The sequence below is a fragment of the Cryptomeria japonica genome, chromosome 3 (genome assembly GCF_030272615.1).
Source record: "Cryptomeria japonica chromosome 3, Sugi_1.0, whole genome shotgun sequence".
NCBI lineage: Eukaryota > Viridiplantae > Streptophyta > Pinopsida > Cupressales > Cupressaceae > Cryptomeria > Cryptomeria japonica.
In genome coordinates, this window is record NC_081407.1 from 957,340,077 (window position 1) to 957,484,255 (window position 144,179).

General features: G+C 36.6%; 2 protein-coding genes across 14 annotated transcripts in view; one reads left to right on the plus strand and one right to left on the minus strand.

Moving 5' to 3' along the window:
* The first annotated feature begins 3,116 nt into the window (after window positions 1-3,116).
* Window positions 3,117-73,528, plus strand: LOC131035517 (protein PHOTOPERIOD-INDEPENDENT EARLY FLOWERING 1). 3 transcript variants are annotated; one of them, XM_057967225.2, is made up of 20 exons: window positions 3,117-3,293; window positions 3,423-3,745; window positions 3,896-3,973; window positions 17,331-17,411; window positions 17,693-17,800; window positions 18,025-18,105; window positions 18,242-18,330; window positions 18,482-18,776; window positions 35,404-35,539; window positions 35,678-35,878; window positions 36,036-36,190; window positions 36,548-36,592; window positions 36,864-36,932; window positions 54,987-55,049; window positions 55,150-58,303; window positions 70,424-70,488; window positions 70,577-70,632; window positions 70,745-71,501; window positions 71,606-72,174; window positions 72,331-73,528. In XM_057967225.2, exons 3-20 carry the CDS (start codon window positions 3,935-3,937, stop codon window positions 72,839-72,841), a joined length of 6,474 nt encoding a protein of 2,157 aa, XP_057823208.2. In that variant the 5' UTR covers window positions 3,117-3,293; window positions 3,423-3,745; window positions 3,896-3,934; the 3' UTR covers window positions 72,842-73,528. The 3 variants fall into 3 exon arrangements, with proteins under 3 accessions (XP_057823208.2, XP_057823209.2, XP_057823207.2); XM_057967226.2 differs by having other exon boundaries at window positions 3,541-3,745; XM_057967224.2 differs by lacking the exon at window positions 3,117-3,293 and having other exon boundaries at window positions 3,300-3,745.
* Window positions 73,529-120,983: 47,455 nt separating this feature from the next.
* Window positions 120,984-144,179, minus strand: part of LOC131035566 (EID1-like F-box protein 2) — a 68,529-nt gene continuing 45,333 nt past the window's right edge. For 4 of the 11 annotated variants that reach the window (XM_057967283.2, XM_057967284.2, XM_059217052.1 and 1 more), the window contains 2 exons: window positions 122,657-122,726; window positions 120,984-122,454 (listed from right to left, as the gene is read on the minus strand). In XM_057967283.2, coding sequence (XP_057823266.1) covers window positions 121,312-122,061 — 750 coding nt within the window. In that variant the 5' untranslated portion in view covers window positions 122,062-122,454; window positions 122,657-122,726 and the 3' untranslated portion in view covers window positions 120,984-121,311. Of the gene's footprint in view, window positions 122,455-122,656; window positions 122,727-122,825; window positions 123,084-128,641; window positions 128,715-144,179 lie in introns of those variants that run through there. The other 7 variants (XM_057967287.2, XM_057967288.2, XM_057967289.2 and 4 more) reach the window with 5 other exon arrangements.

The following is a 144,179-nucleotide window of genomic DNA, read 5'->3' on the forward strand; positions in this document are numbered from 1 at the left end:
TATTAAGGATTACTCACTATACAAAACTTGTTTTCAATGGATTTAGCCACAGTGTTGAATCCTTTAGGATGAAAATATTATAATGTTAGCCTATATATTCCACAATAAATTGATATTTACATAGATATCTTAAATTATCTTAAAAATGTTGATAGTTATTAATTTCAAAGAATTTATATTGAATTTGTCATATAGGTTAAATATACCCCTTGAGTTTGATATTTATCAACATATTTTAAATATACATATAATTTAAGATATTTATATAAGTTATAGATTAAACTTATCAACTCGAAGAGATAAACAAACATCTCTTTCAAATATCCAAGAGCATTAAATCGATAAAATAAATATAGAGGAGTTGATTATGATTACTAGAGATGTAATTAGACACATACAAAAATTAAAATGAGATGGAATTAAGGTTAACTTTATTCTAATGATCAATAGAGAGTTGCTTATTGTTTTGATCATCATTTTAACGGTAACTCAAATTACTTAAAATTATATTTATTGAAAGAGGAACAACAAAATTTGAATTGGGTCATCCTCACAATTTTATGGAGGACATGTTGTGGCCACATTTTGATCAGAATATTGCATTTATATCCTTATGCTATGATTTTGTCTCATGTAAAATTAGACTTGCAATATTTAAAGAAAATATTTTCTTAGATGTTATCTAATACAAGGGATCTACCTCTCTCAAATGTAGAGGAAAGTTGTTAGTCCAACAAAAACTTATCCAATTATTGTAACATTTATTACTTCCCATTGGGCAATACACATTGAAATTTGCAATAACTTACCAACATTACTTTAGGTGAAAATGTAGTAGAAATATTTATTTTCAACATAATTATAAAACACAAGAAAAGTGCTAATTATTTAATATTTTAAAATTATATTTCATATATTTTTTAATAATATTTTAATAAAATCAAATCCAATACCATGACCATCCTAATTATATTAGATAACTACTAAAGAAATACTAAATATTCATCATACTAATAGCATTAGTCAACAAATTAACCATATTGTTGGCAAATACACAATCACAATTGATATTGTTATCAATATTGCAAAACAAGAATATCCTAATGTACTACGACCACTACCACTACAAATATACATCCATTTATTTATTACTTTAAAAATATTTCTTAAGAGCATATTAAGCACATTGTATATAACTTTTTTTATAATCATTATATTTTGATACTCAAAATAAATAAATTAACTCTAAACCATCATAACATAACTCAATTAATTAAAGTAATTTTCAAACATGTAGCAACAATAAGGACTAGTCATTATACAATACTTATTTTTATTGGATTTACCTATGGTCTTTAATCTCTTGAGATGTAAAATCTTTTGGGATGTAAATAGTCTTATGTTGGCCTATATCTTCCACAATAAATTGATATTTACATAGATATCTTAAATTATCTAAAAGATGCTAATAGATATTAGTTTCAAAGTGCTTATATTGAATTTGTCATAAAGGTTAAACATATCCTTTAGATTGATAGTTATCAACATTATTACTATCAACATCATTTAAATATACGTATTTAACACATTTATACAAGTTATAGGTTAAACTTTTTAACCCAAAGAGATAAACACATTTATTTCAAACATCCAAGAGCATTAAATTAATAAAAGCTAATAGGTGTAAGCAAGAGTTTGTATAAAGGAGTTGATTATGATTAATAGAGATGTAATGAGACACACACCAAAATTAAAATGAGAGAGAATTAAGGTTAACTTGATTTTAATGATCAATAGAGAGTTGCTCATTGTTTTATCATAGTTTTAATGGTGATTCAAATTACTTCAAATTAGATTTATTTAAAGAATAACAACAAAATTTGAATTGAGTCATCCTCACAATTTTATGGAGGACATGTTGTGGCCACAATTTGATTGAAATAGTGTATTACATCCATCCTTATGCTATGTTTCTATCTCATGTAAAACTTGACTTGCAATATTTAAAGAAAATATTTGTTTAGATGTTATCTAATATGAAAAAACTAGGTGGCGTTAAGAAGCACCACATATTTGCCATGTAAAAGTTAAAACTAAAGATTTCCTTACACTTAATCAAGTTTAAATATTGAATTAACAATACAAATAAAAATGACCATTAAATTGGATGTTTAGGGGACATGTTGTGGCCACAATTTGATCCAAATAGTGTTTTTATATCTTTATGCTCATGTAAAATTTGACTTGAAATATTCAAAGAAAATATTTACTTGGATGTTATCTAATATACAAAAAAACTAGGTAGTGCTAAGACGCACCACATATTTACTATGCAAGAGTTAAGATTAATGATTTTCTTATTTAATTAAATTTGGAGATTTAATTAACAATATAAATGAAAATGACCATTAAATTGGATGTTGATATAGATAAAAAGATCATCACAAACCTACAAAATATTAATAACAATTATACGAGAACATTATTTTCAAAATTTGATAGAATGGATACCCATCAATCCTTTGCTGTTTTTTTTTGTTGTCATAGGTATCCTCACGAATCAATCCTCAACTCTTAGGCAAATTTGGTAGAATGGATACCCATCAATCCTTCGCTCTTTTGTTGTTGTTGTTGTCACATATATCCTCACGAAGCAATCCATTACTCTTGGTGTCTAAGGCTTGTGCTCTCATATTTGATAACTAATACAACTTCGTGGATAAAGATCCCTCAAAAAAAAAAAAAGAAAAAACCTCTCAATCTAACATATTCATATAAACGAAATTCCCTTTTTTTTAAAAATATTTGTAAACTTTTTTTTAAAAATTAAAAAAAGGCTGCTTTCCAATCCACACCATATAAGGAGAAAGCATCTACCTATATTTAATTATTGACATAAAAAGCAGCTTAAAAAGGCACACGATCTTCACATATTCTCCCCGAGTTAGGTAACACAATTGCAGGGACCCGATAGACATTTAAAAAGTCAATTAAATATATAGCTAGGTAGCGATTAAAAAACCAAAAAACCCAATTGCGGGGACCCGATAGACATTTAAAAAGTCAATTAAATATATAGCTAGGTAGCGATTAAAAAACCAAAAAACCCAATATATTGTTTTACCCACCGTGAGTTAAAACTTGAAACCCTCGTTATTCTTGGAGATCTGGCTTTTCTCATTCACGAGTTTTTCTGCAAGCCGGCGAGTGGCAGTAAGGCGGTTTTCGATTACACTCACGGCGGTTGCCGATTACATACAAGGCAGTTTCGTGAGCATTTCTTAAGCGGTCAGGTGGTTTTTCCACACCTACATTTGTTTTTATTTGCAATCCTGATTTTTCTCGGCTAATTTTCCTTTGTTTGCCTTGCATCTGCTCGGTTTCTCGCCCTCTTCTTTGATCCCTTTCCTGCCCGTGCATAGATCTCTCATGCGCTGCATGTAATGCGATCGAAACCCGCAACTTGCCTTCACTCGTGGCTTAAAAAATGGCTGCGTCAATCAGATTAATTTTCTAGACTGGATTTTTCGTCTTTTCTAGTTTTGGCGCGTGCCTTTTGGTGGATCTCCGAGCTGTTGTCTCTTCTAAGTTTGGCGGGCAAGTAATTACACTGGGGCAGCGTAAAGCTCAAGAAGTCGATTCCGGCGACGACTGTTGTTCAGTGAAAGCTTTGAGCGTTGTTTGTCTCGGCAGAATGCATGAGAAGTCTTTGTGCTTCCAGAATAATCTATCCCTCCATTGTAAGGTAATAACTCTAAGTTTTGTTACACTTCTGTGTTTTAAATAGTTTTGCGGTAAAGAGAAATTACCGGAGGTAGAGGGTCTCAGAATGATTTTGTGTTTTATGAGTATTTTTTATTTATTTTTTAAAATTTTTTAGTTTTGAGTTTAACAGGATTGAGAGGGACTGAAAGAATCCAGCGCCGTTGGGAAAATGGCGTCGAGGTTCGAAACTCGTGGCAGGCGTCCCAAGGTGAGTAGAAAACAAATTCTTTCTTCGTTTTAATAGTTTGTTAGTTTCCGTTTACATTGCAGTAGCACAATTATTGAGATTTGCTGTGAGTTTTTTAAAAAACGGGCACCTCGACATCAGTCCAGTCACGGTAATGATAAAGCAAGCCAGATTTATTGTACTTTATTTATGGGGGACTTTTGAGTTTCGGATGGGTCCGGCGTATTCGTTTTGTAATTCTCTCTGATGCAATGAGATTTTGGTATATCTATTTTTCTTTATAAAATTTGGCCGTTATTTTGTCAAATTTCTTCTGGACACTCAACTCAAAAGAAGTCTAGAGTCTAAACTCAGTTTACGTCCCAACACTATATGGGCTATAGTTACCAGTTTGATTTATTTATTTGTTTTTTTGGGGACATTGTGGAAGTTACTTGGGTCCTAAGCCCACAAAAAGGAGTCTGGCATTCACTGGCCAAACTAAACAAAATAATAAAACACTTAATATGGTAAGTTATCAAAATTACCATATCCGAGAAAAGGGTTGCTCCATTCATAGAAATAAATTTTTACCAAGCATACCAAGCAGCTCATGACAATTGAAAGTTTGAAACCCCTGCTTCGCAATAATGATACCGAGCAGCATAATCATGGTGCAAAGACAAAAAAATTGTAATGACACACTGTGGCTGGAGCATAATTGCCTTTCAGTTTCTTGGGCCTAAACAGGAAATGTCCATCTTTAAAAAATAATGGTTAAAAAAATCTCTTATTTTTTTTATCATATTACTTCTTTTCTTGATTTTCCCTTGCAAATTGGATTTTTTGTGTTGTCTGTATAACTTGCATTTTATTTTTAACCTTTATTTTTGGTTGTTAAACCAATTGACCGTATAATTGATGGTTTTGAATGCTAATTTGTTCCACATGTCAGAACTGCATGGGAACTGTGGTGTGCCCATTTTGGATGCCTCGAGTTTAACTATTGTCAATTTTAATGTGTTCCATAGACATATGGTAGAGAGAATTGAATTAAAAATTTGTTGTATAATATTCCATGCATATCTCTCCCAAACCTACATTTTTATCGAAACAAGGCATGCTTCCTAAAATCTAGTTTATCTCCAAGACATTATCATGGAGCATGTGGTGATGTTTTTCACACATCGCCCCATTGCAAATGGGGACCCCCCACTTTTTGCTCGTAGGTTAGTTGTCTTAGTTTAGTTGTCTAATTGGGCAGTAGTTTCGTTAGCTATTAACCTTTTGTTTGTAAGGGATGTAGTGCAACTTCTAGGTCAGGTCAAGGTATAAGTCTTAGAGGTAATAGGTAGTCAAGTGAACAAGTGGAGTTCCTCAAGTTAGGGCGTAGAAGTGATTGAGCAATCAATTGAAGTGAAGTGATGATGTGATTGCCTTGGTGAATGAGGAACCTTCCTCACACATCCTAATCCAAAGCTAGGTAGGCAGGATATTCCTCACTGCCCCAAATCCATGGCTAGGCAGTAAGGTAATGATTTTGTCCTTGTGATCCATGTCTTGAGAAAGGAAGGAACAATATTGGTATTTGATCAAGCAAGAGGAGACAAGGAACGCCCTAGCAGGGCAAGTATGGAGATCAACATAAAGGAAGGAATTTTACAAATATCTTGAATTTCCTTTGGAAATCCAAGAATCATTGCTAGTACAAGGGAGTAATCCAAGAAAGGGAATTTCAAGATCAAAGAAGGTCAAGGCAGTCAAGATAGAGGGTTCCAAGGTTGGGAAGTGAAACACATCATAAGGAGAATTCCCAAAGTATGAAAAATGAATAGGTGAAGGTGATCAAGTCAGGCAAGATGATGCAATTTGGGAATATCTCCCACCATCATCACATTAGGCGCTTGGAAATGTTGAGTATCAATAGATATGCCTCAATCACCTACAACTTGTGATGATCTACAAGATATGAAGCCGAGGTGGTGTCTAGTCATCTTAAACCCAATCACATCATTCCAAGTAAAGGACGTCCAGATTCAATGCACTTGCCTCATCCAACGAGGCAGATAACTACTACATGCGGGCTCAAAGTTTGAGGTACCTAACCTCATCATTATTGGTCGAAATTCAAATGACATGTGTCCTATTTATTGTAATTTTATCATTGGTCAAGCATTAAATGCTATGTAATAGGTGTAACAAACCCTAATTAGGGTTTCTATCTTTCAATCTTGGCCATTGACGTGGATTTGATCTTGGCCATTCAATTGTAATGAAAGCACTGTAAAATGCTCCACTCTCTCATTTGTCAAGGCTAATAGTATTTTAATAGTTCAATAGTAGGTAGCAAGCAGTTAGCAGTTAGTAGTAGAGTAGGAGTAGAAGACAGAAATTGTTGCCAAGCTTATAAATAAACATATGTTTCATTGAATTTATGGTGGAATTTGTTGTTTCTTCTACATATTGTATGGTTTCTTGTTGTATCCTCATGTTTGATGGTTTTGATTAGATGGATGGAAGCTATTGTGGATGATTAATGGTGAAATTCTCATGTTCATACTAGTATTTCGCTGATTGTGAAGTATATTGCATGGTCAACTGAACTCTTTATAAACTTAACTTTGATTGCTATTTTCTCATTGATATGCATCCCCTTTATGGTGTCTATGTTGTTGTTGGTGATTTGAACATCATAATATTACCTTAGAAGATCGCACTAGCTTTGTGGAGTTGTTGCTTTGCATGGCAAAGCAAAGTCTAGCAGAATTCCACTAAGTCATTCACAGTTTTTTACATTCTTAGGATTAGATTAGCTTTCTAAACCCTCATCCTTTTATCTTTTTTTTTCAAATCAAGTAAACTTACATGTTTCAGCAGCGTTCAAACATTCAAGTTCAATGTAAGCCCCCCTTGTGATTCCAACAAAATCATCACAATCATTGAGTCTATCCACGTATAAAGTCAAGACCTGACTATCGGAACTTTGGAGTCGTCTCATATGATCAACTTGTTTAGCATCCGAGAGTTCTTTGTTCAAGAGAGGATGGAATACCTAGTATTTTATTCTGTGTTGCATGATGTCATAAAAAACACATCAACAGAGCAGAAGAGAGATTTTACTGCTGCACAAAGAGAGCATGATTCATCTGCATTTGGAACACTGCGCAGGAAGTGGTGTGTGCCCATTTAATTCTAGGTGCCCCATGTTCTGTTATCAATAGTTTGAAGGGTTTTGCAGACATATGCTAGACACAATTAAATTAAAAGTTTGTTCTGCAATCTTCCATGGGTATCTATCCCAAACATGCATTGTTATTGAAACACCAACCATGCTACGTAAAACCTTGTTTATCTGCAAGTCATGAACATTAAGCAAAAGAAAGATTCTACTGCAAAATGATGGAGCATGATTCATCTGCATTTGGAACACTGCATGCACTTCATCCCTATGTAAAATCCAATCCGAGATAACCAAAAGATTTCTACAAACTAGCTATCATTAGTTTGTCCATAAATACCCATATCACTGTGACTTAGGAACAAGGTCAATGTAGCAACAAAGAAGAAATATTCCCCTTAATCTGGTAAGATGAGCAGCTCCAAGCTTGTATCCATGCAGCCCAATATCTTGCCCAATTGTATCCAAGGCAAGGAAGATTATAAAAATTTGTGTTTGAATTGATTAATTTATTTGCAAGCAGATACCCTCATTATAGGCTCATTAAGTGCTAACCAGGTCAAACTAAGAGTGATGGACTTCTAATTCTGTTGATGATCCATGCTGCATCCATGCTTTCTATACATACAGGAGTTCCCAAATGCTTCCATTCAGCATTTGCTGTTGCAAACTGTTTGAGCAACATTGTGTCCTCTCTTTTTCTTTAATGGTACTTTGATTGTCTTAGGAAATATCAAACTTGAAAGAATTGTGATCATTGCTTGCAATGATGGGTACATAATAAAATAAGGGCTTTCCCTTTTCTAAATTGAGATCCAGGAACTACTCTTGAATTTCTTAATTCCATTTCTTCAGATGGTAGATAATGGCATCACTTCCATAGGTAGTAAAAATAGAGCTGTTGTAGGTGGACCTGTAGAGTAGGCAATGAGAGTGACAGCCAATTCTCAAAGTGGATTTGCTACCAAAATCTGCAGATGATGGGCCCTGTATCCCTAAGCACCCCCTGCTCCAATCTCCTACCCTATCTTGTCAATTGAAGCACCAATCCAACACACCCCCTGCTCCAATTTCCTACCCTGCCTTATCAATTGAAGGCCTGATACAACACACCAATTAATTGACATATCAACAATCTCTACATTTCCTTGGGATCGGTGAAGTGAGGGATGACCCTTCATCACTTCTGTCTACTATACTATGGATGAGTTATTATTGAGGAAAAACTCAAAACCTGCCTTTGTGCTTTCCAGGCTGTGCTCTGCCGTCCTTGGATGCCTGAACAGAAATGTCTGTGTTGTGACCTTCCTGATGATAGGAGGAATATTTTCAGTTTGAACAAACATGTGAAATGTCCAGACGTCTGTTTGTTTGTAGCAGTGACTTTCTTGTAACCATAGTGTTTCACAGATACTTCCATTCACAATGTAGCATGCTACAGTTGACTTTGATTGTACCTTGATATTCTTAGAAATTAGTATTATCAAGATGGCTTGAATTGGTGGTGTCACTAATCATAATCTCCATCCAATACTCTTGATGAGATATTGAGAAGATTCAAGTTCTCAACTCATGACTACATCTTGAAGGATTTGAATTCTGACCTCCCTAATGATGTCATGAATATTTTCAGTTTGATTAAATGCATGTAATGGCTAGACTTAGTTTGATTGTGGCAATAGTGATTTTGATCCATAAATAAGGAGGATACTTCTCACTCTAGCATTAGCAAACAGTTACAAATTTCTCAATATACATGCTTAACCACTTAAAGTGGATGTCACCACCATAACAAAAACAAGTGCATATCAAGAAAAACATAGAGTATCAAGAAAAACATAGAGATCTTCTCAACATGTGGAATTAACAGATATGGAATATACACCATAGATCGAAAAGTTGAAAACACAATTTCCCCTGGAGAAAATCCTAGTTGGGTGAAAAACTCGAGATACTGAGAGCAAATGCTTCCCGATGATTATTAATGTTTACAATGCCACAACAGTATCAATGAGCTCACCCTATTACTTTTCAGCTCCTAGTACATCTGCAACTACTCTCACCATGATAAGATTAGCTACAACACACTTGCAACAGTCAAAGAATGGACAACTAACACCCTACGGGGAGAGCTAACTCTATACAAGTCTTGGAAAGGCAATATATCACTTCCATCGAGTCTTCCATATGCTAAAAATTAAAAATGAAATCACCAAATGGGAAGATCAAATGCTAAAAACTCTTCAAATTCTGCTCAATGGCCATTTCAGAGCAGTTTTGATACTTCTAACAGTAAGAATTCGCTTTGGTATTTGCAAAACCATTGGTGCAATTTTACAACACTAATTTCACCATCATATGTTTTGATGTTGATCTTTGCCTCTGCATTGAAAAGTCTTTTGCTAGGGACTCTCCTTGCTCAAAACTTGCTTTATTAATTTCACTTTCTTCTAGACGACACTCTTTTGGGATGGCCATTTTTGTTCCAACATATCAATCTTTCCTTCAACAACAGAAATCCTTGCCACATCTAATTTTACAACCACCTTAATTATGCTTCGTCGTCTTCTCTTGCCATTACTGCTGTTCTTAACCACTCTCTTGTTTCAAGTTTGGGCTCAAATTGCACGAAGTTTCCTTTCCCACTCGATCTAGTAGACAACATAAACTTGAACCCTAGAAGAAACAACTTTTCAATGGATACAATTGCTTTGGTATCACTTGATACATAAATAGGGAGGATACTCTTCACTTTGACATTAGCAAAGGTTACCCATCAAAAAGAACACAGCAAATGTCCCCAATATACATGCTCAATCACTTAAAAAATTTAAATGGAAGTCACCTGAATAAAAACAAGTCTATATCAAGAAAAACATATAGACCTTAACAAACAGATATGGAACATACACCATAAACTGAAAACACAATTTCCCCTAGAGAAAAGTAATAGTAACTTTCTTCTAACATGAAAAGTAAAAAAATTGCAATCATCTTACTAGAAAGAGAAACTATCTAAATTGTATAAGAAAATATTTGCATTTAAACTTTAGGAAAGATAAACTAAAAGCATTTTGCATTAACGGAAATGATAGCATGAAAGTAAATAACTTTGTATGACCCATTGACTAGGTTATGCATGTGGTCTTGGTGAACTGATTGGCATTGGCCAAAGGCTTTAGAAGTAAGCACTTACATTAAGTGTAGTCAATTTCTCACCCACCCTCAGTCAGGAACTTGTGACTCTGCAGGACTCGCTCTAGGCAGAAATCACTAGAAATTGGTTTTTTTGCCGAGTTCTGCCGAGTTTTTGCTGAGTCTTGTCAATTTTTTGCCGAGTCCCGAGTCGAGTCAGCCTTGTCGAGTCCGCGTTGAGTCCGAGTCTCATTTCTTTGATTTAAACTCACACCCAAAGTGTCTAAATTTGAAGCTATAAATAAAGATAGAATAACTTAGTCTTTAATTAATGCATAAAGTAGGCTTAAGCTCTGTCCGTTACAGACCCTTTCTATAAATTTGACACACTTTTGCCAATGATAGAGCAATTCAACAATTATAATTCTTTTAGCCTTACGTTTGTTATAGTAAATATTCTATTTCCATTCTTTAAGCAAATGCTCATTTAGGAAATACTTCAATAAAAAACGTGCTTGGAAGATTGAAGGAGTACAACAACCTACAATTCTCTTCAATTACCAAGCTTCTATGAGCTTCCAATCTTCAGTCTTGTCCACAGTAATTTTCCAGAGTTAAAAGGAATTAGCACCTTTCTGCTTCCTGCCGAAGAGATGAGATAATGATAATTTTCAAGGCGTAACCCCTTCTCTTTATCTCTTGGATCTCAGAAAATTATCCTTTTCTTTTAATCAAGAAATGGCTACTTGCAATAAGGTATGCCTTGACTCCCTTGGTAGATAGAATTCACGTAGATAGAGTTTAAATGAAAATATTTCATTGTAACAATGATCTTCGAGCTCTTACAAGTTTATTAAAGCTACTAAGAAAATATTACATGTTCATACTTGAACGTCACAGCTTGACTATAGTCGTCTTAGTCTTAAAAAAGAGCATGGGGATTATGACATAATGCGGCCCATATGGTATGGTTTTAATCGTAATACTATGGCCATCAATTGCTCAATGTGCCCGAGGTTGAATTCTGTTATAACATAGAATGAGTTAACTCTTATCAAATTTAAATTTTATTATTTCTTTCCTTATATTATTGATGCTAAAATGAGTATATGTAGATATACATATATACTTATATACATATATTTACATCTATTTTCCTCATATATATGGAAGTATATGTATATGCATATTACATAACTCTTCATTTACTCATATTTGTATCGATGATCTAAGATAAGAAATAATAACATCCCGAATAAAATAAAATTAATAGTAGAAGTTATTAACAATGTGGTGGCGATCCTAAATAAGTCAAACTAGGCAACATAAGGCCTCGACACTAGGAAACGTTAAATACCAACACTACCCAATAAGACACTAGGTAACATCAATGAACCCTAAGAGGGCAACTTATCTTAGTGTGGTTAGGAATTTGGCTCCAATGGCAACTTGACCTTTTCTCGTGTCTGCAATCCTCTCCCCAATGACCCCTCCTGCTCCTCCCGGAGGGTAGTGAAGTCTCTTGCATGCACTTAGATTCACAAATTTAGTTAGACCAATTTTAACTATCTTTGGCATGACACATATCAAAACATCAGTTACACTTTTAATCATTTGAGTCATATGTACATTCATTGTAGTGCAAACTCAATTAAACATTAACTGATAAATCCTCACATCCACGCATCCATTCATCTTAACATTATCGTGCAAGAAATTTTTTTTTCAATCGTTTCATGAGAGAGGGATGTAACAAGAAAATCATACTGGGTGAAGAACTCTAGCTCTAGAGAGCAAATACTCCTTGTTCCACTATCAAAAGGATGATTACAAATGTTTAGAATGCCACCATAACATCCACGAGCTCTCATAAGTTTCCAAACCTTAATATATATGCAACTACTCTCACCATGAAAGAACTGGCTACAACACACCCTCAACTATCCTGACCATGAAAAAACTAGTTACAACACATTTGCAACTATTCTAAGCATGAAAAAACTAGCTACAACACATTTGCAACTATTCTAAGCATGAAATAACTAGCTACAACACATTTGCAATAGTAAAAAAATGAACTAACACCACCCTCAATGACCCTCAATGAAAACTAATGCAACAAAAGTTGTGGACAAGCAATATATCAATTCCCTTGGGTGTCTTATAAATGGAAAATGACTGTTCGGCATGGTCAAGCTAGTGTTTTCTACTGTGTATCAGAATGAGACCACTGCTTCTAGCAGTAAGAGTTTGACACGGCATTTGTGAATTTGCCAGGGATAATAGCTGTTTGGCATGGTCCAGCTAGTGTTTGCAGCGGCAGAGTGTGAGTTTTCTGCGGTGAACACACGCTTGACACCTGTGACAAGTGGCAAATTCACCATATAAGCTTTTTGGATCTTTCTGAAGTCTGCAACCTTGACTAAAGATTCCTAGAGACATCCCATTACTATCCCTGTCCTCAACCCTCATTGCACCCTTTTCCTCTGTTATGATGATGGAATCACTCTCCTAGCTTCTTGACAACACTCCAAGTAACTTGAATGTGGTGGCCCCAAAACTCTAGTAGATTTCTGACCCAAATTTTGGATCAACCTTGCCTGATTCTGACATGTACAAATTTTTTGAAATTTTTGTTCCTGTAATTGGGCATTGTGCAATAGATATGAAAGTGCTGTTCAGTAATGAAATCAGATGTAGAAGAGCTTTCTGATTTTGACAGCTACAGTTGAAGGAAATACTGGGCTGCTAAGCAAACATTATCTATTGCTCTCCAACCTTCACCCTAATCATCTCGACAAGCTTTTTATTTGCTATGGATTCCCAAGGCATTTCTGGGTCCCCATTCAGGGAAGCAAGCATTGGTATTTACTTGATCAACTGAAACACAAAACTGTGATTCCTGTTTATTAGTAGATTGTAACAAAATCATGCAAAGCATTGGTCACCCATGGGAACTGTCGGATATTTTTAGATAGCATCATCAATAAACCCCAACTTTCCTAGTAAGTACAAAACATGATATAAATAAAACTCACCAAGAAGATTTTAAAACCAAAAGTGCTATTATTGTAGGAGCAGCTTAGATTGTCTCATAATGGTTTTAATGAACTACGCGGTCCAGGTCGAAAGGAATTCCAAGATCTGCTTTTAACCACACTGCTGCATAGCTACAACATCCCCATCCAGAATCATTTTTTTATTCTCTTCAGTTGCCTTCCCTGCATCTTCAGTTGCTTCCACTGACTATGCCGACAAGGAATCTATTCATGTATATAAGAGTTCTTATAATGTATGTTGGTTGATGGAGATGCTCAAATGTGGCATAAGTCTGTTAATTTTGTTATATTACTCATGTGGACAACTTGTGTAATCAATTATATGAGGCAATGAGAAGGCCAATATGGGGATTAGTGGTTTAGAAATAAGTTGCTGGTTTGTGTAACTGGTTTGAAGTTTTGATACACGATATGACAGATTTTTTTTTGCTTCCCTGTGTTCAAGTATGGGTTTGTATATCTGTAAATATAAATATAGATTTTTATATTAAAAAATATGAAAATATTCTATGTAATATCTAATATAAATCTATTATATAATAATATATATACAGTTAAAGTATACTCCATAATCTACAAGTATATAAATAATCTATCAAATACTCTAATCTGAATATGATCTTGTCTGGGACATATTCAGCTTGCCCTGATATGTTAATACCATGCTGTATCTGGTTTATGGCTATAAACCTCATCACTCCCTTGGCTTTACTAAATCATGCTGACCAACTGCTTTATTTATGGGTCGAGAAGAAACCCCATCCGGACCCACTGGAATGTCCAATAACTTCTGAGATTGAACTGGAATGGTGCTGGTGAAATCTTTCGTCAGTCTGCTAAAACACAGCCATGGTTCTTTTAGATAAAATTCTCATCATACTTTTCTGCTTTCAACATCCATAGCCAAAACCATACTGAAAAGGAACCAGAAGATTTAGGAGACTGGCATTCTGAAATCTCGAGCCCACTCTTAATGCAATCGAAATGTCCAAAAGAAAGACTTTCAAAGCTTCTCATACTGAAGCCTGGACAGAAGCCAAATGGATTGATTCAATGGTTTAAAGGTATCTGCCAAAACACAAACCCTCACAAAGCCTGTTCTGAAAACTATCTTGCTCAGAGTCTATCTTCACAAAGTCACCTGTTCGCTCTACCAGCAATTTAATTGACTTAGAATTTCTCAGAACTAAAGGATTTCTGTAAAAGTGGATCCAAAGAGGGACTTCTACAATAAATTCAATCTCTGGGTTGAAGAAAAGTTTCCACAGGCATATATAAGCATCAAGGGTGCTTGAAAACCATGGACTGTTGTTCCAAACAAAGTCTTGGTATTTTTCCTACTGAAACTGGACTGGAAAGCAAAAACAAAAGAAGGGCTTTACATTGGTCCAAATATTATCCCTTCCATTGATAAATCTCTGCTATCCTCGGTATTCTTCCCAAAAATCTACACACTAGAGAACTACTTTCTTCCACTTTCGAAGTCTTTTCAATAGAGTCTTAAGGGATGATCATATCCGAAATACCTGCAACCAACTTAACTGGGATCTGCACTAAAGAAAGATACTCAGAAAGTTATTCCTCTTCTTCTGAAGGCTTGAGATGTCCCGATCACTTTACACCCATGCTCTGCTTCTTAGGCGTACCTGTGACTGCTGGGCCTAACCTCTCCACTGTTATTTTTAGCACTTTCAGATTAATCTAAACTCAGAAAATCAGAATTTAATTACTAATTAAATTGATTAGATGAAGGGTTTGTTATTTTCCAGATTTAAGCATAACAAAGAAAGGAACAAACAAACACAAGACGAGGTTACCCTGGGAAAACCTCCTAGGAGGAAAAACCCAGCCAAAAGATCCTCAGATCTGATTATGAATTATGTTCATATGAGGGTTACAACACTTATCTCAAGTACTTGAAGGTGTTTGATAATGTCTAACACAAGACTGTACTTTCACAAGCATCAAGGAGTCACATCTGCACCTTTAACCCTTCAAACAGCAATCAGGTCCAAACCCTAGGTTGGTAATGTATGAAGTATTTTCGTTGATTGACTGCAACTTCAGTTTGCCCTCCTTCACACCAGTTCGCTCTTCACATGAATGAATTTCACACTTTAATTGGCAGAAGTAGTTCGCTGATGTAACTGAGGTATTTCGCTGTGATGGCAGATCCAATATACTTCCTTTAGCTTGTAATGGCAGACATATGATTATTCCTTCTTAACTCACAATGGCAGACATATATTTCTTCCTCAACTCGCAACTGGCAGACATATATTTCGCATAGGATTAAATGAATAATGAATGTGTGATTTGTGTTTTGCAATTGATCTTTATTTATATGAGCATTTAACCCATATAACCCCAAGTCGGCCTTGATAGAATATATGCATTTTGGCGCCAAGTTAATTTAGTGTGGCGTGGTACATATGAGGCGTGGAGTTATGGGGCTGGTCCTATCTTTTGGGGACACGTCACCCTTTTAGGATAGGACCCAGTCCTATATGGGTTCGGATGTTGCCTTAGGGCAATCTGAACCCTCTTACCTAGTTATAAACAACATCCACTACTACAACCCTGCCAAGAACTCTGGGCTGCTACAGAAGCCCGAGGAGTCTTCACAGGTTCAGGGGACTGAACTACGTTCTCTAATAAAATCAGGGACTTGCATAGATCACGAAAGCAGTGAAGAGACTGGTTGTGTTCTTTGAGAAAGAGGCCATCAATCACCCCATACAGACTGAACTAGAGAACCAGAAGGTCTTAGAAATCTCCTCTATAGAATATTGGTGGCATCTTTGGGTCAATAATGCCAGTATTGACTTTCAACTGCAGTTTTCCTCCATTGCATCTGTCAACAAATCACAATTCTGGGCACAAACAACTTTCTACCCCGATCTGATGTCACAACCCTGGAAGCCACAGAAGATCTGCTCTAAAAGATTGTCTCCTTCCTCAGCCTCCAAATCTCTCACTGCACCTGTCACTGCTCCTCCTGCTCTACTGCTTGCTCCTTCTGCCTTAATACTTGCGCTCATCATGTCTTATTCTTTAAAGATTGTTATCATCTAATGAATGAAATGGTTTAATAAGTTTTATTTTTAATAGAACTTTAATTCAAATTTAATTTTTAAGATTTTTTATTATTTTAATTATATAATGATTAAAAAATATTTATAGTTTATATTTTTCTTTTTGGGCTAAGAGTAAAGGTAGGCTTTTTGAAAGGGTACTAACCCTTTTGTACAAAACAAGCAAGATGGATCATTAATGTCCAACCAATGACAAGAAGCAACAACAAGGAGCACACAGCAAAATTTTAGTGACAGCTTTTAGTTTTTTATTAAGCTTTATGATTAATATAAAATTATTAATATTTGAAATTTGTTAGATTTTATGCTGTTAGATTTTTTTGTTAAATCTTATTTTTATTTTTTTAAATCTGTATTATATGAGTTCAATCTTGAATTATTTTTGGCTGACAAACTTATTCCTAATTTATCCTCAGCAAAATCGAACAGGGACATGAATCTTGTGACTTGGTGTATGTAGTACGCACTTACACACACATGTATGATGTACATGCTTACACATAGTACACACACATCTTCAATGCCTTTCAATATATGTATCAGGGTGTTTAGAAAATTAGCTCTATTTTTAATTTGATATGATATGATGAGTCTGCAGACCTTAAAATCTAGAGGTATTTTATAAATTTTCACCTTTTCCCATTGCCAGCTTATTGTGCTTCTGATGTTGTTCTCTTCTTCACAGTTATATTATAGAATTACTACCATATCATATTCTTTTCCCAGTACTCTCAAGTCTCCATTGTTAGTCTTATAAATGCATAATGACTAACAATGTTAAGCACATTACTACCAAATCCCTCTTGTTTTACTAAATACCCACCATTGTTAGTTTTACGAAGACATGTTAAAAATAACATTATCTTACCTTATAGGTTCATATCCAATGTCTGTGTTAACTTACTGTTATTTGTTTTTTTATCACGTGGAAGATTCTTGAGGCGCCAAAGGAGCCGCCTCGACCAAAATCGCATTGGGATCATGTCTTAGAGGAGATGGCGTGGCTTGCAAAGGTTAGCAATTAAATACATTTATTTTTTAATTTATTTTTTGGTCATGTTTATGAGATATCATTGCTGAAGAAAGTGAACTTTCCTTCGTTGATTGCAAAATTTGGACACATCATCTGCCATTGTTTTTACCTATTGTTTATGCATTGTGTAGGATATTTTGCTTATGTATATGCATTGTAGGCTATTCGGTGGAGTTGGTTGCATTGTTGAAATGTTGTTTTCACCAAATATGTTGTCCTCTATTTTAGAGTAGGCTCTCTCATTGGATTTCCGTATTCCAGGACTTTGAAGCAGAAAGAAAATGGAAATTGAGTCAAGCAAAGAGAGTGGCTATAAGAGTTAGTAAGAGTGGGTTAGACCAAGCTTCTAGGGGAGAGAAGCGTCTAAAGGTACGTGGAGACTATCTCCCTTCTTTGTTCTACTATAGTTGATCATCATCATACTAAAGAATCAAAATGAAGTTAGTTTTTTTCTACAACAGCAATTCCTCATCATTTGGCTGAGGGGCAAAATGTGATATCATAACTTTTGAAAGGAATTTCTATGGGCTATAGGTTTTGTTCTTAAGATTTACCTTTCCAAATGCTAATTAGTTATGTTGCTTTGGTTGTAGGAGGAGGAGCAGCGTAGTCGGAGGTTGGCCAGTAACATTGCAAAAGATGTCCGGAAGTTTTGGATGAAGATTGAAAAACTGGTATTTACAATCTAATGACCTTTGTTTATTAGCTATTAAAAACCTTATCTATTTCAAGATGTATTCACAATTTGTTTTTTTTAATAAAAAAAATGTTTTTATGGGTTTTCAATTTACTCATTTAAAATTTTTCCAGGTTCTTTACAAGCATCAGCTAGAACTTGAAGAAAGAAAAAAACATGCACTCGACAAGCAACTAGATTTTCTTCTGGGTCAAACTGAAAGGTAGATGTTTGATTTACAACGAATTCTGCATGGGTTGTACCTCAGCCGTAAAATTTGCCACTATTTGTACATCAGCCTTGTGTTCGGCAAACTTGTCACTGAAGATATTCATAGAGTTTCTGACAGGTCGGATTGGATGCTGTTATATCAGGTACTCTACAATGCTTGCTGAGAATCTTGTAGACTTACCTCCGTCTCATGAAGAAGAACCTCAACTGCCATTGGAATCGAGATCTCTAAAACTTGGAAATGAAGCATCTGATCATCACAATGAAGATGGGGGTGATCATTTTTCTAATGAGAATCTGACTGCTTCGCATCTTTCATCTTCTCCATCTCAGATGCATTATTCAGATGAAGTTGAACACCTGAAAGGTCATACACAAAGCCCCTCCAACAATGAGGATCCAGAGGAGGAGTTCTTTCTCAGCAGTGCAGATTATGTGGTGAGCAGCTTTTGATGAAGCTTCTTATTATTAATATCTTGTGTTCTTTGTGGAAGGTTTTTACCATGTGTCTGCAGACTTAGTAGCCATGCTTTGTTAGCTAGCTAAGGAAAAATACATTTGAATTTGTTGAAATGTTCCATGGCTAAACAAATTTACCATTTTCTATCTGGAGCAAAAACATGTGTCCCTGTGGTTGAGAGGTGTTCTTCTACAGGCCAATCTGTTCCAATCTATTTTAAAATTGAGAAATAAAACTGGAACAAAACAAAATGAAAGCTGGACTTTGAACTATTGTACAAGTATTACAGAAAATAACACTTTTGTTACATAGTGTGGCCAACTGACAGCTAAATATGGTTCCATAATTCTATTCTCATCAATTTAATTGATGTTTATTTGAATATTAACAACTCTTTTGCATGAATGCTTATTTTATGCCATGTCACCCATGTCATTATGTTAACATAAGTAGTTCTGCTGAAAGGAATGATTCTATAGAATAGAAAAAGGGTTATCTGTGGGAAGAGGTTACTTTTAAGATATTGGAAATTTCTATAAGATGACATTAAATGTGTAGGGACATCCTTATCTCTTCTAAGATGAAGTAGATGCTATAATTATATTGCTCTGTTATCAAATTGGCAGAAACCAGGCTGTTTCTGGGTATGAAATATCTTAGAATCAGCTTAAAAAACAATGCGCCTGTGGATTTGGACAAGTTTTTCTTTTTATTGTCAGAGTTGTTTTAAATTTGCTGAGAATAATCTAGGCGATCCCATCTCTGACATGGTGATTCCAGTTCCTCTCTGTCATGATTTGAGAGACAGGTGTGGATTTTGACTGTTTTTTAAACTTATTGACCACTGGAAACCCTAAAAAATCGACATTTCATACATTTCGCAAGTTGTATGTGCCACAGGATCAAGGAAAGAGATGCAGATGCGAAAGTGATAGTGATGAACAGCAATGAATGCTATCTTCTGCTGCCTGCTCAAACGTCTGAATACAAAACAGACCTTTTGCTGCTCAACTGCCATAGCAAGCTCAAACCAGCCTCAACAAACAAGAATTTTTCATTTTATCTTGCTCTAAGAGCTCGATTTGACTATACTTGACCACAAACCAAAACCCAATAAAATTTTTGGGAATGGTGTTTAAGTTAAAACACATATTATAATAATAAATATTGGATATTAATAATTTATACATTATCATTTAACCAAATCTGTTAATCATCATCATGAGATTAAAACCTAGATTTACTGGATTCCTGCCAATTCTTTAACCTAAATTTAAACCTAGAAAAAATGTCTGTTTTTCTGCAGATATTATAACCCCCAACTATAAGTGAATTGATTTGTTAAAATTAAAAATGACTTGTAACTTTTGTTCTATTAATTTTTTTCAAATTTTAAATATTAAACTAGTTTTTCTCGGGGACATGTCCCCTGCTTTAGTAACCCCATCCCCTGTCAAAAAAGAAGGTGGTATATTTCTGAAACATCTCATTTAGAGTAGGGGACATCATAGGATGGCTAGCTGTCCTCGAGATGGCCAGGGGAGATGAAGGAGTCCACCAACTGTCATTCTTGAGACCTAGCAACATATGACTTGAGTTTAAAAAAAACATTTTTAAAGAAAAAAAAGGGATGGGTGAGTCCACAAGGATCCCTCACACCTTTTTAAACAACAACTAAACCTAATTCACCCTTTCAAAACAACCAAAAAGAAAAAACTCTAATTTTAATATTTGCAAATTTGTGTTGGGAAGAGAAGCAATAGAAGAACAACAATGAAAAGAGGATAGAACCGTAGTGGGAAGAAGACACCAGGGCATCAAATCCACTACATCAGAGGTAAGTTCTTCATCTTACATTTGTTTTGTCAGATTGTTTCACATTTTTGATTTTTTTTAATACTTAGGGAGGTTGTTTTGATTTTTTTTAAATTTATTTTTCTAAATTTTTAACACATAGGGAGGGTGTTTTGATTTTATTTTTTCTTTTATTTGAGCTTGCAGCTCCTTTTAAAATTCTTAATAAAAGCAAATCATGAGCAGCAGTGAGAGTAGTGATAGTGAGGAGGTTGAAGTTTAAATGCAAGAAAGGAGTAGAGATAGATCTCTAATTGCTGTATGGCAGCCACTAGGGGTTCTTCGGGGAGTGGGAGTGTAGTAGGGCTAGCAAGTACAAACCCATTTGAATGTCCTTTTGAACTTCTCAATATTAAATTAATATTGTAATATTTCTATAATGGTCATCTTAGTCATTTAGTTAGTATTTAGAAACTTACTTTTATGTCTTTCGTCTTTAGTTAGTTTTCGGAAGTTTCCTTTTTGTCTTTCGTGTGTCTATTCTTTACCTTTTCCATTTTGGAAAGATCTTATTTTAATCTCTATATAAGGAGCATTCATCTCACTTGTAATTAATATAGAACAACTATCATTTCATGGTATCAAAGCGGGGAAAGATTTTTTTGATGAATTTTTAATAAAATTTGTGGTTTCATTACCTAGAATTTACTTGCAAAAGTTTTTTGGCATGACTTTTTATGAAAAATCGTGATTTCTCAGATCCAGTGTTTTAAAACTGACTATTTTTATAAAATCATGGGTTTTCTGATTAAAAAGATATGGTAGTTTTTTCTATTTTTTTTTTTCCAAAAAACTCATGGTGGGTTTTTTGATTTTTTTCCTAAAAAATAATGAAGGTTGTTGCTGTTTTATGTGTTTTTACCGATTTTTCCACAAAAACGAAGGTGTGTGATTTCAGCATCGCATCCTCTTTAGTTAGTTTTAGGAAGTTTCCTTTCCGTCTTTTGTGTTTCTATTCTTGACCTTTTCCATTATGGAAAGATCTTTTAATCTCTATATAAGGAGCCTTCATCTGCTTTGTAATTAATATAGAACAACGAATTATCATTTCACTCCAAACCTATTCAAAAGGCCCATTTAACCCCATTTAACCCCAAGAAACCTTTTACAATTTGCATCACTAATTGATTAGTGGACCATGGCTATGCTATTTGTGCAAAAAGACTATAGGGGCAGCTATACTGGAGTTTATTGTCATCTTTGGTGGACAGGTGGTCAAGGGGTGAAAGATTGTGAAAAAATAAATCCAATTGAGAAGGCTGAGGCAACTAGATTGCATGTGGAGGATGCAAGAAAGGAAGGAATGCCATTGGAGAGTTAAAAAAACCTAGTGTGTCATTGCCTACAAAATTCGTGGATGTTGGAACTCAAGGGAGAGTGTTGTAGATATGTTTAACATACAATCACAAGATGTGGCTGACTCTTCTATTGCTAGTTTTTTAATGTTCATGCCATGCCATGTGACATGTTCACCATATTTTAAGCAAATGTTCAAAGATGTGATAGTTGTTGGTCTCTTATTTTTCCCACTTGGAGAACACAAGCTATGCACCATCCTCTTTGATAAAGAATATATCAAGGTGAGTGTATTGATGGAAGAGATGAAACAAAACTAGATAAGGGATGGATGCTCCATCGTCATGCATGGGTGGACCAACATCAAACATTGGTCACTCATCAATATTATATTCATAAGTTCAGTTGGCTCTTATTTTCTTAGAGATTCGATTGTTCAGGTAAGATGAAAGAATGCAAATTTCCAATTTCAAATTTAGTAAAATGCCATAGAAGAGATTAAAGCCTCTAATGTTGTACATGTAGTGATTGATTCATTTTGTGTGTGTAAGTTAGTTGGCTTGATGGTGAAGGGTGCTTACAAGCACATTTTTTGGACTCTATGTCATGTTTATGCATTGAACAATACCTTGAAGGACATTGGGAAAATTGATTGGGCAAAGGCAATGGTGTTAGAGGCTAGAGATGTGCAAATATTCATTTGCAATCATCACATTTCACTTGCTTTATTCAAGACTTTTTCAAGGATGGAATTCCTCAAGCTCGTGGATATTAGATATGCTATCTATTTCATTTTGTTAGAGAGGATTCTTGAGGTTTGGGAGGCTTTACAATTAATGGTAGTTAATTCTGAATAGGGTAGATGCTTTGAGTTGAGCAAACTTGATGGAAGAAGCGTGAAACAAAAAAATCATTGATAATGATTGGTGGTCCACAATGAGGTAAGAAAATAGCTGGATTAATTATTGAATTTTAAAAATGTTAATTTATTAATGTTTGTAACTCAAAATATTTCCATTCTTTTGAAAGATTTTAATTTTGTAGTTTGTTTGCACTTGTAGATATGTTTGCTCCTTCATCAAGCCTATTGTGCAAGTAATAAGATGCTGATACTGACTCTCCTAGCCTTGGAGAAGTTTATGAGACCTTTGCTAGCATGCTTGGGTAGATGAAACAAATAATTCATAGTAGGGACCCTACTTTGGGATTTTATGAGGAGCATCTCATAGGCCCATTGTGATTTGACTATGGAGCACTATGAACACCTTGCTTCATATGCTAGCCTATGCTCTAGATCCCAAATAGTTAAAGCCTAGAAGAGTGCCCCAATCTCATGATGAAGAGGTGAAAGAATGGCTCATGAAGCCTTTTGAAAGATGTATATTGAAGAGGAATATGTTCTACTTTGCATACAATGGCTTACATTTATCAATCTCCATGGTCGAACCTTTAGCAAACCAAGGCGAGGATGGATAGACCTGCAACAGCTCAAATCGACTCTGTTGGATGGTGGATGTTGAAAAATAAATTGAATGAATGATTCAATAATCAGATTCTCTATTCAACAATATACAAACGTATATATAGAGATTACAAGACGACGTTCATTCTATCTACTAACTACCCTACAAAAGACACTGTAGGTCTTTTGATCACAAATGAAAAGAACACTCTCCTACAGTGGAGACCCTCTTTGGATCTGAAAAGTGTTAATGACCAAGAATACCAAAATCCATCCAACCTGTGATTTTGGGTAACCAAATTGAAACCTGAACCATGATTTTGAGGAAAATTGGCAAACCCTCCAAAACTGAAGATACAAATCATCATTTTTGTGGAAAAAAATGGTAAAAACCCTTGAAACGATTTTTGTGGAAAAAAATCGAACAAAACCCTGAAACTTTGCATGGCAAGAACCAAAACACCACGTGGTAAGACACCAAACATCATGCGGTAAAACATCACTCCCTGATTTTTGAGGAAAAATCAAGCAAAACCCTCCCATGATTTTTTTGTGGAGAAAAATCAGAAAACCCACAAACAATTTTTCAGGAAATAATCGTGAAAACCTTGGGACCTGTAAGACGAGGTCTGGCCTAAATCAATCTGATCAAGGCAACGATATTCAGATATCGTGAACATGCACTGTTTCCAGATGTTGTGGCAGCTGTTGAACTTTTGTCTGTGTTCCAACATGATGTTGGTCAAAGATGCCATCACGAAAATGGAGGTTGAATGAGGTCAACCTAGTGAAAGCATGAGACAAAAGAATCTGATTCAAAAAATCAGAATAGAAGCAGCTGCACAAAAAATCTAAAACCCCGGAGGAGAATTCTGGCACGAATTCCAAAGCGCGAATTTCGAGGTTTGGAAGAAACCTAGAAATTAAAATTTTCTGCAAACTTAAAACCTGAAATTTTTCCTGAAAATAATCAGAAAAAAATAATAACTTGCAGAAAATAAAAAAATACCTCTGATTTTTTTTTTTGTAAAAAAATCAGAAAAATATTGACGATTTTTTTTCCAAAAAAAACGCAAAAAAAAATAGGGCAGAGACCCTAGGTCGGATGTACAGCATAAACAGCGCCCACAGAATTAGCAGAAATTGCTGACTGTTTTTAAATTCCAAGGCAAATTCGCTGGCACAAAATTCGAGGCATGGAAAATGAGGCAACCAGAAAAATCTGAGGTCAACCCAGAAAAGCTCTCGAAAAACCCACCAAGAATCTAAAATCAGAATATAGATCGGACAGCTCAAAAAATCGAGGCACGGAAAACGATGCACCTTGAAAAATCTGACAACGACCCAGTTGAGGTCTCAAAAAACCCACCAATAATCTGCAACCAAAAAGAAATTTCGACTTGAACTGAAGGGTTGAAACCCTAGTCGAAAATTGCAGAAACCCTAGGAAAATTTTCAATCTTCAAAAAAAACTTCAGGTTCTAGGCTCGAAAATCTTCAGAACTCTAAAAAAACATGAATTGCTGCCCAACGCAGATTTTCGCCCATAAACCAGAAACCCTCAAAAAGCCTTCTAAAAAGCAAAATCGTTTTTTTTAATAAAAAAACAATAAAAAAACTGGAAAATATTCCAGAAAGAAGGGCATGAATTTTTATTAAAAAATTCGCCAAACTTTAAAGAATCCCATTGACCCACTCTGATACCATGAAAAATAAATTGAATGAATGATTCAATAATCGGATTCTCTATTCAACAATATACAAACGTATATATAGAGATTACAAGACGACGTTCTAAATTAAGAACAAGTCATTTAAAGTGAACTACCAAAAAGCTAAACGCTAAATAAAGCTTAAAAGCTAATTAACTAAAAAGAAAAAGCTAAATGCTAAATAAAGCTTAAAAGCTAATTAACTAAAAAGCTAAATGACCATTAAACAAGGAACTAAATATAGGTGACTAAAATATAATTAAATATTCTAATAGATGTGGCATGGCAAGGATGCATTAGAGTTGAGGGTACTTGCCATTCGTCTACATGTAGCTTCATCTAGTAAGCTAAGAGTAACAACCTTACCTCTAGATGATCAAAGAAGTTGGTGGGGCCGTACATAGTGCCTTGCACCCACATGATTTATAGACCCTTTAGGGGATGCTGATATTGAAGATGCTATGTAGATTGATGAGAGGAGACACATGAGGGATTGGTTGGGGTTCCATGGCTTGGGGTATAGTCCCTTATATTGGTAGTTACTTAAAATTGAGCTCCTATTTTGATACAATCCTACCAAATGCATCTATTGATTACGGATTGTTGTATATTTTTGTATGTTTTTATTCTATTTTTGAAACTTGCGGTGTATGCACATTGACAGTGAAAAGCATTTGAATTTTGTTAATTTGTTTGTAAATTCTTATGTGAAATCTCAATTCAAGTCTAATGTTATGTATTAAGTGTCTATAAAGTCTATGATGAATGATTTATCAATGTTATGATATAAATATTTGAAATTTCTTTGTATCTTTTAAAATTTCTCTATTTTTTAAAAGTCGTCCCTTGTCATCATCGTCCTAGGAATTTGGGGGAGCATAGTATTATTTTTTTCTTTTATATATAAACAAATATCTAGTTTATTAGACACAAACTATTGATATATATAAATTGTTTGAGTTTCATTTGTTGGGATTTTAGAACATATTGTTCAATGTTTATTTTTCAAACTCGTTGCATAGACTTAGAGGGATTACAATGGTAGCTAGTTTTGGCTCTATTGACCAACCTTCAAAATTGACCCAAGTTCATCTTTGTGGAGGCATGCAGGAAGGGTACAATAGATTTCAAGTGATTGGGGCATTTCAAAATGCAAGGTGTGTGATTAGAGGTATACAAGTTCATACAATTGTGACAACCCATTATGTACCATTCTTGGCATGAGAATCAAATCTTGTCTAAGGAAGAATGGTGTACTTGTGCCATCTCATCATAAAGAAAAATATATTAGGGAGTAGATGTGGGAGTTGTCATTATAATAGGCCATCTTTTAATGAGAGGAAGGGGGTCATGGAGGTCCTCTAATTCTACACCTCATAGTGTTCTCTTTGATGTTGTAATAGAGAGCTTACCATTTTTTGGTAGAAATGTAGAAGAGCTTGCTAATATGAATATAATGGGGGGCCCATTAGAAAGGGCATTTCAAAATGATGTTGGGGAGATCTCTAACTAAATTGTTACAAGACACCTCTCTCTATGCAAATGACTTGTTCTTCAATATAGTTTGATACATATTCACAAGATATGCTAAAAAAAATAAATGATGCTTCAAAAGGATACATGGGCTTAGGTTTTGAGAAGGCGTGCACCAGCTTATTGTCAAAGCAAGTAAAATATATAGAGACTTCATTAGCTCCCATGAGGAATTTGTGGAAACTAACAAGGTATCCATTGTTTCCAATGGATGGAAGGATGCTTGAAAATGGCCGTTAATCAATATGATTGTAGTGCTCCCTAAAGGGGCAATGTTTTGGAAAGTTGTGGATCATGAGGAGCAAGTGAAAGATGCACAATTTATTGTTGACATTGTTATATGGTGCATTCAAGAAGTGGGTCCTCAAAGATGGAAACACAAACAATTGTAGAGTAGTTGGCATGTTTGTTGAGACATGGTTTTGACATATTTTGGATTCTTTTGTTGTTCGCTTATTCAACCTCATGCTAGAAAAGGATGGGTTTAAATTATTTTGAATTAAATAAGTTTATGTTGAGGTTTAAGAGATCTAAGTGTTCATCATAAACCACCATATGCAGTAGGTCATTTTTAGATCATTCTTGCAATTAGAGTTATTGAAGACAATTTTAAAAGTTTATGTTTTATTTTAGTATTTTATTTTATAAACTTTAAGCATACTCTCTTTGTTATTAATTTTTTAATTTTCAAATGGGTTGTTGAGACTTGATTTTCATCCAAGACAATTGTCTTGAGATGACTTGTGAATGTATGGTTGGCATTTTATAACATGGTCGTCAATTGAACTTGGTCCATATGGAGTCAATCCAACAACACTTAAGAGAGTATCAAACATACATAGATAATCCTAAATGAGACTTGGTGGGATTGTTGTGAATATCTTTTTAGTTTTATCGAGCCCATCATGAGTATGATGCACTTTGTTAACATGGATAAGCTATTTTTAAGATAGTATATGATGTCATCAAATAAATGAGATGGAGTCAATTGAACTTGGTCCATATGGAGTCAATCCAACAACACTTAGAGAGTGTCAAACATACATTGAGACTTGGTGGGATTATTTTGAATATCTTTTTAGTTTTATTGAGCCCATCATGAGTATGATGCACTTTGTTAACATGGATAAGCTATTTTTTTGATAGTATATGATGTCATCAACTAAATGAGATGGAGTCCATCATAAATGAAGAAGAGCAAGATATCAAAGAATTTTTCTTTTAGAGTGGTGAAGTTAATTTGTGTTAGTGGTGGAACAAAATGACCGCCCCTCTACATTTTCATGTCTTTGCATTGACTCCTAAATTTCATAGTGGTGGGATTGATGGAAATGTCAGCAAAGGGTACAAGCATATTCGACTCCGAACTTGCAAGACATATTTAGCTTCTTGCTTGCTTGTTATTAGCACTATCTACTTATAGCTCCTATCCGTATAGAGGAAGAAGGTAAACCAAAAAATTCTAGCCCTACGGTCAGTCCAAACATCTAGAAGCAAATCAAACGATTCCAATTAGGCCCAAATTACTTATTCTACTTGTTTTGGGCAAATTTCTAGTTTCTGCTTAGTCCTCTCAAGCCATCATTTGTCCCTTCCCACACCAGCCTCAAGGTAATTTCGAAGATTGGTATCCATCTACTGAGTGCCCAAGTTGACTTACTTTCGTTAATGTGCCAATGCCTCTCACATGGGATATAGGCTTTTGTATCCTCTTATTAGTCTTGTTTATCCCAATAAGTATTAGCTGCACCTTGGTAGGTCAGCTGATCTTTTTCTATCACTTCCCTAAGATTGTCTTATTTTTTTGGACAATACTCCACCCTTTACAGAGGCATTTGATGTACCCCTTGATTTGCTAAGAAATCAGCCACACTATTTGCGTCTCGGTCGACATGTTTAACTAGGAATTCCCAAATATTTTGGATCCACCTTCAATGCCCTTCAATGCCCAAGTCATCATAGGCTTTATTTCCACACATCTAGAGTTCGCATGCGACAACCTCACTTTCTATCTCATTGTTCGTTGCAACTCCAATTTTCCTTGATATTGCCTAGTTCATCTTTCCTTTGTCATCTTGAAGAATGCACCCAATCTATGTTGGGCCCGAGTTGCCTTTTGAGGTCCCGTTAAAATTAATTTTTAATCTCTTTGAAGGAAGCGCCAACCATTTTGCATTCTCTCTACCCCCTTTTGTTATATTGGTTGGAGTGATTTCTTTGGGGATCCATAATCTTGACCAATACTTGAGGATGTTGTTGTCAATCGATGTGAAGTCAACTTTGGCAAAAAATCGTTTCTTGGCATTTAAGAGCTCACATATGCCAAATTCAATTTTTTGGAGAACAATAACCATCTTCCTTTTTGCAAAAGACTCTCCTATTTCGTTCCTTCCATAGTTTTAGACAACCATAGACAGATCAATCGATCTGAAGTCAACTTTGGCAAAAAATCGTTTCTTGGCATTTAAGAGCTCACATATGCCAAATTCAATTTTCTGGAGAGCAATAACCATCTTCCTTTTTGCAAAACACTCTCCTATTTCGTTCCTTCCATAGTTTTAGACAACCATGGACACGATGTCTAGGTGTCGGCTCAAATTTACTTTCTTTTTATTTTTGGCAATCCATTGATAAATTCCACAATGTCCCAATGCTGTGGGCCCCTCCAGCCTAGTTTGGAAAGCACCACATCCTAGCATTGAGACACAAAAGTACAATCGATGAGATGGTTTGTTGACTCTCCCACTATTTTGCAAAGAGGGTAGTGACTTGGGCCCTAAATCCCTAGAACCCTTAGTAGATCTCTAGTTAAAATGTGCTCATGTAAAGTTGTCCATAGAAAAGATCCTACTTTCAGTAACACTGAACAATGCTAGCATGCCCAAGTTGGCCAATTGGGATCTTTGTGCATCGCTTGTTGTATTTGGTTAACTAATTTTGTTGAGTACACCTTGGATTTCAACTTGTTTCAATTAATGGTATCATCTTTGTTACGTAAGTTTATTCTCCTATTACTCAACTCATTTCGAAAAGTAACCTTGAATTCTTGAGAAACAAGAAATCCATCAATCTCAATCCATCCATCAATATATAAATTTTGAGAACCTCTGCTCCCTTGACCAAACCATCCACATTCCTCATTGGAATGTAACCTTCCCAGGAATCTTCCTAAATTCCCTCTAACTTGCCATTGTTGATCTTCCAAGATAAATCCTCGGTGATGATGGGGCGATATTCCCACATGAATTTCCGAACTGTTGAGCTCCCAGTTGAATCTGCAATAGTGTCTATTCTACTCGGCTCAGCGCTGTCCAAGTATTTGCTTTGTAGAATTTTGTAATGCAACCTGAGGTTTCATTGTAAAGTTTCCATATCAATTTTGCCCCTAAAGCCAAGTTTTGAAATTTGAGTTGTTTAAGATCAACTTCCCTTGCTTCTTTCTGTTGACTTGTTGTTCCCATCTTATCAAATGGATTTTCTTGACTTCCTTATCCTCTTACCATAAATTCTTCATGAGACTTTCTAATGCTCCGATCCCTTTATTGGTTTGCTTGAAGTAGGACATCACAAAGATAGGAATAGCAGACAAGACATATTTAAAATTTTAATCATTGTGATCCTACCAGCCAAAGTAAGCCTTTTGTTCTTACAAGAATAGGCCTTCAACCTACATTCGGAAATAGTTTCCTCCCACAACTGAGTTTTGTTTGCTCCTCCAAACATTGCGGCCCTCAAGTATTTGGAAGATAGATTTGCGATTTGGAAGCTTAAGTAGTTTGCAATCCTTCTTTGAATTGCCATTTTGGTGTTAAAAAATAATATCTTCTGTTTCTCCAAGTTGAGAATTTGTCTAGATACTCGAATATATTTATCCAACACTTAATTTCTTCCTCATTCATTGTGGCATCTCCAAGCAACGTTGTATCTTTCACAAATTGTATGTGAGTCAATCAATCAACTCCTTCAGCCACTCGGATCCCATTCCATCTATTCATTTGCTTCCACCTGTTGAATGGCTTCTCGATGACTTCAGACATAATCACAAACAAGGCAGGGGACAAAGGGTCCCCTTGACATAGTTCATTTGTGAATTCAAAGAATCCACAAATAGAACCATTAACAGAGATGGAAAATCGGGCTGTGGATGTGCACTCGAACATCCAATGGATCCAAACATCATCAAAACCAAATCTTTGCAAGGTTAACAAAAGAAATTACCATTTGACTCTGTTGTAAGCCTTGCTAACATCCAACTTTATCATATACTCCTTGTTCTGTCCTTGTTAACTTTATGAATAACTTCATTAGCCAGAATAATACCGTCCATTAAGTCCCTTCCAAGGAGTAAAGCCATTTTGTTCCCCTAAGATTATAGATGGAAGAACTACCTTTAATTTGTTCACAAGAACTTTTGCCATGATCTTGTAAATCGTATTGCATAATTAGATAGGCCTAAAATTAATGAACGATTGCAAACTTCTTTCTTGGGAATGAGTGTGATAATGGTATTGGTGATGTCTTTTACAAACTGTTTCTTCTTTCTAAACTCCACTACCTTCCTTACCTCTTTTTCCAAGAATGCCAACATTTCTGATAGAATAGAGCTGTAAAGCCATTAGGTCCTAGAGCCCTATCTGGATTGAGTTGGAATATGACCTTTTAATCCTTTTCGATAGATATCAGAGCAGTCAACATTTTGTTATTAGAGTTTGACATGCATTTATGGATGCAAAACAACGGGCTAAGTTCCCTCACACGCCAATTATATCATCTCTTTGATTAAAATCCTCTTTGCCTTAGTCGAAGAGTGGAAATTTTTTGTGTTCAGATCTCTAATTGATAACCAAGTTTCTCTGGCCTTATGCCTTCGATAAGCTTCCTCTTGAGCTAGAAGTTCGGTGTGTTCCTTATTCAATTGCTTTTCCTGCACAAAGTCCTTTAGGAACATGTCATGCTTAATAATCTTCTCATTTAGGGAAGCAAGTTCTCCTCGTACCCGCTCCTTTTCATTGAAGATATTTATAGAGCTTACTTTGTTCCATTCCATCAACCTCTCCATAATGTACTGCAGCTTCTTAATGAAAAGATAACTTACTGTTCCTCGTGTCCTTGGAAATTCAAACCACCATTGCTCTAGTTTTCCGTCTAGACATGGATCTCGAAACCTCATGCTCTCAATTTTGAAATAACCTTTACTTGGGGCCACAGAGGGATGGATATCCAATGAAACTGGGAAGTGGACTGAAACAGAAATGGGCAAATTTTTTGACTCGAATGATGCCCCTTCTTGTTGCCAATTGTGTGCATACATGAAGCGGTCCAATCTCTTAGAGATGGAAGTAAATCCAGCCCTCCTATTAGTCCAAGTGTACTGACCATTTTTGGGGGGACAATCGCGTAGGGCAATGATCCTAGTGAAATCCATGAAGTTCTGAATAACTCTATTGATCTTCTTTAAACTCCTATTCTTTTCACTTAGATACGATATGGCATTGAACTCCCCACCAATGATTACCTTGTTTGCGCCTATTGATTTTATTTCCTCTGTTAGGGACAGCCACAACTTTTTTTCCTCTTTTTTTACAGGTCCATAAACATGAAACAAGTAGAACTTGCAATCAGAGTCCACAGAGGCAACTTCTCCAACCATCCAAGAATCTTCCTTCCTTAGCATTGAAACATTCACCTTCTTGGCATTCCACATAAAACCCAGACCTCCAACCGATCCATTCGCATCTTGAAAACACCTATTCTATTTTTAGTTTAGAAACTTGCTTTTGACTCATCAATTTTTTGTTTCCTGGAGTAACATTACACCACCTTCCAAACATTGGGCTGACATTTCCCGTCTCTAACTTAATTGCCTGCCTTGTACAGGCACAACTCTGATGCTGTTGCCTTGCTTAGGTCGCCACCTTCATTGTGGTGGAATTGGTCTGCCAACTGCGTTATAAGTTATAACTCCTACTTCCACATCTTAAGCAGGAGAACTTACGCTTGTCCACTTTGATTTCCTGATCGCATACTTCATCAGCAAAAGATAGGCGGATAACTTTTGGGACCGGATTGATGGATATTAACTTGATCCTCGCAAGGAGGTCTCAGTCTTCTTTTCCCATATCCAATCCCAGATCAAGCCCTAATTTTGATCTGATCTTTCGTAAACAATCTCCAAACCGATACTCAAACTGTATATTGTACAGACGGATCCAAAAAGCTTTGTTCAAGGGAAATTTTGTTCTTGGGTTAAAGTTGGATGTCCATTTCTGCACATAAACCAGATGATCCCCACACCACCAAGGGAGGTGATGCTGAAATAGCAATCTGATCTTCCTCTTTATCAAAATCTACTATTATTGAGCATTTTGGCAGGAAATTTATTACCACCCTCTTTTTCCATTTTTTCGCAACCAATAATCTTATCTTCTGCTTTACTAGGGTTTTTTCCAATTACTTTCCCAATAATGTCTGTTTGTTTAAGCAATTCCGCTACCTTATCTACTTCTTGTGACACATCGCATGACCTTGATTCCAGATTTGTCCAAGTTTCCACTTTGTTGGTAAAGACCAATTTGCCAGACTGAGTTTGTTGTTTTTTGTTTCTTGTTTTGGAAACTGTCCAATCATCTTTGATCTGGGATACGACTCTTTCTCTGAAACCAAGGGGAATTCTATTGACTCCTGTAGCCACTGCTAGGATCTCTTCCTGTCTCCCATCTTTTGGAGAGCGCCATTTTCCTAGCTTGCTGTAATTCATAATTGTTGTAATTCATCCAAATTTCTTAATTTTTATTGCACTCTTTATATTTGATTTTTAATTTAAAAAAATGCTATTTTCAAATTTGAAGCTTTATTTACAAATTTATAACCTTAACTCTCTTACTTTGCCTCAATAAGTTGCTTGGTTCTCTTCATCTGAGTAAAATTGGAGTACATATTCTATCTACTCTGTGAAACATAATTGATTGGCATCAAGTAAACTAAAGGGATTAGTTTATGTGCATTACAATTTGTTTCTTTTTACTCACAAACATTATGAATACAAGGAAGGGGCAACAAAGTTGTGGGATGTAGATCCATGGCAACCTGACTTGAATGTTTCTGCTGCTATACAATCTTCATCTTTTCAGTAGTCGGATAGCTAGCATACTTTTACTGTGTGGTGGTTGGGTTTGCACGTTGTTCTTCTAATCTACCCACATCATCTAATACGAATGATGATGATGATGATGATGATGATGTTGGTCTTGATGATGATATATGTGATGTTTACGAATCCATCTATCATGACATTCGAGTTTGACAAATTGATATCAATTTAGCATATGTATTTGAAATTTGTAATATTTATGGCACTTTCGTTTATCATATATGATATGTTGTATTCTGGACATAATTCCTGTTTTTATGTTGCAAATATGATGTACATTTTTATTATTTTTATATGATTTTGTACAGACATACCCATGATGTACCCAGCCCCGAAAATTTGCCATACCAATGTAATGTACTTACGTAGCTGTATGTGATTTTTTTGTTTTTGCTCAGTAAAAAGCCTAAGCCATATTTTATTAATAAATAGTATTACAATCTCCGCTCAGTGCGGGCACCGGTAGGAAAGTGCGGAGAGGAGAAAACCTCCGGCCTTGCCCCGGACTATAGGTCCAGTCAGTGACTAATAACATTTAATGATTTACATATAATCTTTTACAAATTCTTCATTCTGGCTGATCAAAAAGCCCTTCATAGGTAACATCTATAATTTCCATGAGGTAAATATGCTTCTGCCAAACTTCATAGTTCACTGTTGCAATATTTGCCATCTTCTGATTATCCTGCAAAACAGATTCTCAAAACAATCCTTCTGCAAAACCACTTTATTAAGTGTTAGTGCCAAAGAGAAGAAGAAGAGCTAATATTATCTCTGCATACTTACCCCTGTTATTATTATAGCCTAGGTTTCTTTCATATTAAGTCAGCATCAGAAATTGTTGTCTATACTATGAAAGATTACCTAGTCGACAATAATATTAGGGGTATAAACACTGGTCAGCAAAGGACTGATAATAACACAACCTATCTAGCCTGTAATTCATGCTTTTATCATGATATTCGAGACTTATATACGTTTAAATATAAATGCTGAAGTAAACCAATATGCCAGAGTTAGTAGAGTACTCCCTGTTACTAGAGTAACGTATTTATATTGCAAGGTGTCCTTGCTTGTCATTACCAATGTGTGTGGAGCAGGATTCAGCTTTGTATGTTTCTGCTATAATGTATAAGTTGTTTTCATAAGTTCTAGGTCCAATTTCTTTGTTTTTGCCAATTTTATTGATTTTATGCTGGTTGTTTGATATTTTGTCAATTTTATTTATGATTCATATATTTGATTACATATAAACTACCAACCAAGACAAACATCAATCATCACATATGTTTTGGGTTTTATCACTTTTTCAAGAGCATATGAAACCTAATACTGTTGCAGACAGCCATTGGGTTTTTTCTGTAGGCTTTATGAAGCTTTGCAGTATTAGCAATAATAAGAAGAGACATGTTGCAATGCATTAGATTGTTTTTTTTCGATTTTTCTCTTTTCCTTTGCTCCTATAGAAGAATTTAGCAAAATTACTTTACAGCATATTTGGCTACAATTTTTTTTCATTTTTGAGGCTGTATTTGTTCTTTCCAATCATATTCTGTTTGGATCCTCCAAGTGAGACTCTAATATTTTTACAATGGCAGGAAGATGATGAAGAAACATTGGAAGCTGATGAAGCACTGATAACTGAAGATGAACGAAGAGCGGAACTTGCAGCTCTTCGAGATGAAAGTGATTTACCATTAGAGGAGCTTCTTAAACGCTACAGGCATAATGAAGGTGAAATCCTTTTGTATAATTATGATATGTGGCTTAACATACGGGAATTTCCTGATCCTTGTTTGACCATTTCTCTTTTTGAGGCAATTGTCTGATTTATGGAGATTCCTGCTGCTAATTGAACTAAATCTTGTCCAGGTAGTGAGAGTGCAGAGAATCATTCTGAAAATGATACTGAAGAACATGAACCGGATTTTGAGGATAATACATCAAAGTCTGAAGCAGTAACAAAACACATTGGCTTTGTGGAGGAAAGTAATGAAGAAGGTGTACGTAAGACAAATTTTCAATCTACGAGAGAGGAGACTACTAATGAGCACCATGAAAACAACGAATTAGGTAACAGCTTGTTGTTAGAAAAAGGAGTTTGGGTTTTACCATTGATGTTGATGGCAAATGTTGAGCATTTTTATAGATCAGTGTGGTGGAGTGAAGATTTAATGCCTTACTGTTAATGTGCTTTGAGAACTCATGGAAGCCACTCAATATTTTTTAGGTGATGAAAGTAGTCTTTCTGGAGCTCTATTACCTGCTTCTGATGGTGTGCAAGATATTACCCCTACTGACCAGAATTTGAAGGTCAGAAGTTTGACTAGTAGACAGAGGACAGCTATAGAGGATACAATCACACTTGACTCGGGAAATGAAACGGTAAGAGCTTGATGCTCTAAAATATCAACTTTTTTTTGTTAAGTGCGATTTTAGCATTTAGTGTGTAAGGTGTCTAAGCTCCATCTTGAAGCCCACTGCCCTGTTCAAAATCCATTACTGAATACCATTTGTTACTTTGATAGTGAATCCAATTCTGTCCATTTGCCAAGTCTTAGAGTCAAAATACAAGGTCTTGAGGGAATGCTTGCATTTAGATGAGGTGTGGTTTAGTAAGTTTAGTCATCTTGTCTCTTGCAGGCTTTTTGATTGAGATGAAGCCTAGGCCAGCGTGGTCTCCCTTCAATACAAAATCGCCTGTTACTGGCAGATTGACTAAGATAAGCATGTCTGCTGCAGGATGATGGGGAGTATATCAATGGCGCTCTTGCAGGAGAAGAAGAGGTATTGTCCACTCCTAAGCCTTGCAGTTTAAATTGTCTTTGCGGATGGTGCAACTCTTAACTGGTATACCCCATCCTTGCAAGTCTTCTTGTCCATCTCCGATTTATTATTTAAAATTTCAATGTTTTATATTTGACAGGTATATTGAAGATCTTTAAAAACCATGTGCATCTTGTTAGTGTAGCATTTTCCTAATATGACAAGTATTTATTGAATATATTCTGTAAGGTGAATGTTGGAAAGAAAAAGATTGATCTTGCTATGCTTGCAGGATGATGAAGGTACTTTGCTTGAAGAGGAGGAGTTGGCTAGAAAAGAAGGTAACAACACAACCACAGAGGTGAGATGGATACTTTAGCTTTCATTGGATATCTTGTTTCATTTTCAGAGTGATAACAAAAGTTGTCCAAGAATTTGAACTGTCAAATAGGAACAGTGCTTTCTATCATTTTGGCATCCATGCCAATCTATATAACCAACAATTCAGCAAACCAAGCACCTATTCAGTCCACACACAATAAATTAAAGTTCTTAGAAATGCTCTAGTTACTTATGTGGGAAGATAATGTCTTTTGTTATCGGCATTTATGTCAGAAGATGCAATATTTATGTGATGTACTGTTTGCAGGTTGGTTTTAGCTTTACTGAATTAGAAGACATGTATTATGAAATTATGATTTAACTTCGTACTGTTAGAATATGAATAACCATAACATTTTGTAATGAATTACACCTTTAAGGCAACTGAAACTATGACCTAAAGATATAAAAGAAGAATATGTTGAAGCAGGAAAATGTTGTTGTAATCAAGATACTACTATACCCTAAGTGTAATATTGCACCTACTTATTAAATTGACTTAGGATAAGACAATATTTAATCTTTCACCTGGGTAGCTAATAATAACATGCGTGATCCTTGATTTGAGGTCATCTGTTGCCACCATCTTTCATCAATTTTTGATTGATGGAATTTAGATGCCACGTGCTACCTTTTTCTTAGTTGCCTGAGTTTATTCATCTCCTGATTGGGAGTTAAGTTATAACCTTTTGGACACGTGCCATCTTGACTTACTCATCTGAAAGGCCCGTATATTTGTATTTTACTCATTGTACTATTGCTTAATTCATTCATGCTCAATTATAATGGAATAACATTATGCTTATTTATGGTTTTGTGGTGTAATGTCCCCACTTTGAAATATAATTTAATAATAATAAATACAAAAGATTAAAAATAAAAAATTAAATTAAAATATAATTAAATATTAATACACTTATTTAGTACCAATTAATCGTCCATTTATTTCTATCAGCAATATAATATGAATTGAATCAATTAAGCCATATAATTAAGCAATATAATATTAATTAAATTAATAATTAAATAATAATATTGAATATTTAATACGTATTGTTAAATATCAGTGTTCCACGGGGATGCGTCCCCCCCCTTTTTGGGCGCGTCCCCCCGTCAAAGACGTCTCGGGGACGGGGACGCGACGTCCCTTGCCGTCCCGCCACCGCCACCCAAACGCCGTGGAGACGTCTCTGCCTGCACGTCTCCGCATCTCCCAGGGAGACGCCCAGGCGTCTCTCGAGGGACGGGGAGACGCCCAGGCGTCTCTCGAGGGACGGGGAGACGCCCAGGTGTCTCTCGAGGGATGGGGAGACGCCCGGGCGTCTCCCGTGTTCCCAAGTCTAAACAAATCGAAAAAGCCATTTTTTAAAAAACATGTGCCTTTTGGGGGGGTTAAGGGGTAACCCTAATTGGACGTGGGCCCCACCCAACCCCCCAAAACAACACAAAAGCATGTTTCTTTTAGATTTAACTCTCATTTTGGAAAACTGATTTTTTTTCCAGCAAGCTGAAGAGGAGGAAAAACTTGAAGAAGACTCATTGAAGGGGTGAGAAAAGCTGATTGCAAGCGTGATAGGAGTTAGAAGAAGCAAGAAGAAGAGGAAGAAGAAGATTCTTCTACATTTTGGAGAGATTTTTCAAGCACAAGGTAGGGTTTTTCAACTTTTTCTTGTTTTTTTTTGTTTTATTTTCTGATTTTGATTGTTCTATGTCATTTTTGGATTTTTTTTCCCTATTCATCTCAAGACTCAAAATGAGATTTGATGTTGAATCTTGAGGGCAAAATGATTCAACATTCAACATCAAATCTCATTTTGAGATGAATAGGAAAAAAATTTAAAAATATATTGGTAAACTAGGCTGATTTTTATTTTATTTTATTTTTGTGAAATGCAGTGTCAATTTCACAATGAGCTCCCAAGGCATGAGTGAAGATGACATGGAAATCCATTCTCATAGTGAGAATGATTCAGAATATGAACTTGAAAATGAGGGGGGTGACCATGGGGCTGATCCTGGAGCCCAATCTAGTTCTATGGCAAGTGCACCAGCTAGTACAGGTTGCCCTTCAGAGTTGTTGGCACCATATGATAGGGGTCATTTTGATCCTAAGTCTCCTCTAAAACAATTTGCTTCACGAATATCAATACAAGGCACATCACATTCAAGTGGGGGAACAAGGAAGTGGAAGTGCAATATTTGTGACACAGAATGGTTCGGTAGCATTAGTAGGGTGAATGCACAATTTTTGTTTTGGAGAGGAAAAGGCGTGAAACATTGTAAGTTTTTTGAGGAAGCCAAAAATATACAGTACATAATTGAGTTTAACAGGCTTTGGGGGGTTCCAGATGACACAAATATTTCAATGCCTACTACTTTGTCTGCTAGGGCAGCACTTCAGGGCAACCAGAATGTGCCACATACTTCTCATGCTTCGCAGACGGGAGGAATGATGTTTGGATCTCCATCCATTTCCACTTCTACTGCCTCCAGGGATGGGAAACGTAGGTTGCAGACACCACAGAGCAACCCCATTGCTGATATGTTTAATGTGCGGCTGAGAGATGAGATAGATGAATCCATTGGCAAGTTCTTCTTTGCCAATGGCATTCCATTTCATGTTACACGGTCTCCTTGTTATAGGGAGATGATGGCTATGGTGGCCAAGGGAGGACCATCTTATGTGCCACCAGGGGAGACGAAAATGAGGACCTCGATCTTGGATAAATGCTATTCCAAGATCAATATTTTGATGGAGAAGATGAAGGCATGTTGGGTGGCATCGGGGTGCAACAGAGTTATGGATGGGTGGACAAACATTAGCCATCGTCCACTCATCAACGTCATGGTCACATGTGCAGAGGGCCCATACTTCCCTAGAGCAGTTGATTGTACAGGGCATAGTAAAGATGCTGATTTCCAATTTCAGGTCCTCAGGGAGGCTATTGAGGAGGTTGGGCCACAAAATGTGGTCCAAGTAGTGACAGATGCAGCCCATGTGTGTAGAGCAACAGGGAGACTCATTGAGGCAGCCTATAGACACATTTGGTGGACCCCATGTTGTGTGCATGCAATGAACAATGCACTCAAGGACATGGGGAAGATAGATTGGATTAGAGGAGTGGTCACCGATGCGAGAGATGTGCAGATGTTTATCTGCAACCACCACACTGCACATGCACTCTTCAGGACCTTCACGAAGGAGTTCTTGAAACCAGTTGAGACTAGATATGCATCCTATTTCATTCTCTTGGAGAGAATGATTGAGTTGCAAGAGCCATTGCAACTCATGGTTATGACTAATGAGTGGAATAGGTGGGTTGAGGCCAAGACAGAGTAGGGGAGAAGGGTGAAGGAGATAGTGAAGAGTGATGTGCTTTGGACTGATGCGAAATACATTGTCTCTATCATTTCTCCAGTATTCCAGGTGATCAGATATGGGGATGGGGATGCACCTAACCTTGGAGAGGTGTATGAGTGCATTGAATCTATGTTTGACCAAATGAGGGCTGCTGTGCGAGTGAAGGACCCCTCTTTAGCATTCTACAATGAGCAAATCCAGCCTATCATTCAACGTAGATGGGACAAGTTGAACACTCCTTTGCATATGGCTGCCTTTGCCTTGAATCCTAAGTGGTACAAGGCTAGATCGGGTAGACTGACACCGATTCAGGATGATGAGGTGAAGGCGGGTTTCTTTAGGTGCATAGAGAAGATGTTTGATTCCAGAGATGCTGGCACAATGCGCACTGAGTGGGGAAGATTTGCCACTCTTAGAGGTTATTCAAATGCGGCAAATATGGATATAGACAACATGGCACAGGAGGACCCACTTTTATGGTGGAATTGTTATGGCCCGAAATTTTTGACCACCACTCTAGCCATCTGTCTGCTATCCCAGGTTTCCAGTTCTTCAGCTGCTGAGAGGAACTGGTCTACATATAGCTTCATCCACTCTTTTAAGAGGAACAAACTTACCTCTAAGAGAGTAGAGAAGCTTGTGGCTGTACACAGTGCTTTGCGTCGTATGGACCGCAAGACACTTGTGTACAAGTAGAGTCCAGCGACACGATGGGATGTAGAGCCAAAGGAGCCTTCACAGATTGATGAGGATGATCCTACCACTTCAGATGCAGGGCTAGTTGGTGTGAGCTTGAGGGACCTTGATCTTCAGGAGTCCAACAGTTCCAATGAGGAGGAGTTCACAAATGATTAGAGGCCTCCATTAGCTACATTTTGAGTTTTGTCATTTTGTATTTGACTCGTCTCTTTTGTAATGCTATTGCTACACGTATTTGTATTTGGCTACTCATTGTAATGATGAATCATGTAATCATCTTTATTATTAATTTATTATAGACTTTGCAATGGCATTAGATATTCGTATTTTTGTTTTCCTTTTTCGATATTCATATGATAGAAATGAGAAATCTCCAATTTGACAATTTCATTTGTCAAATTGTATTTACTTTTAGCAATTAGTATTACTAATCTATGTAATCTTGGTATTTCCTATAGTTTCATTTGAAATCTAATTCTTACACTGTTATACATCTTTTCAAAACTAGTTTTTCAAGTACTATATGTATATGTATAAGTATATGAGCACCACCACCTCGCCACCCCCCCCGCCTTCCCCAAATTTAGACCCTTGGTCCCCCCATCGCGGAGACGCGTCCCCGTGTCCCCAACGCCCGTAGAACACTGTTAAATATATATAATAAAGAAGCAAAGAAACGAGACTCGGACTCGGCTCGGCCGACTCGGACTCGGACTTCGGACTCGGCATCAGACTGGCTCCAAACTCGGCTGGACTCGGGAAAGTGAAAAACTCAAGAAATTTAGAGATTTTTAAAGATTTAAAACTTGTTTCAGGCACCCTTTATTGAATACACCTTAAAGACACAATAACATCATCAAACTCGGCTCATTTGATTACATTCACAAGTATACATCAATCACATAAGCATAAACGCAAATTGTAGCTGAAGGAAATAACAAACATAGATATATAAATATTGTCAAATGTATACAATATTACAAAACTCATGGAATAAAAAATCCATGTCATCATATGATCATCATCAAATGTTTCATACAAATACCAAAGGTAAATACAACTACAAGCCTATGGCTCAGAGGAGCCTGCACCCTTCGGCCCCGGCCCCCTGCAAAGGCGTCTAAGGTAGGTCCTGGATGATTTGACAACTATAGCCGCTCCCCGTGACACCATGCCATGCTCACCAACATCAGGAACATCCGTGTCACTATCTGCCTCTAAATCTCCTGTCTGTGCTCGTGCTCTCCGCTCCTCCTCTGCCATGGCTACAGTCTCAGCCTCTATATCTACCTGGTCGATCCAATCAGTGTTAGACTCGGAGCTTAAATTTTCCCTACTTCTATCGACGCAGTTTCCCCCCATATTTTTCAACGGGGGTTTGGGGGCAGCGCCCCCAAGGTGGGGTCAAGGGGCATCGCCCCTTGCGGGGTCAAGGGGCAGCGCAAGGTGTCGGGTGTTATTTTTCTATCGGCTGACATGTTGTAACCCTAATTTTTCTCATTCTCAGGCGAAGGTTGTAGTGAACAAAGACGATACCATTCATTTAAAAAAAACTTTTTAAAATGTATTTTTTTTGTCATTTTACTAACCTAGCCACTAGCCGAGTTTGGGGCTTGGGACTCGGCGAGTTTGGCGAGTTGCTCGCCAGACTCGGACGAGTCCGAGTCCGAGCCCCAGAGACTCGGGGAGCATGACTCGGACTTGGACTCGCCGAGTTTAGGCGAGTCCGGGGGAGTCCCGTTTCTCTGTAAAGAAGAATTTGTTAATAACTAATAGATAAAATAATATTATTAGCACCCAATTAACTGATTATGAATGCCATGATTTCTTATTTCTTATTGGGTAAAGAGATACCGTTTTAATATTGGGAGGACGTGACTCAAGACTAAGTCACGTCTCCTCCAATGAGCGTGCCTTTTCCTTTAGAATAAAGGAAAGCATGAGTGGGTCAAAGAGAGGATATGGAAGGAGAACATAAAATAAAAAGAGGGAAGTATTGCCAGCAAGGTAACAAATTCAGAGCATATTGGAATTTTCTTCTACACCACGGACAGGTAAGGAGTTACATTCTTGGCCCAGCCAAGAACACAGTAACTTCCTTCAGTCAAGTTATTAATTATTGCTTTAGGAAATAGTATTAAAATATTAAATAGGAAATATTCATGTATCTATTTATTAAATATAACAGTCCTGATATATATATTACTGTTTGTATATGACTGGGACAATACAATTGATATATATTACTATTTGTTTATGACTGGGACAGCATGACTGTTATTATGTACTGTATAATTTCATTTAGTATTATTGCTGTGTATCACATAAGTAGTTTAGAGTTACTGTTTTAATTCTGTCTTGGTAAGAGCATTGGAGAGGGTATCCAGTGGTAACGAGGGGCTGTCATAGGACTCATGAAGTCAAGGAGCCAGTTACCATCTCCATGCCAGTCTTACCAAGTTAGAAAGAATCTAAGTGTCTTAAGGTATAACTTCTGGAAGGATAGCAAACAGGGCCGCCAAGGCTAGCAAGGGGGTTAGAAGCAGCCAGCCCTTGGTCTTGGTAGACAACGGACCCTTGCTATTCTTTCAGGCCTCTTATACTTGCCCACTGTCTGTATGTTAGAATTGAATATCTTATGCTGATCAGAAACAAATATGGTTGTAGGTTTTGTGTGCATCTTTGTGATTGCAGGGTTCTCACCAATCAGGCCATCTACTTTCAAGCATAAGGCTTTTTCGCTGGTAGGGGACATTACATGTGGTTAATTCAGACATTAGGTTCTAAGTTAATTTTGTCCATCTCAAAATCAACAAGAAAGTTTTCAAGTAATGAATTTTTGTCTATCATTATTGTGATGTAAACAATAATATATTAGTGTTGGGGAGTGGGATGATGTTAGAATGTTAATGCATTTATATGTTAGTGATAGTGAGGTTGTCTAGGTAAAAGTATTTACCACTTAAAGATGCAAGAGAAGGATTTAATGTTGCTAGTAAGAGTGCTTCATTGATAAAACATTCTTTTTAATCATACCTCCTTCCTTTTATGCTATGTATCTATCTGAGCCACAGTTTGAAAATTTGGATTTGGCGAAAACTTGGCAGTCCAAAATAATGACTTCGGCACCAAAACAAAAACTACATAATCACACAAAAAACACTTAAATTAATGCATGTGATGCACAAATAATTATTAATTTGTCACAATTCAAAGATGACACATATGATGTTGAGACATGGACCAGCTAAGACTCGAACCTAGGACCTTCCATACGCTGCTGGAGTGCTCCACCACTGAGCTACTGGCTCCTCTTGGACCAGTCCATTGTCTGTCCGGCTGTGGCTTATTTCCAACACTAACACCCCCTCTTAAGCCACACCTCTCGTGTGCTTGGGGCTCCTAGCTTGGACCTGGCTCTGATACCATGTTGAGACATGGACCAGCTAGGACTCAAACCTAGGACCTTCCATACGCTTCTGGAGTGCTCTACCACTGAGCTACTGGCCCCTCTTGGACCAGTCCATTGTCGGTCCGGGTGTGGCTTATTTCCAACACGAACATATGATACTATATAATTCTTGTACATGCTCAAAATTCAAAATTTTCAAAGTGCAACAACCAGCTATAATGACAATGTATTGGTTCCTCTTTCCCTCCTAAGAACTAGTGCTATCCAGCTTCAAACTAGAAGGTAAATGAGGCCCATAGATCTGATCAACATGATGAGTGAATGATTCCTCATGTATGTTTTTGTCCAGTATGGCTTTATACAGTTCCTCCCTGGTTGCTGTTTCTCTTTCCAATTTAGTGAGATCTTCTCCAGTGAACATTACATTTGTGTGTTGACAATCAAGTCTGCATATGGTTTGATGTCATCCAAGTTGATGTCATTATGAGAGGGATCCTCCACCTTTTGCTTCGAGGGTGAAGGTTGTATTGGACGAAGACAAGTCACTAAGGCACTTTTATGTCAAACTGTTTCTCTTCTTAGTGTGAATGCTCTCAAATAGGCACGAATTGCACTCAAAACCAAAAGCAGTACATCGCTGCAACAAAAAATGGCAGATTTGGTATTGCAGCACCATAAATAATCCACATCACAAATCCATAAATAGAAGTTAGAACATTAAAAAATGTAATTAAGAGTTTAAACTTTCTATAAGTTTCTAGTAATATTATCAAGTTAAAAAGTAAAATTGGATTTATCAAACAAGTGTGTTATTAAAGCACTAATGGATTTTTACTTGGTTGCTGGTTTTCCCTCTTTCAGACTGCTAAAGGTGAAGAAAAGAGCCTCCTCTCCTCACCCTTCTAGACTTCCAACTCATTTAGAATTATGTCTCTAAGGTCTTTGTTAGGTGTTATCTTCTCAATGCATGTACTAAGGTCCAACACAACCTCATAAGCCCTAATGTTATCAAAGAAGTAAAATGTTTGGTTTAAGTAGTATGCCATGGCATGCACTACCAAGTAGTGTTGAATTGTCTATTTATGGTCAATGATGCACCAAATGATTTCATATTTCCTCTTATGCATGCCATAATTATGCATAATGGTCTCCTCTGTCCTATACATGGCCTTGTAGATACAACTCATCAGCATTTTACCCCATGGACCAAACACAAAACCTTTATGAAAAGGCTATGCGACCTAAAAAAAAAAATTGAAATTTTTTAAAATAGAAAATTAAAAACAAAAACAAAAACAACAAAAGACAGCAAATACAAAACTCAGTCTAGAACTTAAGTTTGTTATTTACCTTGAGTACCTCATTTGCATTCTTGACAAGCACCCCATCAAAAATATTGTTGCTGTGTTCTCCCTCTCTAGTTTTTCTAAATATGGAGAGATAACTAGGAATTGTGTAAGAACCTCAAAAGGCCCTCAACTAAGACAACTAACATTTTGCTGAACCTGTTGCGTTTCAAGTGTGTTCTTTGCAAATAATGACAGCAAATAGAATTTTGACAATCTTAAGCACAAAAAGCAACTAAGGGTATTTGCTGGAAATCAATTTATATTCAACAACACTGATCAAACCCTCATTACATCCGTTTATCATTTATTTAATACTCAAATAAAAATAACAAGCAGCTAGAGAAGAACTGATAAATACTAGTATATTTTGTTAAAACCCTTATTTTCCTATTGCTGGTCATGCACAGATTTTATGACAGCAAGCTGCAATTTATTTTAAACTGACCCGAAATACTCGCATGTTAGCCTGATGGAAAGACATTGGCAAGGCGTCCCTTTTGGCATTTGTTTCGGAATTTTTGGACTCCTCAGCAAAAATCGTACCCTTTCAAGGAAGAAAGGTACGACAGATCAGCAAGTTGTACATGCACAAAACCCCCATCTGTCACACACTTATTCCTGCCTCTGTTCTGACTCCGTGGCTGCAATCAATCTTTTGCATAAAAATTAATAAACCCTTTTCCAATCTGTCCAATCTTGGTTTCTGGATAAAACCAACTGAAAGAGCAAGATCAGCTGATATTTCACAACCTCTGATGCTGTTGCACAAGAATCCCACGTTTTCCTGTACCGATACCTCTGATCACTGCTGAAGAATCTTCTGTTGAAACCCTAGGCCAAAACTCCTCTCAGAGCTCCAAACAAAAATATCAAAACTTAGCATAATGAAAGAAGACCTAAAATCTTCTTTAATCATCTCCATTTAGGGTTGGCGCGATTCCCAAGAAAGGTGCGATTTGGCCTTTAATAATGTTTTAACTTTTATTATTTATTTTTGACTATTGAAGTGTCAAAAAATAAATCATTTTCCATTTAATATAAAACTGGCCCAAGTGACTTTTAAAACATTAAAACATTAAAGTTCGCCATTTAATATTTAATTAAAAATAATTAAATATTAATATCTCTCTAAGTATTCATCAGAAATGCCTGCCGTCTGAATTGGAGACTGCCAAACCATAATCTGTCCTTGCCCAACCTACTGGCTATAAATAGCAGGACTGCTAAAAATAGAAAGTATCTCAAACGGAGTCCTGGAGACCTCAAACGAAAACCAGACCTGGAGTGCTTGCTCTGAAGATGGTGAATCAAACTCTGGAGGACCCTCTACCCAACCTCATCAGCCTACGAGGGTCAGTGATAGGCTAATCTACTCAGCTGACAGATGTCAACTAGAAGGGGACATCACAGTCCGCCCCTCCTGAAATTGCTTGTCCTCAAGCAATCTCAACTCCGGATTCTCAACTCCGGATGCTGTAAAATTTCCTCGCTTTCCCAAGTAGCATCCTCTACCGGCAAATCCTTCCATTTCACCAGGTATTTTGTGATAGTTCGTCTCCTGAAATTCCTCTCCCTGAACTCAATGATAGCCTCGGGTACGAGTATCAACTTTCCCTCATCATCCAGCGGTGGTAAGACCGTGGAAGGAAAAATACGGTGTCCCAATGCTTTTTTGAGACGTGACACATGAAACACATTGTGTACTCTGCTATCTGCTGGTAAATCCAACTCATAAGCCACCTCACCTATACGCCTGGTTACTCTGAAAGGGCCATAACATTGAGGCTTGAGCTTCTCTGCTCCACTCCTCCTGAGAGTAGATTGTCGATAAGGTTGCAACATCAAATACACCATGTCTCCTACCTCAAATGACCTTTCTGTCCTCTTCTGATCAGCATATTGTTTTTGCTGATTTTGTGCCTTGGCTATACTTTCCTTAAGAGTCTTTACAATGTCCTGACTCTCCTGTATCATGTCTCCCGCACTAGGCACCCTACTGTCACTCAGCAATAAGTCAATGAGACTGGGAGGTTCATACCCGTACAGTGCTGTAAATGGAGTCATCTGAATGGACATGTGGTGAGTGGTATTGTAACAGTACTCACAGAGGTAAATCCACTTCACCCACGCCTTTTGTTGCCTTGAAATATAGTTCCTGAGGTATCCCTCCACCCATTTGTTAACTATCTCAGTCTGGCCATCAGTCTGAGGGTGGTAACTGGTGCTCGGTGTAAGCTCTGTCCCACAGAGTCTGAAAAGCTCCTGCCAAAAGTGGCTCAAAAACCGCATGTCCCTATCATTGACAATAGTTCGAGGCAACCCATGTAATTTGAACACCTCTCTGAAGAATAACTTTGTTGCCTGAATAGCTGAATAAGTGGTGGTGATCGGATAGAAGTGAGCATACTTCGTCAAACGATCCACAACCACAAATATGCAATCACGTCCCTGCGCTCTCGGTAACCCTGTGATGAAATCCATAGTCAAACATTCCCACTTCCGGTCAGGAATTGGAAGTGGCTGAAGTAAACCAGCAGGGTATGTATGCTCCTGTTTATTTTGCTGACAAACAGGGCACTCTCTAACATACTGTAGAACATCCGCCTTGAGCCCTTTCCACGTGAAGCGCTCACGAATCTGTCTGCAGGTTTTGAAAAACCCGGGATGTCCTGCTATCGGTTCATCATGACAAAACCACAGTACCCTACTCCTCAACTCCGATCCTGGGATCAAGTACACTCTCCCCTTGTAAATGATCAATTCATTTACAACTGTATACCTGCTGTCCACTATTGACCCCTCTATCACACCTGCAGCCCAGCTATCTTTGGCGTACTTTGCCACTATAATATGCCGCCAATCCTTTGCTATTTGGACCATAGAATTCAGGTGGGGACGACGTACAAGGCATTTGCAACTACATTCTGTGTGCCTTTGATATAGGAAATATCAAAGTTGTAAGCCTGAATTTTGCTGACCCACTTTTGTTGCTTGTCATTTAAGTCACGCTGCCCAAGGAAATGTCTCAAACTATTGTGGTCAGTCTTAATGCAGAACTTGCTGCCCACTAAGTACTGTCTAAACTTGGCCAGTGCATGCATTATGTCCAACATTTCCTTATCATAAATGCTGTAAATTCTCTCAGGTCCACAGAGTTTCCTACTCTCATAAGCAATAGGGTGCTTGTCCTACATAAGCACCGCCCCAATGCCCTCACCAGAGGCATCACATTGTAACTCAAATGACTTCGAGGAGTCAGGTGTAGCAAGTACTGGACATGAAGTGATGAGCTCCTTGAACCTCTCAAAACACTCCTGGGCCTCAGGAGTCCATAAGAAGGCACCCTTTTTCATCAAGTCTGTCAAAGGTGCCGCATGGCGCGAATAACCGTTAACAAAACGGTGGTAGAAACCACCCTTTTTCATCAAGTCTGTCAAAGGTGCCGCATGGCGCCAATAACCGTTAACAAAACGGCGGTAGAAACCACATAGGCCCAAGAACCCACGCAACTGAGTGAAGTTCACTGGAGTAGGCCAATCTACAATAGCACAGATCTTCTCGGGATCCATCCGCACTCCCTCTGCACTGATGATATGGCCCAAGTACAATAACTCAGTCATTCCAAGGTCACATTTGGATTCCTTGGCATACAAGGACTCCCTGCTCAGAATGCTCAGAACTGTATCTAAGTGACTGAGGTGCTCCTCCCAAGTACGACTGTAAACCAATATATCATCAAAGAACACCAATACTGATTTCCTCAACTGATGTCTAAAGACTTTGTTCATTGTGGACTGGAAAGTAGCAGGAGCATTGGTTAGTCCAAATGGCATAACCACAAACTCAAAATGTCCATAATGACAACGAAAAGCAGTCTTCTCAATATCTTGCTCACGAACACTGATCTGGTGATAGCCTGATCTCAAATCAATCTTTGAAAAATAACAGGCCCCATGTAATTCATCTATGAGCTCATCAATACGCGGAATGGGATATCTGTTTTTGATCGTTTGCTTATTAAGGACCCTGTAATCAATACACATCCGCAATGTGCCATCCTTCTTCTTCACCAAAACAACTGAAGAAGCAAAGGGGGACTTACTAGGCCGAATATGTCCCATGGCCAGAAGCTCCTGTATGGTTTTCTCTATTTCATCTTTCAGGCGCTTCGGATGTCTATATGAAGTAATCATCACTGGCTTCGCTCCCTCCTCTAGCTCAATGATGTGCTCAAAACCCCTATCTGGTGGCCTCCCTGATGGTATGTCACTGAAAACCTTGCTATGTTTGGTTCTCAGTATCTGAATGTCAGGATGATATTCAACTTCTTGAGCATCCTACTGTATGGGCATGATCATACACTCTGCTGCCCACTCAGTCTAATCATGGCGTACAAGCCTCTCCATCCGCTTGAGTGTAATCATTCTGAAATTGCTGTCCTTAATCGCTTTCAGCACATGTGTTTTCTCATCAATGATGAAAGACATCTCCATCTCCTGCAAGTCAAGTGTAAACTTGCCTAGTTCATGCAACCACTTCATACCAAGGACCAAATCTGTGTCTCCCATCTGAACCACATAGAAATCAGTCTTGAATTCATAATTGTTTACACGTAATGGGAGTTGTGTAATCATCCTATTACACTTTAAAGTGTAACCATCTGCCACCCTCACACGAATGCCCTCAAACTCCTCTGTTTGGATTCCTCTCTTCTCCACCAACTTGGCATCAATAAAGTTATGTGTGGCTCCGGTATCCAGCAGTGTAATAACTTTCTGACCAGCAAGTACTCCTCTCATTCTAAATGACCCTTCCTGTTGAATACTCGTGAGAAGTGCCTCCTTAAGGTGCTCATCACCTTGCGCATCCATTTTGTCAAGTCTCGGAGGACCCTGTGTGTCATCTTCAGCCTCTAAATTCTCATAACCAGCAGGCTGACCTTCATGATCAGATTCAGAATCTTCATAATATGCCCACATTACTCTGTTTGCCCTGCCCTTAGGCTTCAAAGGACAGTCATGGTTGGCATCATACGGACCTTTGCAATAAAAATAGAGTTTCTTTTGCCGTAAATCGTTAAGTGTCTCCCGATCTAAGGGAGGGGCTGCTGGCTTTGGCTTGTAATCATTTTTAAAGTCTGATTTTTCTTTCCCTTTGCTGAAATTCCTATTATCTTTGAAAGATGTTGACCCTTTTGTCCCAAATTTATTTTGAGTGGCTGTCACATCCATACTCCGTGCCTTTTTAATGGCGAGTAGAAGTGTTGGCGGATCAAATGCCTTTACCCAGCCTCTCAAAGGCTCCATGAGTCCCTCTATAAACAAAACTACTAATCGCTGATTTGACATGTTATTTACCATGCATGACAGCTTCAAAAACTCTGAAACATACACCTCCAAGTTCCCTGTTTGTTTCAGTTGTGCTAACTCTCGGAAGTATGACTCAGGGTCTTTCTTATCAAACCTTTCTACTAACAAATCAGCGAACTCCTGGTAGGTGGTAATCTCATCATGTTGGAGAGTGATGAGTCCATTATGCCACCACTCATGTGCAGTACCGTCCAAGTGTAAGGTTGCAAACTTAATTGCATCCCTTTCAATCATGGGTCTCAGTGTGAAGTATGTATCCAGTTTATGGATCCAAGATCTAGTTGTAATTGCACTGCTACCATCATAATAAGGTAGAGTGAGCTTGCTTGTGGCAAACTCAAGATCTCTATGTTGGAAACGAGGCCTCCTCTCTTGCTTGTTTCTCTCTACCTCCCGTTTTTGCCTCATGAACTGATCAAAATTCAGATTCTGCCTCACATCAGGTGGAAGAAGACTCCACTCATCATGTACCGTCATAACATTATCAACAAAGACAGGCTCTGCCTCAGCTTTGGCAACATCCTCAGGTTCTTCTGCCAAGAAATTAGGCCTTGAAGGCCTGTCAGCTGTGCGTGTAGCTACCCTGTGAGGTCTAGGAATATTGGCTACACTCTTATTGTCCTCTGGTTCTTGATTGTTTCGGTTTGGAGGATTCATACGCTCCATCATGGTGGTGAGTGCCTGTAAAGCCTAAGCAACCTTCTGCTGCCCCGTAGCCATAGTCCTAAAAAATTCTCGTCTCCTCATCCTCAGCTCTGTGACCTCTGGTTGGGCTGCCTGTATGCCTTTCACCCATGGTATCTGACTGCCTGTTAAGACTCTATTCTCCATCACGAAAGGTTCTGCTGCGTATGTAATACCTGTGTGAACCCGTTTCCTGCGACTGCATGTAATTGCTAAACCCTTAGGATGGCAGGATTTAACTCTGATACCACTGTAAGAACCTCAAAAGGCCCTCAACTAAGACAACTAACGTTTTGCTGAACCTGTTGCGTTTCTAGTGTGTTCTTTGCAAATAATGACAGCAAATAGAATTTTGACAATCTTAAGCACAAAAAGCAACTAAGGGTATTTGCTGGAAATCAATTTATATTCAACAACACTGATCAAACCCTCATTACATCCGTTCATCATTTATTTAATACTCAAATAAAAATAACAAGCAGCTAGAGAAGAACTGATAAATACCAGTATATTCTGTTAAAACCCTTATTTTCCTATTGCTGGTCATGCACAAATTTTATGACAGCAAGCTGCAATTTATTTTAAACTGACCCGAAATACTCGCATGTTAGCCTGATGGAAAGACATTGGCAAGGCGTCCCTTTTGGCATTTGTTTCAGAATTTTTGGACTCCTCCTCAGCAAAAATCGTACCCTTTCAAAGAAGAAAGGTACGGCAGATCAGCAAGTTGTACATGCACAAAACCTCCATCTGTCACAGACTTATTCCTGCCTCTGTTTTGACTCTGCGGCTGCAATCAATCTTTTGCATAAAAATTAATAAACCCTTTTCCAATCTGTCCAATCTTGGTTTCTGGATAAAACCAACTGAAAGAGCAAGATCAGCTGATATTTCACAACCTCTGATGCTGTTGTACAAGAATCCCACGTTTTCCTGTACCGATACCTCTGATCACTGTAGAAGAATCTTCTGCTGAAACCCTAGGCCAAAACTCCTCTCAGAGCTCCAAACAAAAATATCAAAACTTAGCATAATGAAAGAAGACCTAAAATCTTCTTTAATCATCTCCATTTAGGGTTGGCGCGATTCCCAAGAAAGGTGCGATTTGGTCTTTAATAATGTTTTAACTTTTATTATTTATTTTTGACTATTGAAGTGTCAAAAAATAAATCATTTTCCATTTAATATAAAACTGGCCCCATCTGATGAGAAATAGACCCTCACTTAAGTTATAACTTAAAGTGACTTTTAAAACATTAAAACATTAAAACATTAAAGTTCGCCATTTAATATTTAATTAAAAATAATTAAATATTATTATCTCTCTAAGTATTCATCAGAAATGCCTGCCGTCTGAACTGGAGACTACCAAACCATAATCTGTCCTTGCCCAACCTATTGGCTATAAATAGCAGGACTGCTAAAAATAGAAAGTATCTCAAACGGAGTCTTGGAGACCTCAAACGAAAACCAGACCTGGAGTGCTCGCTCTGAAGATGGTGAATCAAACTCTGGAGGACCCTCTACCCAACCTCATCAGCCTACGAGGGTCAGTGATAGGCTAATCTACTCAGCTGACAGATGTCAACTAGAAGGGGACATCACAAATTGCTTACAAACGTTTGCTTCAAAGAAGGTATTGCTTGGTATGCAAAAGTGATGAACAGAAAATTTGAAAAACAGTAAGGGTTTGAAGAATTGAAAAAAAATGGAAAACTTTAGCAGCTTAACAACAGAGTTTTCATTGTTTAGGGTTTATAGCAAAAACACAACAACAGAAAGGAAGGGAGATACTGAAATATATATTTCGATCGTTGATTAAATCGTTAAATGATATGTTCAATCAGTTGACAATCACTTTACCCTGCTGTGTTTGTATATGCTAAAGACGAAAATGAGTAAAAAAAACATTTTTAACCTTGCTATGTTCTTTTGACTAGCTGAGTATCACCAGGAGACTCTCAAGTTCTCTCCCTGTACCTGGCTTGCGAGCCTGTGGTGAGTTGCTCATGGGGCAGAAAGCTAGCTGATTTCCTAAACAATTATCTCTTCAAAAAATGGTATACAGCTAGATAGAGGAGCAATATAAACAACAGTAGATTTCTTCCTGTTTGAATATAAAAAAGTAAAATATGTCCATATCAAATTTGATATCTGAGCTAACACATTCAATTGATAGTTTTGAAGTCCAGATCGTATTTGGTCTATGTGGGGATCAGGAAATGTCTAAAGCTGTAGTAATTTGATACAGGAAAGGACAAATGTCGCTGAAATCAGTATTCAAAGTAGAAACTAGACTACTTGCTTGTCTGATTGGATACCGCATGAACCCTAGCTGAAGGCTTAGGTTTTTTTATTATCAAAACAATGTCTTTCTAAAGGGTTTGTGTAGGAGTGGAAGCAAATTAGATTTATTCTCTAACAATGAAGTGCTCAACTGTTTACAAGTATTTTTCTACATAGTTTGAGGGCGCCATTTTTTGTGCAAAGACCAAAAATAAAGTTCTGTATGCTGATGCAAATCAAATGCTACTAACAAATTTGAATGTTCTCTGCTTGGCCTATATGTTGTAATTATTGATTTACTTTACAACCACATTTACTTTTCCAAAAAGATGTTCTCTTCTTTGCTTAGGATACCCTTTTTTGGTGAATTTTTTTTTTTCATGAGCATTCCTAGATACACTGGATACAAAGAAATCCGTGCATAGTGCATACATCATTGTGTAATCTAGACCATGTAAAGCATAAGAATTGGCACGCTGGACACAAAGAAATCTGTGCATAGTGCATGCATCATTGAAATTAGAATTATCTTTATTAATTCTTATGCTTTGCAGGGTCTAGATTACACCATAAAATTTTAAAAGTAGGATGAAAGATTCACTGTTTATGTCCAGCTGCATTGGCAATAAATTAAAACTTCAATATGTTGTTTCATTTGCTCTGCACATTTTAACTCCTTGCCATTACATTAATAATCAAATAATGATAAGATTCTTCTAGTCCATTGTAAAGAAAGAAAAGATAAACTGTAGAATCAACTGATGCACCGAGATTGATGGAAATATCAAGATTCCTCCATTCATTCCATTCTTTTGATGATTGGTTGTCTTGGTTTGTTAGCCATCTTGTATTCACTGTCTGATCTCATGTGCAGATTGAATTTTTGAAGGCAGAGAGTGAGTTGCCAATTGAAGAACTGCTTGCTAGATATAAGCAGGTTGGTGCCTTTCAATTAGTTTTGTCCTCAAGAATGTTTTCTTCCAAATTTTCTTTGCTTTGGTGTTTGATTTTGCTTCATAACTTTTCCTTCTTCTCAGAATGAATGCTTGGCTGAAGATTCTGATGAACTGGAGGATGCTGATGAACCAGAGGATGTGGACAAACTGGAGGATGCAGATGGGATCTCAGAAGCTGATCATTATGACACAAATGCAAGCCCCAGTGGACAACTAGAGAATGCTGATAACAGCAGAGGAGAAAAACCAAAGGAATTTTTGTCAATCACAGAAGAGAAACAAGATAGAGAAGGTGTCAAGGTAGAAGCTGGTTCTCCGGAAATCATCAAATTGCAGGAAAATGCAGATATAGGAAATTCTAGTGAAGTTAGAATTGCTGATGCTGCAGCTGCTGCACGGTTGGCACAACCAACAGGCAATACATTCTCTACAACCAAAGTACGGACAAAACTGCCATTCCTTCTGAAACATTCCCTTCGTGAATATCAGCATATTGGATTAGATTGGCTGGTCACTATGTACGAGAAACGTCTAAATGGTATTTTAGCAGATGAAATGGGGCTTGGTAAGACAATAATGACAATTGCACTTTTAGCACACTTGGCATGTGAAAAAGGAATATGGGGTCCACATCTTATAGTGGTCCCTACTAGTGTTATGTTAAATTGGGAAACTGAATTCATGAAATGGTGTCCTGCTTTCAAAGTCCTTACCTACTTTGGGAGTGCAAAAGAAAGGAAGACTAAAAGACAGGGTTGGGCAAAGCCAAATTATTTCCATGTTTGTATAACAACTTATAGACTTGTGATACAAGATGCCAAAGCATTTAAACGGAAAAAATGGAAGTACCTTATTCTAGATGAGGCTCACCTGATAAAAAATTGGAAATCTCAAAGGTGGCAGACACTTTTGAACTTCAACTCAAAGAGGCGAATTCTTTTGACAGGAACTCCACTTCAGAATGATCTAATGGAACTTTGGTCTCTTATGCATTTTCTGATGCCTCATCTTTTTCAATCCCAACAAGAATTTAAAGATTGGTTTAGCAATCCAATATCTGGCATGGTAGAGAGACAAGAACAAGTGAACAGAGAAGTTGTTGATCGTCTACACAATGTATTGCGGCCTTTTATACTACGCCGCTTGAAGCAAGATGTGGAAAAACAGCTTCCCAAGAAATATGAGCATGTAATATGCTGCAAACTGTCAAAAAGACAGCGCAACTTGTATGAGGATTTTATTGCAAGTTCAGAAACACAAGCAACCTTGGCAAGTGGCAATTTTCTTGGGTTGATTAATGTTCTGATGCAGTTACGCAAGGTGTGTAATCATCCAGATCTGTTTGAAGGAAGGCCAATAATAAGTTCATTTGATATGCCAGTTCTTGAACAAAAAGTAAGCTCAAATGTTTGTTCCATACTTAATAATGAGCCATATTCAGCAATTGATTTAGTGGGGATGAATTTAGTCTTCACTCAGCTTGAGTTTACAATGAACTCGTGGGAGCATGATCTTGTCTCAGACGTTGCTACCCCATCTAGTTTGATTCAGGAGATTGGCAATTCAAAGGATGAAGAAATGTCACGTTTTGTTCATAGGCAGGAACCAATGCATAGAAGAAACATTTTTGAGGAGATTCAGCATTCTATTAATGAAGAAAGATTGAAGCAGGCAAGGGCACGGGCAGCGGCCATGTCATGGTTAAATTCGTTGCGCTGCAAGAAGAAGCCTGTATATGGAATGGATTTAAGAAAATTGTTGACCATTGAGAATCTTGTGTATGATATTCATAAAAAAAAGAACAACCCAGCAAGTCATCTGGACTTTATGCCAAGTATTTCCGATCTGGTTTTATTGCCTACTGAACGGTGTCAAAAGATGTTGGACTTGATCGAATCTTTTGTTTTTGTAATTCCAGCTGCACGAGCTCCTCCGCCTGTTTTCTGGTGCAGCAAATCTGAAGAATCTGCCCTGAGTTTTCCAGGTTTTGAAGACAATTGTTCCAAAGAGCTTAGTAATCTTCTTGAACCTCTCAGACCTGTTATTGTGCGCAGGCAGTTATTTTTTCCAGATAGGAGGCTTATACAATTTGACTGTGGTAAGTTGCAGGAGATGGCAATACTACTGAGACGCTTGAAGTCAGAGGGGCATAGAGCACTGATATTTACACAGATGACAAAAATGCTTGATGTCTTAGAAGCCTTTATCAATCTTTATGGTTATACGTATGTTCGTTTAGATGGCTCTACTCAGCCAGAAGAGAGACAAATACTGATGCAGCGATTTAATACTAACCCTAAAATCTTTCTTTTTATTCTTTCAACTCGAAGTGGTGGTGTTGGGATAAATCTTGTTGGTGCAGATACGGTCATATTTTATGACAGTGATTGGAATCCTGCAATGGATCAGCAAGCCCAAGATAGATGCCACCGTATAGGACAAACACGTGAAGTTCATATTTATAGACTGATTAGTGAGAGAACAATCGAAGAGAATATTTTAAAGAAAGCAAACCAGAAACGTGCACTTGATGATTTGGTGATACAAAGTGGTGGCTATAATACCGAGTTCTTCAAAAAGCTTAATCCTATGGAGTTATTTTCTGGTCTGGGAGTGAGAACAGATAAAGGAACCATAAGCAGTTCTGATCCTGTAAACCATGAAAGTGAGCATCAATTGTCAAATGCAGATGTTGAGGCTGCTTTGAAGAATGCAGAAGATGAAGCAGATTATATGGCCTTAAAGAAAGTTGAACTAGAAGATGCAGCTGATGATCAGGAATTCACAGAGGAGGTAGTTGGAAAGCTACTAGAAGATGATGAGTATGCCAATGAGACGGAGGAAACAAAAAATGATGCAAAGGGAGGAGCCCATGATGAGGAAGAGCAGATAGAATTGAAAGATGTTTGTGACGCTGATGTCACTGAGGTTGAAGATCCACCCAGTTGTAGTACAGCTGTTGTTCCAGAGGTAGATATGATGGGGGATGTACAACAAATGGTGGTTGCTGCAGCTGCAGCAGGCCATGCAAGCTCATCAATTGAAGACCATCTTCTTCCAGTTGAGAAATATGCTATGCGATTTTTAGATCTTTGGGATCCAATTATAGATAAGGCTGCTGTTGAATCTCAGGTTAGATTTGAGGAAGCAGAGTGGGAGTTGGATCGACTTGAAAAATTAAAGGAGGAGCAGGAAGCAGAGATTGATGAAGATAATGAGCCTCTGTTCTATGAAAGTAAGGATTCATAAACTCTGCATGTTTAACTTTTTGTTCTTTTTCGAGTTTAATCCCGTTTTCTAGAAATTGTTTGGCTGCACTAACTCTTTCAGAAAATTATAGTAGTTAGGTTATATTTCATACTTATTTTACTAATGTTGGAATGCTGAAACTCCAATTACTTAAAAATAAAGATGACTAGTGTGGATAATCACATATTGATAACAATAGTGAGAACAATTTTAAAACTTCTAAGAGAACGATCCATTTATGTAATCTGTAAGACTGCAAATCATGTTGAACATGCAATGGAAATGAAAGAGACATGTGGAATCAACGCCACACATTCTATAGAGAATGTAGGAAAAAAAGCTTTTCTATTAATCGTGAATGCGATAATTTATATGTCAAAGTATTTCATATAATATAAACATACTCTTGAGTTACATAATAATAAACGTACTCTTAATTTATAGTAATAAATACAAACATGAACATATAAAATACAAATGAGATTTAAATTTTTTTTTTTTTGCAAATTATCTTTCTTTAGTAAACTCAAATTAAAAAATAAAAATAAATACTTTTATAATAAGTTTAACCATCAGTGTAGAAAAGAAGGTAAATAACTAAATAAAATATGGAGTGAGGTGAGAAAAGTAGGAAAAAGATTTAGGGTTGTCATGAGTAAAATGATAGTAATTTTTGTTTTTCATTATTTTTTATGAGATTTTGTAATACTACTGGAATAAAATAACTATATCGTAAATAGTGTTAAAAAATGTTTTAAGTAAAAATTAAAATAAATAATTATTCACCTTGAATCCAAAGATGATGAATGTGACACAATAAAGTAACAGGGCCTAACATAGACAATCTAAATAAGACAAACCAAACTTAACAAAGTACATTCACATATGTGAAATTAGAGAACATATGTATAGATATCTTAAACACATCTTATATAATTATTTTATTTATTTAATGAGTTAATTTTTTAATAAATCTTTATTTTTTTTAATCATAAAAACATAAAAACACAAAAAAGGATTAGTCATAAAAAGATAATATTACTATTTTATTTTTATTTATTCTCAAAAATGTTTATAATTTTAATTCAAATTGAAAAATAAATGCATAAGATGAGAGGAACACATTGAATCCTAATTAATTCTTTTGTATACCATTGGTCACATTCCTATATCTTATATTTTTGTAAAAATGTCATTAGGAAGCACAACATTATTTCTTTGGCAACACAACCTTCTTATTCACTCTTGCAAGATAGTGAAATGTTATTTATGAGATAACAAGATGTTTCTTTGGTATCATTTTTTGATAATATTGGGGTTTTACTTTTATGGGGTTTTATCCTATTTGAATAGTAATCATGATTATATGTAGAGTTGTATTTATAAAAGTTATGTACTAGCATAGATACCTTTAATACATCTATCTAAAAGATGCCAAGAGATATCAGTCTTGAGGTGCCACAAGCCTGATATATTGGCATCTGTTAGATACATGTATTTAAGATATCCATGCTAGTTATATTGCCTGGATGCCATTTCTTGAAAAGCGGTGGTCATCAATGCCTCATCATGTAGGTGGATACTTTAAGAAATTTGAACTTGCTTCATTGAGAAAGCATGCCATTTTTCCTGATTTGCATATTGCCCCTTATTTACAATTTGGAACGATTGATTACTTTGACTGGAAGTATAGTTTAGGTAGTGTTGATGAATTTGTCATGCTTGTGGGATTGAAGTGTTCCGTTTCCGGAACGTGTGCTTGAAGGGTTGTAGAAATTTCTATACTTTATGCATTTTCTTGGCTCTCACATAGTTTATGGCTCCTCTAGAGTTGCAAAAAGTAATGTCAACAGGTGTGTAACGTCCCCACTTTGGAATAGAATTAAATAATAAATAATAATAATAAAATTAAAAATAAAAATAAAATAAAAATAAAAATATAAAAGAATATATCTAAATATAATTAAAATTTAATTAAGTTAATGAAGGGTCAAAAGACATGGATTGAAAAGTTGTGACTCCCTCAAATATGAGATATAAAGGGAGAAGATTACCTCATTTGAAAGGGGAGAGGTGTGGAATAAAAAGTGCAGATCAGATTTAATAAGAAGTGCAAATCTGATTGTGAAAGGTCGTGTCCCTTTCAAAGGGCAGAATTAATGAAGAGTTCCACTCTTTCAAAGGGTGCTAATGGTGAAAGGGTGTGTCTCTTGCCAAAAGGCATACATGATGAAGAGGTGTGACCCCTCCCTCACATTGAGAGATATAAAGGAAAGGAATCAAAACATCCCTGCCCTTCCCACAAGGCTACTAACTCTGTAAAACACTCACTTGTCCATTTGCTTTCACACTACATTCTCCAGAGTTGCATGGAAATGGATATACTATTATATATAGATTTTGTGAATTTTCAAGACCCCTCATTACAGATATGGCTAAATATGGTTGAGAAGCCTACCAATTACTTGTCTAATTTGTAAGTCAAACTGGCTCATGAGTAACTTGCTTAACAACTTGCAGCTGAGTAATTGGCAAGTTTTTTGTCAAAAACTCGCCAAAACTTGTCAATTGATTACCAAAAGCTTGCAACTTTTGTCAAAAATCTAGCTAGCTGTTTCATAATGCGATTTTGCACCGAAAAGGTCACTTTGCATTGTTTAGGAGACTGTTTTTGAGCAGGGGAGTCTCAGTTTACAGGCATTGGAAAGCAACAAGTTGGTTCTTATCAGCTATTATTTGGCTCTTATTCAACAGCATTTGTAGCTGACCACCGAGTTTGAGGACACCCACACTGTGTCAACACACTTGAGTTTTATTTGAAAAAGAAATTCATATTTTGTAATTATATTGAAACTTGAAGTTGATATGTATTAAACTAGTTTTTTGATCTGTGAAGGGTACTGAACTCTAATATTGTTCCGTGTATGAAGAAATCAGTAGTAAGCATGTTTTTGAAGAATAGTTTTACAAGTTTTAATTTATGCATTTTATAATTTTGGAAAATTTGCTGAGTAATTCTTAGTTCTTAATTTTTGTTTTTGGTTGAGCCAAGTCATTACTGAGTTGTTTTTCAACTATGATTTATACATGCAAGGTTATAGACATAACTTCAAAGTTCAAAAATATTTCTTATTTTGGTTTTTACCATTTTAGTCAAGGTCTGTGTGACCCTTAAGATCTTAATTTGGGTTTGATGGTTGGGGTTCTGCCTGTTGTCTCTGCCTTGTATCTGAGGGGTACTTCCCTTTTCCCCTTTGACTCCACTGGCTGCTGCTGCCCTAAGGCCTCTGCTCTAGTTTTCAAAAACAAAAAAAAAATTGTTTTGTGCTGTGGGGTATTCTTTTTTCCAAGTAACTGAATTCATTTATAGTTTTGGTTTTCTTAGTCAATCCCGATTCTGAGTAATGCTACTAAGATATCTGAAGTTATTTTGAATTGGATGCAATGATTCTTAGTTCTTAATTTTTGTTTTTGGTTTAGCCAAGTCATTACTGAGTTGTTTTTCAACTATGATTTATACATGCAAGGTTATAGACATAGCTTCAAAGTTCAAAAATATTTCTTATTTTGGTTTTTACCATTTTAGTCAAGGTCTGTGTGACCCTAAAGATCTTAATTTGTGTTTGATGGTTGGGGTTCTGCCTGTTGTCTCTGCCTTGTATCTGAGGGGTACTTCCCTTTTCCCCTTTGACTCCACTGGCTGCTGCTGCCCTAAGGCCTCTGCTCTAGTTTTCAAAAACAAAAACAAAATTGTTTTGTTCTGTGGGGTATTCTTTTTTCCAAGTAACTGAATTCATTTATAGTTTTGGTTTTCTTAGTAAATCCCGATTCTGAGTAATGCTACTAAGATATCTGAAGTTATTTTGAATTGGATGCAACATAAAAGCTTTTTCCTTAAATTCTGTGTTAAAATGATCTGTTAAATTTTCTGATTTAGGTACTGATATTAAAGAACGGACATACAAAGTCAGAAATAATAAAAATTAAAACTAAAATCATAAAAGACCTATTAAGGGTGTTGGTGTAAATAATTATTCATCATGGATGTTATTACACCTTACTTAAGTTTACTTAGGAAATGCATTTCATAGTAGTTTGGATATGAGACACTTGGGTGTTTGTGCCACATTGGGATAGTGTGTGTAGGAGAATTTCCACCTTTTATGGTATGATCTTTTTACTACTCTATCATATCCACTTATTGTGGAGTGATAATTCTACGTTCGGTTGGTGATCCACCTCATGTGGAATATTATATTGTTTCTCCTACCTACCACATCTATTTCTTACCTACCCTTGTTTCTTATTGAGTCACATGTCATGTTTGTGTGCTCACATACCCATATAGCCTTGCCTATATATGCAGACTCATATTCATTGTATGTAAGAACTATTGATCTTTTGATCATCTATCTATTGATGAGAATACAATTTATTCTTGTCCTATATTTTGTCTCTCTATTTGTACATTTCATTGAGCTCTTGATTTTGGCAAAATTTCACATGGTATCAGAGCCATTAGAGCATCTTTGATTCGTCCTTGAGAGGCATTATTGCGACGTCAAGAGGCAGATCTGAGGAGCAACATCTTTTGGAGGAGTCCTAGACTAGATCCGACCTCGCCATTGTGTCTGGGTGGCCGTTTCCATGAACTTTGACTACAAATATGCCTATGTTTGGGTAAAATTGTTTTTGTAGCAAATTTTTTATAGTTGGAGGGCCATTTGACCCCTTCCGATCAACAATTTGTAGAATTTGTTTTCAGTTGCATTTCATTTTCTACATTATTTATCAGACCTGGGCAAATTATTTCAGTTGTATCAGGCACATTTATTTTCAGTGGAAATATTTGTTGGTTCAATTTCTTTTGGGAAGAGGCAAAACTAATATTCAAATCTGCGTGCACATCTGATACCCATGTCAAATTTGTCCCCCCGACTTGTTTGGGGCTATATACTTTGTTATTTTTTGCACCATATTTATTCTTTGCGCAGTGTCATCAATCTGCAACTCAGTTTTTTTGGCCTGATGGTGGCGACCAACTCTTTTCTGTGAAGACCATTTTGGCTTTGCCGGATTACGTGCAAGATCTGCAGGTTTATTGATTTCTCATCACTTACAAGTGGGCTTCTGCATATGCTCATTAGCCCTTTGCCTCTATTTCCAAATCATCTCTTTGGTATCCATCGTATATTCCTTGGCTTTTACGGTCTGTCTCTAGTTGTTTCTCGGTATTATGTTCTAGTAGATCTGTGAATTCCGATAGACTAGTTGTCTACGGTTATTGGCACATCATTTTGCTTTGGGATCAATGGCTTTCTTAGGCTCATGGTTTTCATTTAGGAGATTGCCATTTTGTGAGGTGGTTCATTCATGTGTGAGGATCTGCTGAGATTTATTTATTTGCTGATCTTATGTAAGTACCCACTTGCGTGGGATGTGGAGTGTGGAGTGAAGAGGCCCCACATGGGTCCCTCCACTTATACTCTTTAAAGTTTATTTTGAAAGCTTTTTTAATCAAAGTTTTTTTAGCACAAGGAATATTCTGTGGATTAAACAAGATTCTGCTTGTGAGATTCTGACGTCAGCATATGTAAAGGAATTTTCAGCCCCCTCTCCATTTGCATTTTTGAATCTGATAGGCAATTTTCAAATGGCAATATCTTGGGCTCAGTACCTCCTTTTTCAATGCAATTTTTTTTGATTTGGGGTAGAATTTCGCGCTCTTCGTATTGGTGCAGGTGGTTTTTTTTTTTTTTTTGATGCACAAAATTTTCAAAAGATTCAGATCTTCATCACGGCTGCTGAGTAATCCCCGATTTTGCAACTTTTGGGACTCCATTTGGGCTCATACGAACTCCTTTTCAAGTACTGTTTTTTTTGAAAGTGCATAATTTTTCGTCTACTTATAATATGCTATCATTTTGTAGCGATTTTGGGTAGAAATTGTACTTTCTGCATATGGTCTTTGTTGGCCAATTTGGCACTTGTATTGCATAGATCTATCTTGTTGGTCTTTTGCATTATAGTTCTTAGCCTATTGGGGCAATTGTAAAACAAAATCAGAAGTCCACCTTGCCATTGTTTGCAAGTGGCCTATTGTACACGCACTACATATAAAGTGCCAAAATAATCATTTTTGGGAGGGTACTTTGCTTGATTGAATTTGGGGGGGTGTCTCTTGTGCTTTTGTGCTCTTGTGTTCCTTCTTTTTTGCTGCTATGGGTTCTCTAAGTTTCCTCTCTTAACTCCTCATAATTATGCTAGTTGGAAAATTGATGCGTGGAGTAAACTTATGGAAAAAGGACTAACTCATTATATTGATGGAACTATTGTTGCTCCCGCTGATCCCAAAACTGATCCTGTTTGTCACTTGGATTGGCTGACTAAAAATATCATGGCAATTGGTACCTTAAGAAAGTATGTATCAAAGGATCTCATTTTTCATATTGAGAAATGTACTCTAATCAAGGATGCTTGGCAAAAGTTTCAAGACTTGTATGGTCAAGTTGATGAGATTAGGGGATATCAAATTGATAGTGATCTCACCATTTTAGATCCCAAGAACTTTGATACTATACAAGATTATGTCACTAAGGCAAAAGAGTTGAGGGCACAACTCAAGGATTGTGGCATTGATAAGAAGGATACTCAATTGATCTTCAATTTGATGGGCAAGCTTCCACAAGAATATGCAACATTTGTTTCTAGTTTCCAAACCCATAGGATGACAATGGGTTCAAGCTACACAATGCCTACATTTGATGCTTTCGCTGAAATGCTGATGATGGAACAAACTAAGTTGATAAGCATGGGCATTCTTAAGACTTTTAAGTCTCAAGCATTAGTGGCAAATCAAGGAAACAAAGGAAATCAAGGAAAGGACAACTCAAACAAGAAGAAACGACAATCAAAGCCTAAGGACAAAGCACCACCTTCTCCACAACAAGGAGATTCATCGTCTTCCAAGAGGGACAATTCACCAAAGAGGGAGAGACCTACTTGTGCCTATTGTAAAAAGTTTGGTCATGAGGAGCATTGTTGCCATTCTAAGAAGATTGATGAGCTCACACACATCCTCAAAAAGCATAACATCGATTTGCGTAATGTCTACAAGAAGGATAATTCATCAACTTCAACTTCCACACATTCAAAAGGAAAAGGGCAAGCATTCATGGCTTCTACAAGTGGGAAGACTCACTCTTTTGAGACAAGAAAAGGAAAAGTTCTTTGTGCTACTACAAGTCATGAATCAGGGAGATGGCTTCTAGATTCAGGGGCTTCTCATCATATGGCATCTTCGCAGTCTATGTTCTCTACATTTGAGCCTTGCACCATGCCGCAAACTTTGATGGGCAATCATACATACATGGATGTGATTGGGAAAGGATCTATTGCCATTGGGGATAACTCCTTCAATGATGTGTTGTGTGTACCCCATTTGACAAACAATCTCCTTTCCATCTATCAAATCACACATGTCGCAACTAAGAGAATTGTGGAGTTCACACCTGAGTCAGTTTTCATTAGAGACTTGGAGATTAGAGCTATCATTGTGACTGGGGTGGTTGATCATGCATCTCGGTTATATACCTTTTCAGATTTTGTTGATGATAATGATTTCACATATGATGATTCTTCACATATGATGATCACACTTCTTGTGATGATTCAGATTTTGAGGAGAACTTTGGGTATTTGAACTTGGGGATTCTCACATATGACCCCATTCTTAAGCCTTGTGTTTCATCTCTTCCTATTGATATCACATCACCTATTGCACCTGATGATGCAGATAGTGTGACAGTTTTGCCTTCATGTGATTCAGTGCAGCATGATATTCATTGTCTTCCAGCTTCAGATTCTTGGGATGAGTACTTGACAAACATTGCAGGTTTGTTTGTGAAATCCTACATTGCAGATTTGGGAGACATCATTGATGATATTCATTTTCTCTTTGATGAAGATGATCCTTCTTCGATTGTTGCGAGGGGACACTCTGACCCTCTTGTTCATTCTCTACATGATCATTCTTTCGAGGATAACATGATTGTGGATACTTATGTACATCAGTTGGAGGAGGTCTCTTTATGTTTAGAGGAGACATGTGAGTCTTTGGGACATGTTTTACATTCATCTCCACTAGATCTTGGAGTTTCTTTTTCAGCAGTGTGGAGCAGTTTACCACCTTTGGAAGGGGTATCTTTCATCATCAACATGGGGACACTTGAGCAGTTTTTCAGAGACTTCATTCATCATGAGTTTTTTTCATACATCTTCCCTTCATGATTGGGGAGACTTCATGGATACACCTTTGGTTTTGTTTCTTCCTAAGGGGAGGAATGTTGTTCGACGTTCGTGGAACAGTTTCTTCATACATCATCGAGCTTCTATCATTGGTGCAGATTCTACATTGAGGGGAGGCTTCCTAGCTTCTCTTCTTCTCTCATATGGGGGGGACTTTTTCCTCACATAGGATTTTGTTCCTCACATTCTTCTATGAGAGTTCTCTTGTATTGCTTTCATCTCTCTTTTGGGGGAGGGTTTTTTCCCATTGGGTTTTTCTTTCTTTCCTTGCTTTATGAGAGATTTCATTGCATTGGTTTGCATGCATTTGCATTTGTACATGGGTACCTAACATGGCCTCGTAGCTGGGACCCATTTTGCATTGCTTAGCTGCATTGTAGACTTAGTCCATTCCACTAAGTTGCACTTAAGAGGGGGGGGGGGGTGTTGGTGTAAATAATTATTCATCATGGATATTATTACACCTTACTTAAGTTTACTTAGGAAATGCATTTCATAGTAGTTTGGGTATGAGACACTTGGGTGTTTGTGCCACCTTGGGATAGTGTGTAGGAGAATTTTCACCTATTATGGTGTGATCTTGTTACTACTCTATCATATCCACTTATTGTGGAGTGATAATTTCACGTTCGGTGGGTGATCCACCTCATGTGGAATATTATATTGTTTCTCCTACCTACCACACCTATTTCCTACCTACCCTTGTTTCTTATTAGCCTTGCCTATATATGCAGGCTCATATTCATTGTATGTAAGAACCAGAGTTCCTAGACTTGCCGCGAGTCATGCAGGTTCGTCGAGTCGGCGAGTTTTGCTGACTCGGGACTCAGACTAGGCAAGTTTTGCCACAACTCGCCTGACTTGCAGGCTCATATTCATTGTATGTAAGAACCAGAGTTCCCAGACTCGCCGCGAGTCATGCGGGTTCGTCGAGTCGGCGAGTTTTGCTGACTCGGGACTCAGACTAGGCGAGTTTTGACCATAACTCGTCTGACTTGCAAGTCAGGCGAGTTGTGGCAAAACTTGCCGAGTCCGAGCTCCAAGACTCCGCCACGACAGGTCAATGTTTTGACTTGCAAAAAAAAACAAAAAACATGAAGTTGTTTGACAAGTTAGTCTCTCCGTCAGGATTCATAAATGGAATATAACATTTAAGTATAAATGACATTTCCTTGTCTTTTCTCTTTCTTATACTTTAAGTTATATTCCATATATATTGTCAGGATGTTTGAGAGTGGTTTCGGACCTCCATTAGTTATAATGCAAAATGTAGTTTTTGGAGGATCCTTCAAATTTCTAGACAGTCAAATTTCAGGCCATTTCAGGATCAGGATGACATTCCAGACTTTTAAGGCGAGTTCACTCTGACCTTGATGTAAGGGACGAGACCTAGGAGGACACTATGCATTCAACCAAGGTTTGATTTAGCAACTTGAAGCATGACGGGTAGTACACAAAAACCCTAGGAATGATCTAAATAACCCCTAATCACTTAACTGAAATAACCTCCTTCACTCCACCTTGAGGAGATCCACCTGACTTGATGACCTTTCAGAAACTCAATCCCTTCAATGCAAAGGCTAAGACACTAAAACGACCAACAACAAAACTAAAAAAGCTAACCCTAGAAAGCAAAAAGTGGGGGTTTTCATTTGCAATGGGGCGATGTGTGAGTACCTCACAACAGGGATGTTTCTTAAAATTTTGAAAAAAGGGGGTGAGTTGGGGACATTTCCTACCTATCCCCGCATCCCAAAAAATCCCCCCATGGGGCACAAGGTTATTTTTGGCAAGGGACATGTCTCTGAGGAGCATATTTTCAAACCCTTCTGGCCTCACAATTCCCCCTTCCATCCAAACATATATATAGCCTAAAAACTAAGAGGTCCAAGAAAGACCAAGGTCAACTATAGTCCCCAGGTAAAACCTAAGTTCAACAAGCACACTATGTAATGCTACCATACACAAGCACTCCTTACAGTTTCCAAGTGAAGATTCTCATGATGTCTCATGTTGGTGCTCCTAGAATTTCAATTTGGCCAAAGAAAATACTAAACATAAGCCCCAAACAAGTAGATACTCTACCAGCATGCCTTTCATGGCATAACAAGCTAGCACACATTATAATTGGGCTTTATTCAATGATGGGTGCATGAAACAAGTTTTAAATCGTTAAAAATCTCTTAATTTCAAGGTTTTTTTTAGTTTGCCGAGTCGTTGCCGAGTCAGTCACGAGTCGAGTCGGCCTTGCTGAGTCCAAGCCGAGTCCGAGTCTGGGAACTATGGTAAGACCTATTGATCTTTTGATCATCTATCTATTGATGAGAATACAGTTTATTCTTGTCCTATATTTTCTCTCTCTTTTTGTACATTTCATTGAGCTCTTGATCTTGGCAAAATCTCACAAGGAATAAAATAAAACTAGCATACCTATCTTTAGATGAATATAGGTAAAGTACTCCGAAAGATATCATATTTGTTCATTATTTTACTTAAAAATTATTATATTATAATTAGTATTAAGTTATTATTATATTTTGATATTGTAATTAATATTAAATTATTATGAAGATATTATAAAATCTATTAAGACTACATTACTATTATATTATCAAATTATTGTAATATTATTATAATATTAAATTGAGATAATTGTGAAGCTAACTGATTACATGGTGGAAATAGACAAAAATGATTGATAGCAGTGTGGTAGTTGATAGGAGAAAATAAATAAAATATATGTTTTGCTTTTCATGCACATAAATGTCACAAACACGTCAAATTACATGTCAAATTAAATGCTTCTAGTTTTTATTGACGAACTTTTTGCATCCATTATGTGAGTATAATACGCCTTCGTCATAATAAAATGAAAGCTATAAAATAACTCTATATAAATAAAATCACTCTTTTTAAGATAAATATCTCATGAATGTAAAATTATAAATATAACTATCATTTCAATGCTTGATAATCTGTGATTGAAATTAATATTAAAAATTGTTCATATGAAAAATAAAAATAATTGATGAAGTAAAAGTTAAATAATTTTTTTTTATGTAATATATTTTATGTTTATTGTCTTATTAAAAAATATAATATAAAATAAATAATGTGACAAAAAATCTTATTTAAAATTTAAAATGATAATTATTTCAAAAATATTACTTACTAATTAATATTTTTATTTACTTAATTATATAACAATTTGCTATTTTCTTTATCAAATTACATAACAAGTAATTTTTATTATTATGGTAAAAATAACTTTCAATAAAAGAAGAAAGAAAAACGTAAATAAAGAAAAATACAATTAAAATAACTACCTTCATAATGACATCTCTGTTTGGTTTAATAATTTTTTCTAAAGATAGGCATACTAGTAAATTAGTAATACTTGAAATGAAACCATATTTAAACGTAACTGTGTTTAGTGCTTTTAATTGATAAAGAATAAAACTAATTGTTTCAACATGTGCAAAATGTGAATTATATTATCCTAGTGAATACCCAACCCAAAAGATGCACTAGCTAACATCACATTAGAGTACAACAATAATATGCTTAAACTTTTTATTTTGTTTCCATTTCTGGAAGGTCCTCTCAAAATCCTCGTAGACGCCCATTTCAATTTACATTGATGGATTGAAAATAAAATAACCTAGCTATCTGCACTCTTATGTGGTATTGAGCTTGAACTTTCTTTGTTTTAAGATGCATTTCAGGGAGAAGCAGGATATTGAGTTATGATGCATTTTTGGAAGAAAATATTCTATACTGATTCATTTGTTAAACACAGGCTGGGATACTGAGTTTGCTAATGAAACATACCGCCAACAGGTTGAGGTGTTAGCTCAACAGCAGGTGAGTTCCTTTGTGGTTTGAAAAAAATCATTTATTTGCACAGTTGCTTATTGTACAATGTTTTAAATGTTTTTATTGTTTGTGGTAGTTGCAAGCTCAGCTTGAATGGGACTTGGGCGATGAAGCAGGTGGAGAGCCAGAAATGTAAGTGTACATAATTCAAATAATCCAGCCTCTTAGTTGCTTTTTTCAAACTGCTAATATTAGATTGCTAGTTATTAAAATATATTATGTTCTCTTATATTCTTCCAACCAGGTTTGAAGCCAAAAAATCACTGAAACTTAAGTTGAAAAAGAAGTTGAAGAAGACCAAGTTCAAGTCCCTAAAGAAGAATAACTTGGCTACAAGACAGGATGATTCATGCATGGATGAGGACCAACCAGACAACTTAACTCTAGATCACGAGGACAACTTTGAAAATGGGGAAATTTCTGGCCACACTTTCTTGCAACGGAAACGTAAAGCTCTCAAGCTCTTTGAAGATGATATGTTTCCAAAAAGCAACTCAAAGAAGTCCAAGAAGAATCATGCAAGTGGAGAGCTTGATTTGGATGGGAACAAAAATGCACAGTTTATGGACATTGACCAGTGTGGTGATGGTGATTTAGAGTTGGCTTTAAATGAATTTGGTATGGGCACAAGTAAAGTAGGTGGCAAGATTTCAATCATGGGTATTCCTTCTAAAAAGGTTTCTATAATAAAGCTGGATAAGAAAAAGAAAAAAGGTAATCGGAAATCAAGAGATCGTCTTCCTCCAGCTGATCCATGGACAACTTCAGAAGATGCTGTTTTATGTGCTATAGTGCATGAATACGGTATAAATTGGGCACTAGCAAGTGATACTCTCTATGGAATATCTAGTGGTGGGTTTTACAGAGGCAGGTACCGCCACCCTATTCACTGTCGTGAAAGGTTTGGAGAACTGTTTCTTAATAACATTTCAAGTACCAATACTGATTCAAACAGTGAGAAAGCTAATTCATCTGCCAAGACACAGTTAAAAGTTACGGAGGTAAATTCCTTCTTTGGATATCTATTTAATATGTGTGCGCGTAGTTTATCTCCTGAAATTTTGTCATTATTTTTGGATTTTTCTAAACATGTAATTGATGACAGGAACATGTCAAAAGATTGCTAGACATTGTCCAAGAACTCCCTGATAATGAGTTACTTATACAAAGACACTTTGCAGCGGTGCTTTCTGCTGGTTCTCATGTCAGGAATGGGATTCTCAATATCAAAGCCCGAAATGAAAATTTCACCAACAATATATGTGTTTCTTTTGGTGGCCACTCAATTCCTATTTTAAAGCTTCCTTCTCATGCCATAAATGTAGATCAAGCAATTAGAAGCATAGGTCATTCAAACAGAAATACAGAACTAGTTGCAGCAGCATTGGCTGAGTCATGGAAACAACAGGCAGATGAACCATGTGAAGTGGCTAACCTTTCAGATCAGGGAGCCTCTGTGCAAAGCCCATTGGGAGAAGAACAGAGATTTCTGGCAGTAGACCGGCTAGAGTTGAGTGTGGAGTTTCCTCAGATATCTGATGAACCAGCTGAACTTCCTTTTCCAAAGCATATCACTGTGATTATAGATGGGGCAGATACACATCCTGAACCTTTAGATACATCTGGCAACTTTGTTCGTGAGAATGCATGTGGCCTGAATGGAAATCAAACAAGGTACTTGTTTACTAATTCAATCTTGTGCTTTTGTCTGTTTGTTTGATAATTATTCTTTTGCTTTATATTCTTCTTGATGCCGATTACTTTCTGCTTTTAAATTTGATCCTCTGTTGATACTGAAGATTGATTGTTGTGATTACCTTAAAAAATCAGGAGTGATTTAGAGACTGTTTTAGATGAGGAAGCTCAGATTTGGGCAGCTGGGTCATTTTCTGGCACCACGGGGTCTATCTCTGGGACAAACCCACAAGTATTAGGGAAACATCAGCCTGCCACGGATTTAACAAAGCCTCCAAAACCTAAGCAACCTCGCCTTTTGGATTTGAATCAGCGGCTAGTGGAGACTGATACAGGAACTCAGGATTCTAATGAAGCAGATGGAGAAGTTGAAGAGACTGAAGTAACAATGGCAGTCGATAGTGCAGCGTTAGTTTCTGAGCTGAAAGTTCATCTGGGTTCTCTCTCTGATAATTTGAGTATGATACCTTTGGGTGAAGTTGATGATGAGGATTTCAATTGGTTGGATACTTTCTTTGGTCCTTGTAGACCATTTTATGACGCACAAATAATTTCTCATCATTATGAGGCTTGTGACTCTGATTTTATTGTAAGCAGCGACTTGGGGAATCTTGCAAGCATTGGATTTGAGGAATTGTTTCGCTAGGCTGCATGGTATCAAGTAAAGTTGTTTAAGCTGATAATGATGGAATGAAAGAGGATCAAATGGAATTATGCAAGTTATCCAGTAGTGTATGGTAACAATATCTTGTGACTAATGTCATTACGCTTTTGTCAGAGGAAGGCAGATGGGTCACTCTTGGGTTTTGCGATTATTGTTCAGCTGAATGGTATTGGTAGGTTGTGACTGGAGATTGATCCTTGTCGGAGTAATCCATTGAGATTGTGTGGGCCTTTTATATTTATAATATGGCTTATAGTCAGAGTTTGAAAGACAAGCAGCCACTATTTATCTAATTTTGTTGCTGGATGTTCACAATTTGTGGATGCTACTTTTCAGGAAGTGGTAAAATTATTACCGTTCATCACCATCATAAACTCTAGTTGATCTATCCCAGTTGTATTAACTTTACCTCTTTCAAGAATGATGAATTGTAACATATTCAAGGAAAATAGTGGTCGTTTTCATAGGCTTGTTTTTAAATGGGCCAAGCAGCAATGTTTAAATTGCTGGCAATAACACTTGATTATGCCTTCGATGAGAATGATAAATTGTAACATATCGTTAGGTTGTAGCCCTTTAAATTTGTTTCAGTGGGCTAAGAAGCAATCCCTGAATTACCTGCAACAACATATGATTTTTTTGGGGAATGAAAGCAATTTTTTTATCATCCATATATTTTATCTATTTCTAGGTTCATGTGTAATGTGAATCCTTATTCAATATGAAGCAAGGAGCCTAAGTTCCTTAACAGTTTCTGAGATTAAAAGAAAACTGCTTTCTTAAGTTTTTGTTATCTTATACTATTGTTGTAAGTCTGTTGAAAAAATATGCTGTGTTGGGTTTTAATTGTATACTGGTTGGTTATGAAGTAACTTAAAGGTCAGCGACCTTGTAAGCTAAACTTAGTTTCCATATATAATTGTCTTAATCAGTGCATTTGAAAAAGTGTTCATATTATTTTCAACCAACAGAAGAGTTACTCTCAAAGCTAATGTTAATACCAACGATGCCCTTTAATATGTGTGCCATTAACTCCATTTCAAGCTGTGCTTGAGCTAGGATGCAGAATTTTCTTTATAAGAATATTTCAATGTGGATTCTCTATTAATTGAAAAATGAATTAAAAAATTATCGTAACATCTTCATTACAGAAATCCTTTGGGAAAGAAAAATACAAGGTAAATTATATATTAATGTCCAGAGATAAAGCAGTTGTTGGAACAGGAAAGCACAGAAGGTTTGAACGGATAATCAATACTCTAGAAAAGAAAATGAAAAAATTTACCGTATGCTGAAAATAACAATAAAATAAATTTAAAATTTAAATTATAGCAGCAATGTAATTTTAATCCATAAGATCCAAAAATGGCAACACTAATTAAGAGTGAGTTCCTTAAAATTAAGGCTCTCAGTTGGAAACATGATGGTTATCTGAGCTTCAACGAAGGGTTACAATGGTCTTGTTTTTGCCTTTCGTAGAATAGATTATGAGGGTTTTGCCGGAGATGAAGTATAAACTAAGGGATAAAAGCATGATGTACATAACAAAAAAAAATCTAAGGATGAAAGCATGATGTACCTACAAGAAAATCCTAGACTGATATTAAGAAAGCATGTGGTTTACCATAAAAAAAAATTATCCATTGAGTGAGCACACATAATTAAAAACTATTTTATTTCTATAATAATAATAATTTATTATATTTAATTTTCTACAGAAATATAATAATAATAATTTATTATATTTAATTATCCAACCTATATATAGGTTAGTAAGATTTAATGTTCCAACTAAATTTTTATTTGTAAGGAGAAGCTAATATGGAGAAAAGGAACTTTTGAGAGGGACTCTAAGAATTTCAATATTGGAGGTGATAGGGTTAGGATCTAACTAACGTCTTATTATGGCATTAAGGATAAATCTACCACTTGGCATATCCTTAGGAACGGTGGTTTGGTAAATTTTATGGAGAGGATAAGGAAGGGGTCATGACCTTGCTCATGGAATTTTCAAATGATTGGAAAGTAAGGAGGGTGGTGCTAAGAGGGTTGCATTTTGAAGTTTCCAAAGAAAGCATTTCTCATGTCATTAGAATGTTGGTGTATGGGTTCAAAGACAAATAAGGGTATTTTAAAGAGAAATGAATTTTATCTAGGTTGGTTTTTTTAGGGATTCTTGAAAGGTTTAAGTGTGTCTTGCTATCACTTGTTTCTTTTAAATAACTTTAGGTATAAAAAGTTGGTTAACATTCTATTCTTTTTGGAAGTGCTTTTTGAGTTCTTCGTTATAGATGTCCATTTTAGGAGGGTTAATTCCCTTATCCACCAACTCCTTATCCTTCTATTGCTACAACATGTTTGGGCTTACAAGCCTTTTGATTCCTTGAACTTTTTTAAGGGTGACGAGTACCTCTCTTCTAGGAAGGTAGCGAGGTAGTTTGTTGGTAGTGAGGGATAAGCTTAAAGATAAAGATGGAAACCATGTCAAGCTATGATATTTGGATTCTAACAAAGCCATTTACGTGTTGGGTGAAATCAAGTGTGTTAAAATTGATAAATTTGTATGCAAATTTGTGTTGGATATAGAAATTGAAAATTTTTTGGTACAAAACTATAGGCCATACAAATAATGTTATTTGTTGATATTTATTTGTATTTTATTTTGGTGAAGTTTTCTTTTGATTTTGTTATTGGATTATCAAATTCGTGTGCATAATTTGTGTGGAATATTGATGAATCTTTGTGGGTATTTTGGTTTATGTTGAAAGTAAATTGATGAGGATTTTAGCATGATATTGTGCTTAATAATTGCTGTATTTTATTTTATTATAATCTTTTTGACAAACATTTCTTTTTGGGACATCACACTATTCCTATTCATCTTCACTTCCTAAGCTTCGATACCTTACACTTTAAAAAGTTTTGAAAGTCTCCTAGAGTCAAGACTTTTGACCTTTCATTAATTGGGTACCTCATTTATATTAACACAAAGAGATCAAAATCCCATCTATTGTTCTAACTAATCTTGTAGAGTCAAACATTCGACTATTCCTTAGCTTGGTACCAAGTTAAGCCCATCCTAATTCCCCATCACTTTAATCCCTTATGCTCCAAAATATTTCTAAGTCTTTTAGAGTCAAAACTTTGTAGCCTTTCCTTCATTAAGGACCTTGTTTCCACCAACCTCAAAAGCTTGAAAGTCACTTGTTTGTTCTAAATAACTTTGTAGATTTAGACTTCTGGCCATTTCTTAACTTGGTACTATGTTAAGCCTTGACATGACCCCTCGACATCCTGATGCATTATTCCTATTAGAGTTACCCTTTTGACCTTTCAGATCTCACATCTCCTATAGCATGGTTTCCCTATTAGCCCCGATTCCTTGATTCTTCATCTCTATGAGTAATTCTCGATCCCCAAAGTTTGAAACTCATACCATTTTTTAGTTCCATTTTTTTTTTATCTCCAACCTATCCTCTTGGACAACTAAAAAATGACATTAATAGCCTAATTTGACCCGACATCTACCAAATCACATTTGATGGTGCCAAAAAATCATTCTTTATAGAGGTTGGAACAATTCCAAAGATGAAAAGTAGTGCTTAGCCATGCCATAATTTATTAAACTGGTGGAGGTAATTAGGCTTGAGAATTCATATATTTTTCGTAGGACATCATTTGTACGAGATTTCACAAATCTTTCCTCAAGGAACACATTGCCGTGATGGTTTTTATATGGCAAGTGAAGATTCAAAGAGGAGAAAGAGGAATTAAATCATGCGCGAGTTAATGCAACCAATAGGGGTTTGGAACTCAATCCATTCACACTGTGTTTTCAATGATTCAATAAAATATTTATAGATTCATTATGGACATACACACTCAAAACACCTTTGTAATCATTACACAAAGTGACAAAGATCAAAACGATGAATCCTTGCTTATTAAAACTACCCTAAAAATCCTAATAGTGATGTTCTCACCTACAAACATTAACTGCGATGATGATGATGAGTATGACCTAAGTGATCTCTATAACACTCCAATTCCATGTTTCTATGACTTATCCCACTTTCCAAAGTCAGAGATCAATGTATTTGTATGTTTTTTTAATATGTACTAGTTCTAATACAACAAGAAAGACATAAGGGAAAATTTATTTATAATATTTTTCTCTTTCTCAAATTGTAAAACTTGCTTAAGCCTTGAAATTAATAAAGTTATTTCTTTTCACCTTTTGTGGATCTTATGCTTCCGTTACCACATGGTTTAAGTGTTCTTACCTTCATGTAGGAGTGATTTTTTTTGCTATTTTGAGGAAATATATGTTGTGCACGTCTTATTTACAAGAACTATCTATGTATTATAATCTTTAGGCTTGTTTTGAGATCTATTTTGGTTATCTCTTTTCCTCTTGGTGATTGTTAAATCCCTTACCTTCATACATTCTTGTAGGATATGGTAAAATATAGAGATTTGCGAGTTAACAATATTTCATAGGTTTTATGTGTTGTTTTCTATATTAAAGTCAACAAAACAAGGGTGTTGACCTTGTATACAAATAACCCATAGGTAGCATAAAAGAAAGGCAACAAATCAAGTGGGTTGACCCTTTACAAGCTTAGATCCCAACTCAAGAGTGGGAAGAATCACCCACAACTTGACTTGAAAGAGTTTTGGGGGAGGGAAGAATTACCTTTTCGTTAAGGACAAACACCAATCTAGACAATACTACTATTAGGAACATTATTACCGGTGGGATCAAGGGGGGGAATCCCCTTAGAGTGTCTGTTAGCACCTAAAGTACATTGTTGCTATAGAATAGGGGCAAACTGTTGCTATAGAACAAGAGCAACAAAAGTAAAAATCTTAGGTCTAGAGAAGGCCACATCAATTGGAGTAAGATTGAGGAGGGTAGCAGAGGCCACATCAGCAGTAAGAGGCACAACCTCATCTCGAGAGGAGTAATCATTAGCATGCGAAGAGTCATCAGAATTGGAAGCATCGACAGTCAAATGATCAACATTCACATCTTTCCACTAAGTAGCAGTACCTTTACAACGTGAAGAACAATTCGTAGCTAAGTGACCAGTTGAGAAGCATCTACGACAATGAAAGGGGAGGCCCTCATAATCTAGTGACTGAACGAAAGAAAAATAAATAAACTTAATAAATGATATGATATGAAAATGGAGCATAAAGTTGGGGATTATGGAAACATAAAAAATAAATAAAATATTGGATTAATGGAACATAAATGCCTCTCATATCCCATTCATGGCTAATATTAGACAAGTACATCGAGATGAAGTGAACATGGTCTTCATATATTTGTGGGGCACCTCCAAATACTTCATTTTATCATAATAATTCTAGATAGGATCAAGATTTGAAGACTATTCATAGATTTATGGATTCAAATTGAGTCGGAGATTTTAATAGCAAGAAATACACTAGTGGATATCTTTTCACTATGTTTGGTGATGCAATAAATTGGATGAGTAAGCATCAAGTTGTGGTTTCTCTATCCACTACAAAATCAAAATACATGACAAATAATCATTCTTGTAAATCAACTATCTATATAGAATACTTGTTTTAAGATGTGGAACTAAGTACAAGAGCTATTATAGTTCCATTTGATAATTGAAGTGATACATGTTTAGCAAAAAACTTGACTTTTCGGAGTTCACCCCACAATGCAATGGTGGTTGTGACACCATGTTGATATGGTCGTTTGCTATTTGAATCCTCTCTGTCCTGGATGGAATAGTGGATGACAGGTTAAGGTAGGTCTGTGTATAGGAGAAGGACTAAAAAAGGTGGCATTGACAAATAGAAGCCGGTGTGGTCAGGATGCACGAAGGGGGTGTTAAGACCCTAATCATTGCGGACGTGGGTTGGTGACCACATGTCAGTCGACGTTAGAACACATAGGATGGCAGTGCACTATTGGCATATGATGAAGCGATGACAAAGTATGTTGTCATTGATGTCAATAAGTGTAGGTGAACCTGTATGAAGATTGAAAGATGTTGTCATTGATGTTCAAATAGGAGAACCGGTATGAAGGGATGAAGTGGACCGGTATCAGGGTTTCACTAAGTGTGACTATCGGTTGGTAGTCTCAGCTCTAGGGTTTCCGGTTTGGCAATCTAGCTTGTGCAATGCAACCGATGACATTTTGTGATGAGTTAGCGAAGAGATAACGATGTGATCGAGATGCCACATCAGTTTTGTGCACGTGAAGGATTTCCTTGAGGATCTTGCATGTGAAGATCGATTGCATTAAATGTCTACCTCGGGAATGAACATTCTTCTTAGCGGTATGTGAAGAGAGTGTGATGGGTTACTGATTTCCATATGCGGTGAAGAATGGACGATGCAGAATGACTTGTGATGTGTTTGAGATTGTTTTATTCTATGCAAAAGTGTTTGAACGGTCAGGATTGGACCGCTTGTAATTGTAAACCTAAAATGTTTAGGGTTTAGGGTTTATGCTACCGACCTAATTGTTGTCTATAAGGTCGATGAGTTTTGATATTGTAAGTGTTGGCAAATGTTGTGTTTGTATCCGAGTGATGAGATACTTGCTAGACCAGTGACTGGAAAACGGCATAGTGTGATTGCAGAGTAGAGGAGCTGAAAAGGATCCGCCTTAGCATGTAGTGCTGTTATGAGATCAGAGCTTTACCTGTTGTCTTCTAACCATTTCAACAGTAGGAAAATCCCTTTACCGGGTAGCTTTAACAAGCTTATTGCAAATCCTCTAACCAGGTGACTCAAGATCATTAAGTTCTTCAAATCCTCTAGCGAGGTAACCTTTAACAGGGTATATAGCCATCTCTTAACCGAGTGATGTTTAACAAGATCGGTTCCTAACATAACCTTATTGTAAAGTCTTTAACCGGACTAGGCTCCTAATAGAGCAAGCTTCAAAAGAATTCAAAAACAAGCTTGTGGGTATTCATCCCCACCGTGGTTTTTTCCATTTGGGTTTCCAAGTGAAAAATCTGTGTGTCATAAGTTATGCATTTTTCATGTGATGATTAAGCAATCTTTGTTTAGGTGAATATGCATGCAAAGCTAATGGTTATGGTATTACTGATACAACACATGCATGAGTATATTGGTGAAGTAGTTATCAAGTTGAATGTTATTTGGAGTATTTAGTTTTACTGGTTTAGCTGTCTGAAGTCTTACTGTGTTTAACCGGTATTGCCATGGTTAAGTTCAGTGATGAAGACAAGCGGTTAGCATTGTTTTAACTTGATATGTTGTAGAGAAGTTTTTGTATGTACTGATTCAGCCCCCCCTCTCAGTACCGATTAGGGTATTTGTTGTTCATCATTATTCATCAGTGCACAACCACAGAGAGATAGAGCAAGCATAGGGATAAGGAAATGGTGTTGTGGAGAGATAAGAAGAGAGAAGTGGAGAGATAAGGAGAGCCACAAAGAGGAGGCATATGGAGTGGTAAGTAGTATGAACAACACAAGAAAAACTCAACAATAATCAAATCTAGGAGGTGTTAATGCCTTAGAAAATTTGTATCCATGGGGATGGGGTCCCCCAATGTGACTCCATTGGTTCAAAGCTTCAGTCAAAAGTGATAAGGAACCATTAACCGATCAAATAAAAAAAAAATTGACTTTTCATGTAAGGATGAAGCATATTGATGTCCAATGTCATTTTAGAGGATGAAAAGGTTATGTTGGAGAAAGTTATCATTTCAAAAAATATTTTAGATGCATTGATAAAGCCTAAATGAACACCAAAAATTTCAAGTAGTGTTATAAGTCTATGGGCTAGGCCTCTTAGCCCCTAACAATTAATTGATGGTGTCAATACTCCCTTTTCTCTTGCAAGATGCTTGGAAAGTAATATAATGTTAGGATAGGTGTGTCAACCTTCTCCTAATGTTCAAAATGTAAAAAATACAATGCTTATGGTATAGAACAAATAAAATTCAATTATTCAAGACTAAAAAATAATCCAAGGTTGTTCAACATTGCTTCCAAATATGGATAGCATGCAAATCTTTTTAGTCTCCCCAATTTAAGAAAAGGAGGGGTCAACAAACTTCTCAAATCAAATGTTATGGCCTTTAAAAGTTGGGTCTCCCAGATTGGAAATGTAAAAACATCCATGACACATAAAAGAATTGTAATATAGAGTTACTTATGCTGACCAACTTATGATTGATGTATGTTATGATGGGAGAGGTCGTTGATGTCACAACTCACATCATTTAATTTCTCATTATCGAACCAAGTGTGTCTTAGTGCTATATGTGATAAGGGTGAGATTAAGTTGAGGGGTTGTGCATTGAGAACAATGACTTATGTTTCATTCATGCTCCATCAGGAGCTTTCAAGATCACTTCCTAGGAACTGAATCCTATGTTAACGACACTTCTCTCTCCTAACAGAATCAAAACTTAAGATGCTAAATCTATTCTAAGAAAGACTCTGATTCTTCTAGTGCAATATAAACAAAAAATGATTAGAACTAATTCATGAAATCATCTAGCTAAGACTAAAATCATATTTAAACTACAACACAAATTCAAATTCTATTCTATTTGCCGAGAAATGAAATCTATTCTACGCTTGCAAAAAATCAGAATTCTATTCTACAGAACATTTAAAGTAAACTAAATTCCATGAACAAGTTTAACAAAGCTTATGTCTAATCACTACTATAATCACAATTTTCATATATCTTAATAAAATAAAAAACTAAAATGCAACAACTAATTAAACATTAATCTGAACCTATGTGAACAAATTGATCTATCTCAGAAAGCTACTTAAACATCTATGAATAAAAGTTACATATTGCAATTGATTTTTAGCTTTTGAAATGAACATGAACATATAGAAAATAATGTAACTAAAACAATCATGCAATATCTAAATAAAAACAAAGAACCGGCTTAGGATCACCTCCCTTTGGTTGACCAGGCCCTGATCTTCCTCTGGTGAGAGCCGCGATCATCGAGATTTCAAATCAACTTCAAATTTGCATTGCAATTGGCTTCTAGAAGGAAGTAAAACAAGTTTCTGGAAATTACAAAGAAATAAGAGTCGGAAACTGATGACTAATTTTCAGACTAACTTTCTGATGAAAGCCATGGGATATATATACACATATCCTTATTCAAATTCAAATGCAGTGTTACCCGCCTAGATGAGTAACAACTACTAACTTAAACTACAAAAGACTCGATGTCTTTATTATAATGAATTTACTGCTACAGATGAAATTAAACGTTTCATAAATAGCTAATGAAAGAAGACTTGGAGGGAATAGATGTATCATCCAGCTGGAGTAATCAGAAGAGTGACCAAGCATTCCACAGTGCTGGATAAGAAGTTTATAACTCCATGTCTTGAAATAAATTTCAAACACATCTGAAAACATACCAAGGAAAGATAAAACAAGATATAACAACAAAAATCTTGAATATCGGTTGTTTCTTCATTGATCAATCATAAAAGTAATACATTTAGCACAAAATACTATTTCTAATATATATTCTCTAATTAGAAAAGTATAAAAACAAAAGAAATAAACATGCATGCATATAGTTTTATGCCAGACACATTAATTAACAAAATACACAGAGTTTTTAAGCATAAATTATGATTAAAAATATCATTTTTAGGTGTTCATCATCCTCTCCCTCCTTCTATTAACTATGTCCTAATGATGGTGGGTTTGGCAGGCCTCTGTTCATAGATTCAATCTAGAGGACGAGATCAAGATGCTGAAAATTGTATTTATGATAAAATCTGGGGGGAACATATCCATTATATTCTTCCACTCTTTATGTCCAGTTTCTTAAAATTTCTCCTACAAAACTGGGAGGTGCATTTAACCTTGGCAACGACAATAAGATCAGCAATAAGATCAATGGTGGTTTGAATCTCATACCCATCCAATTTGCTTGCTGCTCTTCTATCATTGCAATCACTGATCTTACCCTAGTCAAGCTCCAGGTGATATTGTGAGGAGAAATAGCTTCTCTCATTCTTAACCGGACTAGTATGGTATTAAACCTTGCCCTGGATGCTTGTAGAGATCGGTGAGGAAGTTGATTATGCACATCCTTGAAAGCTTGGATGCTTGCTGCAAGATTAATCTTGTAAATTGGTTTTACTTTATTGAGCTGTGAAATGGAAGTAAACTTATTCCTGAATGCCAAAGACCTTGGTGTCTCATTTTTCATGGGGAGGCCTAATTTACTTTGTGCTTCTCTATACTAGTTTAGCCTATTTTCCCATTCAATCTGATTTTGTAACAAAGACAAATGCTTTGATTTGTACTTCAGGTCAATAAAGATATTAAGAAAAGATTGAGAAAAATGGCCCATAAGAAATCCATGTGAATAGTATTCACACATATGATTTTGGAATTTAAGGTCACTTTTATAGAAATCTTCAAGAAAGTCATCATCATCTTCATAATCAATTTTTTTTTTCCAAGAACCAATTGATTAATTTTTCACTGTAAAAATATTTCTCTTAAAAACTAAGTATAAAATCCAGAGGATTTTCTCATAGCCAAAAGTGTTGAAGATAATTCTACTACTTGCTCTAATTATTGATTGGCATCATTTTTCTATTTCTTTAATTCTTCAAGCTGCCCTGTCAAATTTTTTTGTTTGTATTTCATGACAGTCAAAGAAAGATACCTAGGAGTAGCAAATGAAGTCGAAGCTTCATGGTCATGAGGTTGAACTATTTGGATTTTCAATTGACTTTCTTTTTGTTCTACTTCCTCTTTCAATTTTTTTATTTCCTCAACATTACCTAATGCTTTAGCATTAGCTTGCCGAAGTGCCTCCTTTATTTCCATCTTTTGTTTCTTTAAATCAATTTTTTTTTCAATTGCCTCTTTCTTAAATTTCTCTGTTTGCTGAGCATCTTTTTGCAACTCTTCATCCTTTTTAGACTTTCCTCAAGTAGTCACATTTTCCTTTTGGCCTCATTAAGCTCAACCTCTATTCTGGACAATGCCATAACCCTCATTAATTCTTTTTCTTGTTCAATCCTTCTCCTATCTGGTTTTTTTTTAGATTTCCTCTTCAACCACCACTTTCTTTCCCTCTCTTCAGGCAAATGTTAGAGGAGGTGAATGTGGTAGAGGATGATTATGAGGGGGTAAAGGTACAGGTTGGTCTTAACTAACTTGAAATTATTCATAAGCTTCAACCTCCTCCGTGCTATTTTCTGATTAAGAATAAGACTGTGACAGTTGTTGTGTTCTAGGCTTATCAGGCGAGCTTTCATCATCATCAATAGTAATAAACTCAAGTTGTGCCTTTTTAGGAGGGTTTTTATTGGTTTGTTTAGCAGGTGTCGAAGCAGGAGCTTCTTGCTCAGGAGCAAGGGACGATACAATTTCTTGGGTAACTTTGCTAGTGTGCTGAGGGGCTTTCTCAAGAGCTGGTGAAGAAGGGACAATAGGGTTTGGAGAAGATGAAACATCATGAGTTGATGAAGGGGTATCATCAAGACTAGTTTTTTCTTCTATTTTCTCCTGAATTGCCCTTCTCAAAGAGAGACGAGTCACTCTAGTAGGATTGGCCAGTTCAATTTCTATTTTCCTCTTCTTTCTAGATGTTTCCCTTTTTTCTATTTTAATATTTTTCAGCATGGGTCCCTTTTTGGACTTTTTCTTCATAGGGTTAGAAAGAAATTCTAACCACCCTTCCTTCCAAGATTCCTTTTTCAAGAAATGATGTTTTATGATCAAATGAATCAAACTATGATACTGAATTGAACTACCCCTATCTTTTACCCTAGATATCATAAAAGAAATTTGGGAAAATAAGGAAGCTAGTAGATTAATATTAACTTCGAGATGGGTATTTCCATACCTCAAATGAGTAAATAATTGTATTCCCGGCCCCAGTGTGGTCCCATATTGGTCCTCACTGGTAAAAAAAAATCATCAACCACATTACAAATGTTTTCCAGGGCTCGTTCAGAGTTGCTCTACTCACACCCTTGGTATTTCCTTTATGAACTTGCAACTCAAGTTGTCCTTCATTCCCTTCATGGAATTCATTTACCGGTTCTTTTAAATTAATATGACCTTTGTTTACTGGTTCTCCTTCTATTGGAATCCTACATAATTCACTAATAACCTAAGGGTTCACTTCAATCACTTCCCCTCTTACTCTAGTGAAATTCACATGAAAATTTCTTACAAATTCCTCCACTAAATCCAACTCATAACCCTCATACATGTGTATGCAATTTAACCAGCCTGTCTCTTCGAGTAGTCTTTCTGTTTGAGGGTCTAGATTGAAGTTTTCTAGCTCTGTTTTCCTTTTATTTCCCATTTTCTAACTCTGCAACTCAAAAATATTTCTGCAACTTGAATGTTCTCAATTTAGTCACAAAGAGAAATGGATATTTCTTCTTTTTTTAATAGGCGAAATTCTCCGCACAAATGATGATTTGTTACACATGTTTTTGCATTGATTATCTTGAATTGGACCGGATGATCTACATCCCATTTCTTTGTACTTCCTCTTTGATTCACTAAGTTGGCAACGGTCATGACATGTGTGCACTTTTTGAAGTAATCATTACTCCAATTTTGAATTGACAAATGACGTCATTCAAATATAAATCCTTATCTCTCCGCCATAATTAATTTAATGCTTAAAAACTTGTAATAATAATGTTAGAAAAATGAGTTGGCGAATATTTCTATACAAACAATGCCTACTAATTCTACTTTACACTTACTAAATTAGAAAATAATATTTATTTGCAATAAATGTATACCTCTTCATTTAATGCATATTTTGTTAGGAGCTATCATGCAACACTGACCAACTCACAAAAAGTAACAAGTGTATCGATCAAGAGTTGTCATGCAATATTTACTCTTTTGCCTTAGAAGACAAACTGGCTTATTGATTAGGAGCCACCCAAAGCTTATGAATCAACTCAAATGGTAATGAATCATTTGAGTAAATCAGGAGATACTCGGGAATCACTCTACATGAACTAAACGATGCATGAAATGATCTGGAGTTTGTCTTCTTGAAAGGGAGAGATTCATTTTCTCTGGAAAAAGAGCAATCATGAGCATTCCAAAGATATTATTTCTTACTGCTACTTGCAAAAGACTTATTTGATAATTTGAGAACCATTAGGAGTCATTGGGAGGAAATTGAAGTTGATTCGAGAAAAGTTGTCATTTTTTATTTTCAATTGACCCTTGGGGTAGACTACCTTTTCTGGTTTTCAACCATCCCCAAATTTTTTTTTTGGAGGTAAACTGCCATTTTTGGTTTTTGATTCACCTCCTTTATTTTTGTCTTCTTGTTAGATTTATTTATAATTGAGTTCCATCAAGGAAGTAATATCTTCCATGATGAAATGTTCAACTTTGGACTGTAATTTTGAAAGAAACTCTTCTCTAGATGCTAGTTTGTGATATAATTTTAATCCATGACCATTGACCAACATAGTTCCTCTTTCTCCATCTATTGGTGTCAACTGCACAACTCCATTATCAAAATCTTGATCAATCGTATAAGGTCCTAACCATCTTGTGTGAAACTTCCCCTTGAATTCTTGAAATCGGGAGTCAAACAATAATACCCAATCTCCTTTTCTGAGTTGTCTACTAACAATATGTTTATCATGCCATGCTTTCCTCTATTTTTGAATCATTTTAGTATGTTGTAAAGCTTCCATTCTTATTTCATCCAACCAGTTCAACTGCAAAACTCTGATCCTTTCTGCTTCTGATAAGTTAATACCAACCTCCAATGTTATCCTTAATGTTTTCAATTCAAACTCTATATGCATAATTAGAGTTTTTCCAAATACCAACTCATATGGAGAAAATCCTGTAGTAGTATTCCATGTTGTATTGTAGGCCCATATTACTTCATCCAATCTTTCTGACCAATCTGTCTTCCTCAATGAAATAGTCTTTGCCAAGATATTTTCCAATTCCTTGTTGGTGACTTCTACTTGTCTATTTGCCTGAGGATGATATGGTGCTGGCTTCTTGTGTGTCATCTTGTACCTATGCATAAAAGATTCAATCATAGCATATATAAACTGAGGTCCTTGATCATAAACTATTTCTCTTGGTGTAGTGAATCTCTAAAGAATATGTTTATATAGAAAATCATCTACCTTGTCTTCCCTTGTTGCTGGTAATGCCTTCATTTTTGCCCATTTTATGACATAATCTATACATAACAGAATATAGTGATGTCCTTTTGAAGGTGGATCGACAAGTCCCACAAAATCAATTCCCCACTTTTCAAACGGTTTAAGAGAAATCCAAGGTTGTAGCAACATCTCCATTGTTGGTGTAGGTCGTCCCATGTGCTGACATTCATCACAATGTTTCACATAAAATGAAACATCCTTTGACATGGTAGGCCAAAATGAGCCTACTCCCAAGATCTTGTGAACTATTTTGACCACAAAATAGTGCCCTCCTTCTGGTTCATTATGACATATATGTATAATGTCATAAACATCTATTTCTTGCATACACCTACGAAGAACATGATTGAGACACATCTTAAATAAAAGACCATCTATCCATTTAAACCTAAAAATCTCATGAATTAGTATTTTCCTTTGTTTAGGGTTGAAATGACTAGGCCCTATTACAAGATAATTAGCAATATCATCAACCCATGGAGACTAAATGGATATAACAAACAAATGTTCATATGGAAATGTGTTATCCATTGGTTGATTATCACCTTGCAAAACCATTCTTGAAAGAAAGTCAACAATGAGATTATCTTTACTTGGTTTATCCACAATCGTGATGTCAAATTCTTGTAATAGTAACAACCATCTTATAATTCGACCACCTACAACAACTTTGTTCATTAAATACCCGATGGCTGCATGGTTAGTATGAACAAAATTTTTATAACTAGTAATATAATGTCTAAATTTATTAATTGCATAAACTACAACTAAGAATTCCTTCTCAATTGTTGTATAGTTCCTTTATGTGGGGCTCAATTTTTTGTTGACATAATAAATAGCATGTATTGCTCCATTTTCATCTTTTTGTCCCAAAACTGCTTCAATGGCTAAGTTGGAGGAATTTTCATGTATGTGAAATGGTTCTCCCCAAACATGTCCCTTAATGATAGGAGAGGTAGTTAAGGCATGTTTATAGCTTCAAAAGATTTCTGGCAATCATCTGTCCATAAGAATTCTATATCCTTTTTGAGCAATGTAAACAATGGTTTAGCAATTTTACTAAATCCTTCAATGAATCGTCTATAATACACTGCATGCCCTAGAAAGCTTCTGACATCAGTTTGAGTCTTTGGGGTTTCAATTTGTTGAATAATTTCCACTTTTTTTGGATCAACCTTTATTCCCTCTTTAGAAATATGATGTCCCAAAACAATTATTCATGTCATTATAAGGGAATATTTTTCATGATTCAATGACAATCTATGATCCTTACATCTCTGCAACACTTTATTCAAACATTCCAATGCTTCTTCAAATGTCCTCCCATGGACTGTGAAATCATCCATATACACCTCAACACATGAAGTAGTAAGATCTACGAAAATATCCAATACAACTCTTTGAAAAGTGGTTGGTGCATTACAAAGTCCAAATGGTAAAACCCTATATGCATAAGTTTCCCAAGGACATGTAAACATTGATTTATCTTGGTCCTGAGGAGCCACTTGTATCTAATTATAGCAACTAAAATTGTTGAGGAAAGAGAAATAACTACCACCAGCTAGGTTGTCAAGCACCTGAACATTCACCACTTGACACAACGATTTTGATGTGGAAACCCAAATGGGAAAAACCACGGTGGGGATGAATACCCACAAGTATTCTGAACTCTTCTGAAGTTCGCCCTATTAGGAGCCAAGCCTATTAAAGCTTTACAAAAATTCTTGTTAGGAATAGTTCTTGTTAGGGATCACCCGGTTAAGGGATTGACTATAATGCCCTATTAGAAGAAATACCTCGTTAGGAGTAACCTCGGTAGAGGATTTGAAATCCAAGCTAATGGATCACCTGGTTAGAGGATTTAGATAGCACTAAGCATGTTAGAGCTTACCCTATTAAGGGATTTGACTGTTGTAATTGTTAGAGAACAACATGAGTTTGTTGATCTGGTGAATAACACTACTCTGCTTGATCAGATTCTTTTCATGCTTCTATATGCCTTCACACATACTACAGATACACCTTCTAGTTCGGCAACCAACCACACTTACACTTAACCAAAATTGCCAACACTACAACAAAACAACTCATTGACCTTATAAGAAAAACAATAGGTCGGTAACACATCATAAACATAAGAACTCATAGAGATTACAAACAAATCGGTTCAAGTATGACCGTTGGATTATATAGCAATCGTTGCACATTATTCAAGACAACCTCGACCGCTCCTTGATCATCGCTTCATCAATTCTTGTAACTCATCACGCGGTTTCCACTTCATGCAATGTACTCGCTCATTCCCAAGAAAAAAACCATTATCTCTACGCACCAAAAACCATTTGAAACCCTTCACATAAAACATGCATATGTGGCATAAACATTATTGTTCATCATTTGATCATAAACCAATACAATCGATTCACCAAGCTCCATCGATTAGGGTTTAGCACATCAACATGTAGGGTTACCGGTTGATCTCATTGCTTCTCAAGTAATACCGGTTTCCTTCACTAGCTCACCTACCAGTTGCAAAACAACATCATAAAAACATCATTACCAGTTATAATTGACATCAATGACAACATAATAGTTCATCAATGCAATCTTCATGCAAATGCCAACAATCTCCCCCTTTGGCATTGATGGCAATACAAATATCAATACCCTTGATTGTGATGATTATGTATAGGAATCCTGGTTTACATTTTACCATGTTCTCTCCTTCAACCGAGTCTCCATGTCTTCAGCTGGTAACTGGCTATAGATCTTTTCTCTATCAATCATACAACTCTTCTCCTCCTTTGACAACAATGCCAAAGTAAAAGTAAAACATGCAGTGTCATACTTCACTTTTCTGCATCAACAATATGCAACTTGATGCTCTCCCTGTGGAATAACTCCACTCTACACCAATCCTGCTTCAAGATTCTTCGATTAGCTCCGGGACTGATGTATTCCACATCTGCTCAATTGACGTCATGTAGGGGCACAACCCCTAGCTGACCTCTAAGATACTCAAAAGTAGTCTTAGGCGGAGGTTTAGTCAAGATATCTACTAGCTGCTCCTTAGTAGGTACATGCTCCAATAACACATCTTTACTCTGCAGTTTCTCTCTCAAGAAATGATATTTCAACTCAATATGCTTGGTTATAGCATGCAACACCGAGTTCTTCAAAATATTTATTGCAATGGTGTTGTCACATAAAATCTTTCTGGATCTGTAATCTTCATCTTGAATCCTTCCAGAATGTGTTTCATCCAGATTGCCTGGGTACAATTCATATATGCTGCAACATATTTAGCTTCAGCAGTGGACTGTGATATACAACTCTGCTTCTTGCTGCTCCATGATACAAGTCTTCCTCCAAGAAAGAATGCACTATCAGTTGTTCTCTTCCTATCATCAACATTACCTGCCCAGTCTGCATCTATATAAACCTTCAAATCAAAGTTACCTGCATATGGATACCATAATCCATAGTCAATAGTACCTTTCAAATAACTGAATATCCTTTTAGTTGCTATCAAGTGTGTCTCCGTTGGATTCTTCTGAAATCTGGCAACTAAACCATCTGTATGAGCAATATCGGGTCTGCTGTGAACAACATAATGCGGTTTCCCTATCATTGATTTGTACTCATTTTCATCAACAGATGCGGCATCATCCTCCTTAGACAGTTTACATCCTATAACCATTGGTGTCCCAATTGGGTTACAATCACTCATTCCAAATTTCTTCAATACCTCTTTCACATACCTAGTCTGTGTGATAAAAATACCTCTCTTCATCTGCTAAATTTGCAATCCTATGAAGAATTTTATCTCTCCTGCTAGAGACGTTTCAAATTCACTTTTCATCTCATTTGCAAAGTCATCACTCATGTCACGATTGCCTCCAAATATGATATCATCTACAAACACTTCATTCACTAGTATCTTATCTCCTTCAGATTTGAGATATGTATTGTTGTCTTCACTGGTTCTTTGAAAACCTATCTTCATCAAGTGTGAATGTAGCCTTTCATACCATTCTCTTGGTGCTTGCTTCAAAGCATATAGCGCCTTGTGCAGTTTACACACTATATCCTTTGCATCAGTCAAAGCATAACCATCTGGCTGCTCAATATATACTTCTTCCAGTATTCCATTTAGAAATGATGACTTCACATCCATCTGATATACTTTGAATCCCTTATATGTTGCAAATGCAAGTAGAGTCCTAACACCTTCCAATCTAGCAACTGGTGCAAATGTCTCTTCGTAGTCTTCTCCTTCTTCCTATGCATAACCTTTGCATACCAATCTAGCTTTGTTTCTGACTACTACTCCATCTTCGTTCAGTTTATTCCTGAATACCCATTTAGTGCCTATCACATTTTTATTCACCGGTTTGGGTACTAGGGTCCATGTATTGTTCTTCTCAATCTGGTCAAGCTCTTCTTCCATAGCTTTAATCCAATGATCATCTCCAAATGCTTCCTTAACAGTTCTAGGCTCAATAGTGGAGATCATGCAAAGATTCTCTCTAATCCTTCTTCTGGTTAATACTCCAGCATCGTTATCTCCAATAATCTGGTCATGATTATGATTGAGTCTCACATACCTTGGAATAACATGATCATTATCTCCAGGTTCTTCTTCCTCACTATCATCATCTTCTTCTACAGAATCTACCTGTTCCGGTTGAATTGGTACTACAACATTCACTTCACCAGCTTCTGGTTTCACCGGTTCTGGTTCCAAAATTAGAATGTAAGGTTCATCTTCCTTTTTCTCCTCGTTGGTTTCTCCTTAAACTTTAGGATACTCATCCACTTGGACATCAACACTCTCAATGATTCTTTTTGTCCGGTTGTTGTAACATTTGTAGGCCTTACTCATGGTGGAGTAACCAATAAATATGCCTTCATCACTTTTAGACTCAAACTTACTAACATAGTCACCTCTCTTGATAAAACATTTACTGCCAAAAATCTTAAAATAACTAACATTAGGTGATCTACCATACCAATATTCATAAGGAGTTTTATCCTTACCTCTCTTTACCAATATCCGGTTCATAGTGTAGACAGTTGTGGTAACAACTTCTCTCCAGAAATTTTTTGCTACACCTCCTTGTATTAGCATCGTTCTAGCAGCTTCAACAACTGACCGATTGTTCCTCTCTACAATACCATTTTGTTGTGGTGTCCTCGGTGCAGAAAGTTTCTTCTTAATTCCATTGTCTTCATAATATCTAGTGAATTCCTCTGAAGTAAATTTACCACTTTGATGAGTCCTTGGACACTTTATCTTCTTACCACTTTCCTTTTCAGCTAAGGCCTTGAATGCCTTGAACTTACTAAAGGCTTCTTTTTTGTCCTTCAAGAACGTGACCCACATCATTCTTGAGCAATCATCTGTGAAGATCATAAAATATCTATCACCTTGAATACTTTTAGCCCTTATTGATCCACAAAGATTTGTATGAACCAAATCTAACAAATGTTCTGCTGAGAAGGATTTGCTCTTAAAAGTTGAGGATGTCATCTTACCTAACTGACATTCCTTGCACAAAGGGTTCATTGGTTTGTCCAACTGAGGCAAACCTCTTCCTGACTTGGACTTATTGACTTTTACAATGTTATCAAAATTTATATGACAAAATCTCCGATGCCAAAGCCAACTATCATCTACTTTAGCAATTAAACAGTTGTTGGATTTAGGATTTAGGTGAAACAGGTTACCTTTTGTCTGCTTGCCGGTTGCAATTAGTTCACCTTTTCTCCCAGAGACTTTGCACATTCTATTTTTAAATTCCAATGGATAACCTCTGTCATTGAGTTGAGCTACACTCAAAAGATTGTGCTTTAATCCTTCAACCTAGTAGACATCATCTACACTTCTCTTTCCATTAAGAGAAATGGTTCTCTTTTCTTTTACCATGCAAGGTGAGTCATTTCCAAATCTCACAACTCCTCCATCAAATTCCTTCAAAGGAAGAAATTTACTTCGATCATCAGGCATGTGGTGTGAACAACCATTATGTATGATCCAATCATCAGAACTATCCATGCGAGAAACTAATGCCTTCTGATAAGATGTCTCCTCTTTACTGGAAACAAAGACAATGTCTTCATTAGCATCTCCCTCAGATTCCTCATCAGTGATACCACCATCAACTGCAATGAGACAATCTCTTTTGCCTTTTCTTTTGTACTTCTTGTACTTCTCATGCTTATGCTTATTGTCACCATTAGGATAATTAGTTGCAATGTGTCCAATCTTGTTACATGCAAAACACTTCAAAGGTAATTTACCTCTCTACTTACTGGTACCTCTGGGCAACCGCTTGGCCAACAATGCTTCAAGCTCAATCAGACTGTCTTCATCATCGACTTCTCTGCTGGATCTAGACTCATAACAGTTACTAACATCTCTGCTTTTCCTCATAGGTGGATTAGAAACTGAAGCTCTAAATGCAGATTCAGATTTTTGAGCACCACCATCACAACCATTTAATTCAAATACAGTAAGTTTACCAATGATGGAGTCATGAGTTACCTTAGTTTTATCAATAGACTTTAGCTCCTGAATGGTTGCAACTTGGATAGCGTAGACTGGTAGAAGGGTTCTCAACACCTTACTAACCACTGTGGCATCCTCCACTTTACCACCAGCACTCTTGATCTCACCAACTATCTCCTTGATCCTCTGACCATACTGTTGAATATTCTCACCTTCAGCCATCTGCATGTCATCAAATTTATCTCTCAGACTCTCTTCTTTGGCAATCTTCACATGCTCATCACCGCTATAGATTTCTTCAAGTTTCTTCCACACATCATAAGAAGTCTCCAGACCATGGACATCAACATACTCTGAATCATAAAAATAATTGATAATGGCCTCTAATGCTTGATTATTTTCTTGTTGTTCTTTCTTTTGATCATCTGACATAGTCCCACTAGGTGCAACATATTGAGTAACAACATGTTCCCAGTATTGACTTCCTAGACTCTTGATATAGATTTTCATCCTATCACTCCATATTATGTAGTTTTCCCTATTAAACTTCGGACCTTCTTTCTTCATCTTGTTCTTCAAGATCTTTACCTCAAGCTGTTAGGCTTAGACACTAGAGGACTTGAAATGCTCTGATACCAATTGATGGTATGATGAATCAATAAGGATCCAGACAACTACTGAGAGGGGGGGGTGAACCAGTAGATGGAAAACTGACTATACTTTCACCAATCTCAAAAACAATCTCTCAAGTCAAATTCAGAACTAACTGGTTCAAACACTGAACTACAAATTGCAATATCATTGTCAAGTATACCGGTTGACTGTCATAACAAACTAACATTATAACAACTCTCAAACTCACAAAGCCTTTTAACAAAAATATTCAAATACTTTACTAACAATAGTAAAAGCACATTTCAGATTATTGTCGATCATCTTATCATATCTAAGTGGATTTAGCAGTTAAGAAAATTAACCATAGCAAACATAACCACAAAAACATTCACCACTTGACACAATGATTTTGACGTGGAAACCCAAATGGGAAAAACCATGATGGGGATGAATACCCACAAGTATTCTGAACTCTTCTGAAGTTCGCCCTGTTAGGAGCCAAGCCTGTTAAAGCTTTACAAAAAGTCTTGTTAGGGATCACCCGGTTAAGGGATTGACTATAATGTCCTATTAGAAGCAATACCTTGTTAGGAGTAACCTCAGTAGAGGATTTGAAATCCAAGCTAATGGATCACCTGGTTAGAGGATTTAGATAGCACTAAGCCTATTAGAGCTTACCCTGTTAAGGGATTTGACTGTTGTAATTGTTAGAGAAAAACAAGGGTTTGTTGATCTGGTGAATAGCACTACTTTGCTTGATCAGATCCTTTTCATGCTTCTATATGTCTTCACACATACTGTAGATACACTTTTTGGTTCGGCAACCAGCCACACTTACAGTTAACCAAAATTGCCAACACTACAACAAAACAACTCATCAACCTTATAAGCAAAACAATAGGTTGGTAACACATCATAAAACTAAGATCTCATAGAGATTACAAACAAATTGGTTCAATTATGACCGTTGAATTACATAGCAATCACTGTACATTATTCAAGACAACCTCGACCGCTCCTTGATCACTGCTTCATCGATTCCTGTAACTCATCACACGGTTTCCACTTCATGCAATGTACTCACTCATTCCCAAGATAAAACCGTTATCTCTACGCGCCAAAAAACCATTTGAAACTCTTCACATACAACATGCATATGTGGCATAATCATTACCGTTCATCATTTGATCATAAGAAAATACAACCGATTCACGAAGCTCCATCGGTTAGGGTCTAGCACATCAACAGGTAGGGTTACTGGTTGATCTCACTGCTTCTCAAGTAATATCGGTTTCCTTCACTAGCTCACCTACCGGTTGCAAAAAAACATCATTACCAGTTATAATTGACATCAATGACAACATAATAGTTCATCAATGTAATCTTCATGCAAATGCCAACATATTCACTTGCTCATTAGTAAAATTGGGTACAAAAATAAGAGGTGGAGGTTGTCCCCAAGGTCATTTTGGGCCTTGGTTCTGCCAAGGTTGAAATTGAGGTTGATTTTTTTATCACGGTGGTGGATTGGGCTACCACTGTGGTTGGTTCAATATAATTTGATAAATCCCAAAGAGGGTGAGACTCAACTACACAACTATGGATGAGAGTGACACATATTGATAGATTATGGCGTGTCTTTATAATAACCATGCATAAATAACATAAGAAATAATAATAATGTGTAGAAAAAAAAAACATATTAAAATAAAAATAAATAAAATTAAAAATTAAAAAAAATTAAACTACACCCACAAAAAGAATGTTTTTAAGCATATGGACTCATATTTGGATTTAGGTTTTGGATTTCTAACTAGGGATTCAAATGCCACATTTTGGGTGGTTTTATCATGTGGTTTTCTACTTAACAGTCGATAGTTTCATGTATTGTGTCCTATTTATTGGGTTCTTGAGGTGGAAGCTTTGATAATGAATTTTTTAGGTATTGCCATTATGCCCTAATCACTCCAACTCCATGGTTTGTGATGCTCTTGTAAAGGCTTAGACTTGACAAGTGCATTGTAACCTTTGATTACTAAATAAGAACCCACACAAGTCATCATGTTATTGCATTTTTTGTGTTTATTTCCTTGTAATTGTGTGATTAGTTTGATTTTTTGTAGGTATCTCCTCTCATATATTAGTGTAGGAAATATTGTCCGCACATCTACTTACTTTCACAACATGGAACATTTTTTTCTATTGGACTCATTGGATATAGTAGAGTAGCACAAGTTTAAAAGTTGAACCACAACCATTCTACACTAATAAAAATAGATTGGAGAGTGAATTACAAAGCTAAGGGAAACTGAAATAAAAAATGTTGCTCAATCGGACTGTAAAAGCAAATCAAAATTTGAAATAATCAACCTTTGAGATGTCAAGATATACTTGAATCTTATACATGTTGATAAATCCAATTATACTTCTTTCACATTGTTTACATTAATATTTAAATGAGGCAACACTTTAAACTATCAAGTTGAACTTGAATATCTCCACTCAAAAGTCTAAAGTGACAAAGTTTTTTTGTTTTTGTTTTTTCAAACAAATGGTCTTGAGAGTTGGTACATAAATCCAAAAGAGGGTGAGACTCAACTACCCAACTATGGATGATAGTGACACATATTGATAGATTATGTAATGTGTAATTGTAATAACCACACCTAAATAACATAAGAAATATAAATAATATGTGTAGGAAAAAGAAAATAACTATTAACATAAAAATAAATAAAATTAAAAATTAAAAAAAAACCTACACTCATAGAATATTTTTTAGCAATATGGAGTCATCTTTGGTTAGGTTTTGGATTTCTAACTAGGGATTCATATGTCACATTTTGGGTGGTTTTATCATATGGTTTTCTAGTTACCATTCGGTGGTTTCATGTATTAATATGTCCTATTTATTGGGTTCTTGAGATGGAAGCTTTAATAATGAGTTTTGCAAGTATTGTCATTATGCCCTAATCACTCCAACTCCACAATTTGTGATACTCTTGTAAAGGCTTAGACTTTGCAAGTGCATTGTAAACCTTGATTACTAAATAATTTCCCCACACAAGTCATCATGTTATTGCATTGTTATTGAGTTTATTTCCCTGTAATTATCTGATTAGATTAATGTTTTGTTGGTATCTCCTCTCATATATTAATGTAGGAAATATAGTCCGCACATCTACTTAATTTCACAATATGGAACATCTTTTTCTATTGGACACATTGGATATAGTAGAGTAGCACAAGTTTAAAAGTTGAACCTTAACCATTCTACACCAACAACAATAGATTGGAGAGTGAATTACAAATCTAAGGGACACTGCAACAAAAAAAATGTTGCTCAATTGGACTGTGAAAGCAAATCAGAATTTGAAATAATCAACCTTTGAGATGTTAAAATATACTTGAATCTTATACATGTTGGTAAATTCAATTATACTTCTTTCACATTGTTAACTTTGATCTTTAAATGAGGTGACATTTCAAATTATCAAGTTGAACTTGAATATATCCTCCACTCCAAAGTCTAAAGAAACTAAGAATTTTTTTTTAACAAACAAATGGTCATGAGAGCTACTACATAAATCAAAAAGAGGGTGAGACTCAACTACCCAACTATGGATGAGAGTGACACATATCGATAGATTATGTTATGTGTCTTTATAATAACCATGCCTAAAAAACATAAGAAACATTAATAACATGTGTAGGAAAAAGAGAATAAGTATTAACATAAAAATAAATTTAAAATTTAAAATTAAAAAAACAAACTACATCACAAAAATAATGTTTTTTAGCATACGTAATCATCTTTGGATTTCTAACTAGGGATTCAGATGCCACATTTTGGGTGGCTTTATCATGTGGTTTTCTAATTACCATTTGGTTGTTTCATGTATTGTGTCCTATTTATTGGGTTCTTGAGATGGAAGCTTTGATAATGAGTTTTGTAGGTATTGCCATTATGCCCTAATCACTCCAACTCCATGGTTTGTGACTCTTGTAAAGGTTTAGACCTTACAACTACATTGTAACCTTTGATTTAAATAATTTCCCCACACAAGTCATCATGTTATTGTATTGTTTTGTGTTTATTTCCTTGTAATATGTGATTAGTTTAATTTTTTTTAGGTATCTCCTCTCATATATTAGTGTAGGAAATATAGTCTGCACATCTACTTACTTTCACAATATGGGACATCTTTTTCTATTGGACACATTGGATATAGTAGAGAGGAGCACAAGTTTCAAAGTTGAACCTTAACCATTCTACACCAACAACAATAGATTGGAGTGTGAATTAAAAAGCTAAGGGAAACTGAAATAAAAAATATTGCCCAATTGGACTGTGAAAGCAAATCAAAATTTGAAATAATCAACCTTTGAGATATTAAAATATACTTGAATCTTATACATGTTGGGAAATCCATTTATAATTCTTTGAAATTGTTTACATTGATCTTTAAATGAGGTGACACTTCAAACTATCAAGTTGAACATTAATATCTCCTCCACTCCAAATTCTAAAGAGACTACTTTAAAAAATAAATAAAATAACAAACAAATGGTCATGAGAGCTGGTACATAAATCCAAAAGAGGGTGAGACTCAACTACCCAACAATGGATGAGAGTGACACATATTGATATATAATGTTATGTGTCTTTACAATAACCATGCATAAATAACATAAGAAATTTTAATATGTGTAGGGAAAAGAAAATAAATATTAACATAAAAATAAATAAAATTAAAAATTAAAAAACAATCTATACTCAAAAAAAGAATGTTTTTTAGCATATAGACTCATCTTTGGATTTAGGTTTTGGATTTCTAACTAGGGATTCAAATGCCACATTTTGGGTGGTTGTATCACGTGGTTTTCTAATTACCATTTGGTTCTTTCATGTATTGTGCCCTATTTATTGGGTTCTTGAGATGGAAGATTTGATAATGAGTTTTGTAGGTATTGTCATTATACCCTTATCACTCCAACTCCATGGTTTATGATACTCTTGTAAATGCTTGGAGTTTACAAGTAAATTGTAACCTTTGATTACTATTTTTTTGTTTTGTTTTTTGTTTAACAAACAAATGGTCATGAGAGCTGGTACATAAATCCAAAAGAGGGTGGCACTCAACTACCCAACTATGGATGAGAGTGACATATATTGATAGATTATGTTATGTGTCTTTATAATAACCATGCCTAAATAAAATAAGAAATAATAATATGTGCACGAGAAAGAAAATAACTATTAACATAAAAATAAATAAAAGTAAAAAGTTAAAAAAGAAGCTACACTCACAAAAAGAATATTTTTTAGCATATGGACTCATCTTTGGATTTCTAACTAGGGATTCAGATGCCACATTTTGGGTGGTTTTATCATGTGGTTTTCTAATTACCATTCGGTGGTTTCATGTATTATGTCCTATTTATTGGGTTCTTGAGATGGAAGCTTTGATAATGAGTTTCCTAGGTATTATCTTATGCCCTAACCACTCCAATTCCATGGTTTGTGATACTCTTGTAAAGGCTTAGACTTTACAAGTGCATTGTAACCTTTGATTACTAATAATTTCCGGACACAAGTCATCGTGTTATTGCATTGTTTTTGTGTTTATGTCCTTGTAATTATGTGATTACTTTAATTTTTTGTTGGTATCTCCTCTCATATATTAGTGTAGGAAATATAAACCGCACATATCCTTACTTTCACAATATGGAACATCCATTTCTATTGGACACATTGGATATAGTAGAGTAGCACAAGTTTCAAAGTTGAACCTTAACCATTCTACATGAACAACAATATATTGGATAGTGAATTATAAAGCTAAGGGATACTGAAATAAAAAATGTTGCTCAATTAGACAATGAAAACAAATTAGAATTTGAAATAATCAACCATTGAGATGTCAAAATATACTTGAATCTTATACATGTTGGTAAATTCAATTATACTTCTTTCACATTGTTTACATTAATCTTTAAATGAGATGACACTTCAAACTATCAAGTTGAACTTGAATATCTCCTTCGCTCCAAAGTCTAAAGTGACAATGTTTTTTTTGTTTTTGTTTTGACAAGCAAATGGTCATGAGAGGTGGTACATAAATCCAAAAGAGGGTGAGACTCAATTACCCAACTATGGATGAGAGTGACACATATTGATAAATTATGTTATGTGTCTTTATAATAACCATGCCTAAGTAACATAAGGAATATTAATAATATGTGTAGGAAAAAAAAAACTATTAACATAAAAAAATTATAAAAATAACCTACACTCACAAAAAGAATGTTTTTAGCATATGGACTCATCTTTGGATTTAGGTTTTGGAGTTCTAACTAGGGATTCAGATGCCATGTTTTGGGTAGTTTTAACATATGGTTTTCTAATTACCATTTGGTGCTTTCATGTATTGTGTCTTATTGATTGGGTTCTTTAGATGGAAGCTTTGATAATGAGTTTTGTACGTGTTGTCATTATGCCCTAATCACCCCAACTCTATGGTTTGTGATACTCTTGTAAAAGCTTAGATTTTGCAAGTGCATTGTAACCTTTGATTACTAAATAATTTCCCCACACAAATCATCGTGTTATTGCTTTTTTGTGTTTATTTCCTTTTAATTATGTGATTAGTTTAATTTTTTGCAAGTATCTCCTCTCATATATTAGTGTAGGAAATATAGTCCGCACATATACTTACTTTCACAATATTGAACATCTTTTTTATTGGGCACAATGGATATAGTAGAGTAGCACAAGTTTCAAAGTTGAAGCTTAACCATTCTACACCAACAACAATAGATTGGAGAGAAAATTACAAAGCTAAGGGAAACTGAAATTAAAAATGTTGCTCAATTGGACTGTGAAAGCAAATCAGAATTTGAAATAATCAACCTTTGAGATGTCAAAATATACTTGAATATTATACATGTTGATAAATCCAATTATACTTGTTTCACATTGTTTACAATAATCTTTAAATGAGGTGACACTTCAAAATATCAAGTTGAACTTGAATATCTCCTCCACTCCAAAGTCTAAAGTGCTTAATTTTATTTTTTTACCCACTTCTTAATATATTAAAAAAATATAGAGGGTGAGAAGGAAGGAATGGAGCGACACGTGAGAAACATTAGCCCTTGGAACCCTCTCTTTAGGGGATTTGCAGACGTTGTTTATGGTATCCATGGAGACTATAGCGCAACGCTTCACTCCCAACCAGCGTCCTATCTGAATAATATTCCTCTTGGGTGCCCTATGTTGACCTCATTCCCTAACAATGTGCCCCTAGGTTTTATGGGAAAACAACATGTCTTTTCCCATCAACACGGTCACCACTCAGTTTCCCAGCACCAAAAGGGCCTTTTGGAGACCAAGGAGTATGTGTCTCATTCGTGGCACCCTTTCTTTATCAACAAACGTTCCAAAAAAACTTTTGGGAGGATATCCAGAAAATGTTATTTCTGTGGCCCGATATTTGATTCCAAACCCTCTAAACCAATCATCCCCCATAAATGGGTTAGGAAACCTTTGGATCAACCTTTTTAGTTTGAAAGTGCTCCTACTCCCACAAACATAGGTAGATCCATGCAAGATGACGTACGTAGAGTGACATTTCCAGAAGAAACCCTTGTGCCTCAAGTTTCAAAACTTCAGCAAAGGGCCCTCATTGGTAAGTTTTGGAACTGTTCCTCAGAATTAAAGACTCTCTTCTTGGTGTCGTTCTTCATGGTAGGGTGTTCTTGAAGTGTTCTATATTGATCATGGTGGTGGCTTTTTCATTGTGGTTTTCTCAAACAAACAAAATAGAGATATGGCTCATACAAGAAAATCATGGTTTATGGATGGTTTTGGCCTTCACACTCATCGTTGAAGGCCTCATTTCAACTCGTCATTGTCCCTCATTAAATTTTCTCCCTTCTGGATTACTTTATCATCTCTTCCTCTTGAATATAGAGACAATGATATTATCTAAAGTTTGGCAAACCAGCTGGGGATATTTCTCAAGATTGACCTCAGACCCTTTGAGCATACTGACCTCCCCTTGAATGTCTGACTATTCTTAGACATGAAGAAATCACTCCCTCAAAGGTTGGAGATCCAGTCCCCTTATGGTTTATGGCCTTAGACAGTGGTTATTGATGATCCCCTTACAATAAATGAAAGTATCAATTTTCTTCGCCATTTTTCCTCGGATTGCCACCACAAATGCAACAAAGACATTCATGTTTGTGTGGATATTTCCTCAGATCCAAACTTTTGTTCCTTTGCCAAAAACTAGGATTCTCCTCTCCTTCATATGTCCTCCACTTGTTATCATCATATGGTTTCCCCCCTCAAGCTATGCTCCTCCATCTACCCTTATTCCTCATCCTCTCAGTTGGTCCTCTCCTCCTCGTCCCCACCCCTATGTTCCATTGCTTTCCTCCTCTCTTCTTCCCATCAACCCCTTTTTAACCATTCTCTTTTGTCATTTTTGCATCACCTGTGAGTTACACTCTTATCTCCATCCATTCTACCTTTTTCCCCTCTTAGCGTCTCTTCTTTCATCCATGTTTAAGGAATCTCTAGCCTCAACCTTCTTGCTAGTCTATCCTTAGCCAGTGCTCCCTCAAATTGTTGTTTGGACCCTTTCAAGAAGTCTCCAAAATTAGATGGTGTCTGGCAGTCGTGGTAGAGAATTTTTTTTTTCTTCAACATCTAAGTCTTTCACCCCTCATGGTGAAGTTCTAGAGCACATGGTTCTGCCCCTTGGGTCAACCTAAATGGATTATTATTTTAGACTTGATCCATAAACGAAATTGGTTAGTAAATGAGGCCATAGGTTCAAACAAAGCTCTTTGTTTGGAAGGCTCTCCAGCTAATGCTCAATCTCTCATTCAAGATCTTCTTTTATCCTCTGGAAAATTCCCATCAGGTTGGTTTGGAAGATATCCCTCTACATGGGTGCTCCAGTATAGTTGAAAATCTTCAAGGTAGTTCTAAGGATATCCCTCTCCTAGGGTTCTCCAACCCAATTGATCCACTCCCAAGTGCTATCATCCAAAATCCTATGGTAGTCACTATTTCTTGCTCCCCGAGAAAGTCTAAGGGCACAGGTGGAAGACTCTCAAAGAATTAAAAAACAAAGGAAGAAATCTAAGTTGGAATTCAGCCCACCTTGGATGACAAATTTAGTCCATGGAGATACCACTGCTCTCCACGAAAATTATGAAGATCATAGCCTGGAATGTTAGGGGCTTAAATGCCCCTAACAAGAAATGCCTCATCAAATCCCAGATTGAGGCTAGTGGTGCAGACATTATTTTGCTCCAAGAAACACAATTCACGGAAGAAGAGAGCAATCAACCCTTTACAAAGTTGAGTAAATGGAAATTCATTGCCTCCCCATCTATTGGAGCATCAAGTTATCTAGCTATTATATGGAAGGAGAAATTATTTCAAAACCACAAATTTGCAGCCAAAGCAAATTGGATTCAAGTCCAAGTAAAATAGTTCAACAAATGCTTCCAATTATTCAATGTGTATGGTTCGAACTCTACAATTGGAAAGAAAAACCTCAGGGATTCCTTATCAGTTGCATGTGCAAACATCCCTAATGAGCCAATCATACTAGGTGGTGACTTTAATGCTATCCTATCTCTTCAAGATAAAGTTGGTGGCATAGTCACCCCCCTAAAAACACTTCAGGACTTTAGTGATCTTGTATCCAATAATGGGCTTAAAGACTTTGTCCCTTGAAATGGGAAATTTACTTGGTCAAACAGAAGGTCAAACTTCCTCCACATTGCAGAAAGATTAGATAGATTCTTCATCAATCCATCCTAGATCTCTCTTCATGGCTATATAAATTCAGAATTCTTGTCTTTTTCAGGATCGGATCATTTTCCACTGCAAGTCAACTTATCTTTTGGGATAGTCCAACAAAAACCCAAGTCTTCATTTAAGTTTAAACAAATGTGGCTTTGAGACTCATCCTTCCTCCATCTCCTCAGATTTTGGTGGCAAAGTTCGCCTTTCATTCAGGGTTCAAGAATGTACCAACTATGAAAGAAACTTCAAATTTTGAAGTCCCACATCAAAACATAAAGCTCTCAGGTGTTTAAAAATATCTTTGCCTCTAAAGCTAATCTTGAGGATAAAATCTCCAAGATTAATGAGGAAATTATTCAGAATGGCATCAATTGAACATCTTTTCAAGAACAAAAAAAGACACAAAATGAGTATGAAGAGGTTCTCAGGCGAGAAGAAGTGTATTGGCATCAAAAGTCTAGAGAACTCTAGCTTAGAGATAGTGACATGAACACCAAATTTTTCCACACTTCAACTAAATTGAGGTCTATCTTCAATTCAATCCTCCAAATCAAATATTCAGCTGGAGATCTTCTAATTTAAAATTAGAAGATCCAACTTGAGGCTACTACTCCCCAAGTGGACGATAATTCTGAATTTAGAGGATCTTAGGGGTCTTCTAGACAACATTTTTCCCCTTGTTTCAACTCAAGATAATGTAAATCTATTAAAACCATTCTCCTTGGAAGAGGTGAGACTAGTAGTTTTCTCCATGCCTCCTAATAAGACACCTAGTCCTGATTGATATACTGCCTTATTCTTTAAAAAGTGTTAGGATTTTTTGGGCTCTAAGATATGGTTATCATTGGAAGAAGCTAGAAAAAAATTGGTAACATTCTCAAGTAGCTCAATTCAACTTTTTTAACCCTTATTCCCAAAAAAGGCATCTCTGTCACCTTTGCAGAATTTAGACCTATCTCCCTTTGCAACACAATATACAAGATCTTCATAAAATCCATTTTAGTTAGATTAGCAACACTGATTCCCAAAATCATATCAGAAGAACATGGGAGTTTTGTTCCAGGTAAGGAGACTTCAGAGGCATCTTTGATTGCTTATGAGTCCTCCACTCAATTAAACAACACATGGAGAGAATGATTATAAAAATAGATATTCTCAAATCCTATGACAAAGTCAGCTAGTAAGTTTTAGAACAAGTCCTCATCAAATCTGGGTTCTCTAGTAAATGGACTAAGTGGATTATCTAGGCTATTTTACGAGTCAAGTTCTCAGTTCTAGTAAATGGTCATCCATGTGGTTTCTTCTCCCCTTCTCAAGGCATCTGGCATGGTGACCCTCTTTCACCATATCTATTCATCATCTTGGTCGAAGCTCTCAATAGATCTATCTTAGCTAAGCATAGCCTCCAATTGTGGAAATGTATCAATATTCCCAACTCAAAAGTGGAAATCACTCACATCCTCTTTGCAGATGACACAATCCTTTTTGGGGTAGCAACATTGCAAGAGGCACAAACAATCAAACATGTTCTAGACAAATATTGTGTGGTTACAGGTTAGAAAGTCAATGCAGCTAAGTCAAAGATATTCTTCCATAATTGTTCCCCCTGAATCTCTTAGAGACTTTCTGATCTCCTCGAGTTTAAGAAGGAATCTCTCCCAAGTAAATACCTTGACATCCCACTCTTTGTGAGAAAAAAACCAAAAATCATTTTGGGACAACATTTCAGTTTCCATTCGAAACAAAATCTCCTCATGGAAGAATACTCAGATGTCACTAGCTGGTAAACTCCTCATGATCAAAACAGTCTTGGCTACCATCCCAAATTACATAATGTTAGTTCTCCCCATTCCCAAGGGTGTATTGGTTGACATAGAATCTAAACTCAAAAACTTCCTCTGGAAAGGTAATAACGATTCTAAAGAAAGCTTCATCTCATATCCTGGGACAAAGTATGCTCACCCAAATCCGCAGATGGATCAGGTATACACAACATGGAAAGAAAAAATTTGGCTCTAGGAGCTAAACTGGTTTGGAAAATGTTTGTCAACCACAACACAAAATGGGCCGCTATATTGAGATCAAAATATTTGGATTCCAATGATCCATTAAGAATCTTCACAGTATTAAATCCTCTCATTGGATCTCAGATGTGGAACTTCATGATTAGTTGTAGGCAGATCTTCCTCCCCTTCCTAACTTGGGTTATTCACAACAAGAGGAAAGCCTTATTTTGGGAAGATTCATGGAATGGCTTTCCTCCTCTATCCAACATGGAGGCATTATCTCAAATAAAAGCTATCCTGAAAGAACGATGGGGTGTCAACGTGAGTGATTATTTCTACATAAAGGTTGATAATGTTAGGCCCAATATAGAAAGCTAATGTACTGAGAGGGGAGGGGTGAATCAGTACTCCAAAAATTTTCTTTTGTAATAACCTTACTGTTATGCATAAACAGAATAGTGCAGTAACATAAAATAAAACTATAATCAATAGATAACAATCATACATGATTCACTCCATAACACATATATTTTGGTCACGCAGAAACTCTTGGTTAGAGAGAAAAACTGCGGTGGGGATGGCACCCACAACTTCACTACTGCAATAATAAAGAATGCTCAGTTAGAGCTACATTTAGCTATTTCTGATAGCTTACCCTGTTAGGAGTATTAAGATCAGTTAGATCTACCTTACCAAAGGATTTTTACAACACTATATAAGTGTAGCACTTAGTTAAAGGATTTACAATTTATAGACTTGGTTAGAGTCTTTTACCTTGTTAAAGGTTTCTCTTACAACTTCAAAATATTACAATATAATCATTACAAATATCTGCAACTTTACATCTGAAATGTTAAAGCAGATTATATGTGCTCTAAATAAGATTACCTAGCTTGTAGCTTACCTCGGTAACCCATAATGAAACTCGGTAAACCCTTTTGTTTACTTTGTTCTTCGACTATTCACTGATAACCTTCTCGGTGACCTCTCTGTGTCTCTGTAACAGTCTTCCTTCATGCATACACATGCTATCTCATTGCATCTCTTATCACATCATATCATGTCATATATCTAACCCTAGAATCATGATGTATATATAGATCTCTTATAGCGGTGATCTGATTCATTGCTTCGATCTTACAAAAAGATTCTTCGAATGAATAACTAAACAAAATATCTCATAGGTTAGATTGGCCTTGTAATCATACACAATCTCATAGTGCAATTTCCAATGCAAAAATGGTTAGATGTGCCTCGATCTTGTAACACGTTTTCATGTGCATGTCCAGGTTCAATGTATCTAGTAAAACGTTTCACTCGGTGAGTTAACTTTACCACTCGGTAGCCATGAACCTTTACTCGGTAAACAGCTCGGTGAATACTATGTTCTGTGACTGCTTTCTTCAGTAACCGACTAGACTGTTCATGCCGACTTCTCTGTGTGTACCGACTGCATGATTCGGTAATACTAACCGACTAGAATATAGTATGACTTTGGATATGAAACTAATGACAATTTGATAAGTAGTAACAATCTCCCCTTTTGACATTAGTTGAGATGTTTGACAAAAACTACTTACAAAGTCATAACTCAAAAAACTATATACTTGACAAAATGACTATACTTGACAAATAGTCAATAGTATATGCAGATATACTCCCCTTATCATTATCCTGTACATAACTCTGAATTTTGCATGTTCGGTTTTGTTCTATACTTGTGTGCTCTGAATGCTCTATATATTCTGCTCGGTATACTCCCCTTGTATACAATACTCAAAATTGTGTTATCAAAACTGTACTAGTCTCCAAGTGTAGAATTACTCCCCCTTTGCCGGGCTTTCCTCTGTGTAGTAACATAATATTACTCCCCCTTTTTGACAAACATTAAAAACTTAATTTGCATTCGGAGGCGGTAACTGATCAAAAATAGTCTTATACTTGGTCTGGGCATCAGTGAGGGCGACTGAGAGTGAGTCCTTAAGACTTTCCATTAATGAGTTGTGTGCTTGAATATCAGATAAGAGTGATATCAAGCCATCAAGAGTGCTTCCCTCTTGGGTAGTTGATAAGCTTGTAGCTCAGTTGAGCTGCTCTTGGACTGATGAGAGATGAGGAAGGAATAATGTTTGAAGGGTCATTATATCCATCCTAATTTTATGCTCTTCATTCCTGAGTTCTAACTGTTGAGCCATGAGTTGTTGTAGCTTTTTGTAAAAATTTTGAACTGAATTAGGCTCAGTGGTCAACTTGGATGAGAGATCGGTGATCTCTTTCTCAATTGCATCAGTTTTATTTTTGATGTCTTTAATAAATAAAGAAAATGTACACAATTTCCGGAATAAATAAAGAATGTGCTTGAGTTGAGGGGACAACTCAGCAATGAATTTGACAAGTTTTACCTTGCCAACAACAATTGATTTTTGGACTTCCTCTATCATTTTTGTTGTGAGCTCTTTATCCTTGAGCTTGCTTAGGTATTCTGATGCATCAACTCCAGATGTTTCAATCTGATTAAGGAGTTCATCCAACTGAATATGGATGGCTGCATCAGTTGACACTGTTGCTGATGGTAGCATTTTTGTGAGCAGTGTCCTAACCTTTTGAAGTACCTTGTTCTTTTTCTATATTGCTAGTTGTTTCTCCTGTTCGGCCTTTGCTTTGCATAGTTCACCGAATTCAGTGAGTGCTTGCCCTTTTAATTTGGAGACGTCGACATTGGGCAACGCAATCGGTTTAGATAAGTCAAATTTAAAACCATGTTTTCTCACCTTCTTCTCTTTTCCTTTTGTCTGGGACACTAAGACAAGTGCTTGTGAGGCTTGCTGTCCCTCGGTAGGTTGCTCGGTAGATGCAACACTTTGCACTGTTCCTATAGCAGTTGCAGTGTCTTTGGATGGCTTGGTGATAGGGGTCTCTGCTGTAATATTTGTTGTGCTTGTCTATGCTTGAGACGATTGATCTTTTTTTGTGTCTGGTGCAGCTTCAGACTTATTACTTGTATCTTCTGCAGCTTTAGATTTGTTACCTTCAGTAACTTGTTCGGTGTCCTTGGGAGCTTCGGTTGGGACTGTTGACTTCACCGACGGATAAGGCTGAACTTGTTCTAAGACCGATTCACTAGACACAAGTTTTGCATAAGTGGTGCCTTCAATCATTTCTTGCTCCGATGTGGCTTCATCCATTACATCTTCATCAATTTGTATTGTGTCAATCAGGTCTGGACCTTGCTCGGTGACATCTGGATCTTGCTCGGTGACATCAACAATTTCAATTTGAGATTGTTCACCGACATCCTTTTGTTTGAAGATCTCCTGCCACTTGGCCTTAGTCTCATTCTCCACATCAATATATAGCCCATTCATCAATTTTAAGGCTCTCTGTTTCACAAGAAATTTTGAATTGTATGTGGACAAATGCTCCTTGATTTCAGCTACAGACATGTCAGGAAATAAATGGACAAGACTTCTTTCTCTTATTTGTCTCTCTGAATCCATTGCATATTTCCATCTGTTATCAATATGTGAGTAGAGTTCACTCGGAAGTGACTTTGCTAGTTCTAATGGTGCTAACTGAAACTTCAGAAGTGTACATATGACAGCTTCTTCAATCTGTCGTTTCTCATCATTGTTCCTAGACTCATACTTAACATATCTGAATCCTGCAAATCCACCTTATTCCTTAAGATTGGCACAAAAGTTTTCAACACTATGAATGTTTGCCTTTTTGATCTTCACAATCTGGAATTTGTTAGCATCATCAGACTTTGTATCACTCGACTCTTTTGCCAAAATGAGTCTCCGAGTAGATTTCTTGTAAGTCTTTGTTACCTTAGGAATGGCAATAGTCTTTTGTTTCTTGCTCGGTGATGCAGCTGATGCTCTGGTGTTGGGTCTCTTTGTTGGTGGAGTCGGCAGGGCCTTTGTTATGTCCTGTTTCTTTCTTTTTAGAACTTTTCCCTTTGGCAACTCTGTGCTCAATGTTATTGCAGCCTCCTGTGCTTCTGATTCTTCCTTGGTAATGGCAAGATTGTCTTTGATAGGTGTAGATGAGGATTCTTCTCCAAATTTCTCAGATAAAGCTTTTATCATCTTTGTAGCTTTCCTTGTAGCCTTAGGAACTACAATGCTCATTTTTACTTTCTCCTTCACCTCTTCATAGGTTCCATACCTTAGTTCAGTTGCATGCCTTGGCAATGATAGGTAGGCATCAATTTGTTGGTGTGTGATAGCATAATCAATTTCATAACCCATTGATTGCAACGACTGAATCCTCGGTTCAACAACATTTACATAGCAATAATCAGTGTCGACTTCAAAACATATATTGTCCTTGTATTTTTCGACCAACTGTGGTGGGATCCTGTACCTATTGTGCATTTTCTCTTGGAATTTGCTAAAGTAATCATCCATGACATCATTAAAGTCATCTCCTAACTTCTTGATGTAATCATTGATCTGATGGGTGATAGGTCGGTGTAGCTCCCATACTACTTTACCGACTGAGGGAAAGAATTTTTCAAAATAGAAAAACATACAGACAAGTAGTGAACCAAACTTGAGTGTGTTTGTTGAGTTGTTCTTCTTCGACTTCCTTATTGTGTTCAGGTTCTTAAATAAGTTCTTTAGTAGCACTTCACATAAGTCTACTTTCATTCCCTTCTTTACTATTTTGTAGGCCAGGTCCACTGCATCACATGGTACACTGTTTTCCCTTGCAGATTGGAAGAAACAGTAACCATCAGTGACATTATTCAATTTCAGTCCTCGGTAATCGGATTCTACTCCGGTTAGACTGATTAGCTCCTTTTGTGATATCATTTTCTGTGCACGAGCATGATCGTAGATGGGATATCCGGTGATCAGGTGAATGACTTCCTTCGTGATCTTGAACGGTTGCTCTTGTAACCACATGAAATCATCATGTACTCTACTCAATACAAACTTAACCCATTGCGGTTTGGACAAACGAGGATAGACTAGGGCTTCAGTTAATCCCTTGATTCTGATATGTTCAAATTTACTATCCAGTTTGTCCTCAGTGCATAGTTCATCATATGTGTCACTAATCTCTACATGACCGAGTTCCTCAACACGACCCTTGGTAAAGAATCTGACATCTTCTACCAATAAGACTCGATGCAGGATGAGTGAAAATGCAGTTTTATCATCCGGTTCTGAGGTGACTTTAGGAGTTAGGGAATACTTCAGAGATGGCTTCTCTACATTTTGGACAACTACAGGGTCTTGGATCTTGGGCGCCATGGTAGATCTCTAGTAAAATTCGATAGGTTATCCTTAGGGTTTACAAGTGACTTACTCTTCACACTCGGTAGACACTAGCAATTTGACTAGATCAGAAACCAGCTAAACAGTGTGAATAGATTGATGTAAATACCTTGAAATTCGCTTTGAATGAAGTTTGGTCGCTTTGATTCGCTCTTCTCTGCTTCTCGAAAACTTGGGTGAATGATAATGACCGCGAAAACACTTTTAAGTACTCAAAAATACCTTATCGGGCTCCGTGCAAGTTAGGTCAAGATATTAAATGCACTCGATTCACCTTTTACCGATTTACTTCATTTTCTATTTTCACCGAGTATCCAACTTTGCTTTGTTAACCGACTTGACAGGTTTCCTGTATAGTATGCAAACTTTTCTAATTGCATCTTAACTATGCAAATTTTGAATTCTGTTCATAATAAAATAGGAACTGTTATGATTTAACTTTTAAAGAATGCAGTACCTTCATACCTTTTCTTGACTAATTTGAAATAGGTGCACCTAACTCGGTAGGTAAGGTGCTTTCTTCATCAGACATAATTTCTTTCTTTTTCCAAATCATCTTGAATTTTTCTTTTATCTCCTCAGTCTCTCTTCTTGGTTGATCTCTGCAATCTCCAGCTAAATGTTCAGCTTTGTGACAATGAAAACATGTCATACCGGGATTTCTCCATGATCTTCGGTTGTTCATTCCAAACCTTATAAAATAGTTGGCACTTATATGTCCATATCTTCCACAACATTCGCACCATATCCTTGTATTGTAATCCCATGGTACTACTGCATATTGTCGGTAAGAATCTGTGTGAGTTCGGTAACCTCCAGTGTTTGCTCGGTGTGGATACTTCATGTAGTTCTTTTGCTTAAACCAGCACTTCTCGGTACTATGTCCATATCTATTGCAGTTTTTACAAAACCCTTTGAATTTTGCCTTCTGATAGTTGTTAACAGACTTTGTCCTACATTGATTAGGTATGTGACCATATTTTTTGCAATTATAACAATATCCATTGGACTTAGAGATATTTGGTTGCTTACCTTTTCTGATCTGGCATATGTTGGCAGTATGACCTTGATTTCCACAGTAGTAGCAAATAGGCTTCTTCCTTTTGATGTTATTTCTTTTTCCAGCTTGTTTTGATGATTCTCCTCTTTCGGTAGTATTAATTCCTTTCTTGGTAGAGTCTTTTCCTTTGTAACCAAGTCCTCCATCTTTGTAGAGTCTTCTTGTATTCAGTTGCTCATCCAACATCTTTGATGCTTCATAACTTTTCTCTAATGATTCTTTGGATTTCTTTTATGTTTGATACTTCAAGTTTCAATGATTGATTTTCATCATTCTTCAGAATTGCTTCATGATGAGCATAACCTAGTTGATTTGTCATATTTTGTTGAATACCAGTTAACCTTATGATTTCATCATCCTTATCAGATACTAGAGCTTCAAGTTGTTGTTTCTCTCTTTGTAGATCTCTTGCTTTATCCTCAGCTCTCCTTAATGCATCTAGATTTTCAGTCATTTGTGTACTGAAATGTTTGTGTTCTCTTTTCATTGCTTTTAGTTGATCAGCCAATGCTTTGTTCTTTTCTTTCAACATTCCAATCATTTTTTCAGTTTCTTCAGATATACTGTTCTCAAACGATGTCTCGATTTGTTCCACTAGCTCTTGAGAATCCTGCAAGTCATCAGATAATCTTCTCCTTACTTTCAGAGATTTTTGCATTTGCCTCTACATGTCTGCAATCACTTGATTTGCATTATCCAACTCTTCTTGAAGATGCACAATCTTCCGAGATTGTTTGTAGCCTTCCATTGCTAAGATCTTTCTCTTTAGGTGGTTAAACCCTTTTCCAAGATTCAAGCTCTGATACCAATTGTTAGGCCCAATATAGAAAGCTAATGTACTGAGAGGGGAGGGGTGAATCAGTACTCCAAAACTTTTCTTTTGTAATAACCTTACTGTTATGCATAAACAGAATAGTGCAGTAACATAAAATAAAACTATAATCAATAGATAACAATCATACATGATTCACTCCATAACACATATATTTTGGTCACGCATAAACTCTTGGTTAGAGAGAAAAACTGTGGTGGGGATGGCACCCACAACTTCACTACTGCAATAATAAAGAATGCTCTGTTAGAGCTACATTTAGCTATTTTTGATAGCTTACCCTGTTAGGAGTATTAAGATCAGTTAGATCTACCTTACTAAAGGATTTTTACAACGCTATATAAGTGTAGCACCTGGTTAAAGGATTTACAATTTATAGACTTGGTTAGAGTCTTTTACCCTGTTAAAGGTTTCTCTTACAACTTCAAAATATTACAATATAATCATTACAAATATCTGCAACTTTACATCTGAAATGTTAAAGCAGATTCTATGTGCTCTGAATAAGATTACCTAGCTTGTAGCTTACCTCGGTAACCCATAATGAAACTCGGTAAACCCTTCTATTTACTCTGTTCTTCGACTGTTCACTGATAACCTTCTTGGTGACCTCTCTGTGTCTCTGTAACAGTCTTCCTTCATGCATACACACTGCTATCTCATTGCATCTCTTATCACATCATATCATGTCATATAGCTAACCCTAGAATCATGATGTATATATAGATCTCTTACAGTGGTGATCTGATTCATTGCTTCGATCTTACAAAAAGATTTTTTGAATGAATAACTAAACAAAATATCTCATAGGTTAGATTGGCCTTGTAATCATACACAATCTCATAGTGCAATTTCCAATGCAAAAACGGTTAGATGTGCCTCGATCTTGTAACACGTTTTCATGTGCACGTCTAGGTTCAATGTATCTAGTAAAACGTTTCACTTGGTGAATATCAACTCAGTGAGTTAACTTTACCACTCGGTAGCCATGAAGCTTTACTCGGTAAATAGCTCGGTGAATACTGTGTTCTATGATTGCTTTCTTCAGTAACCGACTAGACTGTTCATACCGACTTCTCTGTGTGTACCGACTGCATGATTTGGTAATACTAACCGACTAGAATATAGTATGACTTTGGATATGAAACTAATGGCAATTTGATAAGTAGTAACAGATAATGGAATTACTTATGCTCATTGGAAAGATCTCTCTTTAATCCCAATTCCTTTTGTCCAAATAATCATCCTCCAAACTGAACTCAAAAAGAGATTCCTACACTAAAGGACACCATGGATTGCCTCATATGGTCCCCCTCCTCATCCAAGAAATATTCAATCAAACAAGGATATAATCTCATTGAGATTCTGAGAGAGGAACTACAAAGAGGAGATGATATTCCTTTTGTTGATCTGATGCAGGATTGCCAAAGGCAAGATCATTTGTCTGGTTGGCTCTAAAGGGTAGAATCTTAACCAGTGACAGACTTTCTCACCTGGGCATTGCCCCTCCTTTTAATTGTGTGCTTTGTGATTCAGAACAAGAAATGAGAAACCACTTACTCCCGAACTACCCATTCTTGAGATCTTGTTGGACATGGCTACAAGGAAAGATACTCTGGAATGCTCCGCTGCAGGCAAATCTACTTGAAGTTTTTGTTTCTTGGCCTATCCTTCACCAAAACTCATTTTTTGTTGTTATCTAGAAGGTTGCTCCCTCCATCCTCAATTGGAACATCTGGTGGGAGAGAAAAAAATGCATCTTCAAGCATGAGAAAAACAATCTAGAAGGGGTCATCATGAATATTGAAAAAGCAATATCAGAATCAGTTAATGCCTACACCATTAGACACAAATGAGTTGACTCTTGTTTCCCTTCAACAGATGATAAGATCTTGTCGGAAGGAAATCTATTCCCCTCCCGTTCAAAGGAATCTTGTTGAACAACACTCCTAAAAGCATCAACAAAAAAGAAATCAAATGGAAATCCCTTGACAATAATTTTATCAAATTAAACTTTGATGGGGCTTCTAAAGGTAACCCTGATATATCTAATATGGGATGTATTCTAAGAGACCCCGAGAATGTGGCCAAAGCGGAACTGGTTGTCAAAACTCCCAATGACTCGAATAGCATGGCTGAAGCAAGGGCTTTAGTTGTGGGTCTTAAGTTAGTAGTAAAGGCTAAAGTGAAAAACCTAATCATAGAAGGAGACTTTCAAATCATCATATCAACATTGAAAACAAGATCTTCTCCAAACTGGAAAACTCATTATACACTACAAGAAGCTTGGGAGATTTTGTGGTTATTTAACTGCTTCCACCTTCTCCACTGCTTTAGAGAAGCTAACAGGGTTGCAGATAAGCCAACAAACATGGGTTGCATTCTTGAATCGAAGGAAAGATATTATAAAAAATATTGAAATCATGTTAGATTCATGTCTTTATGGCTTGGTCATTGAAGAATCTCCTTTTACCTAACCTTTACCGTTTGTTTGATTTCAAATTTTGGTGTTCCTTCTTGAGGTAACTTTTGTTTGGATTCTAGAATGGTTTGTGCCTATTCAAGACATTCCCCTTCTGTCTACTTGATTGGCTATCAAGTCTTGCTCTGTATATTCTTGAGGCTACCTACTTTTACTCTGCATCCTCGGGCATGCTTCCTGCTTGGACTCCACCTTGTCTTATTTTAGCTATTGGGAAGATTTTTTTCCAGATTAGTTTTTCACAATCCTTCCTTGGCTTCTTCTGTTATGTCTTTTTCAAACTAATGTCTCTGCCCTCCGCCATGATTTCATCACATGCATCAGGCCTATTCAAATTGCTGGTTGCAAATTTGACGATACTTGTTTTTGGCCTTAGTGCTCTTTTCGGGGGTCCTTGACCACAATTTGTCTGCCTTCCCTTCACTTTGGTACTTTGTTGAGTTGGCGGAGTGTCTGAAAGGGTGCAATCCAAGCATGCTTTATCAAAAAATTGACAGAAATTAGGGTTATATTCAAATGGATCGTTTGAAGCTTCGTACTCACGAAGTCTCTAGATCACATGTGTAATTCTTGTGATTCGAGCTCTCATGCCTTTACTAGCCTATATCTAATCATGTGTTGTTGTGTATCGACAAAGATCATTCTCATTTTGATCTTCTCCATCCAGCATCGACTGCTTCTCGGTCAACTAAGCTAGTTGCATGCGTCCAAGTTCATCTGGATCTCTTTGCTCTGGTTGGATATGGCTTTGCACTTTGGAGTGAGTTATTCGTGCTTGAACAAGCCTTTACAACAATAGTGCGAGTGCCCTTTTCAAATAGTGGATGTTGATGTTAGGGAGACCATCACTCAGATCCTTCATTACCATTCTGGAGAAGGAGACAACCATATTCATGATAGTCAGATCTTTGATTTCCTCTTCACTCCCTTGTTGCAGATAGTTGCATTCCCAGACTAGGTATGCATGATGGGAAGCAAAATTGTATCTGAGCAGTTTTGGCCTACAATCACTCAAAAAGTTCTGGAAATTGGCGTGAATGCAATCTTGGGCCCTCTGGGCGAAGTTTTTGGCATGGCTTCGAAGGACAGGGCAGAGAAAAGACATGGTCCCTCTTCAAATCATGCGTCATTTATGATGACTTTGCTCCAATGAACATCTTCCTAGCTAGGAATGACGACCTCTTTTTTGAAGATCACATAAGTCGGATCAAAGACGACTTCTATGGTTTGCCAACATTGGTAGAAAAATTCAATACTCAGCCGCATTTGCAGTTCATCGAGCAGTGATCTTTCTTCTCTCCTCCTCCATATAGTTAATATGTTGCTTCTATGGTTGAGATCAACTCCCATATCTTGTGCACCCTCCCCCTCCATCTTGTATTAGTATATTTTCAGTCCTTTGATGTTTGATTGGTTGAGCACTGCTCCCATTTTGTGTGTTAGCCCTTTCTTTCGGCATGTTATATGTTCCTATACTATTGTGAGTTTCTCATATTTAATATATATTTCACGCTTAAGGTGTTTTTTTTTTTTTTAAAGAAGTGACTAAGTTTTTAAATATGAAAATATTTTTGACATTTCTTTGGAATTGTGGTAAGAGAGAATTAGTTAATGTACCAAAGATTAGGTTGGTTGAAACCTCAATCAAAATGGATTCCTCAAACTTAACACTTAACTTTGATATGCATCCTAGGGTAACCCAAGCTTGGCCAGGACTAGTGTGGTGATTCTCAACTCTAAGGGTACTTAAACTTAACACTTAACTTTGATATGCATCCTAGGGTAACCCAAGCTTGGCCAGGACTAGTGTGGTGATTCTCAACTCTAAGGGTACTTAAACTTAACACTTAACTTTGATATGCATCCTAGGGTAACCCAAGCTTGGCCAGGACTAGTGTGGTGATTCTCAACTCTAAGGGTACTTTGTTAGTGAAATATCCTTGTTTCTCAATGTTCAAGCAAAGATAAGGTAGAATGGAAAGCCATTGTATCAAAAATGGCTTTACCTCCTCCTCTTGGTTGTGGAAGACTAGTGATGGAAAGTGATCCAGTGATTGTGATTGGGTATTTGTAATGGAAGAATTAGTGTTTCTTAGAAGAGGCATTGACTTTTAGTAAATCATTAAATAAAGTTTTACATTCTCATTTGTTGTGAATCAAATATAGTTGCAAACTTTCTTGCCAACACTAATGTTGATCAAGAACTCTTTTTAGTGAGCACCTCAAATTTTAGCAAACATGGATGATAATCAAGACACTTTAAATTCTATACCTACATATTATTGATGGATTTATTTATTTTGACACTTGTTCATTTTGGCTTTAACTATTCATCTCCAAGCCATATTTGGCATGTGTTTTCTTTTCTCTAATTGATGTTTGAGGGTAGTGATAAGATTTTAAATTTAAAGAGTGTCATTTAATAGTCACAAAATTTGATCCTTTTGGCACATATTAAATCAATGTTTGTTCAAAAGATTTTCTATGTATGTTGAGGTGGTTTTGAGTTTAGTGCAACCTGCAAATGGATTTTATGTGTCTTCATTTGTGTTTGTAGAGCTCAATGTTTGCCTTCTTGACATGTGTTTCCAACTTTCTTTTATTGACTTTTCTATGGTTTTGTATGGCTCATCAATATTGATCTCAAAGGCCAAGGGATCCCTATTGAAAGAGTAAAGTCTCTAATAATCATCTCTACTCTATTTACACTCAAGTTAGCTTAATGGTGGAGAACTTATACTTTTGGAAGAGAGACAAGTTCAAATCATGCAAGGGGTAAGGTAAGGGGTAAGGTATGCACACTTCCTTTGTAGCATAGTTAGTGCAACATGCATGAAGTACAAGGTAGTCTCATATATTGCAGTTATCTCGAGACCTTAAAATAAATCGATTGATATCATGCACTGTAGAAAGATCCATTTTCATTTTCATCCAATCACACTTGACTTTGACTTTGTATATTGGTTATTACATCCTCCTACCATTGGTGATGTTGGCCATGTGCACTGAAAGCTTCCATCAAGGAAAAATTCATTGCAAAGCTAGCTCAAGGTGTTCCTTGGACGGTAACTTTGAGGTTTTTACTTATTTCTTAATTTGCAGCCATCTAATCAATTTCTTGAGGATTCAATGGATGTATTTGCTAAGATGAATGATAAGAAAGCCTCAACCTTTCTAGGAAATGTTCGCCCAAAGAGGAAGATAGTTTTTATGGTTTGTAGAGAATATAAGGACCTCAAATCCTATTGCTTGGATTTGTGTATAATGACGCACAATTTGATGGTAACCCATTTCTCATGGTTGCTCAAAAGTTTTTAAGTTTATTCTTTGCCATCGTGTACGGATGATAGTAATCAAAGGCTTATACTTGAAGTTTTTCATATGTTGAAATTATCAACTCTTGAATTTGTTTGTGCAAGATCTACATTTAGGAAAGCACATAAGGATAGTAAAAAGTTTGTAGTGATTGACCTAGAGAGCTAGGATGTGGCTCATACTTGTGTTAGTGGTTAGGGCGCTTTAAGCACACAAGCAGTAACAAAAATGTTAGCTTTGCTCTCGATAGGTGATCTCCAATGGTTGTTTTTTGTTAGCTCAATTGTGTATTGTTATAAATGATGACAATCCATTTAAAGTCCTTCAATTCATATATTGACAACTACTTTAGTTACAAATCATCTAAAAGTAACAAACAAACCAATTATTTGATTTGTTACTTTGAGCCGTTAGGTCGTCAATTCGGGTATTTCCTACTAAATATATCTCGGGGTATTTAATTTGAAGCCAAGGAAGACAACTACTACTCGGATCAGGCCATTGATGTGGTCCTCCAATCAATGCTTTTGCGCGCTGTTCATCATAAGATGTAAAGCATGTCTTATGGACGAGATAATTATTCAATATACACTGATTGATGGGACCCAATCAATCATCTTCATAATTGGTGGCAATTGGGATACCACGTCTCTTTCTGGATAGGAAATGTTTGGTACAGGAGATAAGAGACCCAGTTGGACATAACTTTGCGATAATATATTAAAATCTTATTTTAACTTTCTAAGGTGGTGAAAAACATACTAGCTAAATGCAATCAACATGGTTTAATTTTTTAAATTTTGCCCTTAGTAGACACCATTTTTGAGAAATTTTTTACTTCTGTTACAAAGGAGTAAGACGAGTAAGCTTGTAGAGTTTGTTTATGATTCTTTTGTAAAACATGATCACGAGAGCTCCTGGATCAGTTAGTTGACAAATCAGACTGATTTAAAGGAAGCATGTGAAAAAATAAATTGCATGTTACAATTATCCAATCCATGAATTTTTACTTGTGCGCTGCACCATCTATTGTACTACCCTCGGTGAGCATAACCCACTGTTACTGACGCCACGTCACACAGAACCCATGGCCGATGTTTTACGAAAGAGAATAATTACTAAAATCCTTCGAAATAAATTCAATTTGACTTCTAAGCTGGCCACTGTTATTAAGAGAAGATTTTTGTCAGTCCTTGGTTTGTAAACATTTTCAAAAGCTTTCTAATGTGTAAGAACTAAAAGAATTCCCAGATGTCTACCGAATTGTAACCAATACACACTGATTGGACAAAAACGCTCCAAAACCATATTCAAACATAAATTTAAGATACTGAAATTTATACAGTTTACCTATATATAATGTGGTAGGACAAAGTCAAGAATGTGCCTTTCAAGGAAACACTTCCCATGTCTAAAAATGAAGTTATTAAAGAGATCAGGAAGAAGCTACATAAGAATATTGCCCTTCTGTCACATAACTATAGCCATTAACATTCTAACTTTCTAACCATTTACGACTATACCTTATACATGAAGCTGATTACAAATGAGATCAAGATTAGCTCCTAAAGAGCATTAACATTAAAATACAACTAAAATATCAGCATTAGAAGCCAACAAAGGAAGATCAAGAGCCACAACCTAGAATTTCATATTAGAGGTCACTTTTGGGGATTTCAACTTGGGTCTCAGCAATGAAAAGCCAATGATTTAACCAATTAAGCTCAACCCCTCTGGCTTCCATTCAACATTTTCAAGATTTGTTGGATCATTCTACCCCATGTTGATATAGGTAAGAACTCTCGTGATTAATGAAAAACAGTCATTTCCTAGAAAAAATGTTTAAAACAAATGAATTCCAATGGAAAATTAAATTCCATCCTAGAAAAGCTAAAGCCAGTGATAGCACTACAAACCTTAAACTTATCTGATAAATACTACCTAATTTGTATATAAAAAACTGACAATATACAACATGAATAAATTAGCCAAATATTAATATGATTTCCTACAAGGAAACAGGTCAATCGAAATATTACAGGTCATTCATCCTTCATTTGATCCATAAGTTTACAATCCATATGAGCCTAGATAGACGTGTCCCATTCTATACTATCCTGCCCTTAGGGCCTTCTCTCCATTATCCAGAATACATCCTAAGTTGTTCCATTTTCATCGTGTAAAGACAAATTATAGATCACTCATGCACAAATGAAATGGTGAAATAAATAGAATTAAAACTGATGTCGATATATTAAACCATTAAGACCCTTCAGCAAAAAAATATGTAGAAATTTATTCTTCTTCTGAAGCAGTTTCAGAGTCCGAGAGAGGTAAAAGAGTGCAAACTCCAAGCAAGTGCCCATTGAGGCATACAAAATACTCAATTTGATCTTCATAAGCCCCCAATCTTCTATATGCACTCCTAGAAATCATATTGGCTTGTACCATACTCCATACCTTAGTCCGACAATATGGGCAGGATTCTTTTGGATGTAGTTCAACTTGTCTTTCAATCAGCATTTTCCTTACCTTTGACTTTCCAAAAGCCTTGAATATGCCTCGAAATAATCCCACATCACCATCTTCTCCTTGATCTAGGTGCTCACATGGATCTGTAACATATAGAGTGTCGGTTCTGCACTGTTGGACAAGAAAACTCTTGCCAGATGTTCGTGAGAATCTTGTTCTATACACAAAGTGTCCTGCTATAGAATTTGACTGACAAATGTTGTTGCCATCATGACATCCTGAACAATAAATCATAAGCTTTCCCAAAGCATTCCAATTCCCATCAATTGTACCATGACTACCTCCAGAGAGAAGATCAGAAACCATTTTTGGTGCCCGTGATAGACAAAACTCTTTCCAAAGAATCCGTTTGGCTATGTCTTCAAACCATTTGCAAACGCAGGCCACAGAACAAAGGGTCCTAGGATTCCAATTTAGGGATTTAAATACAAGTACCAGTACTGTTTCACTGAGATGTCCATTGGTGCAAATACAAGATCCAGAATGTATACAATGTGATCTCTTGACCAGCATTGTTGAGGTTATGTTCCTTCTAGCAATAAGAAAACAGACTAGAAACCAAAGTAGGATGAATAAGATAGAAGATCAAATTTAATTTTATGCACCGTCAAAGATTCCAAACACCGTTTTTGTGTGAACTCTCATGAACAAAGAACCCTTCTAAATGGCCAACGAACAGTTCTTCTAGAGCATCCCATATGTCAATTTACCTTTATTTTGGGTATGGAAAAACATTCACTATCTTATACCATGGTGTACTCATGAGCCTTCCTTGTTAAATAGTTTCAGGAGTAGAACAACAACTAAACCCCTCACTCCACAGAATAAATAGTGGCTGATTGGTAAGAAACCTGAAACGTGCATCTTTGTCAGCATATAAACTAAAGCATCCAACTGTCATAGGTCCTGCTCCAAAATTTGAAATATACAAACCTACATTAGCGCCTCAGGCAGACAAAAAGAAGCAGAGAGAAATTTATTGCATGGTGCTATTCATGTCATATTCTAGAAGCTACCTTAATCAAAGGGAATCGCATGAGAAACCAAAGAACTATCTAAACTCATTTGTCAAAAAATCCACATTATTGGTAGTTTCAATTATCATTACCTCACTATCACAAAGAAGTGCTAAGTCATGATCATTTACTGGTGGCTTTCCCACTAGATAAACGCATTCCCTATCAGAAACAAGAAAACACTAATCAGCATTATATATCATCAAAGCCATTCTAAAACAGAACAAACCTTGACAATAAAGAGAGTATTTTCTTTTATACCAATATTTCCAAAATCAGTCAAATTTGTGATCACAGAATTTCAATAAGACTGGTAGCAGTGTTTGTAACTGGACTAATACTTTAGGAAGGCAAAAAGAAGCAAAAAGATAATTACTGCACATTGCAGTTCATGATTGTTAGAATAACGTATTGTTTCTTTAATGGTCATCTAGTTGTCTAGTTTGCTTAGGTAGTTTTCAAATTCAAAATACAAAACTTCGTTTTTGAGGAAAAACGGTTAAACCCTTTTACAAAACGATTTTTAAGGCAAAAAATCGCACAAAACCCACAATAATTTTTAATGGACAAAAATTATTTTTAAAAAACCCCGAAACTCCAAAAAACGCAGAAGAAAAATCCCGTCGCGACCAGGGAAAACCAGAAAATCGTGCAGAAAAAGATGCGTCGTGGCTAAATAATCGGCTGCAGAAAAACACGGGCATGAAAAATGCGAAAATACCACCACCCGCAAACCCTAGAACCGCCGAACAGAGACTAAGGCATAGGGGCGGGCCGAAAATACATTCGTGCGGCTCAAAAACAAAAAAAACCCGCTGCATGCACATGAACAGGAAATAGTGACGAAAGAAGACGCAAAAACGCAGAGTTCGTCGAAAAAACGCAAGAAAGGAGGGTCATTGCAAAAAAGCTCCACAAAGTTTATGCAGGCAGAGAGAAAAACTCCCGACGGCAGCTCTCAAAACGAATGCAGACGCACAGAAAACAAACACGCGAGCTTGAAGAAATGAGAACCCTCTCGTGCGTGAAAACTAAAAACCCTCACAATCTTCTAAAACCTCCAAAATCTTCAGAAAATTTTCACAGAATTACTAACGAATTATTTTATTTTCATAAAAAAATCGAAGAACAAATTTCTGGAAAAAATTCCAGATCAGAAGAGGCTCAAATTTCTTAAAAAAATCGCCAAATTTTATAGAACCCCATTATTACGATGAGTAATTGGTAAAAAAATCAATGTATTAACAAGAAGCAAAACGCTTCAATATAAAGAATTTACAAGATTACAAAATTAGCAAGCTTCTAAGAAGAAACTGAAGAAGATCGAAGAAACGATCTATCTACATAATTTACATATTTTACATAAATGACCATAAATTAATAATAAACAATATTATTCTAAATTTCTAATAATGATGTATGCTAGATGCTACCTTAGTCAAATGAAATGTACAAGAAACAAAGTAACAATCAAGTGCACTTATAAACAAATCCATGTTATTGGTAGTTTCAAATTCAACTATCATTACCTTCCTTTCAAAAAGAAATGCAAAGTCATGATCATTGATTGGTGGCTTTTCCACTAGATTAAGGCATTCCTTATCAGAAGCAAACCAATACTAATGAGCATTTTAAACTATCAAGGCTGTTCAACTTCAATAAACTGAACAAAACTTGACAGTAAGGAGCGATTTTTAGGGAATTTGGAATTTCTTCCATACTAATGTTTTGCAAAATCAGTTGAATTTATGATAACTATATTTCATTGGACCGGTAGTAGAGTCCATACATCTTTGTTTTATTGAACATAGTTTGTTATGACAATATTAAATTTGATTTCAAAGATGTAGTACCCACCTTACTAGCATCCTCTGTTTTTAGACTTTAGCATGGTCGTGACTCAAATTTTGCCATAGCAATGAGGGCAACATTGTAATTTAGGTCCTGTTTTTGTAATAAATAACATGTGGTATGTGGACCTACTGCTGATTGAGGACATTTATGTGATGCAACCTATAAATCTTGGTTAATGGTTACATGATAAAATAACACTGTTTTTTCCAGAAGCTTGAATATGAACTATGTAGCACTGCAAACATAACCTTAAAGCTCATTTGATTAGTTAGCTGATCATTTTCTATTTTGCCATGAAGTTGCAATTTGATGTAGTTTTTGTTGTTTATAACAATATACAGTTTTATAGGAGTTGCTGCTTACATCTTTTGTCTAGTTTTGCAGTAACACTGCAGCTTAGAAGAAAAGTACTGTGGCAACTGGTTCCATAAAATCTCACTTCACAGTATTTACTAGCAATTATTCTATGGAAAGTAGTTCCTGCCCTTTGGCTAATTGTGGTGTCTTTTCATGTCCTCTAGCAATTGGATTGGTTGCTCGGTTTATTCTTGCTAAGTGTTGTTATTTACACCAAGGGTCATGCATTTTGAGTGTTTTTGAGTTGTAGCGTATAAGTGCAGTATAGGAAAGCATGCATTGACACCAGTTACAGAGTGTTGCAAACTGTAAGGATATTGTTGGCACCCTTGGAGGCTTCATAATGGCAATAAACTTGCAATATTCCAAAAACATAGTAGCAAGAAAAGTCAAGGCCTTCCTCTTTTAGAACTTTCCCACAGCAGGTTTCTCTAGAGAAACTCCCTTGTGCTAAGCTCTTTTTATGTGTATGTTTCCATTTTGGTGCACTGCTTACACGCAATTATAAGCATTTAATCATAGCATTACAAAACTTATTCCTTGTTAATATCAAAAATTTTCAACTGGAATTTTATTTTTTTAGATATTAAGTAATCGTTGTATTTTCAAGTTGATTATTCATTTTTTCACCATTATCCGCCCCCCTCTCTCCACTCACATAGCATTGAGCTAAATTTCAAATAAAAAGAAGGCAGATGCCTAGCCTCAATCCCTTGCATGAAATAAAACAGTTAAGGGTATAGTTAAGGGTATAGCTGGGAAATTATTCACTATTGCCAACCATTGATGTGAAGAGCAGAGAGGCTGGTGGGCAGCATACCAAAGTGAACAATAGCAACAAAATGAGTGCAAAATGGTTTTGGCCACTGCATTAAGCTTCCACTGTTCAGATTAACCTTTTAATCACCTTCAATGGTGCAGCTTTAGTTTGCATTAAACAAGTTACCCAACGACAGAGTAAATATTTGGCTGGTAAGATATGAGAGATACAAAATGATTACAGTCCAGCCAATTAAGAGTTGTACAGGTTAGCAGGGAAGGACAAGCCTGACATGTGGTAAGAAGGGATCACCATGAACTCAAGATTTTCAAAATGAAGACACTATACTGAAGAAATATCCACAATTGCAGCAACTTTCTTAGATTGCATGTTACAGCAGAGCTATGGACAAAATTGTCTGTTTTGATGATAGAGCTTTGAGAATTTCTGAGCACCATTTACTTGAAGAGTTAGGAGCAGACCTGAACTAAGGCTTCAAGATGTCTGTAGAGGAAAAAAAAGACTCAAGAGTGTCACAGAATCAATGGCCTGTTTTCTTGCATAAGGAATACAAACATTCCACTCATGAATACTCATTTTGTGACCTTTTTCATAATAACTTTAATAACAAAATGCATGAACTCATTTTGTGACCTTTTTCATAATAACTTTAATAATAAAATGCATGATACCAGTTTGATCCATAATTGACAGAACTGCATTGAAAAATAGAACCATTTATCTCGATGCACACAAGTTACCAGAAAGGCCCCATGAAATAGACTACCAAAGAACAAACTGGGACAGTTCTTTCAAGCCGGTTGCCACATAAGATCCTAGTAGGTGAATGTACACAGCGGACAGCAATTATAGATTTATAAGCAGTGTATTGACAAAGGACAAGTGGCAGATGGCACATGCCCAGTTAAAATGAGAGCAAAGTTGTGGCAGGAGGAGTTGTACAGGTGCAGAAAGTATTGCTTGAATAGAAAAGCCAGGGCTCTAAGTGAGAAAATAAAATAACAAAAGATTTATTCTACTCCTCGCACATGATAAAACAAATAATAAAATATCAGACACTGGTTGGTGACAGACAGTGGAGGCCTTAGTCATTACAATAGAAACAAACTCCAGCCCTATGATTCCTGGAGCCTCTTTAACAAATGGACTTGAGTTTCTATTTTTCTAATAACAATAGGATCCACACATTCGATAAATCAACACATTGATGAAAAAGTAAAGCTTCTGTTGATTAAAAAGTAGCACATAGGTAATTCTTGATATTGCTACACATGACTAGTATTGTAGAATTAGAAGTACTCTGGTGGTGTAAGATGGGTTCTATTTGGCTTCTCACTATGGTGCATTCAAGTACTCCTTTCTACTGGAAACATTTTATACAAACACATAAATTTCAATACTTTGAAGACTTTTCAGAGCAAAGCATTCAGTGCTTACCATCATCTGACTAGGAGAAGAAAATTCAACTTTTGGCTCAAGAATCAAGATTAGTGTCAAGTACAATAAAGTGTCTCAGTGATCCAATTTCCTGTTGAGGGTCAATGGACCCCACATGAAATTTAACTTATTAATATTTTGTAATTGTCTTTGTTTGTTATTCATAGTTGATAAAGTTGGTTGGTTAGTTAAAAGTAGTTATATTTCTTAACCACCACAAGAGTTTATAAAAAGCATGTCATTACTCCCATTTGTACTGTCTTTAGACCACTAATGGCAGAGCTAAGTATAAAGTGTCAACTTTGTAAGGAGTAACCTTTCAAGAAATGAATGAGAGCACTTTTACGGTTTCTATGCTTTGAAAGATTTGTTTCTTTCTCCTTGATCTTACAGATTCACTTCACTAATTCTGTTTAGTAAAGTAGGTTGGTTGGTTTAAAGATCATCTCCATCTATTATTATTTGCATTGTTGTGGAACAAAGCATTGTTGTATGTGAGCTCAACATTTTAGAAGGAACTCTATCACTATTCCTTCAAAAGTGTTGATTGTTTTTGCATTATTTTAGCTTACAATTGTTAAAATGATGAAATCTTTTGCCATTGTAAATATGTATATTGCATCATTGTACTTGTTCACGGGTTATTAAACGGTACCACCCACCTACCCCCATGCCCATCCCCACCCAGTGAATTGTGGGGAGATTTAATCCCACATGCTGCCCCTTACCGGTTTGTGCAAGCAAATTTTTAGAGATAACATTCCTAAACACAAGTTTGACTATTTCTTGAGAAAGTTCTAAGAGCATTCAAAATCAACCAACTTTTTTACACAAGTATAGGTTCATATCGGTGAAAGTGCTATGAAATATATACGCTAATTACAAATCAGGGACTTGTTGTGACCTTTTCACACATCGCCCCATTGCAAATGGGGACCCCCCTGATTTTTGCTTTTTAGGGTTTTGCCTTGGCATCGCAACAACGAATCACCAGTCTTTTTACAATGAGGAGTCTGAGTTTTTTATAGGTGGTCATCAAAGTCAATTAGGGAAATTATGATCGAAACAGTGTTTCGACACCATCAAAGTGCTTAGAGAGCCCAAAGGACGAAAAGCGCAATTGCTTAGGGTCAAATTTAACAACTTTCTATTTTTAGAAAGTGCTTTTTTTGCCTTTTCCTATTTTTTAGGAAGTTTTGTTTTTGGCACTTTGGGACTGATCCCTCGAATGGCTATTTTAAGAAAGTTTTTCCTATTTTTAGGGATTCTCACTTTTTCTATTTTTGGAAAGGGGGATCTAGGGTTTAGTTGGTTTGCTCAAGGTCATGAGGTTTATGTGTCTCCAAGTTGAAAAACAAAGGAAAAAAATCTCACCCAAATTCAAACTTGTCCGGAAAAGCATCAATCTCCAAAATTTGTTTAAATCTTCAAGGAAAATTTCTTGAGAGGTTAAGGAAATTTGCAATCATGGAGAAGGAAAATTATTTTCAAAGTCCTACATGAGAGAGGAAAATTATTTTCAAAGTCCTACCCAAGCGAGGAAAGGAATTTATAAAGTCCTACAAGACGAGGAAAATCATTTTCAAACTCCTACACATGGCAAGGAAAGAAATTTTCAAAGTCCTACACAATGAGGAAAGGTTTTCACCAACTCCAACTTGCACAAGGAAAATGTTTGGTATTGGAGTTGATTTCTCAACCCCACAGCTCCCGAAGATCACCTGCAATCAAACACCTGCCACAAAATAAGAGAGAAGCAAATAGCTATGGAGGCCAAAAGATTGTTGATCCAAAAAGATAAATCATATTGATTATCTAATAACTGAATGAATATACAATGTACAATGAGGTGCTTATAAAGAAAGCACTGTGCTAAATTTAGGAGAACTAAAGTGCAAGCATGAGGAGCTAAATAAAGCTCAACTCTAGCTAACTAGATGCATAAAAGCTAAACTAGGTGCACAACTAAAATAAGCACTCCTAAGTGAACTTAAGCAAAAAAAAGCATAACTAGTTGTCATAAAGCAACTAACGGCTAAATATGCTCTAACATTTGGCAAACTCCGATTTTGAAGGGGAAAGAATTTCATCAAGTCTACCTAGCATTGGGAAAGATTTTTGTGAAGTCCGCCTAGAAGAGGAAAATTTTTGGTGAAGTCAAATTTGATTAAGGAAAGAAATTTCCAATCTCCGATTCACATGAGGAAAAATATCTACCAAGTCCGCCTTGGTGAGGAATGTTTTTTGTGAAGTCCAATTTGGACTAGGAAGAGAAATCACCAAATCCGCCCAGCATAAGGAAAAAGTTTGCCAAACTCTGATGGTTGAAGAGGAAAAATTTTGCCAAAGTCCGATTTGGAGAGGAAACGTTTTCACCAACTCCGACTGGCATGAGGAAAATATTTGGCAAAGTTTGCCCTACATGAGGAAAAGATTACATCAACTCAGACTTGCACTAGGAAAGTGTTGTGACCATTTCACACATCGCCCCATTAAAATGGGGACCCCCTCTTTTTGCTCGGTTTTGCCTATTTCTCTCTCTGCTTTTAGGGTTTTGGGTTAGTGAGTCAGTCGTTTGGATTAGGGTCAAGCCTTAGGGTTTCCGTTTTGATCATTTTAAGCCAGAGTCCAGTCCAATTTTGAGAGATTGTTGAGCTTCCTCTCGTAGGATGCAATTTTGAAGTGGGGTAAATTCGTCAGAGGTTGAGTAGGTTGGTCTAGGTTCAGTCGGAATTTTGAATATAAATCCAAATTTTGCCTAAGTGTTGATGATGGAGTTGTGGAATTTTGTCTGATTGAATGTTTTTGACCAAATTTTGAAAATTTTGATAATTGATTCCAGGCATTGGAAAAGTCTTATTGTTGCCTTGTCAAGTGGTTAAAACTCTAAATTCATGATATTTTGGCCTAGGGAAGCAAAATCGCTCCTGTCCCTCAGTGAAGGACCGGAGCTTGTTTCTCAAAATTTCACTGTCCTTGCAGGATCAAGACGATTTTTGGATTGGAAGATATAAAGGAGGGCATGTTCTGTCCATTGAATATAATTTGAAGAAATTTGCAAACAAGGAAATGTGCCAGAAGGACAAAATCGCTCCTGTCCCTCACTGAAGGACCGGAGCTTGAAATCCAAAATTGCCTTGTCCTTGAAAGATTTGAATGATTTCGCGATTTGAGGAAAACAAAAGAAGTACATCTTATCAGTTGAATATAACTTGAAAGTACCATAATGAGGAAAATTGGCCCTAGAAGCAAAATCGCTCCTATCCCTCTGTCAGGGACCAGGGCGAATTTTAGTGATAGCTCCCGTCCCTCTCCAAGGGACCAGAGCGATTTTTCTTATAAGACAAGTTTTGGGCGAAGATCAAGTGAGTGTTAAGTTTGAGGCAAGCAAAGGAGGCGTAACGAATCCATTGAAGATAATTTGAAGATTGCAAGACGCCAAGTGAAGCTCATATTGTCCTAGACGCTCCTGTCCCTCTCCAAGGGACCAGAGCGATTTCTTCCTTAGACAAATTTCTCGCCAAGATGAAACGAATTCCATCTTAAAAATGAATGAAAGGGAGCATGACGAGTCCATTGAAGATATTTTTAAACATTGGCAAAGTGTGATTGAGCTTACAAGTACAAGTTCGCTCCTGTCCCTCAGCCAGGGACCAGGGCGAAATATTAGTTATGTTGCCTTCCTTACAAGTTTAAAATCACTCCAGACCAAGGTACGAGGAGGCAGTGATGTTTTAAGGGTGCTTCAAGAGAAACAAAGTTGCAAAGATCGCCAAATATGATGAAATGCCTAAGTTCGCTCCTGTCCCTCTCCCAGGGACCAGAGCGAAATCTCTAGATGTGCTTAAATTTTGAATATCAATCCCATTCTATACGTTCAAGAAGGATCAAGGGACCTCATTTTACACTGTGAAGGCAATTGCGAGTTGATAGGAACAAGAATGAGCCCAAGACACCAAAGATCGCTCCTGTCCTTCAGGCAAGGACCAGGGCGATATTCACTAAGTTGGTCATTTCCTTCAAAAAACGATAGCAAGGCAAGGTCGCACAAGGTCGAAAATGTCTTTGAGAAGATGATAAGCAAGGAACCAAACATCAAAAGGTGACCAACTTGAGGAAAGAAGCAAGTTCGCTCCTGTCCTTCAGTCAAGGACCAAGGCGATATTCATAAAATCAATCATTCTTTCCAAAGATCACATCAAAGCAAAGTTACACAAGGTTGAAAATGTCATTTGAAATGTGATGAACAAGGAGTTAAGGTTAAAAGATGACAAATTTGAGCTAGAATGTCAAGATCGCTCCTGTCCCTCACCAAGGAACCAGGGCGATATTCACTCAAAATATTAAATTTGCTTTGTAAAGGACAAGTGAGTATGCGTGGAATGAAAGAATAAAGTTGTTACTTGCCTTGTGATATAAATTAGTGATTAAGGAGGCAAAGACCAAGGAGTAAATGCAAGATCGCTCTTGTCCCTCACCAAGGGACCAGGGCGATAATGATCTTAAAAGGCATTCATCTACAAAATTGAATAGATCAAGCTCGAGATTCCCAATGGAGATGCCAGTTTCAACGCAGAGGAAGTGATTTTAAGCGTAAAGGACGAGAAATTCAAGAGCAAAATGCTAGATCGCTCCTGTCCCTCTCCCAGGGACCAGAGCGATGTGGTTTGTACTCCTTACATCTCCCATATTTTGGCGCTAACATCATGTTCAAATTGTATTAAATGCTAAAATTCGCTAAAATTTGAAATATTCAATTAAAATTAGCATTTAAAAAATTGCACAAAACATTTAATTAATAATTTTTGCCTTTAAAAGATCGAATTAATTAATTACGAAGGCATTAAATTAATTAATTATTATTTTAAATAAATAACTTGGGGCGCTTGGGTTTTTTATTTTCCATATTTTAAAAAAAAGTCGGCCTTGATTTTTATTTAAAATTTGTTTTTATTTTGCCTTATTTCCAAAAGTCGGCCTATGTGCAATTAGAGGGTGAGCGCCTATATAATGAGGATGTGATATCTCATTTCAAACCATCATATTCATCCTTTCATATGCGAAATATCAAGGTGCGAATTTCATCAAGGTGATGCGAAACATCATAAAAGGGAGTGCGCATTTGGTTTGAAGCAAAGCGAATTTGCCATCATCACGTTGAAGACCCCTAAGGTTGGCGAAGTTACTAGGGAAGGTGTTCGCTTGAGGAAGATCACGTTGAAATCTTCAAAACTCCAATTTTTGTCTAGACAAATCGCCTTATTTTGCATTTTTAGAGTTAGCTCGCAAGAGAGGTATGGCGAAGATTCCTAAATTTAATCTCTAATATATAGTTATACATTGCAAAATCTATTACTTATTATGAAATGTTGTGTAGGTGTTACGATGGCGACCCCAAAGGCGGGAGCATCCACCAGTCGTCCAGCTCTCATGAAGGAAGATCAAAAGAACGAAGAACTGGAGACCAAGATCGTGTCTAAGTGGAGCAACATTGGAGATACCAACTTGGGCAACTTCAGTACGAAGAAGTTTCGAGAGGTCCCTTATATTGGCAAGCCATCACCTTTCGCCAGGAGGATAATTGAAAGTGGCATCATTAAGGCGGCCGGCTTCCCTCCAGCAGTCCAATGCCATGAGTTGATGATCGAGTGTGCTCGCCATTATGATCCTTAGTCCAGAACGATCGTGTCCAAGGAAGGAGATACTTTTGCTTATCTTTCAGAGGAGGCTATAAGTGAAGCTTTTCACTTACCAGAACATAAAGATATGATTTATAAAAGCTTAGAAGGAGCCAAGTCCATGTACGAAGATGATCCAGATGCTTGCCTAAGCATCATCAACAAGAATTGGTTACTTAAGAGTCGTCCTCGCCTGAGCAAGATCCCGAACACACCACATAGGATCGATTTCCAGGAGGAGTACAGAGATTTGATAACAATGCTCAACCGAGTCACAGGAGCCCCTCAAGCCTTCTATTTCGAGAAGTGGATGTTCTACTTCATCCAAGTGATAGTTCAGGGAAAAGGAACAATCCATTGGGCTAGAATGATTAGCCATTGCTTGGACGTACAGTTAAGGAGACTGAAGGCTACCAAGTCATTCCACATGAGTTCATACGTCGTATATGCCTTGATCAGGAGCTTCGAGTACGCAGGGTTACATCACAGAGGAGTGATTGGAAGAGGACCCAGTGAGGTCAGAGTTTGTGATTCCTATGTCCACTTGCATCATCCACCAGGAAGTAACTACAAGTTAGTTAATGATACCTTCACGATGAACATCACCAGGACGTTGCAAGGCGGGATTCACAATAGGCTATCACAGGATGCACAAGAGCTAGTAAAGAGGTACGGTGCTTGGTTTATCCAATTTCCGAAATTTACTTATATTAGAGTTCATGGATGTCCTTCACCTCCATACATGTTGCCGAGATATCCGACAGACAGAATAGTGTTACTTGAAGTAACTAGACAGTTGGCAGCTTATGCGAAGGCATTCAGACACAGACATGGAAATGGAGTTCCTGTACCTATCATATTAGGAAATTCAGTTGAGGTATGTCCTAATGCTCTAGCCATGGATGACGCAGAGAAGGAGTTAGCTTTGTATTCATTTTCATTCTTTGCCTTGAGAGAGAGCTTTGATCCACATGGATATATAGAAGAGACAGTCGGTAGGAAATATAAGCATGAGTTTCAAATAGAAGATTTTATGATGAATCTCTTAGATGATCTTGAAGTGAAAAGGAAAATGCATTCCAGATTACCTTTGGACTTCATCAGGAAATGCAAAATTTACAGAGTGGTCGACCAAGCTCAGGACAGTGGCAGACATCTTCAATCATCTTATGATCGAGAAAGCAAGTCAGTGAGGCTAGATTGGAATGAACCCGAGGTTGTGGATCTAGATGCCTTGATGGCTCCAGTCTTGTCTTGTACTCGCAGATGGGTTGATGTGCAGCATCAAAAGTTGAGAGAGCAGGGCATAGCTATGACTTTCACCTTGGAGGAGAGACCAGTTGAAGGTGGGGCAAGTGTAAGCGAAGGTAATCCTAATCCCAGAAATACAAGTGAAGGCAACCTTCGAAGTGCAAGTGAAGGCAATCTCCATCCTAGAGGCTCGAAGAGGAAAGAAAGACCTAAGAAAAGGGAATCCTCCAAGAAGAAGCAAGAGGCCAACCGAGATCGTTCATCCGGCACATCTTCTCGACAGGAGAAGAGGACATTTGAGATAGAGGAATCCATGGAATCAATGGTACAGAATGATAAAGAAGGACAGGCACCTCGAAGGTCACCAGGTGGATCTCTCCAAGATAATGAGTTGCATGAAGATAAAGAAGATAACGAAGTGACATCTCCTCTCAGAAAAGAAGAAACATTGCCCAAGGAGATTCAGGTTAAAGAAACAAGATCTGCCATCCCAGATTGGTTAAAGGAAAGATTAACGAAGGTAATTGTGGTCGAGGATGAGGACAATGTGATTGATTTGGAGAGTCTCGTTGGACATTCCCAGGAAGTGACAGAAAAGAGGAAGGCTACTAAGATGTCCAAGATGATTAGAGATGAGACTGGATCCAGAATATTACAGATAGCTACACCGGCCGTGGACAAGTATGAAGGTGAGATCCTTGCAGAAGAATATGATGTAGAGACATTTGAGCTTGGTCCACTCACAGCCGAGCAGACACTAGATGATGCCACCGATTCATTTGAGGCATTGAAAGATAAGCTTAGGGAAGAAATGGAGAAAAATAGAAAGCTTGAGAGAGAGAGAGGTGCATGGAGAACATACTTCAGCCATCTCAATCAACCTTTGGGACGTCAGGATCCAGCAGTATCCCCTACACAGGCACTTCCCCTTCAATCAATTGGTGAGGCAGAGAGAGTCAAGAGTTTGGTTCAGCTTATGAGCTCATGGATTGACAAATCCCATACAGTTGCTATTGAATTTGCAACAAGGATGATGCAAACCATTCACCGAGCTATTCAGGTTTTTGAGGTCATCCACAACTTGATGATAATTGTAGCTGCTTTTGCTCATACTAAAGATGTTATCATTCCTGTCTTGCAAGTAATCAGACAAACATCAAGGAAGGTCCTGGCACAGGAAAAGATAATGGATGGAGGACCTCATAGTTTACTTCAGTGGTCAACCTTACTCCAGATGAAGGAAGTTCTCTTCGAGGACATCAATTCTAGGTGCAATCATGTTGAGGAGGTTATCCACCCGATCCAGGACAGAGTATTTGAGGTACTGCGTACCATTCTTGGCAGGAGGATCGAAGTTGAGACAGATGTGGATTTGCAGGAATTGGAGGATAAAGTCAAAGTCATCTTTTGCAAGGATGCTAATGTTATCACAGATGAGCAACGGGACCGGATGTTTGCTACCATGCTCTTGATTGAGAAGACTAAGGAACTTGAACCTGGTTGGGACGCTGCTCTTCTCCAGGCATTTGATCAGGTCATCCACTTGGAAGAGAGAATGAAGAATCTTCCCGAGATTCCAATTGCTGAGATCGAAGGAATCGTGTCTAGATTCATTGCATATGCTAAAAAGGAGCATTGGAAAGGGAATAAGATTCTAGATGAGAGGTTATTATAGATGACATGGCACCTTAATTGTCATTGGTCTATAACTCCTAGATTTTCGTGCCAAATTTAATAATTGGCTATGCATTTAATGTTGTGCAATAAAAGGGGGACTTTTGTAATAAAACCCTAATTAGGGTTTAGGTGTCATAATCTTGGCCTTTGATCTTCTTTTCGATCTGGACCGTTCATTGTAATTGAGGATGCTATATATACCCTCATTTCTTTTCATTTTGAAACTAGAACTAGAAAAATTAGAGATTAAGGAGAAATTAGAGAGATTAGAAGCAAGTTGTTTTTGTAGCAAGATTGAGCTTTGAGGGAGGAATTTCAAACAATTGTTGTACATGATGGCTTTGAGATCAATGAAATATTGAAATTATGGTGTTTTATTGCAATTCTCGTGGTTATCTTCATGGTTGTTCATTTTCTTGAATCATTCTCAATCAAAGTAGTGTGTTAATTCGAAGGACAAAGTGTTGGACTTGATCTTTGGTAGGATTCGCTTTCCAAACCACTAGCTTCTTGCTGATTGTAGGAACGCCTTGCGTGGTCGACTGGAGATATTTGAATCGCTTAAACCTTCAATCGTTATTGTATCTTGGATATGTACCTTCGTGATAGTGTCCTTGATACTTGATGTATTGAAAAATCATTTGTTACCTTAGAAGATCGCATCAATTTCAATTGAGTTGTTAATTTATGGCAATATTGAAGTTGGTAGAATCTTGCCAAGTCTCGTCTACATGGAGTCATTCTTAGGGTTAGACTAGATTAGATCTCTTGCAAACCCTGCCCTTTGATATTTTTGAGAGCTTGTTTAGTTTAGAAAATTCTTCGGAAACGTAAGGCCCCTTGATGACACAGCAATCACAACGACCACTGGTGCTTATCCACACGTAGAGACCCTACTTACAAGAACATTGGAGTCACCCTAACTAATCCTTCTTGCGATATCTTCAGCAGTTAGAGACTTTATTCAAGAGAGGATAAGATGCCTTTGGGTATTTTATTCTGTGTATGATTGTGTACAAAATACACGTCAACAGAAAGGAATTCCTAAAGTCCGCTAATAGGAGGAAAACTTTTCATAAAGTCTGCCTTAAAGAGGAATGTTTTGGGCAGAGTAGCCGGAAACTCCTTTGTCCCTCCTTGGGCACGCGTATCCCCGTGTCCATTCCTGTATCTAAAATGGATATGTATCCGATACAGCCCGGATAGATGTTGAATACTGTACCCACGCGTACCCAAAAAACCTTGATTTCCAACCATGCTAGATACTATGTGATTTGTTTTTTTTTAAATTTGACATAAATCTTCCTAAATTTAATTTTAAAAACCTTCATTCATGCATTTTTAAACAAAACCTACACCAAATGAGAAAGACAAATGAAATATTTTTCTATTTCAGTGACCCATTTTTTGGGTTATCTTCCAATGCAACTCTACTATTTTTGCATATTGTAAAATGTTAAATCAACTTATCATTATTTATGTAGCAATTGTGTGTCTATATTGCTTTTGAAGTAATGAAAATCTCCTCGGATAACTTAGAAAATTGTGTTAAATATATGCGTATGTGTTTTTTATGAATGACGTATCCAGACGTATCCATATTGGGGGTCTTAAAATGGCTGTATCCGTATTTGCATCTGTATCCGTGTCCATGCAACTTTGGTTTTGGGTGAACTCCGATTTGAAAAGAGAATGTTTTGTGAAGTCCGATTTGCATAAGGAATGAGAATCATCAAAGCAAGGAAAGGATTTCACCAGGTCTGATTTTAAGAAGAAATGCTGAGTTCGATTTTGGAAAGAAAAGGGATAGAGTTCGATTCATGAATCTAACTGAAATTGAAAATAGAAACTTACCTTGAAGACTGAATTCAACAAGGAAACAAGACAATTTAATAAGTGACCAAGTTCGATGAATGTAACGAAAATAGAAACAATCAGAACTGAATTTGGAAGGAGGGATTGAGTTTCTAAAATGCAAATCGAACCTCACGAGATGCATTATTCTTATAAGGAATTAAACATTCATTCTTTCATTCAAACAGTTCATAGTTTGCAGAGCAAAACATTTGGAGAGCAAAAGGTTCGAAGGCATTTTACATCTATTTCTTATCTTCTTTTCAAGGTGACGGGTATTCTAGTCCACTTTCTGCCTTTTGGTGAGGATTCAAAACACATCTTTGGTGATTTTCAATCTACTTTTCAAAGTTTTGGAGGAGATTTTCAAGGGACTTATAGTCTGATTTTCACATTACTTTCCAGAAATTGAATCTGATTTCAACATTAATACACAGATTTTGGGGCTGAGTTTTTCATTTTCAGATTTCTTGAGGACCAATTTCAAATCAGACCAAGTTTTTCAAAATTTTACTTTCTTCAATTTCAAGGTGCTTTTTCACACTTGCAGCCTGTTGAAAACTAGAATGTTGAGGAGTTGGAGTGAAAATACCAGAATCAGAACTCATTTTGTCATCAAACCTTCAAAATTCACACTCAAAGTTAAGAATCCTAACTTATTTTCTTTTGGTTTTGCAGATTGCAGATGACAGCAGAGATAGGATCGTCAAGGAGAACACAAATGAAGTTCCAAGCAAACAAGGACTCCCCACCTGAATTGAAGAAGTCTTCAAAATGGAAGGAAGAATTTCAAGGCATCAAGAAAGAAAAGTCCTCAGACTTGGTGAAAATATAGAAAAAAAAGAATTTCGGACTTCTTGGGGGATTTCATCTACAATCCCAGACCTATTGAAGCAATGAGGGCAACTTCTTGAAGGATTTCATCTCCTGAAGAATTAGAGACAAGTTCCCAATCAGAATCAGATGGTGACAAGAGGAGTATTCCAAACAAATTTCCATACTTGGACAATTTCTTGACACAAATTGGAGAATTCAGAGGAATAACATCAATCCAATTCAAGCAGGAAGAATTTCAAAGCAATCAGGAAAGAAAATTTTAATAACTTCAAGCACAGACATTTGCTCCAAGGGGAGACTTCCAGACCTCAAAGATTCAAATGTGAGTGAGAAGAAGAGATCAAAATCTCTAAGGAATCCAAGATCAAAACTAGGTAGAAGCAAGCGCAAAGGACAAAGTCGTCGGCAAGGAAAGATATTCTAAGGCAAGTACATGGAAGAACAAAGTGACCAAGGAGGACATCCAACATGCTGAGGTGCCCCCTCATCATCTTCCAATCAATCAGATTGTTCCAAGTCAAATTGTCCAGGTTCAATGAACCTGACTTATCCATGGAAGCTTATAGAAGGCACACTCCACAATGCAACAACCTTCTATTTTATTATTGGTGTCTATTTAGCAAGAAGGACAAGTGTCCCCAAATGTGATTTTCTCATTGGTTGAGAGGTAGTTAGTTGTAACAAACCCTAATTAGGGTTTTATTTTGTAATCTCGGTCGTTGATTTGAAATCAATCTTGCCCATTGAATTGTAATTGAAGAGACTATAAATTGAGCTCACCCCTCATTTGTAAAACATGGGAGCATGTTGCAAAACATATTGAGATAAGCAAAATGTTGTTTACGACTGCCAAAGTAATAAGTAATGCATTGTTCGAATTGATGGTGATTACTTCTCTTATTTTGGAGTTTGCATGGTTCTTATCCCTCATCATAGTTTAGATTTTATGTTAGACGAATGCAAGATCCAATAAGTATTGATTTATGGTGAATCTTACACTAATACTTTTGATGAATAGATGATTTTTGTTCATTGTGCAAAGTTAGTTTGAGCTTACTTTGTGGATGCTTAACTTTTGTCTAGATAAATATTGTTCGATTTGATGGTAGGTATTCATGACGTAAAGATCATAAGCACGCCCCTTGAAGATTGCACCCGCTTTGTGTAGTTATCCTAGCATGGTGAAGCAAAGTGTGGTTATTGGTTTCACCTAGTCAATACCATCTCTTGAATTCTTAGGAATATATTAGAACTTTTGAACCCTTATCTCCTTTTCAGTTTTCTTTAAGTCCATGATCCAAGACCCAAACGATAAAGCTTCATTGTCTAGACCTTAATTGTGAATTGAACGAGCCAAGCGTAAGTCCCTTTGTGTACTACCATCATATCACAACGCCCATTGAGTTTATCCACACGTCAAGACCTGACAAAATAAACCTTGGAATCACCATATGATCTTCTCGCAATCTTAGCATATGCGGTGATTTTGTTCAAGAGAGGATAGTGTCTTTGGACATTTTATTCTGTGTTCGGTGGGTAATAAAATGCACACCAACAGGACTGAGCATAGACACTTGAGTTGTTAGATCTGGATTGACATTGAGATACATCATTAGTTTCTTGTGGGATACTAGCTTTGACATGTTTGCTTATAAATTCTGGCAGTAACTATTTCTGTTTTTAACCTGAATTGGATTGTAATGTAATGAACTAGTTAAAAACTTATAAAGCTAAGTTACCTGGTTCTTCTCAACCAGTTCCCATTCCTGTACCCAACTGGGCCAGGTTGGGAGCAATATATTTATGGTAGCTTCATTTACTAATACACAGAAGCAATTTTATCAAATGTTGTAAGTGTCATCAAAGTGATATTCGGTATCCTACATCCTCTGACAAATCCAGTTGATTTATCTATAAGCTGTAGTTGTAACAGACCCTGGCTACTGGGAGTTCTTTATATATACAGGCATTTACTCCTTGATTAACATTTAGCCCTATGGGTATTGACTATTGAACCAGCAACTTCCTCAGGAGTAACTAGCAGATTGAAAGTTCACCCATGTGCTAAACTTTCCAAGAAAAATTTATCACATAAGAATTGAGATTAGGTGATATTCTTGGGTGCAATATTAATAACTAGCTCAGCTTGGTTGTCATTCCTGTTCAGTTGGCAACAGGGACACTCCTTATAATGGAGTAATGTTCACTCCTTATGATGATTATTTTGCAAAAGGGAAAAGTTTTTTATGTGATCAAAACATTGACTGCTACAATGAATGGATTCTATACGTCTACCATCTAAAAACAAAAAACAGAATAAATGCAGGTGCACAGCAGTTCTAAACCACATTACAATTTCAGCATGTTTTGAAGGATTGTCAACATAACATATTCATAAGAACCAAAACATTTCAAACTAATGAAGGGTGTACAGTGGAGAATAACTGATCATCTTCATTGGTTCTTGTACCAAATACCGATTCAGAAATTTTATAGACAATTTAGAATGTGAAATTAAATCACTTTAGTCTTTTGTTAGGTTCCTATTATCACAAAAGCTTGCACCCTTGCTGAGCTATCAACTCAACAACTTGTGAAACATGGAAACAACCCCGAAGTGTGGGACCTTGCGCAAGGAGGTTGAATCTCCAGAGAAGGCTGGCTTACTTCTCAATCCAGGTGCAGGTGTTGAACCAACTCAACACTTCAAAACTTACTCCTAAGTCTATCCTAACAACTTGCAGAGGAAAAGAGAAGAGATGAATGCTTAAAATAAAAAGAGGTGATGCACCAAGAGGAGATTGTTTCTTTCCCTACCCGAATGACACAAACAATCAACTGAAATACCCAGGAGATGCACAAACTTCAGTTGCATGAATGACCTCAACGCACGTATGGAGGTTAGAATTTGCTGAATATCAAGAGGGGAGAAGGTTTCCCACAAGTCGCACTCAGAAAAATAAATTTAACACAACATATATGAGAGAAGAGCCACAAAACATACACCTATGATGAAGGTAAGGAAACCTACACAACATACATAAGTTGAAGAAAGGCAAGAATAGCAATTTCAATTCATTCAAAGGCCAATGGCCAAACTTACAGTTGCAAAATGCAGAATAAATACAAGAGAAGTGGAAGAGCATAGAATAGCTCAAGCCAACAGGGAGAGAACCCTTTACAATGAGGCTTAACAGCCTTTATATAGAAAACTGGTCGCAGAGGAGAGACCATTGGTCAAGGAAGAGAAGTCTTGACCCCTGTGTGTGCAGGGAAATGCCAGTCTGGGAGTGCAAGGAAGTGCATGCACCTAACTTCTGTACATGCAAGCAACCTAGCCATACCCTAAAAATGCAACCTTGAGAAGGGTGGATTGACTGACCTTCCAAAGTCAAAGCATGCAGACATGACATAAGTTACCACAACAAGCATGGCCCTATACCTCTCTTGATGGAAATCTTGCCAAAATCATTAAATGCACCCATGTGGCTCCACGAAAGAAGGTGCACAAGTCACAAAAGTCGCCGGAGCATTTCAAGCTTTGAGTGTTAATCACGCCATCCGGAAGTGTTGCAAGCCGGAAAGAAGTTTGCGGACTTCGAAAACTCGGGTTCCCGAAGTGGGGAAGACAAGGAAGGAACTTCGGAACCTCGGGGTTCCAGGGTTTCGGGGAAGGGGAAGGAGAACTTCAGAACCTCAGGGTTCCGGAGTTCCGGGAAAGGGAAGAAGAGACGAAGCAAAAGGAAAAGGGGAGACCTAGCAAAGGAACCTCGAGGTTTCGGAGTTCCGAGGAACTGAAAAAGGGCTAGGGAAAGAAACTTCAAAACCTCGGGCTTCCAGAGTTCTGGAAAACTGGAAAAAGGGGCTAAGGAAAGGGAGGAACTTTGGAACCTCGGGGTTCCGGAGAAGGGAAGAAGGCAAGGAGGGAACCTCGGAACCTCGGAGTTCCGGAGAAGAAGGACAAGAGACTTAGGAAAAGAACTTCAGAACCTCGGGGTTTTGAAGTTCAAAAGAAGGCAAGGGAAAGGAACCTCGGAACCTCGAGGTTCTGGAGTTCCCGGGAACTGAAGAGAAGGACGAAAGGAAAGGAACTTCAGAACCCCAGGGTTCTAGAGTTCCGGGGGAAGAGAGGAGGCTTAGCAACCTGGGAACTTCGAGGTTCCGGAATTCCGGGTTTGAGGACTAAGGAACTTCCTCCAGACAAGACAACACTTCACACTTCATAATTTCATTGCTTTTCTCCTTGTTCAACTGGGGCAGAAATGGTCCATGGATCATATCTCTAATCAGTTCTCATTGATGGACCAAGGGTGTCATAAAATGACAACAGTTCCTAAGGCCATCAACCATATTTTGAATCTTTATAGCCCATCGAAAACTATTGGTTGCCAATATTATCGGGAAAAACAACTTGTCCACTGAAACTAAACAAGAACTAGGTGATTATGACAGCTACTTGCTATAGCACAGGCTAAAAATAATGAGGAAATTTTGAGGGAAAGACTCAATTGTTATAAAAAAAGCCCTATATTAGTTGCTTAGCTTGTGCTTTACGTATATCCTCTGCTTGGGAGTTATGAACTTAAATGGTTTTTTGCTGAAGTGTAACCCAAGTATCATTTTATAATCCAACCTCCTTTGAATAATGAGAAGGAAGGACATCTATTTGACAAAAGTCAAAACCATTTGGGAACACTCAGACTCAATAGCTAATTAAGATAATTCAAGAAATACAAACCACTTAGATCATTGTTAAAAAGAAATTTGTGATGAGTTGTTCCACTAATCTCACTGCCATGATCTAGAAAAAAACCAATTGAGTATTGTTGCTTCAATTTTTGAAATTTTCATTTTCCAGCCTTAAGTCTAAAATCCTGGTTCATATGTCACTCTTCACCCTAACACATTTCCTTAATATTACTAAGCCTTGTTCGCAGTCGGGTTTTCGTCGAGCCTTTGTATCCAGTCAGCAAACTAACAAGTCTCTAAACCTTTCCTTTGGGTTCAAAAGTTCAAGCAGTTCCCGACCACCCGACTATCCTTAAAACGTCAATCCTCATAATGCATGAATTCTTGTAGTCGATCAATCGAGAAATATTGGAACCCGTGTACCCTTCGCTAGCCTGGTTCAACAATTCAACATTTTGCCAAACGCCAGACTCAAAGCATTTCCGACTCTCGAGGCGTTGTCTTTTATTGACATTAGCTAGTTTAGTTCATTCATGACCAATGGGTGATAGAAGACATGAGAAGTGTGTTAGCACAATTTTCAAGAGATGAAGCAGTACCTTAGCCGCCAGAATTAAATGCATTTAATGCCTTGATCCTTAAAATGGCCACCATCTTTCTAATTTCTTTTTCATCCTAAACACGCAACGACAAGAGCTCTGAGTTTTCTACATCGTGCAAGAGGTTGTAGAGACAGGTCAAAATCAATTTACCTCATTTCTTTACCCTCCTCTCTTTAAGGTGATTTTCAAGCAAATTGTTTTGAAGGTCTTAAACGTTTCTCTCATGGTCCCGTGTAATATATTTCCCCTAAGCCTTTGCAAACTCACTTGCTGAACTCTAGTACTACATAATTTTTCTAGTTGATTGTTTATTGTGCTTGAAATTTTGGTCCCTTCTAATGCCACTGAGAGTAGAAGATGACCTTGATCATAGGAAGAAGGTAAATGAGGAAGACACATGTCTCTTGGATATTTGGAGGAGAATGTGGCATGGCTCTGGAAGGGTCATCTTTTTATTTTGAGGTCTTGCTTAATTATCTTTGTAATGGCTGTCCTCAAGAAGTCGTTCCCTCTGATGACAGTTATTATAGCTTAGCTATATATTAGAATAAAGGAGAGAGCCTAAGGGTTCGGTTATGTTCTTTTGGGGGTATCTTTG

Coding starts and splice junctions, on each gene's coding strand:
- LOC131035517 (XM_057967225.2), top strand. CDS start 3,935: ATGGCGTCGAGGTTCGAAACTCGTGGCAGGCGTCCCAAG. Junction 36,933..54,986: donor GTAACAACACAACCACAGAG/GTGAGATGGATA, acceptor TCTCATGTGCAG/ATTGAATTTTTGAAGGCAGA. Junction 71,502..71,605: donor CACAGTTAAAAGTTACGGAG/GTAAATTCCTTC, acceptor AATTGATGACAG/GAACATGTCAAAAGATTGCT.